The 144,179-nt window shown below is 40.8% G+C and overlaps 2 protein-coding genes across 3 annotated transcripts; one reads left to right on the top strand and one right to left on the bottom strand.

Moving 5' to 3' along the window:
* The first annotated feature begins 27,193 nt into the window (after positions 1 to 27,193).
* On the top strand, positions 27,194 to 36,959 carry LOX (lysyl oxidase). 2 transcript variants are annotated; one of them, XM_054178912.1, is made up of 7 exons: positions 27,194 to 27,957; positions 28,448 to 28,556; positions 29,801 to 29,938; positions 32,025 to 32,181; positions 34,474 to 34,569; positions 34,723 to 34,838; positions 36,357 to 36,959. In XM_054178912.1, the coding sequence occupies exons 1-7, from the start codon at positions 27,219 to 27,221 to the stop codon at positions 36,361 to 36,363; spliced, it is 1,362 nt and encodes a 453-aa protein (XP_054034887.1). In that variant the 5' UTR covers positions 27,194 to 27,218; the 3' UTR covers positions 36,364 to 36,959. The 2 variants fall into 2 exon arrangements, with proteins under 2 accessions (XP_054034887.1, XP_009898957.2); XM_009900655.2 differs by lacking the exon at positions 36,357 to 36,959 and having other exon boundaries at positions 34,723 to 34,842.
* A 13,957-nt stretch (positions 36,960 to 50,916) lies between these two features.
* SRFBP1 (serum response factor binding protein 1) lies at positions 50,917 to 125,128 on the bottom strand. Its single transcript, XM_054178732.1, has 8 exons — positions 125,009 to 125,128; positions 96,337 to 96,425; positions 95,302 to 95,374; positions 70,207 to 70,278; positions 53,705 to 53,786; positions 52,182 to 52,923; positions 51,759 to 51,796; positions 50,917 to 51,131 (listed from the first exon to the last, which is right to left on the bottom strand). Exons 1-8 carry the CDS (start codon positions 125,036 to 125,038, stop codon positions 50,944 to 50,946), a joined length of 1,314 nt encoding a protein of 437 aa, XP_054034707.1. The 5' UTR covers positions 125,039 to 125,128; the 3' UTR covers positions 50,917 to 50,943.
* Positions 125,129 to 144,179: the final 19,051 nt, after the last annotated feature.

Genomic DNA, 144,179 nt, shown 5'->3' with positions numbered 1-144,179 from the left:
CGTAGTTCCTTCAAGTAGCCTCACTGTGAGATACAGCTCAAGGGAAAAGAACACTAAAAGGTTTAATAACAAACATATTTAGAAAACAGTAATTAATCACTTGGGAAACCACATATTTAAGCACATGACTACGCAAGACTTTCTGTTACAGAACAATTACCAAATCAAAGTGTTGATTATTGAAAGGGAGACTTCCTTTATAATTACACATTCTCCTCCATAAAATTACACATAAGATCTATACACAATACAAACTTTATTAGAGAGCAAGGTCTGCAGACAGCCTCTGGAAATCCCTAAAAGATTATTCTCCAAATTTATTAGAAGGCCATGCTCATTAAGCAGTCAGTTTTTGTTGTTCCCCTGAGAGACTGCTTAAGGCAAATTTTACTGTATTTCCTTCCTTCCTGGTATTGACTTATAATAAAAGAAAAACATTTTCCCCCACTAAATGCATTTTCCAAAATTACATCAGTATCCATCTACTTCAAACAATTTCTGACAAAGGCCTTGTCCAGCTGGGTAAACACAAAGATTTTGCATATATTTTATTGAGCTTTTTAGCTATTTTATTCTGAAATATTAAGGCAACACCTTTTGCCAAACCCCAGCATTACCCAGATGAATAATTATTTGCATGTTTAAACTGAAGCATGGGTGCCTTTACTTCCACAGCAGATGTTTAGAAAAACATCCCAGTGTAATGAACTTGCAACCTCACATTAAAATAGGGCATTAATATGTCAGACAGTTTAATGGACGCATATAGCAACCCTAAGGCAACATGTCTCTGAAACAATAAATATTGATTGGACAAAAAGATATCAGGCTGATACACCTGTTGTAAAGAGAAAGATGGGCAGTATAACATGTCTCAGCTTGTTCTTTTTCAGCAGATTAAATGCAGATCATTACCAAAATCAGTTAACATATTTCCTGAGAGCACAACTACTCCCAATCAAATAGCAACACAAGCAGCCAGCCCAGTGTTCTCTAAGAGAAAGCTGGTTTCATCTCCAGACATTGACAACATGCACTTTGAATATGCTTAGAATGAAGATTTGAACATAGACTTTGGGGTTTGGGATTTTTAATTGAAAACATAAAATCCAGGGAAACAACCCCAACACAAACCATTCTTCTGTCTTTGGTGCTTTAAGTAGATGTTGTTTAAAGCTGCATTGGACTCCATTTGATGTTAAGGAAAAGGAAACCATGTCCTGAGGACAAGATGAGTAGTGGGGTGGGCATGGGAAGAGTGCCACTGTTTATGAATTAATTTCAGTTCCTTTGTTGGTTTGGGTTTTTTCTTGTTTGTTGTTTTTCTTTTTAGTTTTGTTGGTGTGTTTTTCTTTCCCCAAGGACATAAAGACAGCTGAAAATAAGTTGACAATATGGAGGAAAGACCTCATTTGACTTGTTGCATAGCCCTGAAATCCTCTTCAAACCAAATCCAGCTTTCACTTACATTGTCATGATCTCAGTGGAATCAAATTTTCTTCCGCTGCTATTCACTAGAGAAAATTGAAGAGAAAGGAACCGTTACCCTTGCTGTACTGATTTTTTAACACATTGATCAGTGCTCACTGCTGCTAGTGTTATCCTGACTGTAGTCTTACCAGGGAAACTCCATGGAGTCTATTTTCTGAAAGCTGCAATGTACACCTGTAATTACTCGTTACATGAGGTACCAATTAAGCTTGCGTGCTTCTTTATGTCAAGGTTTCAATTTTCCCAATGATATGTGTTCCCCAATGATATGTTTTAGACCACCAAAAAGACTTGTAGCTGATTTACAAGCATGTGGCTCAGGAGTTCTGGGTCTTGTTTCCGGGTGGTCTTCCTGTGTAATTTCTACAGTCAAAGGATATTCCTCATGTAATGATAACTGAGACCTCTGCATGCCACTGTAACACAGTAATACGTTGTGGTGGGATAGCCTTACAGCCAAACTCACACCCAGCTGCTCACCACCCTCCTCAGGCAGGACTGGGAGAGAAAAATAGTCCGAGAAAGCTCATGGGTTGAGATAAAACCGGGGACATTGCTTACCTGTTGCTGCCACAAGTAAAAGAGACTTGAAATTGGTGAAAATCAATTTATTTTATCACCAATTTAAATAGAGTCAGGTGGTGAGAAACAAAGATAATCAATAAACCCACCTTTCCATCTTCCTTTCCCAGGCTTATATTCACTCCCTCACTCCTGAATCCTCTATCCCACCCACAGTGGAACATGGGAGTTGCAGTCAGTACACAGCAGTTACCTCTCCGCTGCTCCTTCCTCCTCACACTGTTGCTCTGTTTCAGCATGGATCCTCTTCAAAGGTTCCAGTTCTTCAGAATAAACTTCTCCACAAGCTGCAGAAATTACCTGTTCTGCCACTGAGCACCTCCTCTTCCTTCTCTGACCTTAGTGTTCCCCTGTGCTGTTTCTCCCTCTTTGTGTTTTCTCCTCTGTCTGGTATTTTCTGTTCTTTCTTGAATACACTTTCCCAACTGAGGGGCTGAGTTGTATCCTTTGGAAGGTCCAGAAGAGCTGGTTAGAAAGGCTGTGGCTGGCATGGGCCAGTTCTGGATCTGTTCTCCTAGAGACCACCCTTGCAACCACACCCTTGCAAAAACCTTGCATGGACACATAGCACAAATGTACACTCTCATATTTCTTAGCTGTAGAAAGAGTTGCTTGCCTTAATGTTAATTTGCTATTCCATTGTGTGCTGTGACATCAAGTAATAAAAAGTGACAACTATTTGTGATTGGAATGTGGTCCAAAACTTACAGTTTACTAGTTTTGAAGACTTGTCAAGATACTCTTCATGCTCTTTTTTCTCTCTTCCAGCAAATTTCTCTGGATTTCTCTCACCTTCCTGAAAAAAATTACACAACCTCAGAGACTGAGCAAGGTGTGGAGATTTAGTAGAAAGGAAATATAAATTAAAGAAAACAAATACTTTGTCTACATCAATTTAATCATCTTAACAAAGATGGCATCCAGATATGCATGTATGTGTGCTTCTGTATATGAAGAAGAGAGGGATGAAGAAAGAATAAAGGGGAGAGGGTGAGAATGAGAAGGAAGAAGGATAACTTGGGAACTTGCACATTCCTGACTTTCCAAGGGAATGCAAACAGCCACAGATGCCATTATTTATGGTAAAAGAAAACATACACATTGGTGCAGACTGAACAGGGCTCACACAACGGTTACCTGCCTGTAAACTTAATGAATCTGTACAATAAAAGATATTTCAATTTATTTGCTGGAGAGCCAAAGTTGGAGGTAAATAAAAAGGATTAAGGAAGTTATACTGCTTTTCAGATGTGCAAGGCAGTTTATGGTGTCAGACCTTGGCTGAAAAAAACACCCAATCTGTTGTGGACAGTGGTGTTTAAAGCGTATCTTCAACAACACACATCACAGAAAAAAATCAGCATCTGTTTGAAATTACACCTATAGCAAATATTTTAAAGACAGAAATTCTGAAAGCAACAATGGAAAATTCAGACTTTATAACAAGTTCTGAACTCTAGGGACTAGTAATCCTTTCTGTAATAGCCCCTTAATACTTACTGGTCTGAGCTTTACACATACTATGAGCAACAAAGTGCAGTGTGCTGTGTGGGCAAGGAAGCAAAAAAAATCTGCTGTTGGGAAACTTCTGAAAGTCAAAAATTACATACACAATGCAAACACATTGTGGCTGCACTGAACCCCAAAGTATAATGAAGTAAAAAGGGAAATACTTTCACATTTGATGGTGTATTTGAAGCGCATTAATATTTACACAAGAAGTGGTTTCCAGTCCTCACCTATTTGATTCTAAGAGATCTGTGTTTCCCATATTCTCCTTTTTTTCTTGCCTTTTCAGAACTTTGTTCTTTTCCTATAGAACTGGGCAGCCAGCTAAAGCAGATGGTGCTTTAGTTCACATGTTGGAAGGAAGTAGTTCATACTGATTGTAAGTTTGTAATGTCAGGGCCACTAGCTGCAGCACCGTTCCTCACATTGTGGAAAGGTGATTGTCAGCAGGATAGTACAAAACAGTGTAAGAATTGTGTCCATTTAGTTGGGATAAAGTGAGTTTGATAAGATGGGTTAATAGTGATGCATATTTGGAATATTTTAAAGAGTAGGCAGAGGAAAAAAGAAATGAAGGGAAAAAGAAGTGAATACACAATACCTTATGTCTCAAAACAGATGAAAGGTTCAGAAAAAAATTCTATTTGGGATAATCATAAACAAGCCAGGAGCATAGAATCATCTTGATTAGAAATCATAGACCATCAGATTGCCAGGAGCCCCACAAAAGTCTAAGTACCATTTACAGGAATAATTGAAGCTTTACTGAAGTTTTGACAATATACGAAGTCTTGAATTTAAACTGAGCTGAAAGCATTTCAGGATGCGATTGCTTGACAATTAAACCCACTATTCTACTAAGCTATTAATTTGAATTTCATTACAGAGGTGAAGAATTATGTGTGAATCTTACTGGCATTCATTATCACTTGGTTTTCAGGCCAAGGCTAACATCCTTTTCTAAAATGAACACTTCCTAGATATATAATGGCTGCAAGTTATTTAAACCCTAATTCTGCCCCCATGTCATGTAACATAATGTACCTCAAGCAACACAGCACTTCCTGCCTTTGTGCTGGACAACAGGGCTAGTTAGCAGTGACTCAAAAGAAATATGCCACCCACTGAGTTATTGTCACCACACAATATAGCATTTTATAGCAGCATGCTTTCCAAAAATGGAAGAGAGTTGACCAGAGTTCTTCTGAACCACACTGAAGATACGGCTTCTCATCTATTGTCTTCTATTGTTCTAGCTAATCTCCTGCTCCCCGTTTAAAATTGCTTTGTATTTATGGTTTTCTAAATAAATTCAAAATCTTTTTAAAAGAAAACTATTTGCCACTTCCTGGTCTCCAGCTGGCCTTCTGATATTAGTTAAATAAATGCTATCACTTAGAAATTAACCTGGAGCACAAAATGCCATGAAAACCATAAGGTTTTAAAAGTATAATTAAAAATCTATAGATAGCAATTGGGTGAATGGTAGCATTTGAAAAATTATATTCATTGATCTCTTAGCCCTGCACACACATAACCCTGAAGCTAAGAAGAGAAGCAAATACATACTGCAATAACCCCATGCAGTGCTACAGGCTGGGGTCAGAGTGGCTGGAGAGCAGCCAGGCAGAGAGGGACCTGGGAGTACTGGTTGACAGCTAGGTGAACATGAGCCAGCAGTGTGGCCAAAAAGGCCAATGTCATCCTGGCCTGCATCAGGAATAGTCATTGTGCCCCTGTATTCAGCACTGGTTAGGCCACACCTTGAGTCCTGTGTCCAGGTCTGGGCCCCTCAGTTTAGGAAAGATGTTGACTTGCTGGAATGTGTCCAAGGAAGGGCAACAAAGCTGGAGAGAGATCTGGAGCACAAGCCCTATGAGGAGAGGCTGGGGTCGCTTGGCCTGGAGAAGAGGAGGCTCAGGGGAGACCTTATTGCTGTCTACAACTACCCGAAGGGAGGTAGGAGCCAGGTGGGGTTTGGTCTCTTCTCCCAGGCAACCAGCACCAGAACAATAGGACACAGTCTCAAGCAGCACCAGGGGAAGTTTAGGCTGGATGTTAGGAAGAAGTTCTTCATAGAAAGAGTGATTGGCCATTGGAATGGGCTGCCCCAGGAGGTGGTGGGAGTCACCATCACTGGAGGTGTTCAGGAAGAGACTGGATGGGGTGCTTGTTGCCACAGTTTAGTTGATTAGATAGTGCTGGATGATAGGTTGGACTCAATGATCTCAAAGGTCTCTTCCAACATGGTTAATTCTATGATTCTATTCTACCTTATAAAAGAATAAATGGCAAGATGATGATGATAAAAGACAATTTACCTTATAAAATTTATACACAGTAGAAACAAAGTACAAAATAGATATGAAACGTTATGATGTCTTTGGGTGATGAATTTGAGTGGGTTACAAAAGGGAACATTATTGCCTTGATAGAAATTAAAACTACCCTGAGTCTCAGGAGTAAAACTTCTGTACAATCATGAGGATTTGCTAAAGGAAATTCAAAATGATGCTTATCTTTCTAACAGTTTGAAGTTTTTCATGGTCTTGAACCTCTTCCTGTACAACATGCACAGGTATAAAAATAATAAGTATATCCTTTTCTGGAATATCACTTCATTTTAAATTTAAACTACAGGACTCTCACCTTGAACTTGAAAACACTGATGTGCCTTAGATATTCACTGTCTCTACTTGACACAATGAAAACTCTTTCATAATCTGTTTGCAGATCTACCAAGTACAACACAGTGTATTGTAACTCATGACTACTGTATGTTACCTAGTATATTAATAGTCAATTTATTTCTTCAGCCATAAGGGCAAACAAAAGTTCTAACTCTCTTTCATCTTACCATGTTGTATAAAAGCAAGATTCCAGGATGTGGACATTTCCATTGAAACCTACCAGAATGTCTGCTAAATCTGGCAGACAGATTATTTTGGGAGCTCTGTGAAATTATTTTAGACAAATTCTTTAGTCTAAACATTCAGTTTAAGTCTCATCTCATCATAAGTTAAAGACTTCTCTTATGCCTGGGAGGTCCTGTAACCACCAGCATTCCTGCTGGACAATTTGGGATCTGAATGGAATTATCTTCAAATGGAGTAGATTAATAAATAACATAGCTAAAGCAAAAGTGAAGTTTCAAGAATGTCCCAGTGTTCTGGCTTTCAGGACAACATGTATCGGTATTTTTGTGAGAGTCAATGAATTTGTGAGATCCCAAACTTTCCTTAAACAATTATAATCTTCACACCATTGTTCTAACAGATTGAGTAATTGGGCATTTGGTAAATTAAAAATGCCACACATGAGGAATCAGATTTTGCATTATAAAATTCAGGGCTTTGCATGCAAAGCAGGAAAAACTGGGATAATTCAGTACCATGTCTCAGTCACACCCCCAGGCTTACTGCTGATGTGATCCACCTGGATAGGTGGCTGTCCCTCCCACTTCCCTAGATGGGACAGGATTTCCCCAGGTGTGGACCTTTAAAGTGTCTACTATTCAGCATTCTCATTTCACAGAAGACAGCAAGTCAGAGAACAACTCTCTAAATGAAATGTAGTCATTCTGTTTACATTTTATCCATCCATACATAAACACATGCATGGATGCATAATACACACACTACACATATGCCTATGTATAAATATATACAAATGAAATATCCACATTATATTATCTGTTTGCAGTGCAGGTGAAAACAAACACTTGAACCCTACAGGTGTTTTCATACCAGTGAGAAGCTTTGGTCCATATGGGGATCCAAGATGATTTCCTTAAGATTTGTGAATGTGGGAAATCATATTCCACATTCCCATTGTTTACATGGAGTCAGGCTCAGTGCTGCTTCTCTTTTCAATGTCTCTTCCATCTTATGCTAGTAGAACTGCACTCAAAATTTTTCATTCTTCTAGACAATGAACGCAGGCCACAGGGTTCGTAATTCAAAATCCTGTAGAATGCATGCCACTTTTGTACTGTGTGCTGCCTCGGCAATGACCCAGCACAGAACAGTGAGGGGGACATGCGCCAACAGGTTGTCTCGGGAGTGAGCCATCTTGGAAACACATTCCTGATCTGGAGAAGTCAATAGCTCTCCTTAGCACAGCTGCTTTCAGATCAATGGGTTTAATAAATGCTCATGGATTCTGTCTTCCAATTCAGTTCAGAACTCCTCAATTTAATTCAGAACTCCTGCACTGTGCCTTCTGTGTTACCCAGCAGGAGTGAGTCTACAAGGTAATTATATCCTATGGGGGGAAAAAAAATCCTTTTAACTTTTTAATGTAAACTTGTCAATGGTCATATTTCTGAGTGCTAAAGAAGTTTCTCCCTATTTCCCTTTTCTGGACCAGTCATGATTTTGACTACTATCCCTTTGCCTTCTTCAGTTTTCTCCTTTAGGGATTGAAAGATCCTATTCTAAGGAACAAGCTCATCAAATTAGAACATGGAAAACTCTGAGTTAGTATTAAGAAAAATAATTTACCACGAGGGTTGTGAAACACTTGAATGGGCCTAGAAAGCATGTCAGATCTTCATGCCTGGAGATATTCAGAACTTGTTTGGCCATTGCTCTGAACAAACTGCTTCATGTTTCATGAAGAAACATATACTTCTGTCATATGAGACACCCTCTATCTATAATGATCTATCATCTCATAGTGGGCTTCCTTTTTGTTTGAAATATTTAAGGTGGGATGTTACCATTTTTAAATTCAAGAAATTCCTGGATTTCCCTAAGTATGTGTCATGGACAAATACCACAACACCACAAGGAGCAATCAGAGCTCTCCAGGTCTGACTGTTTCCAGTACGCTGATGAGAGAGGTCATTTGTACTATCTGAAGCACCATGGTCACAACTGGTATATTGCAGTGAAAAATGAAAAAAATCCACTGGAGGAATGTGTAAGGCTCTCAGGAGACGAGTTTTGGGTATCTTAAACCTGCAAAATTACCAGATGAAACCAGGAGAGGGCAATGAGCACACAGAATATTGTAGATAGCAACAAAGGCTGAAGTTCCTCAACAGTATGGCGTTTTTCCTCTTTTTAATCAAGGCCCAAATATTTATTTGTCCCATCATTGGCTCTGAAGAAGTGGCATTGCTGAAGTTATGTATCATTGCATTGCACATGATAGGTCTAAGGGTCTCTCAAAACAAAGCAAACATTTCCACATCAGTCTTGCTAAAATAAAAAAACAACTCAGAACTGCTGCCGAGAGTTTCCTCTTGGGCTACATGGAAGAATGTGTTTAACTGGACAAATTCCCAGAATTACTGCCACAGAAATTTGCATTAAAAAAAAAACACAAACCAAACAAGCAAACCCCCAACAACCAGCATTTAGAAGTGGAAAAACTATTGCAAAGATCTGTTCTAAGAAATTGCTTTCACAACAGTTTTCACATGAATGTACTCTCTGACTTGCTGCTTTCCCAATGTGTATTATTTTTAAGAAGCCAATTTAGTGCATTTTATTCTCTTTCAGAATGCTTAACTTTTGGTGAACTCTGCAAAATCTGTCTGTTCATTAACAAAATGAGGACAGAATTTGTTTGGTTTTCCCAGAAAGAAAGCTTGCTGGTAGTATATGTGTTGCTGTTAAGTCCACTGCAGACATAAACAATAACAAATTGTCCTGCTGGATTGAGGTGTATAATTTTCTTCTGTTCTTTAACAGGAAACTCCCTTTAAAAAGACAGGGCAACTTCTAACTTAAAAGATGCTGCAATAAAAAGAAAAAAAGAAACAAACCAAACCATTTTCTTTGGCTGAAAGAAAAACAACCTCCTCTAAAAGCAAATGAATAAGGTACATCATTATTCTCAGGTGTAAACAAGTATAAGGTGGAGTTTTTTATAGCTGAAATGGAAATATGTTCCATAAAAAAAAAAAAAGAGTCAGAAGCTCGAGTCCTGATTTTTTATTTTTCAACCTTAGTAATTTAGGTGGCATGTGTTGGATTCTGTTTTTGTCCTGAAGGTATTGGTTTAACATTTTGTAACATAATATTTAAAGTCCTGAGGAATTCAGAATACTTTCAGTATCCACAGGAGCAAACAAACAGATATTGCCTGCATACCTAATAGTCTAGTGGTTTACCAAAGTGAGAAACTGCCCACCACATTTTATGGTTTAACCTCAGTGCTTAGTTTATTACAGGTTCAAATGAGTTGAGTTTATGTTTCTCAAGGATATCACTATCTCTCACTTAACACACATAGCTTGTTCACTGCCTGGAACATCTTTCTAAAATAATACATTTTAAATACCTACATAGTTTATGAACACATTATTTGATTTGATATGAGTAACAACATGACCATTTTCTGTCACGGAAGATTACTTAATTAAATCTTAACTTCTTCAGTGGAACAAACATTTATTGAGAGCATTACTTCTACAATGGGGTGCTGTGCCAGTGAGCGAAATAAAAATTAAGGCAAAGTAATCTTTATGCATTTCAAAACCTAAAGAGGCAAGCAATGCTCTCTGGATGCTGTACAGCCACCAATGATTCAAACAAACAGGAATGAATACTGCAGTTGTCTCATTTTGTTTGCAGGCCTCTTAGAAGTACATCTTGGGAAGGATTTGATCACATAGAGCACAGAGGTATACCAGGCATTTTGGAGTGCACAGGGCCTGCTGGGTCTGCACAGGTGAGGCAGGTATGTCTGGTTCATACTGACCATAACAGAAATTTGTTCTCTTTGCTATCTTTTAACCTCAAACAAAGGAATTACAGAATCACAGAATGCTAGGGGTTGGAAGAGACTTCAAAGGATCATCTAGTCCAACCACCTGCCAGAGCAGTCACCTACAGTAGGTCACACAGATATGCATCCAGGCAGGTTTTGAATGCCTCCATAAAAGGAGACTCCAAAACCTCCCTGGGCAGCCTGTTCCAGTGCTCTGTCTCCCTCAGGGTGAAAAAGTTTTTCTTTATGTTTGTGTGCAACTTCTTATGCTCCAACTTGCACCTGTTGCCTCTTGTTCCATCCCATTCCAACCAACGCTTGCCCTTCATGTATTCATAAACATTAGTGAGTTCACCCCTCAGTCTCCTCCAAGCCAAAGAGCCCCAGCTCCCTCAGTCTCTCCTCATAAGGAAGATGTTCCACTCCCTTAATCATCTTTGTGGCTCTGCACTGGACTCTTTCAAGCAGTTCCCTGTCCTTGAACTGAGGGACCCAGAACTTGACACAATATTCCACCTGGCCAGTTTCTTCAGGTGCAGGATATAGTTTACCTGATCAATTTTAAGCCTGGACAAAACATGCAGATCATGACACAGGACTGAATAAGTGATGCCCTGTAGTTCCCTGTAGTTGGCTTGTTTTGAGCAGTCACTTCACCCAGTATACCTTTTCCCAAGAATAGGGATCTTAAATGTAGATTGATAAAATACAACTATGATCATGTGTTCTGAACATAAATTTGAGTGATGAAGGAAATGTAACACAAGAGAAGGCTTAGTGATCTCTCTTAATTATTGTGTTTGATGACTTCTTGAGAAAAAGGCTTCAGACTGGTTTTAGGGGCTTGGATACCAAAACTTCGATATAAAAGAAAAAAAAAAAGAAGTGGTTATCTTCCCCACAGCTGACACTCATTCATGGTTTATGCAGTCCAGTAGCAATCCATCATTTGGCACGAAGAATGAAGTTAGATGCACACATTTTCAGCTGCATCCAAAACTGTTGCTTTACACTGACATGTTGCTTTCTCACGGGTAGAAAACCAGTGAAGGACAGTCACCCCAAAACCCAGATAATGGTAGGGTTAATTTCAAAAGGTGCTTTAAAGATGCTGCAGCTCTCCAGGCTTACCCTGGCCCTTCATCATGAAGCAAGTAGCCAGAAGGGAGAAGTGAGGGACTTTACAACGGTGAGTGAATAAGAACTCCAGTCACCACTTTTCATGCTTAAAACACATTCTTCCTTATGTTAGCAGGTGCTTTCTTAGTACACATGCATAACTTCAGTGGAGGTGTTCGCAATCAATTAGAATAAGGCACACTTTTCACAGCATCACAGAATGTCAGGGATTGGAAGAGACCCCTAGAGATCATCAAGTCCAACCTCCCTGCCAGAACAGGATCACCTAGGGCAGGTCAACAGTAACTCATCCAGGTGGCTTTTGGAAGTCTCCAGAGAAGAAACTTAATGGCCAAATGGCCTCAGCTAGAACCTATTTGTTTTGTTTTGTTTTGAAGTGAAGGATAAAAACAATTGCATCAGCTGACTTTGGGATGTGGTATGGTCTCTGTCATTTGACCTCTTTAATCCAAGATTGTCATTCTAAAAAAAAAGATAGCTTAGCTCAGTGGCTAATTATGACTTTTATGCAGAAATTACTGGGTGAAATCCCGCTGCTTGTGTTATGCAGAAGATCAGACTGCGTAGGTCCTTCTTGGCTTTAAAATTTTGCCATTCCAAAATTCTACCACATGTATTCTTACTTACAGATTTCCCCAGAGGTTTCTATAAAAGAATATTTAATTTTCTTCCTGTCCAATACTGCTCATTAATACTACTTCAACAGAGATGGTATGCTCTTCCTCAGTGGTGTGCAAAGAATGGTGATGGGAGAGATTTCTATAAGGTGCTTTCGAATCTTCCATGGTGTAATGCAAGCTAAAGTTACCATTTGATATTGTTTAGTCTTTGGCAAATACAAATATGAACCTGTAAGGACAGAAGAGTAATGATGGAAAGGCAAGTGGTTGATTGAGAGACAGCATCATACCCTTCTTAATTAACTCAGGCATTTTAAATTGTGCTCTGCTCCTGCTTCCTACCACTGCCAAATTTAAACTCCATTTAACCACTATTTTACAACAGGAGGGTTGTGCTGAAAACCACTCCAATTTTAAGGCAAACTGAAATGCATAACCAGAGCTTCAATTTAAAAAAGTGAAAAATACAGTATCTGGAAGACCTTTCATTCTTATATAAAAAAAAAAAAAAATCAGGGCACATAGAGAGGTGTTAAATGCTCTACTTTGCCTGCAAATCCCCACCTTGGTGTAACTCAGCTGATTTTCCTGACAGTTGTTCATTAGAATTGAGTATTGTCCACAAAACTTCAAAGGGGAATCCAGACACACTGTATTCCTTGCGTGTCTGGTGGGAAGTAACCCCTGCATCTGGAATCAGACATTCAGTGAGCTTAGATCTCCTCAAGCAGCATCTTTGCATCTTAAACTTGCCAATGCTTATCCAGATTCTTTTCCTGCAGGGTCTCTTCTGCCGGTATAGTTTCTAGAGAAGTCCTGCAGGAGTTCCGACAGCATCTGCTCTTTATTGTTTAAGTGGGCCATGACACTGAGTAAAATAATGTTATCATGTCAAGACTTTCTTATGCTTTATTGATTTATCCTGCCTCTTTGGCAAAACTTTGTTTTCCTCTATGAAGCTTGACTTCAATAGAGCAGTCACAATAAGCTTCCACTAGGAAAAGCAGAAAAGCTAGGTCTGGGCCACCTCCCTACAGTCTTCTCATTGTGCTAGAAGGTGTAATCTGTGACATTATGACTAGTGAGACACCCAGTTCTGCAGAACAGAATCCTCCTCTTGGGTTCCCCATGCAAGGCATGGACCAAGACCAGAAATACAAAGCTTGTAAAGCTTAAGACTGTATGTGTGTGTTTGTGATGGTCTACATATTTGCATAAATCCATGAGTTAGCTTTTGTTTAAGCTATGCAGGGAAAAGATACTTGTACCTAGATACGGTATTATGGAGATAAATACATACAGGAAGTTTTGCTATCAATTTACTAGGGAAGTAAGGAGTTTAATTGTTCCTGTTTTTTTCCCATTTCATGTCCTCATATCCTGCTCCCATTCCACCACACAGCTAACTTAGATAAACCCATCCACTGTGTGAAACTGTGTGAATGCTTTTTCCTAGTGCCTCTGAAGCTACAGAGAAATCAATTTTGTCATCTGCTCTTTCCCTCTCTTTCCTCCATCTGCTCCATCCCATTGCCTATGCGCTTGCAGACCCTATTGGCAGCATCACCCTATCTCCTGATCTGAGGTAGTCACATAGCCCAGACATATATCACAGGGGACAACACAAGTCAGTTGGAGGGATGAGGAAGAGAGGATACACTTCCTTAGACAAAGGCAGCAGACACATCTGCCACTACAGTATTCAACTGGAATTAGCACAACTGAGTATATACATTTCTGAATTATGTACTTGTTTTCATGTGAGTTTCTGTTTGGCTACAAGACATTAAAGGCTGAGATTATTTTGAATGCTTTGAAATGACATACATGCAGATTAAACCAATTACTGTATTAGACATGAACTCAGGTAGAATAAACCAAATTAAATCAAACTGGTAGACCATGACAGCTTCCAAGTTGAGTCTGTTCACTGTGAGAAAATAGTTATCTACCACTAACCTTTATTTCAGCTCACTGAAGACACTTTCTAAGTATAGCTCTTTTTTTTCTACTCTTATTTGGTAAATCAAGTATTGCAGTCATTGCCCTGGAAGTGTTTAAAAAGAGACTGGATGAGGCACTTAGTGCCATGGTTTAGTTGATTAGATGGTGTTAAGTAGTAGGTTGGACTTGATGATCTCGGAGGTCTTTTCCAACCTGGTTAATTCTGTATTCTGATATAGCTTAAGCATCTTTTTATAAACATTCCTTTCAATATAGCTGCATGACTTAATATTTTCCTTCAAATGATTTTTCCAATCATCTGAGAAATGAGAAGACCTAAAGTAAAATTTGGTAATTACCTGTGGATGAAAATAGGAATTAGATTAGGAACTTCTTTCAACAAGGATCTACTATAGAGCAGAACAGTAAAAGAGTTCATCATATTGGTATGTAAGACAAAATATTATGATGAAATCTAGACTACAGGGAAAACCACCATAGGTGTTTTGAGTCAGAATTGCTGAGTGTCAGCTTTGTTCAATAATACACACAGCTGCACGAGGGCTTTCACATGTTCTAAATGTTGCATCTGTTCAATACAGCATTCTGTATTCAGTGCTGCTCTTCATATTGCAGTGGTGGCCAAAAGTAATAGTCAGACTCAGTGCCCTACTGTGAGCAGCCATGGTCCCTGCCCTGGAGAGCTTACAATCTGGCTTGAGACAGGACATAACAATTTGGAAAAAAAAACACAACAAAACCCAGAGAGTATTAAAGAGGAAAGATAACGAGACCAAGATCATGTACTTGGCCAGGATGAGAATATGAACAACAAACAATTTCTCAATAGGTTTAGTGTTCTCTTCATCTTATAAGGAAAGTAAATAAATAAAATCAGTTTTTCCCAAGGCTCATTCAATTAGACAACACTTTTTTTTTCAGTATTCCTAGAACAGTTAGTTATACATGGAGAAAGAAATGCTTGCCAGTCCAGATGATCAGTTTAGGCAAATTGGCGTATCTCCACTGTTGTATCTAAGATGATTTCCTTCAGGAATGGAAATGCATCTACTTTCATAGAATCACATAATTGTTTGGGTTGGGAGGGACCCTCAATGATCATAGAATCATAGAATTATTAAGGTCAGAAATTACCTTTAAGATCATCAAGTACAACTGTAACCCACCTACCCATGACCACTAAACTATATCCTGATGTACCACATCCACATGCTTCTTGAACACCTCCAGGAATGGTGACTCCACAACCTCCCTTGGCAGCCTCTTCCAGTCTTTCAGTAAGGAATTTTTTCCTAATGTCCACTCTAAACTTCCCCTGGCAGAACTTACACCCATTTCCTCCTGTCTATCACTAGTTACTTGTGAGATGAGACCAACACTGGCCTCATTACAGCCTCCTTTCAGGTAATTGCAGAAAGCAGTAACATATCCCCTTAGCCTTCTCTTCTCCAGAATAAACAACACTAGTTCCCTCAGCCATTCCTCATACAACGTGCCCTCCAAACCCCTCACCAGTCTTGTTGTTCTTCCTGGACATGTTACAAGACCTCAATGTCTTTCTTTTACTGTGGTGCACACAACTGAACACAGTACTCAAGCTGAGGCCTTGCCAGGGCTGAATACAGGGGCAGAATCACATCCCTACTCCTGCTGGACAGACTGTTTTTGATACAGGTGAGAATGCTGTTAGCCTTCTTGGCTACCTGAGTATACTGCTGACTCATGTTCAGCTGGACATCCACCAGCACCCCCAGATCCTTTAGCACTGGGCTGCTTTCCAGGCACTCTTGTCCAAGCCTTTAGTGTTGCATGGGGTTGTTTGTGACTTAAGTGCAGGGTCCAGCACTTGGTGTTGTTAAACTCATCCAGTTCTAAACCACTGCCATAGGCATGAATATCTTTCACTAGAACGGGCTACTAAAAGCCTCAACTGAACTCAAACACTTCAGGGAGGGGGGTTCCACAGCTTCTCTGAAAACTGTGTTTCAGTATTTAACCATCTTCTTTGCAAGAAATGTTTTCTTTCTATCTGATTTAAATTTATTTGCTGGGATCTCAACACAGCAGAGAGGAGGCAGTCTAAGAAGTTCTTAAGAGTGTATGGAGGATAGCTTCTAATCCCAGGTGCTGCATGAGCCTACCAGGGGAAAGGCTCTGCTTGACCTTGTCTTCACAAATAGGGAAGGGCTAGTGGTCAGAGGTGGTGGTCATGTGGTGGTCAGAGGATGTCTAGGGTCCAGCAACGATGAAATAGTTGAATTTTCAGTACTCAGTCAATCTAAGAGGGGCAGCAAGAAAACCTCCACTCTGGGCTTCCGGAGGGTGGACTTCAGGTTACTCAAGGAATTAACTAAGAAGGTTCCTTGGGAAACAGCCCTTAAAAACAAAGGGGTCCAGGAGAGCTAGACATATTTCAAGAAAGAACTCTTGAAGGCACAGGAACCAATGTGCCAATGTGCCAGAAGATGAGCTGCCAGGAGAGACGGCCAGCCTGGATGGGCAATGAACTTCTAATAGAACTAAGGGAAAAAAAGAGGGTGTATCCTCTTTGAAAGAAAGGTGAGGCAACCCATAGAATGTTTAAGGATGTTGCTAGGTCTTGTAGGAAAAATAATAGAGAGGCAAAAGCCCATTTAGAGCTTAGACTGACCTCTGCTGTGAAGGACAACAAAAAATCCTTCTATAAATATATTGATAGCAAGAGGAGGGGCAAGGACAACCTCCAGTCCTTGGTGGACACGAAGGGGAACGTAGTAACAAAAGATAAGGAAAAGGCAGAGGTAAAGGCAGAGGTACTTAACATCTTCTTTGCCTCTTATTTTAGTAGCAGGACAGAATGTCTTCCAGACAGCTGGCCTCCAGAGCTGGCAGATGGAGCCAGGGAGCAGTGTAGTTCCCCTGTGTTCCAGGAGGAGGTATCCTCAGCCGCTTGGATCCCCACAAGTCCATGGGACTGGACGGGATCCATCCTAGGGTGCTGAGAGATCTGGCAGGCAAGCTGGCTGGGCCGCTTTCCATCATTTTTCAACAGTTATGGCTCACTGGAGAAGTCCCAGAAGTCTCTAAGCTGGCCAACGTGATGCCCATCCACAAGAAGGGCCGGTTGGATGAGCCAGGGAATTAGAGGCCTGACAGCCTGACCTCAGTGCCAGGCAAGATTATGGAACAGGTCATCTTGAGTGCAATCACACAGCACTTACAGGATGGCCAAGGGATCAGACCCAGCCAGCATGGATTCAGGAAGGGCAAGTCGTGCCCCACCAACCTGATATCCTTCTATGATCAAGTGACTGCCTGGTGGATGTGGGGCAGGCTGTGGATGTAGTCTACCTGGACTTCAGCAAGGCCTTTGACACCGTTCCCCACAGCAAATTCCTGGCCAAGCTGGCAGATCATGGCTTGGATGGGAGCACACTGCGATGGGTTAGGAACTGGCTGGAGGGCCGAGCCCAGAGAGTGGTGGTGAATGGTGCCACATCCAGCTGGCGGCCGGTCACTAGTGGTGTGCCCCAGGGATCAGTGCTGGGCCCCATGCTCTTTTGATATCTTTATTGGTGATCTGAATGAGGGCATTGAGTCCATCATCAGTAAATTTGCAGATGACACCACGCTGGGGGCAGGAGTTGATCTGCTGGAGGGTAGAGAGGCTCTGCAGAGGGACCTCGACAGGCTGGGCAGATGGGCAGAGTCCAACGGCATGAGATTGAACACATCCAAGTGCCAGGTTGTGCACATTGGCCACAGCAACCCCATGCAGTGCTACAGGCTGGGGTCAGAGTGGCTGGAGAGCGGCCAGGCAGAAAGGGACCTGGGGGTACTGGTGATAGTAGGCTGAACATGAGCCAGCAGTGTGCCCAGGCAGCCAAGAGAGCAAATGACATCCTGACCTGTATCAGGATGGGCAGCAGGAGCAGGGAAGTCATTCTACCCCTGTACTCAGCACTGGTTAGGCCACACCTTCAGTCCTGTGTCCACTTCTGGGCCCCTCAGTTCAGGAAGGATGTTGACTTGCTGGAACATGTCCAGAGAAGGGCAACAAAGCTGGATAGGAGTCTGGAGCACAAGCCCTATGAGGAGAGGCTGAAGGAGCTGGGGTTGCTTAGCCTGGAGAAGAGGAGGCTCAGGGGTGACCTCATTGCCCTCTACAACTACCTGAAGGGAGGTTGTAGCCACGTGGGAGTTGGTCTCTTCTCTCAGGCAACCAGCACCAGAACAATAGGACACAATCTCGAGCTGCACCAGGGGAGGTGCAGCTGGATATTAGGAAAAAATTCTATACAGAGTGATTGGTCATTGGAATGTGCTGCCCAGGGAGGTGGTGGAGTCACCATCACTGGAGGTGATTAGGACGAATCTGGATGGGGTGCTTGGTTGCATGGTTTAGTTGATAAGGTGGTGTTGGATGAGATGTTGGATGTGATCATCTTGAAGGTCTCTTCCAACCTGGTTTATTCTATTCTATTCTAGGCATGGTTACCTGTCAATTTATTTGTTTTCAGTTTAAAACTGCTGCCTTTAGTCCTGTCACTACAGACCCCTCCATCTTTCCAATATGTCCCCTTTGTATACTGAAAGGCTGCAATAAGGTCTCTCTTCAGTCTTCTGCTCTCCAGGCTGAACCATGCCCAACTCTCTCATCTTTTTCTTATAGGAGAGGTATTCTAGCCCTCTTACAATTTTTGTGTCTGTCGTCTGGATCTTTTCCAACAAGTCCATGTCATTCCTGTACTGGTGGCCCCACAGCTGGACACAGTACTCCAGGTGTGGTCTCACCAGCAAGGAGTGAGGGGTAGAATGACCTCCTTTCCTTACTAGACACTCTTCTTTTTATGCAACACAGGATATGAATAGAATAGAATAGAATAGAATAGAATAGAATAGAATAGAATAGAATAGAATAGAATAGAATAGAATAGAATAGAATAGAATAGAATAGAATTAACCATGTTGGAAGAGATCTTTGAGATCGAGTCCAACCTATCATCCAATGCTATCTAATCAACTAAACCATGGCACCAAGCACCCCACCAAGTCTCTTCCTAAACACCTCCAGTGGCGGTGATTCCACCACCTTCCTGAGCAGCACATTCCAATGGGCAATCAGTCTTTTTGTGAAGAACTTCTTCCTAACATCCAGCCTAAACCTCCCTGGTGCAGCTTGAAACTGTGTCCTCTTGTTCTGTCACAGGTTGCCTGAGAGAAGAGACCAACACCCACCTGGATACAACCTCCTTTCAGGTAGTTGTGGAGAGCAAGAAGGTCTCCCCTGAGCCTCCTCTTCTCCAAGCTAAGCAACCCCAGCTCCCTCAGCCTCTCCTCACAGGGCTGTGCTCCAAACCCCTCCCCAGCTTTGTTTCCCTTCCTTGGACATGTTCCAGCAGCTCAACATCTTTCCTAAACTGAGGGGCCCAGACCTGGACACAGTACTCAAAGTGTGGCCTAACCAGTGCTGAGTACAGGGGCAGAATGACTTCCCTGCTCCTGCTGGCCACACTGTTCCTGATGCAGACCAGGATGCCATTTGCTTTCTTGGCCACCTGAGCACACTGCAGGCTCATGTTCAGCCTACTATCGACCAGTACCCCCAGGTCCCCTTCTGCCTGGCCACTCTCCACACACTCTGACCCCAGTCTGTAGCACTGCATGAGGTCACTGTGGCCAATGTGTAGAACCTGGCACTTAGATGTGTTAAATCTCATGCCATTGGACTCTGCCCATCTGTCCAGCCTGTCGAGGCCCCTCTGCAGAGCTCTCCTACCCTCCAGCAGATCAACACCTGCCCCTAGCTTGGCGTCATCTGCAAAATTACTGATGATGGACTCAATGCCCTCATCCAGACCATCAATAAAAGATATTAAAGAGCATGGGGCCCAGTGCTGATCCTTGGGGACACCACTAGTGACTGTCTGCCAGCTTGATTTGGCACCATTCACCACCACTTGAAGCTTTATGGGCTTCAAGCACATATTCTTCAGTGAACAAAAAAGTCTCAGGTAATTAAAATCTTAGTCACAGGGATATGAGAGTTCCTCTGCCAGTTCTTTGTTGCCTTTATCATTGTCCCACCCTTTATGCATTCACATTTGCATTATGAGGGACATTATTGATTACTATTTTAATTGAGCCTTTGTATGCACCATATCGCTATAACAGAGAATTATTTTACAGTATCATTTATGAAAAATCACCTTGGGAAGAGCGGGGTCTTACATGGTATTTATCAAACATTGAACTTCCACAATGAAAATTACCAGTCTCTTTGACAGACTTGCAAGCTCAGGGACAGTTATGAAGATGAAGATTCTATACACCATATAGAAACACTCAGATCACGTTATATAGGAGGAATTATATCTACTTGTAAACTTATCAATCTAGATACTATGAGACACAATCAGTCTGGAACTCCTTTATACTATTATAATATTGTATATTATACTCACATTTCATAGTATTTATATGTTATGTATATTATTTATATATTTACATTATTTATATTGATATTAAATATATACTTTATACACGGTTAGCTTTGTTTTAGAGATATCACTGCTACACTGCATTATGGGATGCATACTAAAATCATGTTCCAAAATGTCTTCTGCTTATATATTATGTTGGACAGTGTTCCACTTAATGGAAGTTTTACAAGGGCTTCTCCCCTTCTGAAAAGGAAAGCCATGGATTTTAAATGCTATCCATTTCTCTCCTCTCACATATACTCATATGTGTATACTATATATATAAATACATGCTTATACAATCTCAGAACAGCATGGTGAATGCCTCAATTTAAAAAAATAGTATTTTCTCAAGCCTTCTTAAACAACAACAAAAAAGGACTGTTTACACATACACTGTGCAAATCTAGTTTTAGTTTTATTAACTTTGCTAAACCAGACAGGCATTAATGCACGGATAGTGTCTTGGATATTCATTCCTTTTGTATGTGTTGTCAGACAACTAACTGAAATCAAACCAAACATACCTGGCTGTGTTACTGGTGGTAGGTTTTGCATACCATTGCAATGAATACTAAAAAGAAAACAGGAAAGCTTTCACTACATATGCTGATGTATAAGTGAAGCAGTAACTCTGGTGGATATTCAAATAAGTAGCTGTCTATTCATCTCACTCTTTCAGAAATCTCACTTGTTATAGAAACCTCTGTGAGACCAACAACAAAACAACAGAAAACAAATAGAAAAGTTAGAAAACAATATTCACAGATGAAACATATTATCAGTTCAAGAAGAGGAGAGCTCTGTGTTTAATGAAAATTATGCTCTTTTTAAATCTTGGTTCAAGCAAGAAACCATGCAATGGCATGCTGTGAAACCATTCATATCTCACTTTATCAACATATCAACATCCTAACCTTAAAAAATACTGTTAGTAAAACCTCATTGCAAAATGCTGATTTGAAAAACATCCACTGACATCAGAAGGCTTTTGTCTTAATACCTCATGCAAGAAAAGAGCAGCTATCTGACATCCTGTAGCTGTCAGATCCTGCAGAAGCAGACAATTATGCTTAATTGCCTTCATCAGACATAGATATGTGCAGTTCAGTAACTGTAACCCACACTGAACAAAACAAACTGGTTTTGTAATGTGAACAGATAAACTCAAAATTTATTAGACAGCAGCCAGGTGGCATTTTGGCTAGTAATACTGAATTGAGATGATTACCTACAAACAGAATTATAACAATTTTCTTTCTTCAACAACTTGAAGAAACAAAACCCCCAGTGTTCCTTTAGAAATTCAGAGAAGGAAAAAAAAGCTGAAAGTTATTTTTCATTTCTTATGGTCACAGGAATCTGCATGATTATAGATTTCAAAATCAGACCTACAAATGGTTGTTAAATTTAACTAAAAGATTAAGTTTTGTGAAAATAAATTCTTACAGTCTGCTTCATAGACTACTGATGTCAGAAAAAGTCTATAACCCTGGTCTCTAATTAAGCTGTTTTATTAGAAAATATAATCTCACTACAGGCCTGATTCTGAAAATACTTACATGTTCTTAGTTTCTTGTGAAGTTCACATGCTGTAAAGAGTATCTTAACATCTTAATTCCAGCTGTTAAGGGCAATTTATTATAATTAGACATCTCTGAATCCAATGCACTGACAAGTGAGTTTCTAAATAAAGACACCTAGACCTGCTGTAAAATGTGCTTCAGAAAAATCCAGAGTGTTCTAATGTGCAACAAAATTCACCAGTTTTGAGTATTTGAGTGCAGACACCTACAAGTTATAAAAAAGACACGATCTGCAAAACACGATGAAGCTGAGTAACCTAGTTGCAGCCCAGTGTTTATGCAAATCAGAAAAATAAAGTTGACTATTCAGATAAGCAAAAATTATTCTCATATACAGAAAGCTGCAATCACACAGCACTTAGAGGATGGCTGAGCCCAGAGAGTGGTGGTGAATGGTGCCACATCCAGCTGGCAGGCAGTCACTAGTGGTGACCCCCAAGGATCAGTACTGGGCCCCATGCTCTTTTAATATCTTTATTGGTGATCTGGATGAGGGCATTGAGTCCATCATCAGCAATTTGCAGATGACACCAAGCTGTGGGCAGGTGTTGATCTGTTGGAGGAAAGGAGAGCTCTGCAGTTGGACCTTGACAGGCTGGACAGATGGGCAGAATCTAACAGCATGAGATTGAACACATCCAAGTGCCAGGTTGTGCACACTGGCCACAGCAACCCCATGCAGTGCTACAGGCTGGGGTCAGAGTGGCTGGAGAGCGGCCAGGCAGAAAGGGACCTGGGGGTAGTGGTTGACGGTAGGCTGAACATGAGCCAGCAGTGTGCCCAGGCAGCCAAGAAGGCCAATGGCATCCTGGCCTGTATCAGGAATAATGTGGCCAGCAGGAGCAAGGAAGTCATTCTACCCCTGTACTCAGCACTGGTTAGGCCACACCTTCAGTCCTGTGTCCACTTTTGGGCCCCTCAGTTCAGGAAGGATGTTGACTTGCTGGAACATGTCCAGAGAAGGGCAACACATCTAGAGAGGGGTTTGGAGCACAAGCCCTGTGAGGAGAGGCTGAGGGAGCTGGGGTTGCTTAGCCTGGAGAAGAGAAGGCTCAGGGGAGACCTTATTGCTCTCTACAACTACCTGAAGGGAGGTTGTAGCCAGGTGGGTGTTGGTCTCTTCTCTCAGGCAACCTGTGACAGAACAAGAGGACACAGTCTCAAGCTGCACCAGGGGAGGTTTAGACTGGATGTTAGGAAGAAGTTCTTCATCGAGAGAGTGATTGCCCATTGGAATCTGCTGCCCAAGGAGGTGGTGGAGTCACCACTACTGGAGGTGTTTAGGAAGAGACTTGATGGGGTGCTTGGTTGCATGGTTTAGTTCATTAGATATTGTTGGATGATGGGTTGGATGCGATGATCTTGAAGGTCTCTTCCAACGTGGTTAATTCCATTCTATTCTATTCTATTCTATTCTATTCTATTCTATTCTATTCTAATCACTACTTTTCAAGCTTTTCCTGACACTAACTCCCTGATAAGCAACCCATTGATCCCAAATATCTAAATAACTAGCATCTTCAAAGAAATGCACTTAACCCATACTAAATTTGTCTAGTTTCATGTTACAATTTATAGTGTTGTTTTTTTCTTGTTGTTTTAAATAACATTAAAATAAACAAATAATGTGATTGGTATAAACTCTCTTTAATTTAAAATAACTTTCCCTTTGTTACATTCACAAGCTAAGATTAGAGAACCTTATGTCTTTCTTGGGACATGTACTAAGCCATGCCAATTTCAAATAGCTTTGGTTCTGTTTGTGGTTCCTCTGTTGCTGTTTTTGTTTGTTTGAAAAACACATTGATCTTTTCCCATGTCTGAGATTCACAACAGTTGTTTAACGGTGGTGTACATACAAGGTCTTCAAATGCCAAGTACCATGCCATTGGTAACATTTGTACTCTCTGAGTGATGACTACAACAATATTGCAATTAAGCACATATATATATATATATATAGAATACCTGCATTGATTAGCATCATTTCCTGGTGAGGGAAAAGTTAATTTCTCAGTTGGTATGGACTGTATGTATTTCTACAGGTGGCAGAAATCAGAACACCCAGCATAACAAGGATCCAAGCATGCCTGTCATTCTGGCCAAAAAAGAAAGAGGTAGGCCAATGCCTAAGTAACTACATTAACTGCAATCCAGTACCAGAATTGGATGTTACAAAGTATCTGTATTAACCTCATGAGAAAGATCAATATTAGAATACTCAGCAGTTTTTAGGGTTTTTGTAAAGCAATCAGAACACCAGCCATGCTTTTCAGGTATTGCAGATTTTCACATCCATTCCTCTCATTACAGATACTGGTGAGCTCTTTTTGATGGTCCCAATAGGCTAAAGATATAAAAGCTAGGCATAATTAGACAACCTATGAACAGAGGACAGTAGCTGCATGGACATAGGCACCTAATGAAAAGTAAAGACATGACTCTCTAGGGATGCCCACAATGATTTTCATGTTTTATGAAACCTAAAATAATTAACAAATAAAATTCATGCCATGGAAAAGATAGGAAACAATGTGAATGGCTAATAAATAGGCAGGGCTAGCCTCAACTATGCTTTCTCCAGTTTAATGAAAAACAATTGTTTAATCAGGCAAACCTCTTTGCTATATGGCTAAAATCCCACTGTGCAGAAACATGGTCTAATGTCACATTGGGCAACAATCTGCTGTTCGTAACACTAGTAAGACTTAGAGGAAGATTAGAAAGACAAAAACCTCATTCCTTCAGTGTTGTATTTTCCCTGTCTTCAGCCTTTCCATTTTACTCAGTCTTAGTCACTAACTGTTCCAGGCAAATCCTTACATGGAGAATAATATTTTCAAAGCCACAATGAGAAAGATTAAAGGGGGATAAACAGCCTGCAAATGTGATGACTAAGAAAGCTCAAACCCTCCCACTCATCTCTGTAGCAGGCTGTCTAGCATACTAACTGGAGCATCAGGCACAATCTGCTTGTGGATAGACAACACTTATTGGCTCTGATTGAGGGGCAGATGCTCTTCACCAGTCTGGTGCTGGCTAGCCATGGTAACAAACACTCACTTTGCTACTGGGGGTATTCCCGAGCAACACGACCAAGCTCTCACAGCCAGTTGCTCCTCAGTGTTACCTCGACTGGGAATTTTTGCAGGTAACTGCTGGTTTCTCAGTGATTTTAGCATTCTAGGTTGTTTGGGTGATGGCAGGGAAGTGAACAGTGCTTAAGTCAGTCCACTAGGCTGCACACTTGTCTGCAGCTCTGGTCTCCCAAGATCAAGAGCCGAGCAAGCAAACCTGGCTTTGTAAGCAGCTTGTACCAGGCACTAGTCACAGCTTCCGACCACCTCTCCACGGGGTTACCTTTGATGTCCCACATGGCACCACTGATTTCAGGAGCTATGAACAGCTCCTGTAAAGCAAAGTACTACTCCTAATTGGGTAACGGTGTAAATCAGTATTCATGACCCATCACAGCTACAACACAGGACCACATTTTGCAGGATTTCAATTATTGTGAACCATTTAAAGTAATATGCAATTAAAATAAATCACAATTGAAGCCTTCCCCCCCCCCGCCCCCCAAAAACAAAGAACCACAGAACCACCAAAAAAAAAAACCAACAACCAACTGTATGAAGAACATTAAAATGCAGGGGTAAACGTTTGCCTGGCCACTAATGTGTGAACTGTTAATGTGACCTGGAGAAGCTGGTGGCAGTTTGAAGGTGCTGTGCATCTACCGCATGAGGCTACAAACTTCCAGCCTGGGCTGGTTATCTTAAGAAATATCCTCCCTACCAAACTTTTGTGCATTCTCTTCCATTCCACTGCAAGGATTCATAAGCTAACAACCCTTGGAAAAATACATTCAAAAGGAGTTTTGGCTGAAATCCACAGGCCTTAATTCATTTGCCTTGCTGGGTGATTTGCCTTATCAAAACACAGCATTGGTGCGGTCTTATAAAAAGCAGGGACGGAGTTTTGGGCCACAGGCTGGTCCTCTTCTCAAGTGTGGTTTTGGGGAGATACAGGCTTATTTGTTCTGGTGACAGAGCTAAGACTCTCCTATGTGAAATTTCACTTTTCAGTGAACACTTACTCCGGGAGGAGCACCTCCAGTGTACTTCTCGTGTGACTCATATGCAAAAACCTTAAAAGTCAATAGTCAAGAGTTTATTTGATGGAAGTTTTCTCCTGGTTAAGAGGTCATTATGGGGATCCGACTGTTACTCAGCGCAGAGACGAAGGTCCCCAGCAGCTGCTCCAGCCTGGGAGATGTGCCGGCCAGCACATTTTCCAGAAACATGTTTCCTCTCTCGCTAGCGGCCCCTTCCTCCTCCCCGCCACCCCGTTTCTAGTCTCTCCAGCGCTGATGAGCTAATAGCATTTTTCCTTTGCATACTTTGGCGCTGCCCCACGGCATACTCTGGCAGCCTACGTGTGTCTGAGCGCGCCCGCCTGCCGCAGGCTCGGCGCAGCCCGGGCTGCGGGCGGAGGCAGCAGAAGGCAGGCAAGGAGGCTGGGACGGAGGGAGATGGGGAGCCCCCGCCGCCGCGCCGACTCTTGACGCCCCGTCTCGTCCCCCCGTCCCCCACCGCGCAGGGCGGGCGGCGGCGGGCGGGGAGCGGCCACGGGGGGAACTGTCAGGGCCGCACGTTTCCAGTCGCATTACGTGAACAAATGGCGGGGGCGCAGCCAGCCCAGCCAGCGGGGCTTGTGTAACTTTGCGAGCGTGCCAGCAAGTTTAAAGTCCCTGGTCTCTCCTCCTCCTCCTTCCCTCGCTCCACACACCAGCGCGGGCCGGAGGACGATGAGAGGCTGATTGTTTGCTCCGGCTTCCATTCGCATCCCCTCGCCTATAAATACTAGCGAGAAGAAAAGCCGCTCCCGCTGCCTCTCCCGGGCTGGGTTTTCTTCCCGACGTCCCAACCTGCCCGATGGCACCGACCCGGTGCTGCCGCGACTGAGACCGCGCTGCCCGCCTAACCCTTGCAAAGGCACAGCCCACACACGCCCGGCCTCTCCACACATCCCCGCTCCATCCCGGGCAGGAAGAAGCCCCTTTGCTCTCCGGCCGCCCCTTACCCCCACATTGTCCCCGCGTCCCCGTTTCTCTCCTACATCGGCACCCAGAAAAAGAGAAGATGCATTTCGCGCCGTCGGGGCTCCTGCTTGCCCAGCTCCACGCGTGCATCTACTGGAGCTGCCTGTGGCCCGCCGGCTGCCAGCATCAGCCGCCACCGCGCCACGACCGCCCGCCGCCTCCCGCCGCCTGGAGGCAGCGGATCCAGTGGGAGAACAATGGGCAGGTGTACAGCCTGCTCAGCCTCGGCTCCCAGTACCAGCCCCCGCGGCGCAGGCAAGCGGCGGAGGCAGTGGGCAGCCCCATCCTGCTGTTGCGGAACAACGGCACCGTGTCGCGGAGAGCCGCCACCCGCGCCACCGCTACCACCGCCGCCGCGCAGCCACAGCCCGCCGCCAGCAGCCGCGGGAGTTCCGGCGCACGGCACTGGTTCCAGGCAGGTTACCAGGCTCCCTCCGGTGGTCGCGGCGCTGCCACCGCTGGGCAGCGTAGCCAGGGGACCGCCACCTCTGCTGGGGCAGCCAGGAGCAGCGCCTCGGGAGCGTCGCGACCCAGCCCTCCCACCAGCCCCGACAGCGGCACCGGCACGGACGGTAACCGGAGCAGCACCGGGGCCGGCGACCTGCCGCCCCTCAGCAACTTCAGACCTGGGCGGGAAGATGTCATGGTAGGAGATGACCCCTACAACCCCTACAAGTACACGGACGATAACCCCTATTATAACTACTACGACACGTATGAGAGGCCCCGCCAGGGCAGCAGGTACAGACCCGGCTACGGCACCGGCTACTTCCAGTATGGTAAGAACCCTCCTTTCCTTTCTTTCGTCCCGTGCCTTGCATTCCCTTCCCTTCCCTCTCCTCCCGCCAGCCCCGGCCCAGCCGCACCGCCCCAGCTGCACCGCCCCGCTCGTTCCCGCTCACGACGGCGCCAGAACGGCGCGTCCTGGCGGGATTGTGGTGCGAGGGTCGCCAGCCCTCCCATTGCCCTCGCTCGGGGCAAAACCTGCTGGGACGGGCGTTAGCACTGCTCCCGGCCCGCGGAAAGCCCAGCGCGGCAGTCCCTGCTGCTCTGGGAAGATACTGGGAGAGCTGCGGAGGGCACAGCGGGAAGCCTGCTGCGGGGGTCTTGGCTAAAAGCCAAAGGGACTGGCAAAAGGGAAAACATACTTAATGGGGGCAGGGGTCCGTAGTAAAACGATGGCTCCTAACGTCTGGGATGAAAGCCAACTATTTGCAGACGTGTCCTGGGTTGATCTTGCTGTTATGTGGTTGGTTTGATGAACTGCAGGTCTCCCTGACTTAGTGCCGGATCCCTATTACATCCAGGCGTCCACGTATGTTCAAAGGATGTCCATGTATAACTTGAGATGTGCTGCCGAGGAGAACTGCCTGGCAAGGTAGGCATCGCTTCGGCTTTTGCCTGTTCACTGCAGGTTCTTGTGCTTCTGCATCCACTGCAGGGCACCTAAGGACACGGTGAAGAGCGGACAAAAGTGAGGCTGGAGGGCCCATGGAAACAGCCCAGTTTGTAACCGTCTGAGCCTGTGGCAGGTGGTGCACACCAGAAAACAATACCACCGTATCAGACAAACTGCAGATGATTCCAAGAACCTACATTTTGTGGGAAGTTACACTGCACATTTCTAGTACCAGTCTCATTGGAATATAGCTGAGTTTTGCAAAATGGAGACATGTGAAAAACCCATTTTAATCCAGTGATTTCATCTGCCTCCTCTATTCCAGTTTATATTCTACTCAATTTTAAGACTCTGTTCTTAACCAGCATTACTATTTAAATTGTAACATGCTAATTGCTAGGTGTAGGCATTGTTTCTTAAGACTAAAATCTCCCTGAAGAGTGTTTCAGAGCCTTAGTTGGTTGAAATAAGGGCTTTGCTATGTTGTTAGGTCCTATCCATTTGGCAGAGTGTGATTTTTCCTGTTTTGTTTGGAAGGAAATCAACATGACTGTTTTTAACCATTTTAACTTGTTTGATACCTTATCATGCAAACCAGATTTATTTATTTACTAGCATCACTAACTAATATCAGGCTGTTTCCAACACCATACTCTTTTTTTCACTTGCAGGAAAAATAAAACATGGTATAACACTAGTGTTTTTTATACTAACTTGACAGTAAAGATTAATTGAAATGTTCTTTATGGCTATCAGTTGATTAAAATATTCCAGTATTTTAAAGAATATAATAGCTATGTGAAATAGGAGAAAATATCCAGAGGCATGTATTTTACAACAGAAACAAACATCTGTTGTGTGATCTTACATACGCAGCGAGTTACCTTGGTTAACAGCAACTAAAAAAGATTGTATTATTGGTACCATTTTTACAGCTGAGTGGTGATCTGCTTCAGACATGGTGGCAGAAAATCAGTGGTCAAACTCCTGTTTGTATTATTGGAAACAGATCTGAATCTGATTGAGGTCTTGGTCTGACAACAGACGCTTGTGAGCACACCAGGTGGAATTCTTGTGCACTTCCAATTCATGAGCCACTCACAGTGGGCTGAGAAGATCTGTGTTACCAGTTGCTTCTGAGACAATATAAAGTGTTTATAAAGTGTCCTATGTGTACTTTTCTGTGTTACTACAGTTCAGTTCTCTTTTCTGTGTTACTACAGTTCAGCTTACCGAGCAGATGTTAGAGACTATGACAATCGGGTACTCCTGAGATTCCCACAAAGAGTGAAAAATCAAGGCACATCAGATTTCCTGCCCAGCAGACCCCGTTATTCGTGGGAGTGGCACAGTTGTCACCAGTGAGTGAAGTGCTCAGTGTGGTACCTTCTAATTACCTTTCTCACTTAACAAATTATCACTTACAAGGTGGCATTTTTGAAAACATCAATGAAGAGAGGGAAGCTATGGGGAAACATTAGCCTTTTACTGACTGATTGATTTTATGGTAGTGGTAATCTCACTTTATATAGCCACTTGAACACAAAATGGATATGAAGTTTACCTATAAGTGTAAAACTCTTCAGATTCATTATAAATACATGTCTCAGATACGTTTTGACAGTGGCACCTTCTCCCTCAAAGTATGTTTTACACAGGTTAGTAGGTTATAGTCTGGTTACATTTATATGGAACCAATAAATAGAAGTCCTATTTGTTAAAACATCTGTGGAAGCCCTAAACTGTGTGTTGTAAATACTGACCTGTATGTCTTGCCCTGAATTTCATGGGTAATTCTTGACAAAGAATGGGGTGGTCAATACAGAAAAGAGAGGATACTAGGTTGACTGATACCATTGTTAATAACCTGATGGTATCATGATACTTTCACATAGTGGTATTGCTCCCGAAGTGGCAAAACTGCTAGAAACATGTCAAGGCAAATGTAATTGAACATTTTCAGCATTTTGGGAGCAGGTAATGCTGCAAACTGATGCCTTTTCAGAAAACTGGCATGCAACAGTTTGCTGGTCTGTTCCAATTTCACTGTTTCATAGTAAGACCAATTGCAAAATATTAGAAAGCTGAACTTAATTTCACCTTACTTAAAATGCAGGTCTGCTGTTATGGATACGTAAGTGCTAACTTAATATTATTCTGTTAAAAAAATATGTAATGTTGGCTTGATCTGAAGTCCTCTGGAGTAAATAAAACATTTCTCTCTAGCTTCAGAGGCTTTAAGCTCTGAATGAAAACTCAGTATCATTAGAATAAATTATTTCACAAAAAGACTTACACTGCTAGTTATGGATCAAAAAGCTGAAACTAAACCAGATGAACAGCAACAACAAAAAATTTCTGTAAATGCAGTAGTTTTCACCCTGGAAAAAACACCACTGAAAGAAAAACCCCATCTGTGGTACTTATAAGGTTGATAAAGACTGGTAGAGAGCTATTTGAAGTCTTCCCTCTGTTAGAAACAGTTTCTTATTCTGCCATGATGGCCCAGCTATCACTCTCCAGATGCAAAGTGTCACTGGTGTTGATTCAGTTTGTGGACAGAAAATGCATTGCCTGTAAGAAAAAACAAAAAGCATTTCTTGTGATCATTTCCATGACAGTGAAACAAGCTCATTTAGAAATGAACTGTAACTGCCAACTAGTTTGGCTAGCCATCAGGCTTCAATGTTAGTCACCACCATCTGTGGACCAGCTTTAGTGTTCTTGACATATATGCTTGTGAGACTTGAGTGCTCTTCATTTTAAGAACACATTTGAATTCTGTTTAATTGTATCTTTTTTTCATATACTTCTTGATCTGAAAGTGTTCATCAGTAACGTAAATATGTAAGTACCAGCAGCCAGATGCTGCACAAAATAGATGATACAAGTTTTCTCTGTGTTTGTAAGAAGTGAAATTACAAGAGCAGTAGGTGTTTTAAGACCACAGTAAGAGCTAGAACTCAGTTTGTGTGAGATCAAGAAAAGTGCATAATTTGTGCATTTTCAAAAGAAATACATGCTTTTGAAATAGTATGTGTAGTGTGTCTGTTAGGAACAGACCACAATGGGGTCAGACAAGATCTGCATTTCCAGTACACAGAAGCGGATTTTCTTACGCAGATTTTGTTTTCACTAATGCTAATAATTGTGTTCCATTGATTGAGAGCCTTGGAAAATGTTAAAGCAAATTGTTAGGTTTTTGTTAGCAAGTAACAAACTTCCCCGGAACCGATAGTATCTAAGATAAGGATTCCTAGTGGAACTCTGGGTGAAGGTGGTTAAGAGATGTACAATTCAAATGTGAACTACTTGATACTTGCTTTTGGTACTGGAAAAGAGCTGAAACAGTGCTGCTATGGAGCCTTTCCTTTTACAAATTACAATCTTTTTGTTTTAATTGATGGGATCTGATGCATCTTTAATACTATATGTGTGGTTTAACAGACATTATCACAGCATGGATGAATTCAGCCACTATGACTTGCTGGATGCAAGCTCACACAGAAAAGTTGCTGAAGGACACAAAGCAAGTTTCTGTCTTGAAGATACCTCCTGCGATTATGGATATTACAGACGGTACGCATGTACAGCGCATACGCAGGTGAGGGTTGGTCAGAGACAACCAAGTTTCTTTTCCCTGTATAAATCTTTGGAGAGTTTTTCTACCAATGATCTGATGCCCTAACTAGCTGTGAAATTCTTCACCACAGAATCCAGGAAAGCACCTTGGAGGCTTACCTGGGTGCTGTCAGGTGTCAGGGTGTCATTAAAATGCAGGGACGCTCATTAGCCTGACACTGGTAACTGAACTACATTGAACCATACCACAAGTTCATGTCCATATAAAGCGAGATAAAGCAAACTCAGTAAAGGAGTAATTCCTGATGTTCATCCTCCCCTAAACTGCTTGGTGATGTCCTTGGTCCCGGAGTTCATAGCTAGTATTTTCTCCCCTGCAGAGCAGGAGGCTGCAGGGTCCTGAATTCCCTTTCTACCTATAGTTACCAGTTGGCAGTCCAACACAGAAAGCTTAGAGAGAGATTTATGTGTGTATAAAGAGAATTAAGGCTGTTAAAGAAATCATGGTAAGCCATGTGCAAATGTAAAGTGAGGTGTTAGGGCTTAGTTGGGGAATAGATATGGAATATACCGCTCTGATAATACACAAATTCATGATCAATTCCTACACTGAATATGTATGGATTTCTGGTCACAATCTCTCCAAACTGCTACAAGATAGATCAAAACCCCAAATCGACAAACCTCCAGGAGAACAAGGATAATCAGCAGTCATCACTACCAGACTACCACACAAACAGATTTCATAGATACTCTATGTGTAAACCAGAAATAATGGGAGGAGGAAGCTGTTGATATTGACTGTTCCTCGCAGTACAAGAATTTAAGGATATCCAAAAGAACTGTCAGACGACAGCTTTAGAACAGATGAGTGCTCTTCTGACATGTGAATAAAGTATTAAATTCCTTGCCATCAGATACTGCAGAGATCAAAAATACATGGGTTCAAAAAATGTAGACAAGTTAGTGGAGACTATTACTTACGAAAAATCTGATGGTACTGCATGTCTTAAATAGAGTTAAATGCCTGCTGGAAGGAATTTGCCTGCATAAAGAGACATTACACATCTCATTTCTTACATTCCTTTCTTCTCAAGCATCTGCTGCTGACCACTGTTAGACATGACACTGAGTTTGATGGATCTGTGGCTTAACTCAATATGGCCATGCTTATATGTAAACTTCTATCCCTTATTCTGCAGTTTTTAATCTAGGAGGTAGTTATTTTATCACAGAGAAATGACAGCTGTGCTTCACTGGCTGGCGTGTCCACATTTGTGTTTTAAATATAATGAATGATCTGCAATACATAAAGACTTTGAAGAGGTTTTGTAAGTATCTTTTCTCCTTCTGTAGACTATGACATCTAACTAAGCAACGTACATATTTTACAGCTGGAGTATTTGTGTCACTAGAATCATGGCTGTGTCAGCATTCCCACTGGAAGCCCATATTTCAGGGTTTGCAATTGGAGTGTAAAACTTTCCTCTAGCCTCAGACTTGGCACATCCATGCGAGAGTTTGAGATGATCACCACTTGGGTCAAGAGGGAATTCCTGCAGTATCTGGGTTTTGTGCACGCTGTGTGTTGCCAGAACAGATCAGCTTTGCTTAGAGCAATCAGTATCAGTCATGATTGAAGTCACCAGATTTGAACCACCGATATACTGATATTTGGAGGCTCTCACTTACACTCCTAACAGCTAAGAACTTTTCATAAAAGAGTTGTCTGGAAGGAAGGCTACATTTTCAGTTCCCTTTGATTCTCCAGTCACTCTTCAGCCTGAAAAGATGCCATTTCCATGCAAAACTCAGTGTGATGGCACTTCGGCAGAGTGCGTCTGTAGCAAAAAATTTGTGTCGTTCCTAAGAGTAGGGACAGTTTGTACTCATGGACCTCAGAAGCTATTTACATGAGATTTACAGATATTTAGGGTCAGTCTTTGTCAGTTTTGATTGTATTCCCACCCTTTATAAAGAACAGGGAGTTGCTGCATCAATAATGTCTACATAGAAGGATTTCTGTAACGTGATAATAAAATACTGATGAAATACAGATACCTTATAGATGACTGACTGCCAGTAATGTAGGTGTTTCTTAAGCAGTAGTAATACAGTGCTGTCTGTACAAGTGATGTTAGGCTTATGTGTTCTAGTTCAGATATTCAAATAAAATGCCAAGAATAAATAAGCCTCTTTTCCTGAGGTAGTTTTGTTCGTGAAATGTGGTATTTAAGTGAACTTCATTCTGAGTGATTTTTTTATGTAACTGTTCCGCCTGATTTTTGACTTCCATCTTAACTGAATTTTTAAGGGACTGAGCCCTGGCTGCTATGACACTTACAATGCTGATATAGATTGCCAGTGGATTGATATTACAGATGTAAAACCTGGAAATTACATTCTAAAGGTAAGGGTGTTGGTATTGGGGTGTAGTTTGGTGTGTGCTTGGGGGTTTCTTGATTGCTTTTATAAAGAAGTGAATCGTATTCATGTGTCCTTTTGAATGTAAGTTACCAGCTCAAACCTGGCAGTAGACAACACTGTGCTTTCTCCCCTTAAGGTGAGTGTAAACCCCAGCTATTTGGTGCCTGAATCTGATTACTCCAACAATATAGTACGCTGCGATATACGCTATACAGGCCACCATGCATATGCCTCTGGCTGTACAATTTCACCGTGAGTACATTCCTTTGTCTTTGCAGATGTTTTGTATTTGTAGCACTAAGGTTGATAAATAGATTTATAAAGCTTACTTTTAGCTTGCTTTAAAAATTTACTTCTCATTGCAAAAATAACTTCCCACTGTTAAGTCTAGTGAAACCAGTTTCTTTGGTTCGTTGTTCCTTGGGCTGCAGGATCTAGTGTGTGAATTCACGTGGTACTTTTCAAAGGACTTTTTTTTTTGGAAGGAACTATGTGAAGAGTTGCTTTGCTGTTGACAAATGTATAGGTTTCAAATCCTGACCTCTGGTCATTAAACTGTTTCCATAAGGCCAGCACTGATTTTAAAAAATTACTTAGGCTTGAAAAAACGCTCATAAGTTAGAATTTTGCTCTTGCAGCTGTGTTATTGGGATACATAGCAAAATTGCTGCTAGATAACTGCCTCTGGCTCACACCTTCTTTGTATTTGCACTAAAACCTTTCTGTGCTTATTCAGTACCCAACTGTAGCATGCACACAGAACTGCTGAGCAGTTCCAGAGCTCTTACAACATTCTGCAAAATCCCACACATACATGTTACTGTGCTGCTGCTGCTGACACAGCAACCATTCTCCCTGAAATTGTTCTTCCAGACAGTTCTTTCCATTGACAGTTTGGTACTTTACAAGCTTAAGCAATGCCCTTTTCTTCCCCTCCCCCACCCCCCCCCAAAAAAGCAAATCCATTTAATTAACGTTCTCTCAGTAGATCTATCGTAGTTTAATACATGTTAAACACTCACAAAAAGGAATCAGTTGTCTGTAACAGAGAGGTAAGCAATTCTCATCATAATATATTCATTGTTTGAACAAAATATTGATAAATTTCATTTGGTTTGCCTAAGAAGTGAGTATAAATATTGTATAGGGGTAGATGTGAGATAGATTCCACAGCATATATGAAAAGTAAGATAAATGGTCTGCTCTTAACAGCATCAGTGAAAAAAACATACTGAAGGCATGTGCCATGCTTAATTAGAGCTTAAAGTACTCCTTACTTTGTATTAGGAAATCAGTAGTTAAATGAGGTTAAAATGAGAATCATTGTTTCAATGCCAGTGTGGAGGTCATAAATCCAACGAGTTCAGTGGCTTCAACAAAGTCTTTTGTCTCACTGTGTGGTTGTCAGACCAGCAAGAAACAGAAGAAAAAACCCAACAGGCTTCCTGCAGGTCATGAGTGATTATTTTTGACAGACCTGTGGCAAGGCCATTTAAAGCATTTCCTTCTAAAAGGGCTGCCTAACTGGTACTTCTAGGACCACTGTTTCTGCTCACATTCACATTTCATGCTTCACACCATTAACTTTCAGTTTTCCCATCTTACCTCTGTAATTGTTATCAAGTAAATACATTCATGCAGGGTGAGGAAACAAAATTTCTTCTATTGTTTGTGGGCCTGTATCTTCAAGATGACAAAAAAATAATTAGCAAATAACATTTTTTTACCTGTTTAGTCATCTGCATAACATTGTTTCTTTTCTTTGGACAGATACTGAGAAAGATGCAAGAAAATGGATGAGACATTGCCAAGTGTTTTGAACTGAAGTATCATTATATAAACTTCAATAGGATGTAAACACTATAGAAACAAAACTACAGACCATACACCCATACGCCCACACACCTTATGTGATTTTGAAGCACTTCAGCAGCTTCTCAACCATATCTGTAACTGGATTTTGAATATTTAAATTGGCATTGCTTCTATTACTATTGAAATGTGTGGAACTGGTTATTCATGCACAGATGCTCTAGATTTTGAAAATCTAACTCATTCATAAAAATAGGAGCATTTTTTAACTCCTGAAAATTTGGAGTTTGGGTGATAATAGACTTCAGTGGGAATATTACTGGTGAATGAGTTGAACATAGTTTAAAAGGTAGCAAAAATGCATGTTAAATGAATTCAATAAAATGCAATAGAAAGTACTAGTGTCAGCTATCTCAGAAAACACCAGAATGAAAAACAGCTTAAGGGTAATGCTACAGTACCATTAAAATAAAACTTGCTAGGACATGCTGATATGAATGAGAAAAGTATGTTCAGTTTTCAAGGAATATATAAACATTGCAGAGAAATACACATCTATATATATACATATACACATATATGTGTGTATATATATATGTATATGTATATATATATATCAGTTATACCCCTGCAAGAAAAGTTCTGTTTACATTTTAATACATTAGAAGTTTTTCCATTTTCTGAAGTAAAACAGATGAGGGTTTGATAGAAACCCTTCATCTGCAGAAACAAATTACCCACCTTTCCATGTTGAAGATGTTTTTCCAGGTGGGGCTTTTAAAAGACTTCTGTAAACTTAATGTGGATAAACATAAATACCTGTCAAAAAAAGGGCTCTTGGAAATGATGAGTCCCTGATATAGTCATCTGTGTAAAACATCCACCTTAAACAGGTTAGCCATCATAATAATACAGGCATTTAACTCAGGTGGCACCACAAACAGAAGTAGGACAGAATGTCTAATAAAGGATTTCTATTGTGAAAAAGCCTAGTACCTGCTTCCCCCTTAAGTACTGTATTTGACTTTGAAAATCTGTATCTCAGCATTCAAACAACGAAGTTGGAAACATACTATATATAAAGAACAAAAACATCAATGTATTTAACATCTTACTTTAGGCTTTTCAGGAACCAAATACAACATTGTTTAAAGGGAAAAAATTCCAGCCCAAATTAAAGTTTTTGCTGAACTGCTTAACTGGTGCTGTGTACACCACTCCTCCTCCCCTCCCCAGATTATTTTGCTTTTGCAGTGCACCCTGCTGTAAGCTACAGTAGCTGTGATTTTGTTTTTAAGCTGTGAAATAACATATCACAAGGGGATCTGGTGGTTTTGATTTATTTTTTCAGAAGATTTCTGATTATGTAAAATGAAGGATCTACATTTGAAACAAAGGGACCTAGGAATACTGATTAGTATTGGTCAAGTTTAATTGGCAGTTTGAAACTAATGAAACATAGAAAGCTTGGTATCTTAAAAAATAAAGCGTATGCTATTCAGTATAGTTAAAAAATGAAAAATCTGAGGAGTATGGAGAGGTTTTATTATCACTATTAAGAATTCTTCAAGCAGTATTTGGAAGTGTTTCATGCAATAGAACCCTATGGATTTAATTGGGAAGTTCAATGAATTATCACAATATCCTTCAAGGATCAGTTTGTTCTTTAGTACATGCAATTAAGCTTATCTCATGATTATAAACCTTAGCCATAGCTTGATTACAAATTTACACAACTATCATGTATACTTTAAAAGAATCTAAGAACTAGCAACTGAATGATTATTACCCAATACTGGGAGTAGGTGCAGAATGAATACCATTCATAGCTGCAGGTCCCTTTTTATTTGCTGAGAGATCCATTTTAGCAATCAGTTAGCAGCATGGGAAATAAAAAGAAGCAAAATTTGGATGCTAAATTCATTAGAAATCCATTTATTAAATATGTCTTCAAAAATGAGGGTGTGTTTAAAGTCTGAAAACTCAGACCAAAGAGGGAGTAAGAGGTATTAAGGCATTCAAGTGCATTCACCTTTCTATAGACTTAAGTCAAAATTGGGGTGAAAGTCTTCGTAGCAGCTTGGGCAGTGGACACAAAAGCTACTGTAATGGAAGCAAGGCTGTGGGCACAGGCTGCTTCCCGGTAAGAGGTTGTGTGCTCGTACCTCATCGTGCCTGATGCTGAATGTGGGATAACAGAGCACTAACTGGACACAGAGCAGCCACAGAAACTGGGTTTATCCCTCATCTTACAAGGCAGTAACCTGCTCACATGCCTATACCCAAAATACTTGCAGAACTCTGCTGAAGTCAGTAAGACACCTGAGGACCTTGAGCATCTGTGTAGGTGGAGCAATTTGTAATACTGGACTTGGTCCTTTCAGTGGGAATGGCCTGGTTCAGAAAGGTGTTGAACGCCGTAACTTTGAATATTGGGGATATTGTGGCTACAAAAATGTAGCTTTTTTTTTCCGTAGCAAAATATTATATTTGTTTTGAAATGTGTATTAAGCAACACGACAGTGATGTACAATAGCACAAAAATTGCCTAAGATAACAAGAACAGTCTATTTAGAAAACCAAGGAATTTTAGGATTAAAAAAAATGAAGGAATGTGACTTTTGCTTCCCCTGTTTAACTATAGTAAACCACAATGCAGTAGAAGAGTTTTATTATGTAGCACGTGTAAAAGTAGTTCTAAATAGGGGAGTGTCAACTGGTATTTTCAGTATCGTGGCTCTGCAGTTTTGACCCAGACAGACATCTTAACTTACTTCTTTTCATAGTGGAATATATTTATGGGATTAAGTGCATTTCTGTTGAGAAACATTTATAAAAATTGTTTTGATAAAAGCTTATTTTATACAGCTAATTATATTTTGGAAGCCTTTTTACCTGACGTGGGGCTTATCCCCATCTTTGAAAGGCGTTTTGCCATTGGTGTCAGTGGGAGCAAAATCAGATTTAAATTTTGTAAGAATTCTGGTACAATTTTTTTGTTTGTTTGTTTGTTTGTTTTGCAGTCTGAAATTTCCTTAGAAAAGCCAAATTGCAAAAATCTGTGTGAAGCAATTACCTCCCACATTTCAGATCTTTAGCTAAAAATTGCACATAAGGAACTTTAGTATGTCAGGCTCATTACAGGAGGGGTTTGTTATATATATATATAACTTTTTTTTAATCCTGAAATACATTCGATATTTGCATATTTCTAGACAAAAGTGTAACAAAAATGACAGATTGGTCACCAGTGGAACCAACATATTGCATAGATTGTGTTTTTTGTGTTAGTAGAAGTGTACTCATTTTCTCTCTGCTCCAAAGTTTACTGTTTAGTGTTGAATGAGTGAAAACACCTAGTGTGCCTCTCTATAGTATTCCATGCATTGTTTGCAGTGTACTCATTCAAAACCAGCAGGGTGAATTTCAGAAACGAGACATCGAGAGGTGGTTTATCCTGTGTCTCATGTTTATGCCGATTAGGCATTTTCATTTTATCCAAATCCTAAAAGGTGCTGAAAGATTTTAACTTGAATTAAAACGAGAGAATATGTTATTGGGAAGTTTTTATTATGCAACTAAGTGCTACAGATGCAGTGAAATGCCACTTGTTTTTGCAACTTTTTTTTTTTTTTTTAAAAGATTGTTCATTATTTCTTTCCTTTTTCTTCCAAGAGTCTTAATTTCAGTATCTTTGCATCTTTACCTGAAGAGCTCTAATTTATAATATTCAGGCACTAGCTTTGTATTCTTCATTGCACTTTCATATTCTTGTGTTACATGCTGATATTATGGTTGCAAGTTTATGTGAAAATGACTTGAATAAAATGTTTCAAGCGTTGTACTTGTCAAAGTATTGTACTTCGTGCATCGACCAGATATATGTCACTGAAAAAGCTTCCATTACAGTTGCAATATCTGTATGAAAATTAAGATCCTGTCATGATGACATGGTCTTAGAAAAAATGTCACAAGTTAGAAGCCAGAAAGAAGTTACAAAAGCATGATGAAGTACCTCATGCTACCCAAAGGCTTAACACTTGGGAGGCAAAACAGGATGAGGTGTGGTTCATCTGGATACAAGATTTCCTTCCCATAATGACTGTTTCAGTAGGAAAGAGGAACTTAAAAACTACTTTCAGAATTTCTGCTCTGAAAACTTAACTTTCACATAAAGAAGTACATTTGAGCAGTCTATGGTAGAAAGTCTACATACTCTAGAAAAAATGGACTAGCAAATTAAACTCTCAGTTATTCCAAACCCATTATATCCTTTGTTATTTACATTCTGTGAGTACAAAACAATGTCCTTGCTGTCTCTTCCATATATATGCTAAACTGATGAAATAGAATGAATTGTGGAGCATCTTTTGTACCTTCACTGAGGGATTAATACAAAAAATGGCTTAAAATTTTGGGATGTTCATTCTAGTAAAAGGTTGTCAAACACTTAAATACCAACTACTGGCACTCTTGCCTTTGAGTAAATGGAGGCAAAACTGATGTAGTATCTTAAAGTTCGTTAAATAAATGTAGAATTACTTCAGACATAAGCAATGTTGTGATGTTTCTATAATTTCTTAAAATTATTCCTCTACTATTACGTAGTACAGCTAAGAGCTTAAAACTAAGAAAAGTGTTATCCCTAGAGTGCAGAACTCAGTGTAGTTCAGAATCCATGCAGGTACAAAAATGCAGTAAAAATTGCATACAATCATTACAGAAAGATTATTCGAATTTATTGAAAATAAAGTCTGCAAGTGTCTTTACTCTGCTATCTCATTTTTACATGACTAGTATTGCTAAATGATCGATAACCAGTTTACAAGTAAAAAGCACCTACCACGTCTTCAATTAAGAAAACAATGCTGTAACTGAATTTTCACTGAAGTTTTGTGATCTATCACTCCACAAAAACTGAAGAGTTAGTTATGCTTGTTTGGAAACCTTCAAACTTCTCTTTCTTTCCTTCCTTCCTTCCTTCCTTCCTTCCTTCCTTCCTTCCTTCCTTCCTTCCTTCCTTCTTTCCTTCCTTCCTTCCTTCCTTCCTTCCTTCCTTCCTTCCTTCCTTCCTTCCTTCCTTCCTTCCTTCCTTCCTTCCTTCCTTCCTTCCCTGTCTTTCTTTTTCTTTCTTTCTTTCTCTTTCTTTCTTTCTTTCTTTCCTGTCTTTCTTTCTTTCTCTTTCTTTCTTTTTCTCTTTCTTTCTTTCTCTTTCTTTCTTTCCTTTCTTTTTCTCTTTCTTTCTTTCCTTTCTTTTTCTTTTTCTTTCTTTTTCTTTCTTTTTCTTTCTTTCTTTCTTTCTTTCTCTTTCTTTCTTTTTCTTTCTTTCTTTTTCTTTCTTTCTTTCTTTCTTTCTTTCTTTTTCTTTCTTTTCTTTCTTTCTTTCTTTCTTTCTTTCTTTCTTTCTTTCTTTCTTTCTTTCTTTCTTTCTTTCTTCCTTTCTTTCTTTTTCTTTCTCTCTTTTCTTTCTCTTTCCTTCTCTTTCTTTCTTCTTTCTTTCCTTCTTTCTTTCTTTCCTTCTTTCCTTTCCTTCTTTCCTTCCTTCCTTCCTACCCTCCCTCCTTCCCTCCTTCTTTCCCTCCTTCCTTCCCTCCTTCCCTCCTTCCTTCCCTCCTTCCTTTCTTCCTTCCTTCCTTCCTTCCTTCATTCCCTCCCTCCTTCCCTCCTTCCCTCCTTCCCTCCTTCCTTTCTTCCTTCCCTCCTTCCTTCCTTCCTTCCTTCCTTCCTTCCTTCCTTCCTTCCTTCCTTCCTTCCTTCCTTCCTTCCTTCCTTCCTTCCTTCCTTCCTTCCTTCCTTCCTTCCTTCCTTCCTTCCTTCCTTCCTTCCTTCCCTCCTTCCTTCCCTCCTTCCCTCCTTCCTTCCTTTTTTTTTGTTTTTAAGGAAAAACAAATCACATTTAAACTAATACTCTTAAGCCGCAAAATCAGATTTTTTTTGTCAGTAGATCACTTTGTCAGTAAATCTGAAGTGAAAAGGTGGTGTACCTGAAGCAGTCTAGTAATATCTGACAGCATGCACCCTGACAGAGTATTTCTGCATTATGTTACTGAACTGGAAAGCATGATTCTCAGAGTTTTTGAAATCTGATCACAGAGTGTAAAGAGTTTCCATAACACTATAAAAATAAATGGGTAGTACTTTGTGAAAGGCCTCTGTCTAAACAGTACTGCAGATACGAGTTATGTTAAAATCATGTATATACTGAAAATGTTATATTGTTTTAATGAGGAGAAAATGTGGACTTTATCAACAGCCTTCAGGCAAGTTCACTGGGTTTATCAGTTCACAAAAAAAAATTGCCTAGTTGCAGATAAAAAAAATCTTATCAGGTTTCAACTGTTGCAACTCCTTTATATAGTACATTAAGGCTGCAATTCAGGTGTCAGTAAGCACCACCTAAAAGTGGTAGTAATCCATTAAAATATGAATCAGTGCCAGTAACCTAATCTCTGTTCTCCCAGTTGTGTTCAGTGTATGCTATCTTTTTTCCTTCTCTTTAAAATAAGCTCTGAAGTGTTTGTGAAGATGAAAAAAGAGATATTTTCATAAGTCAGGCTTCCTTCAGGAAGAATACTATAGCCACAAATTACTGCTCTAAGAATGCAGTAAGAAATGTGCTCAAATGCCAAGATAAACCAATGATCCTAGATCTCTAAGCACATACTAAAAAATGCTGTAGAACATATCCTTCTTAAAGAGATTTCCCCCCCTGCCTCATCTATTTGCAGTCTTTTTGTTCTTTAATGTGTATCATTTCTTGGTACTCATCTGCTAAAACAAAGGTAGCAATCCATTAAAAACCTTATTAGAACTGATGACATCTACTAAGAAATTTTTCTTGCCCTTTTGTTGGAACCATACCAAACATCTGATGATGTAGGAATCTGCTAAGATTTATTTACTTACTTATTTAAAGCACTAAGGATTAGCATTTGCACCTGAAAAACTTTAAAAAGTTTGTGTGTAGCAGGTAAATGCATAGCTTTTTCTACAAAATGTGGTCCTTCCTTACAAAAACACAGTAAACATTTCCATGCTTGATGCTCCTGGCCTTAAATGTTGTTGTATATGATATAGTGAAAATAACAGCAACAAAAGCCACTGGGAAATGGAAGGTTATCTGAATCTGTAATTCCTCTGAGTAACAGTGCCATTCAGGAGGATAATACCACATGATGGCATTTGTTTAGGAATCAGAAAAGAAAGCCTAACTTGAGTGGGGCAAGGGCATGCCTAGATGATAATACAAAATGGATCAGCCAGAACGTTCAGCCTTCAAGAACTTCACAAAGGATGGGAGAATAGGCAGAAATTCCTGGTGCATAAAGATACAAAGTGTGCAGGAGAGAGATGTGGGCATACCTGCAAAAGGGTCACATTACATTAACAACTTTAAACTTTTTGTTGCCATTTGACTCTAATGTCGTTCCAAGCAGAATACACTGAGGTTATCACACAGTGACTGACTACTTATTTTAAACACTTCCAATAACTATTCTGTGGAGCTGCTTCTGGTTAGAGACGCAAGGCTTATCTCAGTCCAAAGTACACAAAATCAAAAGGAGTAGATAGAATATTAAGACAGCTCTGATTATCATCTAGTTCCAAATCACTGTCCAAGCAGAGTCATCTTGAGACTGCTACTCAGGACTGTGTACAGAGAGATTCTGAGTATCTCCAAGGACAATGACTCCACAATGATTCTAGGCATTTGTGCCAGTGCTTTGTCATCCTCACTGTGGAGAAGGGTTTTCTTGTTCAAGCAGAATTTCTTGTATTCCGTTTTGTGCCCACTGCCTCTTGTCCTGCCACTCTGGCTTGATCTTCATTACACTTCCCTGCCACCCTGTATTTATAAACACTGACAAGATCTCCCTGAACCTTCTCTTCTGCTGAACAGCCTCAGCGCTCAGTTTCTACTTGTATGTTACATACCCCAAGCCCTTAATCATCTTGGTCACTCTTTGCTGGACTCATTCTTGTCTGTCCTTGTCCCTTGTGTACTGGGGAGCCCAAAATTGGACCCAGATTTGGCCCAGATACAGCCTTGCTGCTGCTAAGTACAGGGTAATAGTCTGTTGTCAACACTTTCTAATGCAGCCCAGGGGACTGCTGGTCTTCTTTGTCAACATGTAGAAAAATACTGTTTTTCATAAAAGTGCAATATGTAGGGAAGAGTTCTATACCTTAAAGGATTCCACAAGTTTACATGGACTTAAGAGTAGACAAATCTGCAGAGAAGGAATCAGAGAATCATTTTGGTTGGAAAAGAATTTTAAAATCATTGAGTCCAAACATTATCTAACTTTACCAAGTGGTGCTAAACCATGTGCCTTAGCACCACATCTGTACATTTTTTAAACACCTCCAGAGAGGGAGACTGAACCACCTCCCTGGGGAGACCCAGTGTCTGATAACCCTTTCAGTGAAGAAGTTTCTTCTATAAACCTCTTCTTCTATAAACCTCTTCTTCTATAAACCTCCCCTGGGGCAGCTTGAGGCCACTTCCTCTCATCCTATCACTTGTTACTAGGGAGAAGAGACCAACATCCACCTCACTACAACCTCATTTCAGGTAGTAGCAGACAGCAAAAGAGGTCTCCCCTCAGCCTTCTCTTCTCCAGACTAAACCTTAGTTCCCTTAGTCACGCCTCATAAGACCTGTCTTCCAGACCCTTCACCAGCTTTGTTGCCCTTCTCTGGATCTGCTCAAGGACCTCAATGTCTGCCTTGTAAACTAAACACAGTACTCAAGCTGTGGCTTCGCTACTGCCAAGTACAGGCACACAATCACTGCTTTAGTTCTACATTGTCACACTATTCCTGATACACACCAGGGTGCTGTTTGCTTCTTGGCCACCTGAGCACACTGCTGGCTCTTCAAGCAGCTGTCAATCAGTGCCCCCAGGTCCTTTTCTGCTGCCCCCAAGCTTGCATGGGGTTGTCACCCAAGTGCAGGACCCAGCACTTTGCTTTGTTCGATCTCATACAAATGACCTCTGCCCACTGATAAGTCTGTCCAGGTCTCTCTGTAGAGCCACCCTAGCCTCAGGCAGATTAGCACTCCCTCTAATCTTAATGTCATTTGCAAACTAACTGAGGGTTGCACTCAATTACCCCGTCCAGATCATTGATAACAGTATTAAAGAAAACTGGCCCAAATACTGAACTCTGAGGAACACCACTTGTAACCAGCCTCCAACTGGATTTAACTCCATTCACCACCGCTCTTTGGGCCCAGCCATCCACCTAGGTTCTTAACCAGAAAAGCGTCCACTCATTCAAACCATAAGCAACCAGTTTCTCCAGGAGGATGCTGTGGGAGACAGTCTCACAGTGACAGGTCTGTAGTTCCCCAGATCCTCCTTCTGAACCTTCTTATAAATATGTGTCACATTTGCCAGTCTCCACTCAACTGGGACCTCCCCAGCTAGCCAGGACTGCTAGAAAATGATGAAAAGTGGCTTGGTGAGCACGTCCGTCAACTTTCTCAGCACCCTCAGATATATGCTGTCGCAGCCACATAGACTTGTGTATGTCTGTATGGTGCAGCAGGTCACTAACCATTTAGCCTTAGATTATGTGGGCTTCATTCTGCTCCCCATGCCTACCTTCCAGGTCAGGGGGCTGGGTGTCCAGCCAACAGCAGGTCCTACTGCTAGAGATAGAAGCGAAGAAGTTATTGAGTACCTCAGTCTTTTCCTTTCCCCATGACTGGTGGGAGAGCAGCCAGGCAGAAAGGGACCTGGGGGTACTGGATGATAGTAGGCTGAACATGAGCCAGCAGGGTGCCCAGGCAGCCAAGAAGGCCAATGGCATCCTGGCCCGTATCAGGAACAGTGTGGCCAGCAGGAGCAGGGAAGTCATTCTGTCCTGGTTAGGCACTGGTTAGGCCACACTTTGAGTTCTGTGTCCAGTTCTGGCCCCTCAGTTTAGGAAAAATGTTGAGTTGCTGGAACGAGTCCAGAGAAGGGCAACAAAGCTGGAGAGGGGTTTGGAGCACAAGCCCTATGAGGAGAGGCTGAAGGAGCTGGGGTTGCTTAGCCTGGAGGAGACTCAGAGGAGACCTTCTTGCTCTCTACAACTACCTGAAGGGAGGTTGTAGCCAGGTGGGGGTTGGTCTCTTTTCCCAGGAAAGCAGCACCAGAACAAGAGGACACAGTCTCAAGCTGTGCCAGGGGACTTTCAGGCTGGATGTTAGGAAGAAGTTCTTCATAGAAAGAGTGATTTGCCATTGGAATGTGCTGCCCAGGGAGGTGGTGGAGTCACCACCACTGGAGGTGTTTAGGAGACTTGATGGGGTGCTTGGTGCCATCGTTTAGTTGATTAGATAGTGTTGGATTGGACTTGATGATCTCAAAGCTCTTTTCCAACCTGGGTAATTCTATTCTATTCTATTCTATTCTATTCTATTCTATTCTATTCTATTCTATTCTATTCTATTCTATTCTATTCTATTCTAATTCTTTTCTTATTCTTATTCTGTTGTAAATTCTTGACCACTATGCACCCCCCTGCACCCAGCAAAGGACAGAGATTCTCCTTTTGTTGCTAATATAGTTGTAGAAGTGTTTATTTTCTTTAACAGCTGTAATTTGCAGCTGGGCTTTGGCCCTTCTAATTTTCTCCCTGCATGGCCTCACAACAACTTTGTTATCCTCCTGAGTGTCCTACCCCTTCCTCCAAAGACCATGAACTCTCCTTTTACCCTGAATTTAAACTACTCTATGCTGCCTTCTTCCTTGCCAACTCATCTTTCAGCACATGGGGAGAGCCTGTTCCTGTGCCTTTAAGATTTCCCTCTTGAGCAGTGTCCAATCTTCCCAGACTACTTGGCCATTCAGGATTGCAGCCCAAGGGACTCTGTGAGGCAGTCTCCAAACCAAGCCAAAGTCTGCTTACTGGAAGTCCAAGGTGGCAGTTCCGTTGACCCTTCTCTTCAGCTCTTCAACAACTGAGAACTCAGTGATTTTGTGACTGCTGTGCCTAAGATGGCCCCTGCCCATTACATTACCTACAAATTCTTCTCTGTTCACAAACAGCAGGTCCAGCACCTTCCCTAGCTGACTCCCTCACCAGCTGTGTTGGTAAGTAATCCTCCATACTCTCTAGATACCTCTTGGACTACTGCTTCTCTCATGTTGTATTTCCAGCAGACATCAGTGAAGCTGAAGACCCTCATGAGAACAAAGGCAGTGGTTGTGTGACTTCTCCCAGAATATTTTATCTGTCTTTGCATCCTGGCTTAGTGGCCTATAACAGACACCCACCATAACTGCCTTGTTTGCCTTCCCCCTGATTCTTACCTAAACCCACTCAACCCTACTGTCACCATCATTAACTTCAAGACAATCAAAATGCTCCCTGACATACAGGAGCACCCCACCACCTCTCATTCCTTGCCTGGTCCTTCTAAAGAGTTTATAGACATCTATTGCAGCACTCTAGTTGTGTGAGACATTCCACCACACTTCTGTGATAGCCACTATATCACAGTTTTCCTGATGCACAGTGGCTTCCAGCTCCTCGTTTGTTTTCCAGGCTGCATGGGTGAATGCACTGCAGTTGGTCAGATAGTCCACCTAGGGTTTTAAAGTCCTAATTCCTACCTGTCCATTATCAGGTGCTCCCATGGTTACTAACCCACCAACAACCCTTGTGTCTTTGCTGCCACTGAGTATTAATACAACACAATAAACTACAGTATCACTAGATGTCCTGGGGTTATAAAACTGGAATTGCAATGAGCTGGAAGTTGGCTGACCAACTGGAGCATTTCTCTTATGAGAGGCTAAGAGATCTGGGGCTCTTTAATCTGAAAAAGAGACTGAGAGAGGATATTATCAATGCATATCAGTATCTAAAGGGTGGAGGTCTTGAGGGTGTGTGGCTGGGCTTCTTTCAGTGGTCCTTTCAGGGCAAGACCGAGTGTGTACAAACTAGAACACAGGAGGTTTCACTTGAACTTAAGGAAAAAGTTGTTTGAAGGTGATGGAGCACTGGAACAGTCTGCCCAGAGAGGTTGTGGGGGCTCTTCCTCTGGAGACTTTCAAAACCCACTGGGACATGTTCCTGTGCAAGCTGATCTAGGTATACCTGTGTTAGCAGGGAGGTTGGACTAGATGGCCTCCCATGTACCCTTCCAACCCCTAACATCCTGTCATTCTGTGATGTATCACTGTGTGCTTCCTCTATCCCTGTGCTTAAAATATCCCTTTCTGACTACTGTTGAAGACAGCCAGAGGAACCTTTGGTTTGATGCAGAGTTATTCTTCAGCATTTAGAAACACTACATGAATTCTACAGTGCATTGTCCTACATCCACTGCAGTTATTACAAAGTTTCTGAATTCATCTTGACCTCAGTGCCTGGCAAGGTTATGAAGCAGCTCATCCTGAGTGTCATCAAGTAGCATGTACATGAAAACCAGGGCATTAGGTCCAGTTAACATGGGTTTAGGAAAGGAAGGTCCTGCCTATCCAATTTGATCTATGACTGGGTGACCTGCCTGGTAGATGAGGGGAGGGCTGTGGATGTGGTCTACCTAGACTTCAGCAAAGCCTTTGACACAGTCAAAGGAAAAGCTGTCAGCCCAAGGCTTGGACAGGTGCACCCTTCACTGTGTTAAAAACTGGCTGGATGAGCAGGCACAGAGAGTGGTTGTGAATGGTGTGCCATCCAGTTGGTGTCCAGCGACCAGTGGTGTCCCCCAGGGATCAGTACTGGGCCCAGTTCTGTTCAACATCTTTACTGATGACGTGGATGAGGGGATTGAGTCTACTGTTCGCAAATTAGTGGATGATACCAAGTTGTGGGGGGAGGGGGGGAGAAAGCGGGGGGAGGAGTGTTGGAAGGCAGGAAGACACTTAGAGAGACCTGGACAGGCTGGATCGATGGGCTGAGGCCAGTGGTATGAGGTTTAACAAGGTTCTATACTTTGGCCACAATAACCCCATGCAGTGCTACAGACTGGGGCTTGAGTGGCTGGAGAGAGGCCTGGCAGAGAGAGACCTGGGAGTGCTGGTTGACAGCTGACTGAACATGAGCCAGCAGGGTGCCCAGGTGGCACAGAAGGGCAATGGCATCTTGGCCTGTATCAAAAATAGTGTAGCCAGCACGACTAGGGATGTAATTCTGCCCCTGCACATGACACTAGCGAAGCCTCACCTCAAGCACTGTGTGCAGTTCTGGGCCCCTCACTTCAAGATTAATACTGAGGGGCTGGAGCAGGTCCAGAGGAGAGTGATGAGACTGGTGAAAGGACTGGAGGGGAAGTCTGATGAAGAGAGGCTGAGGGAGTTGGGGTTGTTTAGCCTCGAGGAGACTCAGTGGGTATGTTATCACACTCTACAGCTACCTGAAGTTGTAGTAAGGTGGAGGGTCAGGCTCTTCTCCCAGGTCACTTGTGACAAGATGAGAAGGCATGACCTGGAGCTGTCCCAGGGGAGGTTTAGGTTGGATGCTAGGAAGCATTTCCTCACAGAAGGGGTACTTAGACACTGGAATGAGCTGCCAAGGGAGGTGGTGGAGTCACCATCCCTGGAAGTGTTTAAGGAAAGATTGGATGTGGCACTTAATGATATGGTCTAGTCACTGTGGTGACTAGATGATCTCAGAGGTCTATTCCAGCCTCAATAATTCTATGATTCTGTAAAGATTATGAAATACAACTATATTTACCAAGCAACACTGTTAAAGTTTAATTACAAGTTCAGAACTTGTTTCAACTAAGCAGGAGGAAAAGCCCTTGAAGAAAAGTACAATGAAGACTTTATCTCATATCCAAATTAAATGAAGTCCAAAAATCAGAATGATACTTAGAAGTCAGATGCTTCTTAGTGTACAAAGACCTTTCAGTCTTTCAGCATTTTTTCAGGAAGTGCAATACAGACATGTTGGAGCACCCAGATAACATCCTCCAAGACAACAGTATTAAAGACACTCTCAGTTCTATAAACTGGCAGCATAATCAAGTGACACAAGATCACAATTTCACAGGCCAATATTTTATTGCCCTCCAGAAATTTTCACATCAAGCATACTACCCACTGGCTTCTCCAGCTACCTGATACATTATTGAAGTCTGAGCAAGTTTAAGGATCTCTTTTTTACAGCTGAGATACATTTCACAGGACAATCACTTCAATATTTTGTATTTTCCCCTTTGTTTTGACATCCAAGTCCTGATGTAGCTAAAAGTACATTTTTACCTGCCACCCCCTCCCCCCAGAAAAAAGAAGCTCTAAAGAATCTCTACAAATAATGGTCCTAAAACCCGTTTGTTTGCATTAAGGTGTATTTCATAAATGGTGGCATAGCATCCTGGGACTGAAGAATCCAGACCATACACTGAATAAATGAAGCAATCTTCATTATTAACAAAGGGTAAGTTCTAGCAGTTACCTTCCGTAGGCTGCAAACAATAACGACAGTGTAAGAAAAACGTTCAAACAGCACTTGTTGCTTCAAAAGAAAAAACCACCAGATGCAAAACTGTAAAAATCTTTTTTTTTTTCTTTTCTTTAAATATCAGTTTACATATAGTCTAGTCATCAAATTTGATCTTTTTCCCTTGGAATGCTGTAATTTGAGACATTTGTTCCCGGCGTCTTTTGCTTGCTTCCCATGATGGATGAAGAGGCTGCTCCAAATGTGCTCTCTTATTGTCACTCTTAGTACTTCCAGCTTTTGCAAATTGTTGCTTCTTGAGATGTGGTTCCTTTTGAAGAAGAGCTGTGCAAGAAGTACAAAGTAAAATGCTAACTACACCTCGAACCTTCATAAAAATATGCTAAAATTACCGTGGGATTGCAGATACTGACAAGAATTTCTTAATGAGCTTTGGGGAACACAATGTGAATGTTTACAGCAAGATTTTCTCATCTCGCAGTCCAGATTTATTATTACTAACCACATTCAACATTTGTGTAGACAAATTACTGTCTCCAATTTTTCCCCCACACTAAACAATGTAACACAGTATGGTTTCCAAGACATTACCACACTCTATAAATTGAACAGAATATTGAGGAAGGCATTGAAGGAATTACTCAAAAGAGAGACTTATTTGCTAAGTATCATAATCCAGCACCTGTGCACAGGCTAACACTAATTTCTCAGCATGAAGACAGATGGAAAAACACTTTACTGTATAAACCCTACTGTAGGTGTTTCAAATATTCAAAGCCAGAAAACAGTAAACAATATCCACAAACTAAAATGAAAGCTCAACAGTTGTTACAGTATGTGCCACAAAACTGAAATGAAACAAAAAACAGCCTACCATGACTAAACTGCAGAGGCAACAAAATCCCACAATGTTTTTACTCTTATAACTTTGCCAGCTTAAGTAATACATACCTTTTCTTCCATTTCTGAGACCCTGGTCTTTAGTATTTCTGAAAACAAAAAGAGAATTTAGGATTTTTTGTGAAACTTGTATGACAACCAACACCTGCAGAGAAAGAATTTTCATCACCAAAACACTTGTGCAGCAACTTTTCACACATTAACATGGAAAACCCTTGTATGTTAATTTATCTTTATTAATAAAGAAATAAAAGTATTCAGTAGTGATTTAATTTGGAATCCTGTGCATATGTCAATGCTAATGTGAATATGAAAAATATGTAATTGAGCACAAGAAACCATAAGAAAAGTAGTTTATGGGAGTATGTTTTAAGCTGTAATTGGCTGCAATTTTCCTTGTTTGTTAAGGCCCACAATTTCCATCAGTGGGAACATGGGAGGGAATGGAAAACATAACAAGGGGAAAAGGTTTACCTTCTTCTGTTTTCAGATTTCTGATTAGAGGTAGACAAAGAACTGCAGAACATTGATTCTATCTTGCTTCCTTTTCCATGTGGCTTTCCTTTTTCCATGATAAAATCTTGTGCTCTCTCAGGTGCTGTGTTCTTTTCTTTCTTCAGAACTTTTTCTTCCTGAAGCCTATCCTTTTCTTTTGCTGAAGAAAGATCAGTAACTGCTGCTACCTTTTTCTTTCTTTTTACTTTGCCAATGAAGAAATCATCATTGCTGTCACTGTCAGAATCTGATGACTGGTTATAAAACCTCTCTTCAGTACTATCATCAAAGTACTCATTTTCATTAGTATGCTTCTGTTTACTATCATTCTTTCTTTCTTTTATTGCATGTAATTTGTTCACACTCATATTTTCTTTTCTTTTTTGATAGGCGTGTTTCTTCCCTGTCTTATTCTGAGTGACTGCTTGAATTTGTACTGCCTGAGGTGAGGAGTCTTCTGGAGCACATGCTTCCTCTACTTCCACATGTTGCTCAGAGTCACTCTTACAAAGTTCTTCAGGCACTCCATCAGTTTCTATTTTCATACTAATATTTGTTTTGTGTTCACATCCTTGCTGGTTTTGAGCTAGTTTAAGATCTTGGTCATGCAAATTGTTATTGAAAGGTTGTGCTGATTTAGCCTGTTCTTCTGATGTAGCCTTTTTTGAAGGAGTGGATTTGGCTGGGTTCTTTCTTGCATCCTTGAAAGCTGTTACAGCAGCTATGCAAAGGGCAGAGGAAAAACCTTTTGTTGCAGCTATGCATGAGTTTACATCAGTTACATGAAAACAACTGAACATTTTTGCAGGTTAAATATGTTGTATTAAGTAAGCATATTTTGAATGTCCTTATCAATCATTTACTGAACACATGGAGCAAGAAATACCTTAAGAGTCCAACATCAACAAAAGTGAGGAAAAGAAATTATCAACTGAAAACATTATTAAACTTGAGTTTAACTGTGAACTTTCAGCAAATAATCTGCAGCTGGTAATCATGTTCATTTAGGGCATTACTCTGTGTATAAAAAATGCAGACAGAGTACATTATTCAGATACAATTCAATAGGTACTTGACATTGTCTGTTATTAACTTTGTCATTGTTACTAGGATTTGACCACTTTTTGCAACAACTTTAGTTAGAAAATTAAAGAGAACAGGAATTCTATATACAGGACTTGACACTGGAAACCCAGTTGTAATGCTTCTTTCATCTCTCACTTCAATCCCACTAAATTTAGAGATGCTCCACTATAACCATTAGATTTTTAGAGTTCCATTTATGAGCCCTGCTTCTCCCACACTCCCACCCTCACACATGAGTCCATTCCAAACAATATACATGAATATAAGCTTGTGACACTTGGTTCACTGCAGCTAGTTAAGGAGGAGTTTGCAGGAGTTTTTTTTGTTGGTGGTTTTCTTCTACTTTTTGTACTTGTTGTTCATGTTAGGAATATACAGGAATAAGGTCATAAAACAGTCAGTGTAATATTTCATACCTTTAAGTTCAACAAATCTGGGTTTCAAGATGGGATGTGTTGCAAGTCTTGCAATGGCTCGCTCAGCTGCAGTACAGTTTGGCTATACAAAATAAATTAAAAGGCATGAAGTCAATAGAACGGTGAATATTTGCACAGTTCTGCTACACTGCATGCTAATGTAATTCACTGAACAAGAGGAAAAGCTTACAAAACTATATTTTTTTCTGTTTTACTGTCATTCTAAGTGAGGAAAAATCTGTCTGAACATTGACAGTAATGTATTAGATATGTAAATCTGCTGTGTCTCGGGTACTGAATAGGGTAACATGAATTTTGTTTTTAAAGCATGCCTTTTAAAAGGATACATACTTTCAGAGCTGACACACTGATCTTACATGATTTCTTACAATTGCAAAGCAAATTCATAAACCCCTTAAATAAAGGACACCATATTGGTAGAAGGCAGGAAGGAATACAACAGCATGCAAGAAGTGCAGTACATATGCAAAAAGTGGGCAAAATGAAATAGCAGGTGCTGAAGGAATACATATTAAATGTGGCTGAATGGCAAGGTCTAACCTTATGGTAGAATAACTCTGTAGACTGATTCAAAGAAAAATATGATCCTCCTTTAATTTCAAGTAAAAGAAGAGTAGGAATTCAATTTCTGACTTCCTCTTTTGTATATTAAAAGATACAGGTATAACACATTCCAAAATCTATCTCATTTTCATCTCCTTATCACAACTCTGCTTGAAGAACAAAATGAGAAGTTTCTGAGACCTTTCCAAAGACAGTTTTGTCTTTTTGTTGGAAGGGAGGGACAGGAGGTGTAACAGGCTTGTAAAACTAAAACCTACAGTGGAATTCTTTTTGGACACAGAAAATGCACCTTTCTTCCTTTCGCCAAGGAATACTGTAATGGGTACATGTTTACATTGTTGTTACCTGTGACTTGAGCTATATGCTACAGGGTGCCACACAAACCAACAGATGATGAACCTTGCAAGAAGTGGGGCAAATGCCCCATGACCCAACCTGTGCTGCTTTTTGTGCCCAACGACTAAATACAACACACTATCTCCTGTCCTGAGTGATCACCACAAAAAATGGGAGTCCAGCTCACAGGTAGGTAAACAGCATGGAATAAAAGGTGTACACTGTACTTTCTCTGCCCTGAGATACAGTTAACTTTCTCTGTGGCAGCCAAGATGGTGCCGTGCTTTGGATTTGTGATTAAAATATTTCAGAGCGGGTAACACACCCATCTTTTAGTCATCGCTGAGCAATGCCTCCCCAGCATCAAGGTCTTCTCTGTTTCTCAGTCTGCACAACAAACAAGCAAGCACAGGGTGGGCAAGAGGAATGCCACACCCTGGAGAGCTGACCTAAACTGACCAAAAGCATATTCCATTCCATGTCAAGGCATGCTCAGCAATAAAAGCTCAAAGAAAGGAAAAGGAAAAGGGGAGGTGGTGGGTGTTTGTGGCTATGGCATTTGTCTTACAAAGTAACTTTTATGTAAAATGAAGCCCTGTTTTCTGGGATGTGCCTAAACATCTGCCTGTTGATGGGAAGTAGTGAATAAATCCCTCATTCTCCTTTGTTTGCACATACAGCTTTGCTTCCCTAACTGAACTTTCTTTATCTCAAGCTATGAGTTTTTCTTTTGCTCTTCTGATGCCATCCTCATCCTACAATGATGGGGCAAGTGAGCAGCTGCTAGGTGCTTTGTTTCCAGCTGGGGTCAAACCACAATGACATGAACACTACCTAATACATCAGCAATGCATTCTTAAAGTACCTGATATGCTTAACATGAGAGTACTAACTGGGGAATCTTACTTGGTTGTACGCACATTTTCTTCCAGCAGAATGATGTCACTTAGTATGAACAGTTATGTATGTATTGCATATAGATACAGCATCAAAGATGAACTTACTTTCAGGCTAGCTTAGCTCTAAGAACATGAAATCTAAATTTTGATCCCTGTGTGACAGTGTTGCATGCTGCCACCAGATTCCTTGGACAGCAAGCTCACATGTCTGAAGATCAAACACTATTTTTCTTGTAGGAGGAGGGGAGATTTTTCTATAGCTGGAAAATCTATTTCTGAACTTAATTAATAGACTTTTCCCCTTAGCTACTTCCTGTGGGTTTTGAAAGAATATACCATGAAGTTCAGAAGGCAGCAGCAGCTTCTGTGCAACATCTGGTGTCCTTTAATTCAAGTATTTATAGAAAGAGTTTAAGCATATACATGCCAATCCATACAGAATAACCACATTTTTTTCCTTATAGCAAAACGCTTCGCAAACACTACACTCACTGATAGACAGTAGCCAACAAACATACAGCATGACATCCACATTCTTTGTAATTTCCCTTTGTAAAATTTTTTTAATTTGGTTGGGGTTTTTTTTTGTTTGGGTTTATTTATTTATTTTTACACATTCAATGTTGAATTCATTTTTCATCAAGTATTTTTCAGTACACAAAACTTTGGTAGAAAAGAACACTTAAGAAGTGTCAGTTGTATTTACACCAAGAACACCTCTTCTCTCCTTCTGCCCCCCCGTATGTAAGCTGCAGACAGAACCACCTGACAGGCTCCACAAATTTCTTTTGTCTTGGTAAGTTGCTAAATAACATATTATTTCTGTATACAGTATTAAAGACTTCTGTTGTTACTGGCTCCTTACACGCTCACTAAGACGAAAACAAATTCACAATGTATATTTTGAGATGTGCTAGGACAGGGGTCAGAAGAAGTATGGAGTGGCTTTGAGAGCTGGTAGCATCGTGTAATGATCAGGCAGAAGTGCATACTGCTTCATACAGCACAGGTGAGAATGGAAACTGAGTGCTGCAGGGCCTTGGGGCACATGGGATTACAGGGCTTGAAAGGAAGCTCTTGTAGCATACTTGAGACGGCAGAGCTTTGGGAAGAATCAAAGGGCAGAAACCTGAGATCAGTATGGAAACATGAAGACTTCTGACCATTACTTCATTCTGATTACTCTTCCTATTAAAGTCTACTTTGGTTTGTACTGTCTCTGATATAATCAATAATAGGAAAGGAAGAAGTCATACTTCTTCCTTTCACTTTTGTACAAATGGCCATGTTTCAGGTCTCTTCAGAAACAATTTTGCTACTAGAAGAGTATACTAATACACAGACTACAGCTGGGTCAAAGGACAGTGCTACCAAAGTAGTAATGCTTGGTGGTCCTGCATCTCTCACTTTAGATCATCTCTCAGTTATTTAAAATCATGACATTTGAATGGAGAAAAGTCAGAAACTCCACTGACAAGTGTGCAGTACATGGCAAAAGCTATGACAAAAAGTAACCTTGAAACAAGTCATACTCAAGTTTCTAAACTAACTGGAAATGTCATTTAATGTTGAATGTAGCAACAGCCTGATTTCAAAAAGAAAAATGGCAGAGATAATGCTAACCAGGGTAAGCATGAGAAAAAAAAATCCCCAGTTTTGGGCCAAAACAAGATGTCATTGCATGCCCTTTGTAGCTGGTTAGGAGAAAAACTGTCTACTAAAACTAAACCAAACTCAACCAAACAAAAACAACCCAAAAAACCTGTTAACCAACACATTCTTCCCAGAACTGTAACTAGTTACAGCTGTCCCTCACAAGAGTGCAGTGTACAGGGGCAGAATGACCTCCCTGCTCCTGCTGGCCACACTGTTCCTGATACAGGCAAGGATGCCATTGGCCTTCTTGGCCACCTGGGCACAGTGCTGGCTCATGTTCAGCCTACTATTGACCACAGGTCCCTCTCTGTCTGGCCGCTCTCCAGCCACTCTGGCCCCAGCCTGTAGCACTGCATGGGGTTGCTGTGGCCAATGTGCAGATGGATGTGTTGAATCTCATGCCCTTGGACTCTGCCCATCTGTCCAGCCTGTCGAGGTCCCTCTGCAGAGCCTCTCTACCCTCCAGCAGATCAACTCCTGCGCCCAGCTTGGTGTTGTCTGCAAATTTACTGATGATGGACTCAATGCCCTCATCCAGATCATCAATAAAGATGTTAAAGAGCATGGGGCCCAGCACTGATCCCTGGGGCACACCACTGGTGAGTGGCTGCCAGCTGGATGTGGCACCATTCACCACCACTCTCTAGGCTCAGCCCTCCAGCCAGTTCCTAACCCATCGCAGTGTGCTCCCATCCAAGCCATGGACTGACAGCTTGGCCAGGAGTTTGCTGTGGGGGGCGCTATCAAAGGCCTTGCTGAAGTCCAGGTAGACTACATCCACAGCCTTCCCCACATCCACCAGGTGGGTCACCTGATCATAGAAGGAGATCAGGTTGGTCAGGCAGGACCTCCCCTTTCCATGGTGCCTGGGCCTGATCCCTTGGCCATCCTGTAAGTGCTGTGTGACTGCACTCAGGATGACCTGTTCCATAATCTTGCCTGGCACTAAGGTCAGGCTGACAGGCCTATAATTCCCTGGCTCATCCAACTGTCCCTTCTTGTGGGTGGGCACAATGTTGGCCAGCTTCCAGTCTTCTGGGACCTCTCCAGTGAGCCAGGACTGCTGAAAAATGATGGAGAGTGGCTTGGCCAGCTCATCTGCCAGCTCTCTCAGCACCCTAGGATGGATCCCGCCCGGTCCCATGGACTTGTGGGGATCCAAGTGGCTGAGGAGATCTCTAGCTACCTCCTCCTGGAACACAGGGGAACTATACTGCTCGCTGGCTCCATCTGCCAGCTCAGAAGGCCAGCTGTCTGGAAGACATTCTGTCCTGCTGTTAAAATTTGAGGCAAAAAAGGTGTTAAGTACCTCTGCCTTTTTCTCATCTTTTGTTAGTACGTTCCACTCCGTGTCCACCAAGGAGTGGAGGTTGTCCTTGCCCCTTCTCTTGCTATTAATGTATTTATAGAAGGATTTTCTGTTGTCCTTCACAGCAGAGGCCAGCCTAAGCTCTAAATGTGCTTTTGTCTCCCTATTTTTCTTCCTACATTAGTGTACATGCACTTCAGCTGGGCTGCTGATTTCACCCCTGGCTCCAGCTTATCACCCCCAGACTCCTGCCTGGGGGGACTGGTTTCAGCTCCTTCCCCCTTCGAATCTAGTTTAAAGCCCTGTCAATGAGACCTGCCAACTCCCTTCCTAGAATCTTTTTCCCTTTGAGGGACAGACCATTCTCGTATACTGTGACCTTTCTCCTCCTCTGGTACAGATGTACTCCCATCAGTTGCCATCTGACCTGGTGCAGTAGAAAGTTTCCCAAGATCGAAAACCACAAAATTCTTTTGATCACACCAGCCTCTAAGCCACTTGTTGATTGTAGCTGCTGACCTGTTCCTTCTGGTATTCCCTCCTGCAACTAAGGGTATTGATGAAAAAATTACTTGTGCACCTGTGGTGGGTCCAGAGAGAAAGGCCAGAGTGTCCCAGCACTGTCCCTTTCTTAAAGGCACAGCCTCAAATGGTCACAGCACCTGACCCCTCAACCAGATCTCCCAGGGCCTTTAAGTAATATTTGATAGTCCTGGGAGTTCTGATTGCAACATTATCAGTCCCTAACTCCTTCACTATTAAGGGATAGTAGTCAGAAGGCTGCACCAGACTAGGCAGCCTTCTGGTAACATCCCTAACTTGAACTCCTGGGAGGCGGCAAACTTCCCTGTGAGAAGGGTCTGGCCAACATATGGGGCCCTCTGTTCCCCTCAGGAGGGAATTGCAAATAACAATCACCCTCCTCCTTTTTTTTGAGGGAACAAGTCCTGATGCCGGGGGAAGGCTGTTTAACCTTAGGCTGTTTAGCCTTAGGGAAAACCTCAGATGGTATGTCCTCTGGCATCAGAATCACCTCACCCTCGACCTCCAGTGCCCATACTTGTTTTCCAAGGGCAGCGGGGAAGGTGAGGGGAGGCTTTACTTTGCTGAGAGGAGGTTTTACTTTGCGTCTTTTGAGAGAAACCTGCGTCCATTCCCTGCTGCTTTTTGGATAACCAGCCTCTGCTAGGGGAGCCTGCAGAGCCTGGTTACTCAAGTTCATCTCTCTTCTACATTCCCTTACAGCTCTAAGTCTAGCAACCTCATCCTTCAGTTTGGCCACCAGGTTAAGCAGATAGTTGATCTGCTCACACCTAATGCAGGAGTTGTCCCCACTACCCTGCATCTCAAGTGCCAGGCTCCAGCACTCTCTGCAGCCATCTACCTGGACACCTCTCTGCTTATGTTCCACCCCAGTCTGAGTCGACACTGATTTTTTGAAGGAGTGTTTGCTGCGAGTCACAGCCATGCCTATCCCTGGCCATGTGACCTACTGGACAAAAAAATCAGAAAAAGTGCAGCAGCACATGTGGCTGCAGCTGAGTGAGAGCACAGCAGCTGCCCGCTGAAATGCAGCCCCTGCATGCCCCGGATGGCTTTTTAAATCTGCCGCTGGTGACGTAATGATCACGAGCAGCAGGCAGGTGAGAAGATGGCTATGCCGATTGTGGCCGTTTGACGCTGTGCCTTTAAGAAAGGGGCACACTGGCTAAATGTTTGTAAAATATTTTGGTATTCTAAACGAATTTCATTGGTAGAATTGTGGGAGGTGAGACTGTTAGACCCAGCGCGGCTGGGACTTTCTCTCAGTCTTCCTTCCTTCGCTGTGCCTTTCGGCTGGATCTGCTTCTGGGCTTCTTGCCAAGAGATAAGAACTAACTCACTCCCTGTAACAGGCCTGCCCGCTTCTTCCCCTGTCCTGCTAACCATCCTCGTCTCTTCTTCTACCTCTTTGGGGGAGAAGGGAGGTAGGGGGTGAAGGGGGGCACAGGGGGAAGCCCCCTCTGTGGGGGGTCTGGTTTCTGGTTGAGTTAATTTGCTGTATATTCCTGTATATATTGTAAAATACCTGTATTTGTTGTGTTACATAGAATCTGTTTCCTTGTAAAATATAATCTCATTTCTCCGACTGGGTTTAGCCGTGGTCTCTTTCTCAGTGGGGGAGGGAAAGCAGAGCCTTTCCTTTCAAACCACCACACCGATCCTCACTGAGTGCCTGGGGATTGCCGGGGTCTTGCTGCGCCCACAGCCTGAAAAGGAAAGTAATGAGGTGCCCTCCAAGGCTGCTGGTCTCGGTGTGTTCCCAAGAGAGCTTCCCACTGAAATTATGGAAGATGATATAAAAGACTTCAGGAACACAGCACACACAAGCCAGGAGTAGGCCATGTTATAACATGCTTCTCAAAACGAGACAGAATTTCTTGGCATACCACATCACAGTTTTTCTGCACAACTGAAAACAGTTTTATTTTAATCTATATGTGTTTCAGCCACTTTCTGAAAAAGACAATGGAAATACAAATTATGATCACTAAAAAAAAACACACAGTATTACAACATCTGAGATAAACGTACCAAGTTTTTGGCACTAAAATGTAGATTTTCCATCATTAAGTCTATTGAGAGGGTATATAGGCTCAAAACTTACTCTTAATGATAAACACATGTCATATATATATGGAAGCCTTGATACTGGCTTAAGTGTATCAGTGGATGATGGATGCAAACTAAATGAAAATCCTGGATGTTCACATTTTATAGCAGGTGTTTCACCATATGGTACACAGAACAGACACCTTTATGCTTAGAGGCTCTCAGGCATCTTCTAGGCCATCACATAATTATTACTGAACTCTGGCATGCAGAAGTTTCCTAAAATTGTCCTGCAATTATTCATATTCCAAATCTAAGAAAAACTAGACCATCACCCTTTAAATTTATGTTATTGTACTTTTTAATTGACTAGCTGCCTCACATTTCCCATACTTTCTCTCACCTAGTAATCTTGCCATAAAGGGGCAATAAGCTGTAAATTTACACTCCCATTTTCCAAAGCTGTAGCTTTTTTATGTAGACCATTTACCAGCTATATTGACTGACAGCCCAATGGAGGATTCTCTTTAAAGAGAATTCCAATAAGTCAAGACCATCTAATTTTCCTCCTTCTAGAGTCAAGTTTTAGAAAGTTCCAGCAATAGTGCCTCCAGCACTTTTCATCTAGTTTTCCAGTGTCAGCAGACTGACTGGCTTCATATTGAGCTGGAAGAGCCCTCCTAATCTCTTAAATTGAAATATAGTGCTTCACAACACAGCATCACTCTCATGCACATACATCTTACTCTATTATGGTACTTTAAATAATCTTGAAAATCTGTTGGAAGAAAGATATCTATTACATCTGTCATGACATTTTATGCCACGTATTCTAGTTCCACCCCCCCTTTTCTGTTTGTTTTTGTTTCAAGGACTGGTATGGAAGTATTAATAATTTATACCCTTTCACGAGCATTAACTGGAACTGTAGGCAGTCTGATTTACCTTCTGTATTTATTGGATCAAGCTGTTCCCTCCCTTGGTCTCTAAATGACATCCTGAAAAGCAGCCACATGGCCCCTGTTGGTTGTATCACTGTGAATCAGGTGTTCCTCCATGCATATTGTTTTGTCCTTGTTTTTAGTTAAAGCATTCATTTATGAACTTTAACATTTTCAGTGCCAGCAGTCTGGCACATTCATCTTTCCTGTCTAGTCTTCTCTTGCCTCAAATGCTCCCCAAACACCTAAATCTATTCTTTCTATACCATACTCTCATCCATACATTGAGATTCTGGTCCTCTATCCTCCTCTCGGACATAGTATGCAAGTCTGAAGAATATTTTGGAGAAGGATACCAAAGAGATTCTGGCTATCAGTAATTTGGCTTATCTTTAAAAGAAAAAAAAAAAAGGAAAAAAAAAGCTGCCACACACAACCACCAAACACAGCCAGACACAAAAACCCCAACACACATACAAAATGCAATCCACAACCCCCTCCCCAAACCAACGAACATAGCCTGAGAACCTCATTACACTACATTTTTTAATTCTGCATTTTCTTCAAGGAGAGCACAAACCCAAGACTACTTCTGATATACTCCTCTACTGTTCCCAGAACAGCTCATGTCCAGTAAGGTATTTTTATATCCATCACTTAAATACTCAAACAAACTATGAAAGCTGAGAGTTGCTGTGATATAAATCTGAGACTCAAAAATAGTGCATGTGAAGCACCATGCGAAACATCAGTACCACAAACACTTAAAAAATACTTAAAAAACCACTCTTCTCCTGCACACACCTTTCCATCCATTTATACTCTTGAAGTGTGTTTACTGTGCCTGAATTACATAGATGATCCAAAACAAGTATCATTTACAAAAATGTGAATCAACTCCCTCTGAACTTGATTGACAACAATACTGTAGCTCACATTCTGGGCTGATACACTATGTAATATTCAAATTAAAACCAACTGAGATGGAGCCTTGTCCAAAGACAAGTATACCCTGAACAATCCAACAAGACAGACAACAAAATTAAGTAATGTAGCTTTACAGTAATGCAATGAGTGGCAGAAAAATCCCTGGACTAGTAATTTAAAATCTGACATGAGACAGTCTTTCTGTGTCAGAGATAAATGTAGTATTCCTCTGAAAAACTGACAGTTACAAGCAGTTTATGTCAATACTGAACTTTAGAAAGATTCTTTCCCAAATGGACAAAATCCAAGCTGTAATTATACTGAGCTCCCTGCAATCACTACTCTGCTGAAGATGATGGTAGCTTTGGTCTTAAGTCTGTCTCCTTGCTCTCAAACAGTGACTCTACTGAGGTACATGTTTGGCAACCTAATTTAAAATGCAAAGAGGCTAATGTAGAAGAGATTGGCAAATTGGTCTAGATAAAGTAAGGGAAAGAGTGCATGCGTATGTGTGGAATGGCTAACCAGAGGTAGGCAGGCAATGGACGGAATGTGTCATAGACAGGAGCCTGAACTCTCCCATTGGAAGCCTGGGAAGGGATTGAAAGTGGTTGGTCTGGTATACAGACAACTAGGTGAAGAAGTAGGCAGGAGGACAGAAAGATTTATCAAAAACTGACTTTATAGGGACACAAACTTCAGTTGCAGCCACCACAATGAATGATAGGCTCTGAAGTATAGAGGAGTACATATATGAAAGATGTGCTAAACAACTCACAGCTCATGTGATGAAATTTGGAAGATGAGGAGCCTTCAGGAAAAGAAAAGAAAACCCAAACAGTCACACGGAGAAAGTATTTACGCCTGAATGTGATATTCATCACTGAATGTAAAATTCTTCACTTCATTAGTAGTCTTAGGAAGACCACAGACATTCCTGTTTAATGTTAACATCTGGTGTTTGACATGGAAAATTCTCAGGAAACAGTGGCTTCACGTATTCAGTGTAACTTCCATTCAAACAGAGTCAAAATACTCAGGACAAGAAGAATTCAGCTCTGCAACAGTGATTCCCCAGCATCAGGCCAATTATTTTAGCCTTTGTTACAGGAAATTGTGCTCTTAAATCAATGAAACACGTTTTCAAAAACACAGGATGTTGACAGATGCAACTATTACCTAGAGAAAAGTGTGTCTGGTCTCTGTTATGCAAATGAATACCTTTATTTCCATACTGAAATAAGAAAGGAACATGACATTTTAACATGCAAGGAAATAAATGGTATTATTTTACAATTTGCAGTATAAACACACTGTTGGAGAATGGAAACAATGCTCGTAGTACAAGGCAATATACTCACTTTTAATGCTAAGTGAAGTTGATAATGTTTCCAATAATTGGTACTTAGAAAGAAAGGGGCTGTGGAGTGTGTGAGGAATGAGGTGGAGATTAACAGAGCCCAGGTAGATGATCATTAAACTAGCATATTATTGCATATTCTTCTTATAATTAAGACATGACAATCTATATATGATTTCTAATTTAGGAGAGCTGTAGCAGCCAGAGTTTAGAGAAATGAGAATGGAGTTTTTCATGGGTCCCTCAAAATCACCAGCCACACACCCTTCCATTGACAAAATCAAACCTTAAAACACTGAAAAGAATTAATAACTATGTGATACAATGTTGATGGACTATCAGATTTGTAGTACACATAAGATTGATTATTCATACAGTACTTCTCTCCCTATGGTTTATGGATTGCGAACAAAATATTTTCATAAGCAAAGAATGTTAAAAATCCACATTAACTAATTATCCAGTTATACTGCTATTAAAGGCACCAACAACATAAGTTTTATATCAATAACAACATCTCTACTAATCAGAATGTTTTTGTAGTGAGTAGGATTCTTCAGGGGGGCTTAGGGGAGAGAAGGGAAGAGAAGGGATGAGGTTGTGGAAAAATACCCCAAAGCCCAGACAAAAGACAGCAAATATTCTGTGCCTGATCCAAAGCTTTGAAGTTAACGGAAAGTCTTGAATTAAACTGCAAGAGACTGCACCAGGCCTCTTTTATGATTTAGTGCATTTCATTTCCTCAGATTTAATTCAGAGAATAGAGAGGGTTTGTTTTTATTTATTTTGCACTATGAAGTACATTCTAAAAATAAAGGCAAAGATCACAAGTGTACATTAACAGCTTTGTATTTTCCAAAGTTAGAAAATATAGGTAATAATGTTCCTCCACAGAGGCAGAGATGTATTTAACCAAAAGTTCTACTTAATTCAGAAATTACATCTTTCTATCCCTTTAGAAATAAGTATATCCATTGGAAGAAATGCTATGCATTTATTGGTTGTGTAGCCATGTCTTGTATGTGTTACTTTCTTGTAAGCAAAGATTACCATTTAGTAATATACTCTGGGGATCCTCATACTTCAAATAATTCCTTACTGGTTCTTAATTAATGCCTCAAAGTTGGCTGCCTTTCACAGATTGCCTTTCACAGACTGTTGGTGTGAAACACATTTTCAGTGTAAATCCACAAGCACAGTGACTACCTTATTCTTGCTTTTTATTTTTCACTGGTGACAAAGATGTTGTGGACTGACAGACTAATCTCATAGACAGACTAATGTTGTGGACTGACAGACTAATCTCATAGACAGACTAATCACATAGTTTAGGCAGGTGACAAGAATCTGAGAAATACTATTTTCATAATGTAATTTAAACATGCTGTTTAAAGAAATGAAGGTAATCAGTCCTGCAACTTCATCCTCTTTGCTTCTGCTTTTCCTGGGCAAAAATACTTTTCTGCCTCTTTCTCAAGTCCTTCTTGCCCAAGGACTTCCTTAGCCCTACACTGAATTCATGAAGTTCAGGAGGCAAAACAGAGCCTTCTCACATATGAACATATTGAACTCTTATTGGATAAAACACAGAATACCACTTCTTGTTACAGTTAATTTAGTTGGTTCCCCAGTCTCAAGTTAATTTGAGACAAATAGCCATAGATACTAAATCACTCATCCCTGAAATAATGCACAGAACTGAAGTGTAACACTTTGGTTACCCGGTAAAAATATCTGGACCTGAAGCAAGACAGCACTATGTCATCCTTCCAAAATCATGTCAAGTACAGCTGTCCTCACCAGGCAGCTTAGACTTTTAATGACTAGAATCATACTGTGCACCAGGCTGTTCGGTGAAATCCTGGCATGTCTCTCCATGGCTGTGCATGAGCTGCCTGAGATCCTGTTTCTGAAGTCTTTGAATTCCTTTCGAATTCCAAACAAGACAAAGCTGGTTCCTGACCATGAAGCAATCCAAAATAAGCTCTCCAGGTCTTACATTAACAAAAGAAAAGCTTTTAAGAGCTGGTAATGGCCTACATTCTGGTTTAGAAGAAATTTCTCAACTCATTTTAATTGTGTCATGCTTTTCAGTAAAGCTGAGACTCAAGAGGGATGTGGGACAGCCTCAACAAACTTTGAAGATCACAATATACTCAAAATTTGCTGTGCAGAATCCTCTTTGCAGACAAGCATCTGTATAATTCAAATGTCACAGGACTGGAGTAATGTGAAAATACAGGGTTTAGCAGGAAAAGGTGGTACTCTCTTCTAGGACCACAGATTAAAGCTCAGTGGAAAAAATAAAAAAGAAAAAGAAAATTATGCTACTAAGTTAATGTAAAGATTATATCTGGAAACAAAAAATAGAGGATGTATTTATCATCTGCATATATTGCTGGTATTTCTGCAAATTAGAAGCATGTGCTCAATTCAAGCTCTGACAGTAATATCTACTTTACTCTTCAATTTAAGAAAAAACACAATAGTCCTTTGCAGATTCAGTCTCAATTCCTCCTCCCTCCAAGATTCTGAAAGTCACTGAATTCTGAAGTGCACTTACTGCATTACTTAGAAAAAGTATTTTGACTTAAAGCAAGATGACACTCCAGACCACTGCTTGTAGCAGAGTTTTGATATGCTGAAGGAGAATTTTGTCATTCTTAGTGTTTAAAACAGGCAAGTTCTTTTCTTACGTTTTCAGACTTATTGGAATAAAACCAAAATGAGATGCTACAATAAATTAGTCAATATCTGTTTACCACTAGTGCAGATGCAACAAAATTAACATTGGTTATGATGAAGATATTCACAGGTGCATGGACCAATGTTCCCTCTTCCGGAGAAACAGCACAGATGATACATATAATTCCTCAAACGCCAGAAAAAATATTAAAACATATTAATCTGTCTATTTTGCCCATCTTAATTTATCTAGATTACTTTACACCTCTGTTAGCAACAAATTGAAGATAACTGTTAAGACCTATGTCAGTTCCCAGGTCAGTTTTCTGCCTGTAATGAACTTTAGGATTAGCTTTTGATTTGTAACTTGCATGCTGGAGCACAACACTAACGAAGCAAGTCTGAACAGTTACAGGTAGGTACGCAATGAGAATACTTCAAAATGCAATCCCAGTTGTCTAAAAAGAACATTAGACAACAAATCTGTCATAAAAACTTGAAGTCAATACCTAGAAAATACAAGTTCCTTTTTTTCAGCAGTTATAATTAAACACCAAAAGTATAAAGTCTAGTTAAAGTTGCATGGTGACATTCATTACAATTTTTACAATATGATTACCTGTTGATTGCTATGGTGTCAGGTGGAGCAGTATTAAGATGGGTTAAAAGTATTTCATCTGAGACACAAAGAACTCTTCATCTTATTTTAGAGTAAATTTGCTAAGCTCTGTAACATTTTTATAAATTAGAGAAGGAAGAATCATGTGGCTGGCTGGTGGCTCTTGCCAGCTCTCTCTGCAACTGTCCCAAATCTCATCTGCTCACCAGCAGCTATCAGGATAGCAGTATTGACAGATGAATTGTAAGAACTGCAGATAGAGTGCCACTTGCTAAACACTTAGCACATTTTTATTGTACTTGACTGAAATGTATGCCAATTCTTTTTAAATAGAAAAGTAAGCATATCTTATTCTCAAAAATATATGGGGAAACAGTAATGAAACATAAAATCTCAGTGGGTAGAAGGAATTAAACAAATATCTTGACTACATGTCCACTATGCAAAACTAATATTCAGCATTCCAGAGTGAATTAAAAGCAGATTGCCTTTTATCAATGAAATCAAACCTATTTTGAAAATGAAAACAGCCACAGGATGTTTTTGTTCAAATATTTTGAAACTTGAAGTTAATGAAAAGGTAAACAATGTGGTCTGCATTTCATGTGACCTATGGAATATTGCTAGGGATAGAAAATCAATGACTTTTAATTTTTTTTATTGCATGTATAATAATAAACTGGGAAAAAGAATATATAATACATTGGTAGATTAAATGTTGTTAAAGTACAGAAGGAACGCCTTTAGTTGGGGGTTTGCTGTGGCTAGTCAGAAAAGCATAGCCACCACTTGTCAACAATATGTAGTAATTTTGTATGTTATTCTCTTGCAGTGTGCTTGAAAAAAGCCATCAGCATCCATCAAATTTAATTTGAAACATGAAACCCGTTCACTACAAGGTGTGACATTTAGCTGACTTACATGCCACTGAAAAACAAGACCAGCAGCAGAAAGAAACTAAAATAATAACAGTTCTAAAAAACCAAAACAATTCCATGAAGGTATCTGTATTATCTGGTTTCTTGGATTACAGCTAAGTGAAAGCCTATTTTAATTAAATAAAGCAAGCATACTGTCAGCTATGACTATAAATACATCAAAAATAATGGGATAAATTAGTAAGATTAATAATATTCCTTTTGTAGTTTTCAGAATAAAATAATTGCTTAGAAAATAAAATTCCAACCATAAACCTATAAAGTCTTTTAAGAGAAATAGCAAAAATGATTTAATTTTGGGACTCCTGTACTTCATGTGATGATTGTAAGCGTGATGCATTTGAATTCCTGGCAAAATAATCTCCTACAGAAAGTCACAGAAAGTCATACTGTTTGAATTTAGCATCCTTCTTCAAGCATGAGATCCTTCTCCACGTGTCCTCACACATCCAGAGTCTTCACTTCTGCACCACTTCTAACATTACAGTAACCAGTTTCTGACTGGTTTACCTTCAGACCAGAAAATCTTGATCTAACACATTTAAAAGAATACTGCTTTCTAGTTCTTCTTTGTATGTATTTATGGCCTTCTCCTTACTATTTTCTATGATTAAAAAAAGGGAAAGAATTAAGATGCTTCCAATCAAACACTGCTCCAGAAATACCAAATTCCTATGATGTTTTCCCTATTAGCTCGATTTTGCTCATGTGAAGCTTGGGAATCCTACTGCACACTGTGCTAATAACTGAACTACATCACACGTGACTGTGCTCTGCAACAGCACAGCTGTACTGCAAACTAATAGTGCCATCATAGAAAGAAGTATTAAAACTCAACCCGTGAATTATAAACACTTCAGACTCCCTCAGTAGACCACCCACAGGAGTTTAGGATAACATGGAGGAAAATACACAACATCATGTATTGAAGATTTTTTCATTCAGAACTGCTTTCTGGCATCGCTTCTCCATTTCTCTTAAAAAGGTACTTATTTCTGCTCTTTTCCACCCTGTCCGCTCTCAAACTCAGCCGCTAAATTTCAACAAGCACCTTCCTAATTGTATTTCTTAATTTCATCTCTTACAAACATCACAAGTTAGGCAGTTAATAATTAATAGTGTACCATCAGTGAGGTTCAGTAGAACCATTACTCTGAAATTAATGAGCCACAGGGGTGTTAAGATTCCGCTTTTATTTCAGTCTAATGTTCGTCACATTTTGTTCACATATGGAAAATTCTCTTTGCTTCTGAAAATATTCAGAGCCTTTTTCCAACTGTTGTTGAAAGCTTACATTATTTACACTGACTGAACCATGTGTATGTACTATATAAACAAAATAAATCTATTTATAAAGACTCAAAAAGCACTACTATGCCTCCCAGTATTTCATTGCAGTTACTAAGGATTAGCTACCATCTTAGAGGACAAGTCATTTGTATTAAACAGCTATACAATTTTTTTGTTTTGCAGTTCCATCCTAGTTGATAGAATTCCTTAGAAAAGGAAGTAAGGTCCACAATGAAGACACAAGACAACACACAGAACACACTGTACAAATGCATGCAGTCCTACCCACATACGCACCTTTTCCTAAGGAGTGCTCTCACACTTGCAGAAGCAGGGCAAAGCAAACAGAAACCAACAAGCCTTACCTTTCTGCAGACACTTTCAAAATTTACTTCAGTCCTAAGAGCAAGTCTGGTAACTTCATCTGGCTTTACTTCCTGTGAACAAAAGATATATTTACTCTTCTTACAGGCAGACTTTATGAAATCTTTCTAAGGTTCACCTTCCTCAAACGTTCCAGCTCCATGGCAACTGACCTCTTGAAGGAAGAAAATCAGTTTGTCATATACAGAATTTGTGTGTAAACATTACATTTACTTGTTTCCAAAACATTACTCACACCTAATTTGACTGTATCTACTGTTACTGAAGGCAAAAGAGATCTTCAACAGCAAAATACACAGAAGGGTGATTTTATTTACAGGAATGGTTGAATTGTCTGTACAAACTTTGGAGGGTTTGAAATGACCCACTTAATCTTTGACAGTACATCAGAACTTACTAACATATGTGAACAGACAAGTTTAAGTCAATGAAAATAAAGTTAAGAAGAAAGGAAAATAAAAGAATTTCTCTTTTCTGAAGAGACTGACTACACATGCAGTTTTCATTCCTGGACTTAGGCATTTCCATTGGCAGCTGAAACAAAGGAATTAAGTGGATTCTGTTAAAAGTTGAATATTTTAAGCACACAACAAATTCCTTGTTATTTTAAAATACACACTTTATAGCTATTTTATTACAAAATTCCCTATTAAGCTTATCAATTGAATGCACTGAATATTAGCTTTTCCCTCCAGGGCACTGCATCGAATAAATCATGTCACATACCAGCTGTTTGCCAGACAGCCATTTTAAAAGCAGTTCCACTACTGTTATGCAGAGACCAAATAATTTCCACCCATTCATAGTTCTGAAAAATGGAAGATTTTTACAATAAAACCTAGTTATGCTGACAGCTTTCATCGAGAGCTAGACTACGCTGGTGGCTTCAATACTTGAAGAAAATTGTGTCTGCTGAATTTCTAAAACTCCAGGAATGAAGATGACTTAAAAGATAACATATGGTATTGACTTGTAATCAATAAAGAGGAAGAAAACCTAAACTGGAAGTGCCTATACAAATTATTACAACTTGATAAAATGAGACAAGTCCATGTGCTTGGGCTGCATCTTTAGTTAACATTATGCTCAGATATGGACAACAAAGATGCTAATGGGAAACCTTGACAAGCAATATTGTAACTACTGACTCAGAATAATTAATGTATAAATAACTATTCAAATGCAAATCAGACTATGGAAGACAAAATAATTTACAAATTCTAGGGGAAAAATACTGTACAACAGTATAGCCAGTTTCACTTAATATCCTATTCCACTATGTTTCCATCTTCTGTCCTGTTTCTGCCCTAAATGAGAAGCAGTCTGCAAGCCTCTTTAGATGTAATTCCACAAAGAACCAAGTAGCTTACTTAACTTCTTATAGAGGACCATATCTTACATCTCAAACCTTATGTTGTCCTCCCTTCTATATATTAAGACACCCTACAGAGAGTTTGCATCTTACCTACATTTTAAAGTGTTGCATAAACTCCATATGTCTTAAAAGTGAAAGTGAATATGTAATAAGGAAATAAAATAACAGAATTAAATATAAATTATCAAATAAATATTTATTTTTTTGGTGAATGTCAGAGATTCCTGACAATGAGGGCTAAAAGTCTGCAAAACCATCTCTCAAAAGTACTGGTGGAAGCCCAATAACCTGGAGGACAGAATCCAGACTGGAAAAACACTGGTGGATGTAGGAAACAATCTTCTACTGGCAGGTGGACAGTTGGATGATCTAATAGAATCTAGAGATGGAAAAGGTCTGTGATTCAGTTTCCCATGACTTTCCAAAGCATTTCACAGATGGCAAAAGTAGGACATGGCGGCTAAGCGACATGCTTACTGTCACATAGCTGGTTAGGGGCTATGAATGAAGCTCTGAAACCCAACAGTATTCAGCAGATCAAGCTACTGATTTTTTTTCTTTTTCTTTTATTTTCCTTTTTTTTCCCCCTTTAAGACAGTTTTTATGATCTTTATCCCAAATGCAAGTATCTATTTCCTGTCTCTTTAGGGTTTATATGTAGCAGCCTGTTTCAGAGGATGGCAGGTAAACTTCATCATTCCCTGGGGCACTAGAATGTCAAAGATTTCATTTTCACATGATGATATTGCAAAATGTCCTTAACATTGCAGAATGACACATAATAATGGGAGAAAGAATGACAGGCTGGAATGTCAAGTTATGAGTGGAGCTTTACTGAAATGCTTAGCATATAGAATGAGACCAAGAACCTCCTGTTAAGGCTTAAACCCTGTAATGTATAAAGCACCTCCTTCACTCCTTATAAAGCAAAACAAACATTTTTTGACTTACATAGTCTTCAGCAGCACCCTGGTTTTGTAAAAGCAGACATGTAAGTCAAGTTATTGGAATAAACAGACCTTTCTTCTGAGGCTATTAACAGTCAGCAGCAGACAAGGAGATAGAAAAAGTGGTATTTTCCCAAGCACAGTACTCAACTTTGTGATCCATGTAGCTCAAGAACTCCTGACTCACAAAGAGAACCTTTGTATTGATTATCTATTATGACATGTTCTTTCACCAGTTAAGGGATATTTTAAGTAGCTGCTACTTCCAACATTTCCAGGACCAGCCCAAGGATTCTTCCTGCCTTGCTGTCTGAGCAAAAACCAGCACATCTGGAGACCTGAAGGTCTCCGGCTCAGGTTGACAGACGTAGCAGTTCCTTCCTCATCATCATCAACAGATGGTGAAGCTCAGTTATGCAGCTAGCTGCCACAGACAAGGTACATGTGCATGTAACACTCCCAGGACTCACTTGAACTTAAGCACAGCCAGAAAAGACCTCTTTCTCCTTTTCATCTGATCAGGATTGAAGCTCACTAATTAGAGCATGTCCCCTTCTGCCCCCTTAGATTCACAAGCACATGTACATTCATGGATCCCCAGAGTATCTACACAGCGTATCCCTCTCTCTGTCTAATACCCCTCTGCCTGGGTCCAGAGCCCTTTTGTCAATTTCATGTCCCTCCTACATGCTGACTGACAGCAAGTCACTAGCAGGCATATGCAAACACTCACACTCTTATCTTATGGGTACCCTCCTGACCTGCTGGCCCCCCTGCTTGGACCTGGGACTTCTAACATGCTGATAGTCCACCTTGAAGTCTGCTAGTGAATTACATGTGCCAAAGACACACAGAAGAGAGAAATCACACAAAAATACAGACACACTGCCTACCTTCCATCAGCAGCAGGCACCAGGCACACAGGCTTAGGATCTGTGGTCCTTGTCCAGATACTGTGCTGTGAACTTCAGTTGTTTCACTCACCCTGGTCCTACCCATTACTGCCCCTAGGGCACACATAGTCTTCTGTCTTCCCAGTTGGTACACATGCTGCTCCTGTCCCTGTGGCTGGAGCTGAGACCCATATCCACTTCTGCTGCTGACACCACCAGCATGGGGCACCTCCAGTTGCTGGCCTCATATCTGCTCATGCTAGCTCCCCCAGTAGCTGTCATCCAGACCTTACAGCACATGCAAACACAGTGTAAAGAGTGAGATTACACAGAGAGTTAAGAAAAGATTCATGAAAAGATGACAGATGGGGACAACAGGACACAGGGCTTGGTCAGGTAAATGTACTAACTGACACCAGTTGGGATTGGCCCCTATAATACTTGCTCCCACCTCTGCCTCCTAAGCATTGTTTAGTAAGTTTCTGACAGTTGATAGGCATCCCAGTATCTCAAAATCTCATGTTCATATTGTTTCCCTTTCTTACCAAAATTCAGACTGGCCTTCTCAAGTGACATTTTGCCTTTGTCACTTTCTCTGTTACATCTTGTTCACCAGCTCTGTTCTCTGTTATTCTGTCCACCCCTTCACTTATTATCTCTTCTAGCACTGAAAAGGTCCACTACTGGAGAATAAAGAATGCACTCACCACCTTCCACATGTCCTCAGACTACAGCTGCTTTCTGAAATCATGTCTTGGGTGACAGGTTGGACTTGATGATCTTTGAGGTCTTTTCCAACCTTATTGATTCTATGAGTCTATGTTAATACTTGTTACCATAACATTCTGTGCCATCAAGTTTCCAGGATTAATAAAGTGTTATTGTTCCAAGTTAAGAGAAAATACAAAAGAGGGAACCAGGTAAGTATGCTACTTTATGAAGTATTTGGTACACATAATCCAGACTACTTAAATACAGATGAAGACCCTCTACCAACCAACACACACACACACTCTCCTTCTCTCCTTGAAAATAATCTGACAAATATTTATAACAACCTCCAAATACCTAAAAAAATAAAAAAACCAGAGGGGCAAAAAGCACCATTAAAAATAAGGTGTTGAAGTACTTACTGCCTCTGGAAGAGATAATATAGAACAACTGTTGGGATCAACAGACCTTTCTCCCCTGCAAGCTGACCTTGTTTTCTTTTGTGGGAAAGAGACTACAATTACAAAAAGCTACTGATTTTCAGATACACTGCCAGCAGCAATTGCCCCAGTGTCCTCCCTTGCTGTCAAATGCTGGCACACTGATGGATAAAGTAGTAAGCAACAAGGAGGACAGATAATTTCCTTTTAATTATAGACTGCACCCTTTTTTCAACTTCTGTCACAAAACAGAGAGAGGTGAGCAAGGGAAGACTCTCTGCAGGCATTTAATGCACATGACACAAAGCTCAAAGTACACATGTAGCCCTCTCTGTACTGGTGCCTGTGCTGGACCAACATGATGAGACTAGAAGGAGGTGATGAAGGCAACATAGGAGCAGTAGGGCCAGCCTGGCTTTCAGTGCTGGGATTTGCACAATTTTGCAACAATTTTCACAATATGGAGACTAAGGCTCCTCCACGTGTTCAATGTTCCAGCAGCTGCTCCATGCTCCAGCGGGCAGTGGGGGGATGTCAGGCAAACCAACCCATCAGCCAGTTGGACCTCATCGTAACTGCAGGCAGATGACTAGGTCTTGGCCTGAGATTAAGCTGAATAAACAGGATGTGAAAAACTACTGGACATGACATGAGCAAACTGCTGGATATGACAGATAATGCGAGAAGCTGACAGAGTGGGTGGATTTTACAGATCATTAAGGCAAAGATACATGAAAAACAGACAAGCTTCATGGGAAGGTGGACTACAGGGCAGCTTTGGGAGGAGGGGATGGATGACACACATCTTGCAAAGCTGACAGTACCAAGGTAGCTACACTAGTAATAGCAGGCAAAGCCAAGACCACCTACCAAGTCAATCTGGGGAAGGGCAAAGACAGGCCTGTGCTGGGGCACAAAAGGGGATATGGTGCTGTGCAGCAGGGATAGCTGTGGAGCAGCCATGAAGCTCTGAAAAGTGTCAGTACCAGCAGCAATAAGCTCATGCCACTACCTACAAGAGCAGTAGTTTGGGTTTACCAATATTTAAATTATGACCTTATTTAAATAAATCACAACTACCTTAGATAAAGACAAGTCTACATTGAACAGAAGTACATCAAGCATAACTGACATCTGAAAATATTATTTAATGCCCATATTAATCATGGCTGCTCAGAATACACTTACTCAAGTGATACTGAGGAAGATACTTCTAACTTAACAGGTATTCAAATATAATTTTTTTAACAGGCTTCAGAATACAGGAACAGCATAAAAGAATTCCTGTCAGATGAGGCTTTGAGACATTTCAGAAATGCAAGATTATTCACATAAAATGTACTCCCAGCTTTGCTGTCTAAGGCAGTTTTAGATGATACCGGGAAAAAAAACCCCAAGATTTGCCAGTAGTGGCCTGTGGAAGCAATTTAGGAGTTCTCCCACTACTAAAACCCATGCAATTTCAAATTTGTTTTGACTAGTACTTTCCTTTTGCTTTTATCATGTAATTCATTAATTTCGCTCCTTTTTTTTTCTTCACATTTCCTTAGCGGAACGAGTGTTAAGCCTTTCAGTACAAAATTATCCACACAATGTAGGACTTGGAAAGTGTGTTGAGTCCAACCCCCCTGTTAACACACGTACACTTAGATCAGGTTGCACAGGAATGCATCCACATAAGTTTTGAAAGTCTCCAGAAAAGGAAACTGGGCAGCCACTTCCATTGCTCCATCACACTCAAAGTAAAGAAGCTTCTCCTTAAGTTCAAGTGAAACCTCCTGTGTTCTAGTTTGTACCTGCTGCCCCTTGTCCCATTACTGGGCACCATTAAAAAGAACCCAGCATCATCCTCATGAACTCCACCTTTTAGATATCTCCTTGCACTGGTATAATCCTCTTCCAGTTTTCTTTCTTCAGTTTAAAGAGCACTAGCTCTCTCTACGTCTCCTCATAAAAGAGATGCTCCACTTCCCTAAACATCTTTGCGGCCCTCCATTGGATTCTCTCCAGTAGTTCCATGTGTCTTAACTGGAGAGCCCCAAACTAGACACAATATTCATAGAATCATAGAATGGTCCAGGCTGGAAGAGACCTCCAAATGTCATCCAGTCTGACCTCCCCACAGTCAGCAGGGACCTCCTCAACTAGATCAGGCTGCCCAGGGACTCATTGAGTCTTACCTTGAATGTCTCCAGGGAAGGAGCCTCAACCACTGCCCTGGGCAACCTGTTCCAGTGTTTCACCACTCTCATAGTAAACTTCTTCCTGATATCCAATGTAAATCTGTCCTTCTCCAGTTTGAAGCCATTGCCCCTTGTCCTGTCACTGCAGGCCTTTGCAAGTAGTCTCTCTCCATCCTTCCTGTAGCCCCCTGGAAGGCTGCTATTAGGTCTCCCTGGAGCCTCCTCTTCTCCAGGCTGAACAACCCTAACTCCCCCAGCCTGTCCTTATAGCAGAGGTGCTCCAATCCCCTGATCATTCTCATGGTCTTCCTCTGGACCCTCTCCATCAGGTCCATATGCTTCCTATATTGAGGGCTCCAGACCTGTGCACAGTACTCCCAGGTGAAGTCTCCCCAGAGCACAGTGGCAGAATCACCTCTCTGGATCTGCTGGCAGTGTATCTTTTGATGCAGCCCAGGACGTGAGTTGCCTTCTAGGCTGCAAGCTCACACTGCCTGCTCACGCCCAGCTTCTCATCCATCAGCAACCCCAAATCCTGCTGCTTTCTAACACCTCATCCCCCAACCTGTATTGATAGTGTGGATTGTTCTGGCCCAGGTGCAAAACCTTGCACTTGTTCTTGTTGAACTTCATGAGGTTCACCTCGGTTCATCTCTCCAGCCTGTCCAGGTCCCTCTGGATGATGTCCCACCTCTCTGGTGTATTGACACATTTTGGTGTCATCTGCAAACTCCCTGGTGATGTACTCAATCCCACTGTCTATGTCATTGATAAAAATACTTAACGGTACAGGTCCCAGTACAGACCCCTGAGGGTCACTTGTCACCACTCTCCATCTGGATTTCAAGCCATTGAGCACCACCCTCTGGATGTGACCATCCAGCCAATTCCTAATCCACTGAACAGACCACCCATCAAACCCGTATCTCTCCAACTTGGCAAGCAGGATGTTGTGGGGTCAAACGCCTTGCAGAAGTTCAGGTAGATCACATCCATACATTGTCCCTTATCAAACCACTTTATCACAGAAATCCACTAGGTTGGTCAGGCAGAACCTGGCCCCAGTAAAGCCATGCTGGCTGTCTTAAATCACTTCCTTGTCCTCCACATATCTCAGCATGGCATCTAGGAAGATGTGTTCCATGATCTTCCCAAGCACAGAAGTGAGGCTGACAGGTCAGTAGTTCATCAGGCCCCATGGACTTGTTTATCTTCAGGTTCCTCAGATGATCCCACACCTTGTCTTCCCTTACAGGGAGAGAGACCATGTCACCCTGGTCTCTAACTTGTGGTCCACTGACACAAGAGCAATGAGGAGAGGGGCTGCCAGTGAAGACTACGGCAAAAAAGTTGTTGAGAATCTCAGCCTTCTCCTTGTCCATTGATACATGTTCCCCACTGTTGCTCATCATGGGGGACACACGCTTTCTTTAACCCTCCTTTTCTGATTAATGTACCTGTAGAAGCCTTTCTTGGTTTTATTTACATCCCTTGCCAAGATCAGTTCCAGCTGTGCCTTGGCCTTCCTGACCTTGCCCCTACACAGCTGGGCAATGTCCTTATACTCTTCCCAGGATGCCTGTCCCTCCTTCTATTTCCTGTGTAGCCCCAGCTTGCCCTTTAGTTTGGCGAGCAGGTCATGGCTCTAAGTATATGCAATTAACTAACAGAATACCCGTATTAAAAATGAAGCATTTCTGGTGAAATTTCCAAATGTTGTTTGCTACCCATTACACTTACATGTTTCAAAACATTATCATAATTTCTACCTTTGAAGAGGTGTTTAGGACTACTTTCTCACACAGTTTCTTACATTTTCCCCACAACATTCAGGCTTGTTTTCCTGATTTCTGTCATGTTTTTAGGTTCCTTTGTGAGGAGAAAGGAATAGGAAAAAATTCAAACCTCATTTCAGAACAGGACTTTTGCTTCCTTTTCCCTCCTGCAATTTCATCACGGCACGGCTTCCTATTAGAACACATTTGTTCCCTAAGCCTGTAAAAGTTTGGTATTTTAGTCAGTCAGAGCAAATCTAGTCTTTGACTTCTTAGTGTACATACTACCATGGTGGAAGTGCCCAGATCTCTTAACAGTAGTGAAATAAATCAGCCACAGTTCATCTGAAAGCTTATACACTTTTCCAAAAGAAATTAAAACTATGGTAAGGGTAGTATGAATGGCTGCTATAAATTATTCTCATTATACCAAAATGATTATGAGGAAGAGCGGCACGTCTTTCCCTCATTTTACCAGATATGAAACCAAGATGAATAAATAGTATTGATGGGAAAAGAATTTGGATAAAGTGAACATAACAGCAGGAGAGAAAATTTAAACTAGTAATTAAAAATGTGGTGTTGTCTAGTTCAGTGTGACTTAAGCTTATTAGTAAGTTTAATAAATAGATTAGCATAACACTGAGTAGCTGCTGTTACAAAATCACTATGTAATTCTACCAAAAGACAAAATTAAGCACTTTTGAGTAGCTGGTTGCCTTCTTTCCAGTACTTAAACACTACTATCACATCACTTATGTCCCCTTTTGAATTTTTAAATGAACTGAACTCCATCTACTACACAATGAAAATCTGCCTGTATGTAATCCCTGTAAGTCTTTTCTGCAGTTGCTCTCATTGCTTAACTATTTTTCAAGATAGGAAAAAATTGGGATGCTGTATGTGTCTCAGCAATATCATACAGAAGAAACCAACTCTCATTCTAGACAAAGAGACCTTAATCTTCCTTACTACTGGAAATTTTATCCTCCATTTGGCTTTATTTTTTTTCCTCAGTGGAATCCAGGCAATCCAGGTCACTCTCATCTTTATACATCACTTTTAATTTACATAAAATCCTTCCAGAGAGTCTACTGGTTTGTCTCAAATTTCTGCAATTGTAAGCTGATGTTAGGTAAACTCAGAACACTGGCTGCACCTTCTGCAGGAAATCTTCTGACACCTAAAGGCTCAGACTTTTGTTTTAATGATTTCCTGCTTTGTTGACTGTGACAAGTAATCCCAATAACACATTTTATCTCCTCCAGATGAATGACAACAGAACAATACCTGAAAGATGCAACTGCAACATTTATTTGATGCCAAGAGCATCATACTGCAATGTTTCATTCCTAATTAACAAAACCATAAGCTAATACATTAATTTAAATAGATATAGTTGCAATATATCTGTTATAGTATCGAACTACAGTAAAAATCAAACTATAGTAAAAATCTTGCTGCCATGTACTTCTACTGAAAACCCCAGCACAATCTGAAGGCATGGCAAGAAAAAAAAGCAGATTTTTTTCCATGAGGAATTCAATCTAGCATATTGACACTTCAATTCTAGAAAGACCTGCCATTGCCTCCTGCTGCATACACAACGCTTCTCATCCCTGGATGCAAAAACATCATACCACAGTTAATTAAGAATTTAAAATCACTGCTGTGGTAGACACAGGGTTTCAGCCCACAGGTAGGAATCCAGGGATCAGTTACACTCTCATTAGAGGTAGAGTGAGTCGCATTGAGTCTGTGATGACATTGTTAGGGGCATCCTTGTCACAGATCCGAACTTCACTGATGTCCAGAAAATTAAAAGGGTACACAAACTTCTGAATCACTTGTTCAGAATATTACTGCCCTTTATAGGTCAGGTATCTAGACATCTCTGTGCTAAAAGGTCTAAAAGGTTTCAATCCTTTTTTTTTTTTTTTTTTTAAAGCATCACTTTGAGAAAACTGCACTCATCAAACCTAGAGGTGTCAGCTCACTCACTGGCCCACATGTAGCTCAAATGGGCTACATCCTGGTGGATGTGGGGAGGCCTGTGGATGTAGTCTACCTGGACCTCAGCAAGGCCTTTGACACCGTTCCCCATAGCAAACTCCTGGCCAAGCTGTCAGCCCATGGCTTGGATGGGAGCACACTGCGATGGGTTAGGAACTGGCTGGAGGGCCGAGCCCAGAGAGTGGTGGTGAATGGTGCCACATCCAGCTGGCAGCCAGTCACCAGTGGTGTGCCCCAGGGATCAGTGCTGGGCCCCATGCTCTTTAACATCTTTATTGATGATCTGGACGAGGGCATCGAGTCCATCATCAGTAAATTTGCTGACGACACCAAGCTGGGCGCAGGAGTTGATCTGCTGGAGGGTAGAGAGGCTCTGCAGAGGGACCTCGACAGGCTGGACAGATGGGCAGAGTCCAACGGCATGAGATTTAACACATCCAAGTGCCGGGTTCTGCACATTGGCCACAACAACCCCATGCAGAGCTATAGGCTGGGGTCAGAGTGGCTGGAGAGCAGTCAGGCTGAGAGGGACCTGGGGGTGCTGGTCGACGGTAGACTGAACATGAGCCTGCAGTGTGCCCAGGCAGCTAAGAGGGCCAATGGCATCCTGGCCTGCATCAGGAACAGTGTGGCCAGCAGGAGCAGGGAGGTCATTCTGCCCCTGTACACTGCACTGGTTAGGCCGCACCTCGAGTACTGTGTCCCGTTCTGGGCCCCTCAGTTTAGGAAGGATGTTGACTTGCTGGAACGAGTCCAGAGAAAAGCAACAAAGTTGGTGAGGGGTTTGGAACATAAGCCCTACGAGGAGAGGCTGAGGGAGCTGGGGTTGCTTAGCCTGGAGAAGAGGAGACTCAGGGGTGACCTTATTACTCTCTACAACTACCTGAAGGGAGGTTGTGGACAGATGGTTGTTGGTCTCTTCTCCCAGGCAAGCAGTACCAGAACAAGAGGACACAGTCTCAGGCTGCGCCAGGGGAGGTTCAGGCTGGATGTTAGAAAAAAGTTCTATACAGAAAGAGTGATTGCACATTGGAATGGGCTGCCTGGGGAGGTGGTGGAGTCGCCATCACTGGAGGTTTTCAGGAGAAGACTTGATGGAGTGCTTGGTGCCGTGGGTTAGTTGTTTGGGTGGTGTTGGATTGGTTGATGGGTTGGACGCGATGATCTTGAAGGTCTCTTCCAACCTGGTTTATTCTATGTATTATATGTATTCTATGGGGATTTATTCTTGGGGTTCTTGTGTGAAACACAGTTCAGACTCAGGGCTGAGGGTGTGCTGTTAAACTTTAGTGCTTCAACTGCCCCAGTTTACAGAATCCTGCCACAGAACACAGAAGGACCTTGCTATGCCTCCCAATCCTCATTCAGTTTAGGCTAGCTTTAAGTAAAACACAATTAAAAGCATTTATTTGTAATACTTTCAACAGACTTAGAAACGTTTATAAAGTACTTAGGTACATAAAAGACAAGATATGTTTACTTTACTCACAATAAGGTTAAAGAACTCTCTGCCTTGCTCAGAATGAATTTGCTGTTTGTCCTGACAAGGTGATACTCGGGGCTTTTAATGTTTGTGTATATTCATGCAAAAGCCTACATCATTCAGGCACAGAAAATAAAGGAGTCTATTTGGAAGCTACTGTCACAGAATCATGGGTGACTCACCAGTACCTGACTGGCATAAATCCCTGCTTTTTAAACTACAGATGGGCAAAAAATCTAAGTGGTACAAACACGTCAGGCTTATAAAAATACATAGTACTCTACTAGGTACTAAAAGAGACCTAAAAAGATACTAATGAACCACTGTATGGTGAATGTGCTCAGCAAGATGGATTCCCGCTCCTCTTTATCTAGTATCATGTAACATAATGACAAAGTAAAGATTGTGTGTGGAGGCACAAGTGTGCTCACACTTGATAGAAACAAGAGAAATAAACCAGTATTTGTTTTTCTAAGTGAAAGTGGAATGTCACATTACAATGGGTGTAGGAAAGTCCAATTAGCAACACTCTGCATGTTGTGGGAACCTGTCACTATTAAACCGTTTTCATACAATCAGTTGTGCAAGTTATGTGCTAATACTGTTTCAATAAACACAATTTCAGAAGTTTCCACATCTTTAGGATCCTATCATTTACGAGATGACTTCAAGAAGTTAAGACTTGTGGTAAGCTTACAGCCAACATAAGTTTAATAAAAGTTCAAAGGATGTGATGTACGGATTTAGCTTTCCATACAAGTCAAGTTTTACTGAAAATACCTATGACATAAAGAACACACAACTACAGGAAAGCAAAACCACAACAAAAAAGATTCCACAGATCTTTTTTTGTTCCACTAGTCTGGCCAACAAAGATTTTCCCGGAAACCTGACTGTATGACTTGATTCTATATCATCACATACTGAAACCAGAGGTTTTATCCAGTAGAAACGAAGACCATTTTCTCTCTAATTACAGACAAATTAAGTGAATTATAATTTAAATACATTCCTCTATGTCATTAGGGCTTAAGATTATTATTATGTCCTGCAGCAATTATAGTATTTTTCACTTATCAAATATCTACGTTCTGTATTATGAAAAAGGAAGCATACAAAGAAAGGTTTCTACAGTTGCAAATTTTCCTAAAGTATACACTAAAGGAAATATCACATATTTTTAATGACTCTGCATATCATTGATTGCCTTACATTTCTAAAAGCTTTATAGAATTCAATGTTGTTTTAACTTGCCTTTTATATTAATATACAACTTCTCAAAATAAAAGTTAATCTTCCCTGAAACCATTAATGTTTAGCCTTGCTGGATTAATAGCTTGGACAGGAATACTGAAGAATAGAATACGACAAAATAGCATTTGCTTTTGCTGGGAATTAACTATTCCCAACCTTTTTTGAAAAAAGAGGACTGCATAATTACAGTGAATCATAAGGAAAGCAAGTGGAACTTGTCTTGCAATTGTTCTTTTTGTTAACTACACTGGTGTCAGGTTTTTGCTGGCATCAATCTTAAACATTACTAAATGTCTACAGTATTGCTGTCTCAGTTTGGATCCAAGTGAAATTCAATGTCATCCTGTGAGTTTTCATCTACTAATTTTCACACTACATAATTTTATGGTTTTCTGAATTTATTGTTCTCTGGAAAATTAAAGTTGCTAAAATACTGAAACAAATATTCCTATAAACAGTTTTGTCCAACTGATTACCTTCCTGTAGCTAAATATTGCCATTCTGCAATGCTGTACAAGCTGCCTTAAAAGCAGAGCATGCAAAGAAGCAAAGACTACTTATTCATGCCATTTAGTAACAAAACAAAATGAAAAAACAATTCCCCAAAAGAAGAGTTAACATGCCTAGTTTGTTTAAGCTATTGTAAAATACCCAAACTTTATTTGGAAAGTATAGGCGGCTCTTTTCTGCCACGTTTATAAACTAATTTAATATTTCACAAGGTATGCAAGTCAAATGCCAGCAATTACATCAGTTCACCAAGATGAACACTGTGAACCTGGCATTTTTTTCATCAATTAGATTAAATGAATTGTTTAATTCTGGAGGTTCCCATCTGATTCAGAAGCCATTCTGGGAGCAATAGTCACTGTTTTCACCATAGGGCAGAAAAAGAGAGTTAGCCAGTCTGTAATCTTGTGACAAATTCAGAAGTAGAAAGTATTATAAAAGTAAACTACAATTACAAGCACTCAAAAGAAAAGCACAAGGGGGGGAAAAAAAAAAAAAAAAAAAAGGAAAAAACAAGCTCACTGGATTATTCAGTACAGCAAGCATGATGATGCCAGAATTATCGTTATTTGAATACTCTTTTTTGCTTCAAACATCTTTTAAATCTGAATGTCAGTGTTCGCTTGGACTGGTACAAACTGTAATTTCACTCTGTACTGGCAATTTGTTCTATACTGCTTTTCTAGTATTAAAATAACAACCACATGCAGTTTCAGGGTTAACATATTTCCAAGCAGTCCTCTGCTGGCTGGAACTATCTTTGGTTTTGAATTACTATCCCTGGTATTCACAATTGTTGCCAGTACCACTGTTTGCCAGATGAACTGTTTTTGCAAGAAACTAAAGAAAAACAGCATTACCTTCCAGAAGGGGACGCTGTGCACAACCAGCACAATGCTGCCTGTTTCTCAGTTTGGCCTCTTTTCTCCCAGAGGGGAGCCAGCACGACTGCCACCAAAGCAGCCCCAGAAAGGATGTGCCATATTCTAACATTCCCAATACAGAAGAATGGCAAAAAGGTGCAATCCTGCTAAGAAGCTCCACCTGACAGATTCTGGTTTGAAACAGATAGGGAAATAGAAATTAGTATGGAAAACAGAATAACCCAGAAAGATGCAGGAAGAGGTAGAAGAGCATGAGTACATAGTCACATACATAGCCCCTCTGTCTGCTTCCAGAGGGCATGAAAGAAAAAAAGAGTTCAAAGATAAGACACAACAGAGAAAGAAAGAATTTCCTTTCTCCATTCCCTTTCCCAGTATACACTTATCTCCAAGAGAAGTACTCCTCCTCCAGCCTTTTCTTAAAGTGCCAGGGGGAAGAAAATATTTTTGCCCTTTCCTAAATAGCTTGAAACTTGAGCAAGACAAACTGCTATCACATTCGGCCAGGGTGAGATGTAAAGGTGGAAGGAAGAGATCTGGCAATAAACCATGAAAAATGTGATTGTTTTTTTTTTCCCAGTACTTGCAGATGTCCAAACTGGGTGCTAAGAGGTCCAGAGCAAAATGATGATAAACAAACTGCAAATTAACTAAGCAGGACTAATACGTGAATTATGTAAACCTCCAGCATCAGCAATTTACTTAACATCTTGGGGACTCCTATTCCAATTTTGTTACACCTTCTGTAGATGCTATGCCATATCTCTCATCATCCTTTGCACTCTTCTTTACACTTCTACTAGTCTTCTTTGATACATATAGTATTTTTTTCCAGTGTTTTGGGTTTGTTTTTGTTTAAATACACTAATGAGAAGATTTAAGCAGTATATGGTAAAATATGGTTTAAATAGGAGCAGACTGTCTTCTGTTTGAATACACCAAGTAGCAATAAAGAATTTTCACACAGGTATCTATGGTAGTTCCAATATCCATCTCTTCACTGGAAATAGCCAATTTCAATCCAGTGCAAAACGAACCACTGGCAATTCTTATCATCAGGTGCATTGCTCTACATTTATCACTACTGAATTTCTTTAGCCATTTTATTACCCAGCTAGTAAATTCTGTAATATTATTCTGCAGTGTCTTAGTGTTAGCATCTCCACTATCCTGAAACTCTAGATTATCAAATTGTAATTTTCTTTTTCTGAATCCTTTCCAGTACTGATTTCCACAGAACTCCACTACTGGCTTTCCAACTCCACAAAAATTAACCATTTAGTAATCTCTTCCACTTAATGTATTTACCTCTAGAATAGAAGAAGACTCATATCCACCTCTAGACTAGAAGAAAACTCATATCCACAAACAGCTTTGAAAAAAAAAACACCACCACCAAAAAACCCCCAATCAAACCCTCCCATCAAACTACACTCAAAATCCCCCCAGACACCAAAGGTTTGGTGAAAGCTGGACAATGGCTTTTTGGACATTTAAACATTATACAGTATCAATCAGCAACATTCACTGTATGTATTTATTCCTCCAAAGAGCTCCCACTGATTTGCAAGCCATGAATTTCATCTCCTGAAGGTACAGTTATTCATCCTTATGTTCAGTAAATCCATTCTTTCAACAAAAGTGCCAAAGAGTCTGTCCAGCACTGAAGTAATATTTACATTAGTATTACATTCCCAGAACAAACTTGATTCTTTTTTTTTTCAAGCAGGAGGCAACCATGAGGGAAATAAGATTTTACACACAAAAGCATCAGTTGGAATAAAGTTTTATCAGCTGCAGTTGCCATTCTGAATTTTTTCATTTACAATTGACTGCAAAGATATTTACAGTAGGTCTCCAATCCCCTTTTTATTCTCCACTCCCAACTCCTCCAAATCAAAGAAATAAGACTAAAATTTTTGCTATGGTATTCAATAATAATTTCTTTTACAGCTGTGAAGAACAGAAGACCTAATTTCTGCACAATTTTTTTTTCAGTAGAAAGTGTCCCAAAATAGATAGTTGATTAAAAATGAGAAGACAGTTTCATATTGATCCACCACACTAAGTTGACTCACTATTTACTGAACATATTCTTAGCTTTTTTGAAATAAATTAAGTATACAGACCAACTAGCATGCAGCAAGAAATTAACCAGAGGTGCTGCCGAGACAGAATCATAGGAAGGTTTGGGTTGGAATGAACCTCCGAAAGATATCTAGTCCAACAATCTAGATCTAACAAGATACATCTTACTTGGCAGCTATTAGCTAGCATTGTTAGTACATATCAGCATGGCATAGCCAAATGGTAAATGAAAAGTATGCAGAGCTTACAAAAATATTATTTCCTATCTCAGGTTCAAAAGAATTATGGAGAAGGTTAACGAAGAGGCCTATGTTTATGCACCAAAGTGAAAAACATGGGATGATGAAAGAAGTCAACAACACGAAGAAACTAACTATTTGGAAAACACATACATATTTTCAAAATGAGCTCAGAAACATGTAGATGCTTCTGTCATTATTCTGACTAATAATAAGTGTTTTTGTTTGCTGTCGTTGCTCAATTTTCAAATAAATGAAGGCACATGGATTGCATTAATTTGGGTTTTGTACTACTGCAAAGGTTGCCTCTTTATTAAAATAAACAATAAAAATACTTATGCAGAATTCAGAAAGGGGATGGAATCTCATCTGCAAGCCATATTTTTAAAAAGTGAAAATAGCTTATTTTGCATCCTCTCAAAAAACATAGCAAAATTCTTACACAAGAATCAAGAGGAAAAAGCTTCATATGCAAGCCATATTTTTAAGATAGCTGACAACCTTTACCAAGAACCTACTTTAATATTTTCCTTAAGTTGTCTCAAATGCAGCAAAAAAGCTGCCTTTATGATCTGTTTTCACTCTGTAACCAAGAATCTAGTGGGTAAGAAAAAAAAAAATTACATGATACCTACTTTTAAGTATGTTGTCAATGACAAAGTCTTGAAAATGGACCTGGTGATATTTTTACTGACTTTTATTATTTAAGAAATGCAGTCCATCATTTTTTATGAAATTTAAAGCAGTATTTCATGTAGAAGAAAATCATTACTTCTTTTATGCTAATGAAATAAAGCAGCAAAAATGGCTGTAAGGGATTTTGTCCTGTTCCAGATAAAACTGTGCAGTACAAGACTTTCCCCACACACTTTGACGTCAGCTTCCCTTATAATTCTAAGCATTCTTTTATGCTTGCTAATTAGGAAAAAAGCCCCAAGTACCACATTCTACAGCTTTCTCATTGTTTAGTTAAGGTATTTTGACCCCACAGAGAAGCAAACAGGACACTGACTTGGGGAAAGCTGTATTCAATATGGGTTTTCTCATTTTAGCATAAACATGCATAGAAGCAATGCCTGTTACGAAACATGATGAAGGTTAAGAAGAGAAGTCAGTCACTGAGTACATCAACCTCCTTCACATAGTGAATACAGATCCAATGGATTTGTCTGTGTCCACTTTGTTTAAATGTTACCTAACCTGATCAGTCAGTCTTCTTTGGTCTGGACTTTCCCAATGGCTTCAGGGACCCAGGATTCCCAAAGGCTGCTTTTACCAGTAAAGACTGGCAAGAAGAATGATGAATTACCTTGTCTTTTTTAATGTTCTTTACCAGAAATCTCCTGGCTGCTCACCAGGGGACTCACATTTTCTCTAATCTTCCTTTGGCTGCTAATAATCCTGCAGAAGCCTTTGGGTTGCCCTTCATGACCCTCACCATATTCAGCTACAGATGCACACTTGGCCAATGCCTCTGTATTTCCCCCAGAGATCATCTGTCTCGGTTTTCCCCTTGCACACTTGCCTTTTACATTTGCCTTGGTCATGATCTCACTGATAATCCCGCAGGCCTCCTGCTGCCTATGCTGGACATCTTTTGTGTTACAGTGGTTCATTCTTGAGGTTAGAGGTGGTGATACCTCAAATATCAACCTCTCCAGGACTTCCCTCCAGGACTCTTCATTCCTGGGATTATTTCAAGCAGCTGCCTAAGGCAACCAAATTTTGCTCTCCCTAAAGATCCTTATTTTTTTTGTTGCCTTATCTCAGGATCTTGAGTTTCACGACCTCAGGGTCACTTAACAATGCTGCACTTGACCTTTATCTTATTGACTTCTTTACATATCAGGTCCAGCATAGCATCTTCTGTCACTAGCTCTTCTATCACTTGTGTTAAAAGTTACCATTACCACTGTGGTTTATATCTCTGCAGCAGAGGAAATAACAAATATGCAAGAGAAGGCTTTCTCAGCCCTAGGGAGGGTGTGGCGGAGGGAACCGGGCTTGTTTAGTCTGGAGAACAGGAAGCTCAGGGGAGACCTTACTGCTCCATGCAACTCCCTGAAAGGGAGGTTGCAGTGAGGTTAGTATCAGGTTCCTTTCCCAAGTAGCAAGTGGTAGGACAAGAGGGAATAGCCTCAAGCTGCACCAGGGGAAGTTTAGGATATTAGGAAAATTTTCTTCACTGGAAGGGTTGTCAGAGCACTGATCAGACTGCCCAGGTAAGTGTTGTGTAGAAAATAAAATAATATCTGTGTTGATGTGTCTGGTAATGCTGACCCTAATGCTCTTAACTGGCTTATAATCCGCTGCAAGGCAGTTGTGTGAATTCTTGCTGCTCTCTCATGTAAAGTGCACTATTCCTTTCCTTGTTTTTCTGGCCCTCATTTGGCTATAAGGAAATAATTACAGGAGACTGTGTCACAGGTTTTGATGAAGTCAAGGTATAAAACATCTCTGCTTCCCTCTTGCCCATGCAGACAGTCATCTCATCATAGAGGGTAATCAGGTATGTTAGGTACACGTCACTCTTCCTCACTGTTTTCCATATCCTTTTACTAAGCTGTGCACCTTGATTTTCTTTTACTTTTACTCCCAGTGTACTTAGAGAAACCATTCATGCAGACCTTCATAGTCCTCACAAGTTGAAAACCCATCTGAGATTTTTATCACTGGTTCTGTGCACTCAGGCAGTGTCTCTACTTTTCTTCACCTTTTGTGGACTTTCTTTTTGCATTTGGACTCAGAAACACATTGGTTATCCACAGTTGTCTTCTATGTTGTTAGGTGCTCCTCACATTCTGTTTCCTACTTGAAGAGCTTTCAACTTCAGCCCTGACAGAATCCAAGATGGAAGCATTAACCAAAAAAACCTCACCCCACATCTGTTAGAAGAAATATTATATGGCTCTTTGAAAAAGACTTGTATTTCAGGATACTAAAAGAAAGATCTATCAAGCTTCACAGGCTGACCTACTCTACAATCATCAGTTACCTAGTCCTGAGCAATAGCCATTTCTCACACATATCACTACTACTGCTCTCATGATATAGGATGATTTCTATTTCAAGGCCAAATACTGTGAAAACATTGTTCAGACTGAAGCTCTACCTGTACAACATAGCTTAGCTTTCAAAATCTCAAAAGTAATACTGGAGGTAACGCACAACTCTACTTCTGCTCATATCTTGCTAAATGTTGACAGAATATAAAGTGCTACTTTGTTCCTGTATTTCTTGTACTAAACTAATTATTCTGTGACAAATAATTTGGTTTAAGTGTATTAAAACAAAAGCACTGTACTGGTATATTTGCTTCTGCAGTGATAACTTTCAGGATAGAGAATATTTCTTTTCAAGCGCTTTAACAATGATTGTAACCAACCGCTGCTTACTTCCAAACACTGGAAGATGTTTTCCCTTCAGGCACTGCAAATAGCCTTTCTTCCATACCTCATTAATGAGCATCCTACAAACACAATATTGCTATAGCAACTGCTGCTGTAATACCCAGGCAAAACATACTCCTAAGTATACAGTAAAGCAACTATATAAAGTCGGATTAAATCCTAATTTCAGACAAGAAATTTAAGTAGATCAAGATAAGCTACATGTTGCTAAGAAATCAGCAATTATTTTTGTGCAAAGAAACTTTTTAAAATATTATAACTTCATAAATACAGCAAGAAGTACTTTCCACTTGGTAATTATGCCATATTGACAGTATCATCAAGCTTAACAAACAATTAAACATTTCCTCTAAGTATAGAACCATAGACTGGTTTGAGTTGGAAGAGACCTCCAGAGGTCACCTAGTTCAAACCCCCATACACAATTTTGCATTTTAAAAGAGCAGCATCAAAGCAGAAGGACAAGAAAGTATCATCCTTGCTTTTTTCTCCCCATCTTTCACGAACTGTTAAATACGTATTTTGTATTATTTGTGTAAAATAAAATCTGAAGAACTCAAAATCCAGTGTACTAGTCCAATAGCTTTGAGAACTCCTGCAAACAATTACCTCAATACCTGCATCCATGTAGCTGGAATTTTAAACTGCTCTCATTTTCCAGTGCTGACTTTTCATGTTGTGATTGAGCCTGTATTTGCCAGTTAAGTTACTGATAATCTCTTAAATTCAGTGAAAACATACAGAATCAAAAATTGTCATTCCAACAATAACACAATATATGCTATTTGCAAATCCAAATAACAAATTTCTTAAATATAGCCTAGCACCAACACTTCATAGGTCTTCAAAATATGCAGAACTGTATATGTATTGAGTATGCATGGGGTACCAAAAACATACACACAGACAATATTTAACCCGAAAACTGAACATCTAATTATGTCCCAGTCCTAGGAAACAGGGTCATCACAGTGAAATTATGCCAGTAGTGTCTGTTATTCTACTTGAAGACAGGAAAAAAGCATCCCCCCAAGAATTAGTGATGGAACAAGAGTTATCAAATAATAGCAGGCATTTTCTTCATTCTATAACATAAGTTGTAATTAATAAAGATGAACACTAGAAAGAGAAGTTAAGGTCTTACAACTGAAAGTTCACATTTGTCTCATTCAGAAGGACAGCAGCTCTTACAAGGCCTGCTAAGCTGCAAGCAGTCAGCCTCTAATAGATACAACATATGGCAACTGATTTTTTTTTTTTAATGTTAATAGTTGGGCTGAAAGATAAAAACAGTTGTTCCAGGAAGTAGCAGCAGTCCTATTGCAACACTGTGCTGACCAAGTAAATGAACTAATTCCCCAAGTAAATGAAGTAAGATTCCATAAGTAACCCTAACACAATAGGTTTGCAGGTTCACAGGCAGCTGAATGCAGAAATACAATTCTTAAGAAAATAAGGAAACCCCTAATTAGGGTTGTAACCCCTCAGGTTTTATTACTGAGCATGTCACTGCATTAAGAGAGATGAGTGTGTCAAAATCTCAAGTGAATTTCAGTCTCCTTTCCGAGACTGAAATATTCCCTGTGAAATGGATCCTCCTCTTGATGACCTCTGCTGAGGTCATCATAAAGTTTTTCTGTTCATACCACCAGTCTTCAGAAGGCCTTTTCAGGGTATGTGGCAGGGGAAAGGTGGTCTGGATCTGTTCTTGACTGATGGAAGAAAAACACATCTAAAGAAAGAAGTGTGCTGTCGTTGGCAACTTGGAAAAACTAAAAAAAATTGTACAATTTCCCCTTTCTTTCAAAGATGTATTTTTTCCCAATATACAGCAACCCATCATGTCTCTGTCCAACCAATAAAAATAGTTGAAGAAGTTCTAAGTAGCTATCATAGACTGAGTTGAATCTGATGCTGTTATTCATACCATGGCTGCAGTCGTGCCAGCTTCAAAAAAGTGCTAACTGGAGCAAAGTACTATGGGGCTTGGAATTCGGATTGCAGCATGGGAGGCTTCCTGTTGGAATGGGCTGCCCAGGGAGGTGGTGGAGTCACCGTCCCTGGAAGGGTTGAAGAGGGGACTGGATGTGGCACTTGGTGCCATGGTCTAGTCATGAGGTCTGTGGTGACAGGTTGGACTCCATGATCTTTGAGGTCTCTGCCAACCTTGGTGATACTGTGATTCTGTGATTCTGTTCTGGTTGCTGCTTCTGGGTTCTGAGTTTTTGAGTATTGGCTCTTTTATGCAGACATGGCAGCAGAACGGGTGGGAGCTGGGTAGCTCCTGGCTTTATTTTTCTGGTTTATGCTGTTTGGGTTTTTTTTGTGTTTTCTGGTGTTCCCCTCCCCCCACCCCGCTATTTCTGCAAATAGGCTAAGCTAAGGTAATCATGTATTGTATTATTAATTAGATTATTAGCTAAGGTAATTATGCATTGTGATTATAATATGTTATATTAAACTCTTATCTCCTCATCTCAACCCCAAGCTGTGTGTGTTACTTTTCCCCTCACTTTTGTGTTGGGGGAGCAGGCAGGTTAGCCCTCGCACTAATCCATTAAAGTAGCCAACTCAAGAAATCTCTTAATTTGAACATACTCATAGTGTCAGGCCCTGGTGTAACATTCACTTTCTGACTCCAAACCTCTTTGGTTGGTGTAATTATTTTAATGGGTTTTGTCTTTTCATCTGAACTTCTCTTTGCAACTTGCTATACTCCTCAAGACTAGATATTCAAGAAGAGAGAAAGCAGGCATTTTTTTCTTACATAAAACATTTAAGTAGAAATTTATGGACTATTTCTGCACATTACATGGAAAATGACCAATTCCTGTATTATGCACACAGTCAGATGACCAGTTTTGAAAAGATTTGCATCTCCTCTGACAAGGGTTTGGGATCCACACAATCAAAACTATAAGAACAGTCTGGATAATACAATCCTGCTTTAAGTTGCAACTTCATAGAACACTTACCAACTTACCTTATTAATCATTTCTATGTGGTCCAATCTTTTCTAGAAATTCTAAAATATCCATCCAGGTAATGCTTAAACTTCTTTATGAATCCTATGATCAATAACTTAAGACAAAAGGTTGCTAGGGGTGACATTATACCAGTATAAAATCCCCCATTATTTCAAATATTAACAATTATTTCTGTGAAAGCTGCTGATTATTCTTCCATGATGAATAAGGAATATTTCTATGACAGCTCTAAAAAGCTATCTTAGTCTAGAAATCAAGTGGTGAAAAAATTATATAAGTAAGTAGAGTCTTTTAGGCTGTGATTTGTAGTAAATAGTTATTTTTCTCTCTTCTAAGAAACAAATACACTGTGGAGCTAGTATGTGTATATTTCTTAATTTTTTAAAGACAAAAACCTTCCAACAAACCTAACCTTTTTGCTATAAAAATTATTGATATAAGGGTGCATTTTTTTTTCACCAGAAAGACCACTTACAATTTAGTAGCTATTTGCCTGAGAAGTGAAAGAGCTTTCCCTCTTTCCCAGCTGCTCATTTTGAAGACTTCTCTCTTTCCATAAATTATTTCAAAGCAAAAATTTGTTTGCCTTCATCTCTCCAGGTTATAAATCTATCTTCCCTTAACAATTGCTCTTAAAATTCAGCACTTTCAGGTGTTACTCTCACTAATGTCCACTGAAGAAACAGCTTGAATGTACTTGGCCAATACAGTCCTCAGTATAGGAAGCATTTGAGATGCCAGCATGAGCCAATCCTGGAAGGAAAAGCACGATGTGGACAAAGAGAACACTTCTGGAAGGTGTGTGCAGAATGGATCTTCAGTGAAATCCTCTTAGGAGCACACACAGAAGCCCCAACAAAATGTGAGCCTGTGAGTTCCGTGGTACACCACACCTGATCACTTGAGATATGCTATTATAACTTGAAAGAACTTTACAGAATCCTCATCATGTTGTCATGCAAGACACATAAATGAGTCACGAAAAAATAAAACAATCAAAGATCAAGTTTAAGACTGATGGCAAGCCAGAAAAGCAGAACACCTCAATAAGACTGTCATGTTGCCTGACCAGTGTTTTTCTGCTCTAATACCATGCTGTCCATTCTCTTTTGACCCTTCACTGATTTGTAAGGATTCTTGTTTTCAAGAAAAGTACTAAAAATACCCATGATGAATCTGGCACAAAGCACATCTAAGTGGGTCACTGAAGCCTTTCCAGTTACCAGCGTTTTTGAAGATTTAAGATCTCTGTGCACAAACCAGAAAGACAGAAAACCAAACCACAAAGGTTAAAAAAGAAAACAACAGCAATACTACCAAATGTGAAGTAGGAAGGGTGCTTAATCCCAACAGTCATCAAGGAAAAGCAACTAAGCAGCCATTTTATGTGCAGCATTTGCTGCTAGGTCATAATGTATAAAACATAAAAACTGTATGAAGTGACAGCAAGGTGTAAGATTAACAACAAAAAGTCTGACTTAAGTGTTACTAGTCCCTTGCAGCTAAAATTTCCAACTACTACAGAACTTTGCAGTCAGAAGTAAAAACATGAGTTGCATCATACTTAAAGCTAAGAGAACCAACAATGAGGATACTGTATTGTCAGGCACAATAAATGATTTCCATATTCCTGAGCAGCATGATACCTTTAATTTCTGCACTTTAACAATTATAGGAAAACCTTCAAGCACTACACATTTCTAAATAAATTCATGTTTAGCCTGGCAAGCTTAAGACTCAAACTGACACCTTGAGAAATGCAGCAAACAAACGTAGAAATGCACAAATATTCATAAGTTTCCAACTGTGCTACAGTAATGACCAAGATGACTCTACTTTTTGTTATTAAAATTAATTGCTGTAAATATCTAGAAAAGTTATTACCTTCATGGCATGGATTTCTTCTATTAATCTCTCAGCTCGTTTTTGGTTCTTTAATTTCAAGTCTTCTGAACCCCTGTAAATAAAATCTGTCTTTATTAAAAACCGTCTGGGCTCTGTTCACTTTATTACCCTGTGGGCTAGCACTAAGTAGCAAAAATACAAATATCACAAGAGTGGTCATAAACACATTCCCTTGTTGTTAAATTGTCATTTTAGCTAAGAGTTGAACATAATCTAATGCTTCTGCTGTCCTGATCATGCAAAAAAACTCCAAAAAAAACCCACTGAGGATTTACCAGAATAGCAAGAAAAACAATTGTTATTTCATTAGAAAATAGCAACTACAATTGTTATCAACAATACATAGGAGACACTGATATTTCAAATAAAATTCCATTCTAAGTTCTGTAATCGTTAAACATACCAAAAAATTTTGATTTGCTCCTTATTTTGCACCATTTGCTAAAGTTGTGGGGAAGAGTATGCTCAGTTTACATCCTGAACATAGCAACAGATATATTATCTCCAGTAAGACATGTTTTAAGCTACTTTGGGCTGGTTATTTTTACATATTTGATCTTTAAAATGTTGGTTTAAGTGTTTACTTAAATAGTAATTAATACTAATTCCATTAATAATCACACATGACCTACGTGTCTGTGCAAACTGAACAGAATTTTTTGCTATAGAACCTTGGAGACAACTGCAGTGAGAAAAGGTTGCACAACACATTAAATAGTAAAACAATGTAAAAGATCAAATCTGATACCATGAAAGTGATTTGGATTAGCTTCCAATACACTAAATAACTTTCTAAAAAATGTTACCCCAGTTCTCCTTTTTGAAACGGCTTTTTAGTTAGTATTTTTACTCTACCTAAAGAGTCAAATATAAGACAAATGTAATTTTTGCATTGTAGTGCTTATGTGTAAAATGTAATGCATGTTTTTCCCACTTCTCTGGTTTTGGAAACATGATTAAGATACTGCATCACTTATAAACACACCAACAAGAACGGTGATATTTAAAACTGACTTTTTCAGCTTCAGTTTTCTGATGTGTCTGGTTAGTTTGCGAACAGTCAGGACTCTGGCCTTCTTCACATCTTTTCTCATCTTCACCACCTGTCAGAAAGATGGGAGACACAAGCTTTTTATTTTCCTTGATCAGTTCCTATATGCAATGCATTCATTACATTGAATGGATTTCTAAAATTCAAATAAACAAAAAGAACCATTTTTGAAAACAGTGTGCATTCCCATGCTGACCCAATCCTAGTTCAGATGAATTCAGTTTCATTTAAAAATCAAACTGCTTTCATAAACATCAGAGGAAGAACAACCACATCTTAAAATGTGGTTGAGATCTAAAGAGAAGACATTTCTAACTAGCCATACTTTAATATTACTCTTAGATCTAGACTGAACCAGAGATTTGGAAAGACTCATCTCTTGCCTTCACTTTATCCCTTTTTGTCCCAGTGAAACAGCAGAAACTCTTCTATATTAGTACATAATATGTAAAAGCATATTTGTTACAAAACATTTTTAAAGATTAAGACTTCCAAAACAAACATCACTTTTGCAAAGCAGAATTTGAGATAAAAAAATCTGCTTCTGTGACTTTTTATTGAAAATAAAATCAAAGTGATTTCCAAATCACTACTCTATCCTTCCCATCACTCTATTCCCAAAATATATTGCATAGAGTACTAAAGAAAATTTGACAATGATGTTTCAGTCCTAAATCTCACCTCAAAATACATGAAACAGAACTCTAGTTATTATTAGACACAGGACACAAGTAGATCAATCTTTGGATTCTTTTTGCAAGTAAATTCTATCATGGGAAGCATTATCCCTAGGCACTGTCTTGTCAACGACACACACTTCATTGACATACAAGGTGTCAATAGTGACTTTTAACATTGCTTTTCTTCAAGACACAAAGCCCCTTCATTATGTATACAGACATATCTTACTACTAGGATTTTGTTCCTAACAGTGAAACTTAGAAAATATTAAATTTTAAAACAAACAGAAGAGTAAGTCTTCCTACAAAAAGCCAAACTTCCCTTAAATTTATCCAGTGGGATAAGTTTCAAAATAAGTCCTTCCTTTCTCAAAGATGTTCGCTACCTCAGATTTCTTTTGCTTTTCAAAATTCTCTGAGATAACATCAAAAGTGATTGCTTGATAGTGACTGTACCATCAAGTCAGATCCATCTGGAATATTAGTGCTATTAACCTGGCAAAAAAAGCAATCAAAGCAAAACAGTTTCTAGAGATGCACACGGTGATTACCAGCCCCACCTCTGCCAGGGAAGATGGGGAGGGTGCAGAGCTGCACTTCCCCAAAAAGAGGCCAGAGGAATTGTACTGGGGCAACATTACTGGTATGGAGAGAAAGAAAAAGGCTAAGATGGCTTTTGGGACATGAATAACTGACTTAAGATTGGTCTCCTGTTAGACAAGTGGAAAGACTAAGTCAGTACGTTGTCAGTACTTCATTACCTATTGAAAATAACTATGCACACAAGTCGACCTACAAGCATTTCTACCTCATTCAACAGCATGTGTTAAAAAGCACATATGCCCTGTCTTTGCTGGAGAGCAGCACTGCTCTAGTCTCCATGTGCTAAGGTAGAAATCCTTAATATTGTAAATTGCAATCTGAGTGTATAAACATCTCCTTTTACAATGTATTGAATGGAATTATCATTGCTTCCTATAGAACACCTTCTAAATGGAAGAAAATAAAGCATCTTCTGGTTGAATACTTGTTAAATAGTTTATATGTACAGAGTTTAGCTCTTTGGATGCAAATTTGGTATGCCTTCTTAAAAAGTCTAGGGAAGGAGGATTGTCTGTTCTGTTTTGAGTTTTGTTAAACAACCATTAAAAATATCCATGAGCTACAAACACATCTGAATTTAAATAACTCATACTTTACATACTAGTTACTGTGTATCCAACACAAAGTATATTTAACTTACTCTCAAAAAATAGTTTGCAATGCATTTTTTAACAGAAGTATTAATGTAAACACAGCATGTTTCCGGGGCCTACCAGAGCCAAACTCCAGCCTCCTTAACTGCCAGCCAGTGAAGCTTGTATAGACATATGACAGTAGGAATGAGGGAAGGTATTCGCTCTTTGGCAGACTAGGAATACCAATTTATGTAATCCACAGTCACTTCTTTCACACGGGACAGTATGCATCAACTTTGTTCTTGGAAGTACTCACAAAGTTCTCAAGAAAGCAGTCAGCTCTTTGGGACAGAAATCAAGAAAGTCTTGGTTTAGATTCACAGAATGCCTGAAACAATGGGGCTTAGGCCACCAGGGTGTCTCCTGTGGCTCACCAAACTGTCCACCTCTTGTGCTATAAAGTGAGATACCCAGCTTCCTCCCAAGTAAAATACAACAACAAAACCACACTTCTCATCCCACCTCCACAATAAAACCCAGCAAACTAACCCCAGCCTAGAAAAACAAACCCACACATAATAGATTTTGAAAAATAACAGTATTTACAGATAAGGAAGATTATTTTTAATATACACATAGGTTAAGAAAAGACAACATGAAAAGGAGAAGTCTTTGCACTGAAATGTAGAAAGGCTGAAGTACTTACTAGTGCTTTAAGACCAAGCAATAAGGATTTTTGTGGTAAACACAAAAAAATTAACTATAAATGCATGTGAATCTCACAGCAAAAAAAAAACAACCCAAACTCTTTTATCAACAGAAACATATTACACTATTCCTGGAAATTCAGGAAGTCTGCAACTCTCAGTAGTAAAGTAATCACTTCAATGACTCCATGCAACAGAGAACTTTCATTGTTGAAGAGCTTTCTTTTGTTGAAGACATTTCTTTATTCTGTAGGACACCACTATCTCCAAGGCCATTACTACATGACTTGCCTAAAGGCTCAAAAGCATGACTCAAAATGAAATCCACTGTGCCTTCCACTGTATGCTGTATTTCTATTACTGCAGATCCTAAACAAAGATGACTATGAAGAAAATTTCATGGCTGCAGGTATTTTACAGAGAGAGGCTTCCATCACCCCACTATCTTGAAACCTACAGTAAGTGTCATCACAAAACATCACATGCACCAGCCAACCGCACGAAAGTCACTTTAGGCCGTAGGCAGATGGTAGCCACTGCCGTTTCAAGAGAGAAAAGGCACACACAGCATAGCACGGGATCAGCAGATTACTAGCCAGACAAAAAACCTGCTCCTGCAACTTTTGTCCAAGGAGTGCACACTACTGAGGGGGACTGCAACAAGAAATACTGACTTCTGTACAGCCTACATGATAGCTCCCAGTACTCACTAGTAGTAGCAGCAATATCTGGCAGCAAAGAGAGCTACAATCTAGATGGAGGGATACCACTTGGTACGAATGAACAAGAGGGTGTATGTCAAAGCAACAGGGTGATTTCTAGCAAATAATGCACTACGAAGCGAGCATCTAAAGGCGTCATTACAACTTTAACTCAGACTTTATAGTGAAGGAAGGAAGAAACCAACAGCTCCAGTGGCCTTTTCTTATTTCAGGTTTCTCCTGACTCTGAAGAGTAAGTAACTCCTCTGGAGACTTGCACTCTTGCGTGGAAGTCCGATCAAGGCTTCCTCACTCCACAGCAGGTTCAAGACCTTCTCATGCCCAAACAGGGAGAAATAAAAGGAGAGAAATGACTGAGAAACAGCAATGGATGACCACACTCAGAACCATAGAATGTGCTGGCTGGAAGGGACCTCTAGAGATCATCTAGTCCAACCCCCCTGCAGGAAACAGGGACATCCCCAACTAGATCAGCTGCACACAGGATTGTTTAATTAGACCTTAGATTATCAAGTTTCCTTCTAGTATGTTTCTGCAAGAGTAGTTTGGTTTGAATACTTATATCTTAGTCATAGTTACAGATTACTTTTTTTCAACTACCAAAAATCTTGAAGGACTGCATCAGTATCTGAATCAGTGTTGGACTGAATGGAAAGGGCTTCTGATCACATACATTATTCCTTTGAAATTAATGTGACATGGTTATTGCAAAACGCGTGTCATAGAAAGCGACTTTAAGAGCCTCCCATATAATTAATTTGTTGCAAACCTCACATTTTATTAAAATCTTCAAGTTTCTTGAAGTGAAACCTCAGTTATTTTTAGATGAGAGAAAAAAAAATAATTAAAAAAAAAGGGTTTAGGTTACAAAAACCTAAATCACTACCGAATGGTCCTTCTGTTGGTGATGGCAACAAAACCACACCACGTAATGTGAACAAAATGACAGTACAGACGCAATATTAAATTCAAATTCACACGACTAGTCAAAAGTATTTGCCATCACATTTTTAAGACAACAGCAGCAAAGTTCTCAAAGGAACACTACATTAGAATAAAATGTTATACTTGGCTGCTTCTGAAACTTGTTTTGAGGTCTAGGTCTGTGCCGGCAACTTGACTCCAAACTAAGCTAGTGTTCAGCCAATTCAAAGAAAAAGGGGGGAAAAAAAAAGGAAAAAAGAAAATGGAGAAAGGAAAGGGGGAGGGAGAGGGGAGGGAGAGGGGAGGGAGAGGGGAGGGAGAGGGGAGGGAGAGGGGAGGGAGAGGGGAGGGAGAGGGGAGGGAGAGGGGAGGGAGAGGGGAGGGAGAGGGGAGGGAGAGGGGAGGGAGAGGGGAGGGAGAGGGGAGGGAGAGGGGAGGGAGAGGGGAGGGAGAGGGGAGGGAGAGGGGAGGGAGAGGGGAGGGAGAGGGGAGGGAGAGGGGAGGGAGAGGGGAGGGAGAGGGGAGGGAGAGGGGAGGGAGAGGGGAGGGAGAGGGGAGGGAGAGGGGAGGGAGAGGGGAGGGAGAGGGGAGGGAGAGGGGAGGGAGAGGGGAGGGAGAGGGGAGGGAGAGGGGAGGGAGAGGGGAGGGAGAGGGGAGGGAGAGGGGAGGGAGAGGGGAGGGAGAGGGGAGGGAGAGGGGAGGGAGAGGGGAGGGAGAGGGGAGGGAGAGGGGAGGGAGAGGGGAGGGAGAGGGGAGGGAGAGGGGAGGGAGAGGGGAGGGAGAGGGGAGGGAGAGGGGAGGGAGAGGGGAGGGAGAGGGGAGGGAGAGGGGAGGGAGAGGGGAGGGAGAGGGGAGGGAGAGGGGAGGGAGAGGGGAGGGAGAGGGGAGGGAGAGGGGAGGGAGAGGGGAGGGAGAGGGGAGGGAGAGGGGAGGGAGAGGGGAGGGAGAGGGGAGGGAGAGGGGAGGGAGAGGGGAGGGAGAGGGGAGGGAGAGGGGAGGGAGAGGGGAGGGAGAGGGGAGGGAGAGGGGAGGGAGAGGGGAGGGAGAGGGGAGGGAGAGGGGAGGGAGAGGGGAGGGAGAGGGGAAAAACGTGAGTAAAGATTTGTAGATGTGTCAAGAATTGTACATGTCCACTCTGAAGGATATTATCAACCACATTTGATTACTTGATCAACCCCTCAAAACCAAACTGTTCTTAAAAAAAATTTTCCAATGGATTAAGAGGAACCAATAAAAAAAAGCAATAATGTTTCTGTAAATGGCTTGTTTAATATAACTCTATTTAAAAGCACTGAAATACTAGAACTGTGTAGGTTTACAACCTGAAAAGTATTTCTTTTTCATGTTACCATGTACAAAAGCTAGTACCACACAATTTTAATCTATTTTCCAGGTATCTTCAACCTAAAAGATTCAGAATGTCTTTTTTTTTTTTTTTTTAACTCAAAGTTAATAAAAGGTTATTTATGCAGGCAGCCCCAGATACCCAAAATGCAAAAAGGCCAATAAACCAATGGCCCTGTCTTCTTCCCTTGGAGCAGCCTGAAGCACATACAACTATTCTCCTTGGGCCTCAGTCCATGAGATGTTGAACACTGTGGTCCTGACCCAGTAGTGCATTTAAATCTGTAAATCCTTAAACAATTAGCACTAGACAGACTGAAGTTTCTTAACCCATTTCTGCTTTATGACAGCACACAGCCTGTACAAGTTCCTGTACAAGTAACAGGAAAAGGCTAATCACTGTGTTAAGGACAATGCATCCAAAGTCATTCAGTGAAAAACTCAATTCAAGAGTTTGTAGCATCCTGGAATATCCATAACATTACATAAACACACATCTGTTGAACAGAGGCTTCCCTTCTCTTCCTCAACATGGTGAAGTCTCCTGTATGAACAGACTTCAAGGCCCTGACACAATTTCAAAGGATTTTATTTGTAGTTTGAAGATACCACTCCTAAGCAGTACTTTTTCAGTAGACTTAGAAACATAGAATTCTTTCAGTTGTAAAACACCTTCAAGATCATCAAGTCCAACTAACATGTCCAAATCTACTTTGCAACATTTTTCACTTATTTTCTCATGCATTTTTCATCACTTGATACCTGAAATGAAAGTGGGTAGTTCTGATTTTGCTTTTCTGCTTCAGTTTCATTTAGCCTCTCAAGGCTAACAGCCTTTATCCCATAAATTCTCACAGGAAAGCATCTATTTTAAATATATCTTATCAGAGTGCTATCAGCATACTACCATGCATTTGTGCAGCCTGGGTCTCCTGAATGAATGATGGCAATACATGGGATCATGGGTATAAGCGATGCCTCACTCCTGGTGGAGACCCCTCATGCCAACAGAACTCCAGCAGGTTAAAATCAGAGTCTGATGCAATAAGATCCAATTGGTTCAAAGGAAGAGACAAAAATAATTTACATGTGTCCAAAGGTATACAATAGCTTCAATAGCTTTTCTCTTTTTACTGCATTAAGACATTCACTTTGAAGCCCCCTCAAGTTTAAGGAGCACTGCTAAGTAGAAAAGGAAAAAGTCATTAAAAACACACCAGAACAAGTTGTGTGTGTTGCTTAAATTATGCATCAACTTAAGCCAGACCAAGAAATCCATCTTTTTTTCTTTTTTAAAGTGAAATATACTTGAGTATTACAGGTCTCTCCAATACCTACAAGACAAACATGGAACTAAGTAATGTTTGTTTCAGTTCTCACTGATCTTCTTTTCTTTCCTCATTTTAAGACACACCAAAAGCATTGATTTAATTTTATAGTTACTTGGCAGTCTTCTAACCAAGAAATTACCATGGCAACAGAGTAGGCTAAACCTCTGGTGCTATTTGGCACTAGAGAGTTTTAAAATTCAAAACACCTGCAGCTGGACCATGTATTAGCCAGAACTAACAATAGTACATAATCTTTTGAGTGAACAATCTAAGTGAAAAAATGTTTCTGGAACTTCATTACAAATATTTCTCTCTATTTTCTGGAATGCCAGATTGAAAGATCTAATGATTTTAAGATTCTTAAGAAAAGTTAGGATTTGCCAATTTTTTTTTCCTTTTTTTTAAAGAAGAATCCCTACATTACAGTATATATTTTATTCATGTCCAAATATCTAGAAATAGCCAGTCTCAGATGTATTACAGCTTAATACATTTGCACATAAACACAGATATATAAATATAAAAGGAAGTAAAGGCAGCAAGAACTATGCAAATGCACCTGTCTGTGGCATCAGGGTTCATCTCTTCAGTTCCAGGACACTTTTACACTAATATTTATCCACAAAAAAAAAAAAAGAAAAAACATCACAGGTTCTAACTTATTACAAAAAAACAAAATAAGGTGAGTTTTCAGCCAGATCAATTTCCTGAACTGTTTCCCCATACAGTTACATATGAATGCTAGCTAGTTATGGGGCAAAAGAGTAGAGAATGAGCAGACAGATGGCCTATAACAAATCAGACTACAACAAATAAGCTATCCCTGTATTAAATATAAATATCAAATCCCATTATAGAGAGTGCTAAGGAACATACAGTTTCTTCAGCTAGACTCTGTGACATACCAGTGCAACACTCAATCTTGCATTTGCCACTTTCAGCTATGCACGCAAACAGGTTCAGATAAAGGGGACTTAATTACAATAAAGGGGAATTATATTACAATACACATAACAAAATGTAGACAAGTTCATCAAACATGAGGCAACACTTTTTGTGTATTAAAATATAGCCTACTGCTCCCCAAAATAGGCAGAGGCATCATCACTAGCCGGAGGCACTCAAAAAGCAGAACACCTGCAGTCTCTGGGGTCCCCCATGCTCTCATTCTGTTAGGCTCTCAGGGTTGGGCTGCTAAAGATGGCTGTGGAAAAACACTGTCAAATTTCCATCTTTATCATGGGAACAGTAATATAACACACTCCTTGTGAGTTACTGTTAAAACCTTCCTCCACAGTCTGTCTATGGGGCCTTCTTTGTGCTTCCTCAACTGAAGCACTGAAATATAAGCTGCCTTTTTTCTTTTTTCAATGTAGCACTATCTTTCCCCCTGCACAAAGAATGGTTGTCATTTCTAGCATAATTTCTCCTAGTAGAAACCACAATGAGTACTCAGACTGCTAGCAAAGATCACTTTGATCTAAAGGTTTTGAATAGCAATTCCAAGTATCTCAGATAGTTGGGAGAGAGTAAAGCTAGTTTAGAATTGCTTGCCCTTTGCCAAAGACAAAAAATTAATGGATTTACTGCTTCAAGGTTGGTGTCTCACTGTATGGAGTCAGGCTTTATGTAGTACTTCAGAAAGCATTTGAACTTTCAATTCTAAACCAGGATCATGAGCTGGCTAGACACACTTCTAAACCCTAAATAAACATCAGTAGTTGTAAATGTCCAGATAAGATATAACTGTGATAAAGTAGCCTAAAGATGCTACACTACATAAATCAGCACATAGGTCACCACACGGAAATAAAAACTACACAAGTCTTCCAAAACAGAGGACCACCTGAAGGCAGCTTCTAACCCTGTATTTAACTGATTAGCTGGACATAAGTTTGAAAACTCCAGCTAGCACTTTCCTAGAAATATTTCCACGGAATGTTGCAGGGAGATGTGAACAAAGAAGTCAACACAAGCAAGCTGAAATGGATTTCTGTGTTTAGAATTTCTTAATTAACCCAAGCTATAACTAGAAGTCAAATGTTAACCTCATGCTCATTTGTGCTTTGGTTTCACAGCAAGACCATAGTAGTGGAAGCTACAGCATTGACCTACGAATTTCCAAGATGAACACACACAAATAAACAATCAGAGTGGTGAGGGGGTTTCCCTGTTTTTTTTCTTCAAATGGCTGGGCTCATTGGCAAGGCTTTTCACTAGTTCTAAAGGGGGACAGGATCATAGCTAGCCTTGCCACTGGGAACCCTGGGTGCAATAGCCCTATGCTTGTGGAGAAGTGTGTTGGCATCTTAGATAACCAGGTCTTCCCCACTCAAGGTTGGAAACTATGTACTCAACTCCCTCCCTCAAATGTCTAAACACCAATGCACACAGCATGGGCAATAAACAGGAAAAGCTGAAGGACACTGTGCTACAGGGAAACCTGGTGGGATGACTCCCACAAATGCAGTGCTGCAATTGATGGGTACCAACTTTTCACAAGGGATAGAAAGGCAAGGAAGAAGAGGTGGTGGACTGGCCCTCTACATTATGAAGACATAGGAAACCATGCAAATTAATGAAGGTGATGATAGGGTTGAGTCCTTAAAGGTAAGAATCATTGTGGTGGGAATCTGTTATAGACCACCCAACCAGGATGAAGAGGGAGACAAAATTTTTTATAAGCAGTTGAGAGAGGTTTCACAATTGCTACCCTGTGTTCTTGTGGGAGATTTCAACTTTCCAGATGTCTGCTGGAAAGAGAGAGAACAGAGTCCTGGAGGTTCCTGGAGTGTGTAGAAAGTAACTTCCTGACACAACTGGTGAGGAAGCCAACCGAGGAAGGTGCCCTCCTGGACCTGCTTCTTGTGAACAGGGAAGAACTTGTGGGGGAAGAAAAAGTTGGAGACCATCTAGGGCTCAGCAATCATGAGATGATTGAGTTCTCTCTCCTTGGGGAAACAAGGAGAGGGGTTAATAAAACTGCCACTTTGAACTTCCAGAGGGCAAACTTTGGAGACTGACTGACCAAGTCCCTTAGGAGGCCACTCTGAAGGATGTAGGAGTCGAGGAAGGATGGACATACTTCAAGAGGGAAGTCTTAAAGGCACAGGTGCAGGCTGTCCCTGCATGCTGACAAACAAGTCAGTGTGGAAGGCATCTGGCCTGGCTGAATAGGGACCTTCAGCTGGACCTCAAGAACAAAAGGAGAGTCTATGGTCTTTGGAAGAGGGGACGGGTCTCTCATAAGGACTATAAAGATGAAGTGAAGCCATGCAGGGTGAATATTAGGAGAGCCAAAGTACAGCTGCAGCTCAACCTAGCTACAGCTGTTAAGGAAAATAAAGGTTTCTATAAATTCATTAACAACAGAAGGAGGACTAGGGGAAATCTTCATCCTTTATTGGATGCAGAGGGAAATATAGTGACTAAGGATGAAGATAAGGCTGAGGTGCTCAATGCCCACTTTACCTCAGTTTTTAGCACTGGAACCAGTAGTTCCCTGGACACCCACCCTCATGAACTAGGAGTCAGGGAGGGGAATCAGAATGAAGTCATTGTAATAAATGAGGAAGTAGTCAGCGATCTGCTATGCTTCTTAGAGGCATACAAGTCTATGGGGCTGGATGGGCTACACCCAAGGATACTGAGGGAGTTGGCAGAAGTGCTCACCAAGCCACTTTCCATTATGTACTTGAAGTCCTGGCTAACTGGGGAGGTCCCAATGGACTTGAGGGTAGCAAATGTAACACCTATCTACAAAAAGAAAGAAAGTAGGAATGATGATACACCCTCTTTTTTTCCCTTAGTTCTTTTAGAAGCTCATCACCCATCCAGGCTGGCCGTCTGCCCCGGCGGCTCATCTTCCGACGCATTGGCACAGCCTGATCCTCTGCTTTCAAGAGTTCCTCCTTGAAGTAGTCCCAGCTCTCCTGGACCCCTTTGTTTCTAAGGGCTGTTTCCCAAGGAACCTTCTGAGTTAGTTCCTTGAGCAACCTGAAGTCTGCCCTCCAGAAGTCCAGAGTGGAGGTCTTCTTGCTGCCCCTCTTAACTTGACCAAATACTGAAAATTCAATTATCTCGTGGTCGCTGGCCCCTAAACAGCCTCCGACCACCACATCACCCACCAGCCCTTCCCTGTTGGTGAAGAGGAGGTCAAGCATAGCCTTACCCCTGGTAGGCTCACTCAGCACCTGGGATAAACATTGTATTAATTTGTGTAATTACTTTTACAGTGACACTGATGTTAAATTTAGTTACATCCTCAGAAAATTAAGGAAAACACATCCTATCATACATTTAAAACATATTGTGTCCCAATCATCCTAAGAGACTCACTTTCTCAGCGTTTCAGCAAATGGCTTCACGGTTAACAAACAGCTTCATGGTCGACAAAGAAAACATGACATTGGCTGAGCAGTGATCAAATTGGATAAACACCTATCAAAAAATTTCTCAATTTCTCTGTAAATATGAAGAATAAAAGGAAGAATAAAATACCAGAAGTTTCAGATTGTCCATAAAGTATATATGTATAACCTATTTTTGTGAAAACTGAGAATAATAGTAACTGATCTTACTTTTATAAGAAAAAACCAACTTCTTTTTTGTTTTAAAGTCTAAACGACTTTTCTTCAAACTCCTCCTCAGTACGGTTCACCCCTGTCCATACATGTAAGAGTACCAGGAAAACAAAAGGCAGAAAGATTCTTCAGGTATGTGAAGAGTCTCATCAAAAACCCAGATTGCAACCATCAACTCCTGTTGCTAAACTGAAACTCAATATTAAGTTAGCTTTTGGATAGAAGCAAACCCCACACCAAGTTAAATATTGCACAATGAAAGCTAATTTTAATTATATGAGTTTCACCAGTACTGATGTGTCTTGGAGGAATATCACAAACTCTCCTCAGCTGAAAGAATTTCCACTGCACAAATACAATTTAATGATAAAATTTTCTCTGGTCTCTATCTGTAACTCCCAAGAGTGTCTACTTTCTTGTCTGATGCTCAAAAAGATACTTCTAAAGTTTGGACAGAAAGAAAAAAATTATTTAAGTGGAATTACAGTATCATAACAAAAAACATTGTGCAGGAGATGAGAGAGGTATGTCATAGAATGAAGACTGTAATAGGTTGAGTTTAAATATGCTGCTGTTATTATTCAAAACCATCCTGCCTCAGGATAGCTTCAAAATGGAAATGCTGGCTGGAGCAAAGTATTATGGGGCTTAAAGTTCAGATTGTAACATAGGAGGCTTCCTGTCCTAGTTGCCGCTTTTGGATTTTGCGCCTGGGAGTTGGGTCCCTTCCATTGGGATGGCAGCAGGACAGGGAAGGATGTTTGGGGTAGCTCCCTGGTTTGGGGTGTAGTTTACTGACTTCTGCTTGCTGCTGCTTTTCTCATTTTGCTGTGCTTTTTCTGCAAACAGGATAAGGTGCATTATGTTATCTCATTTGTATTAAACTCTTAACTCTTTCGCTCAGCCTATAGGGTTGGGTTTTTTGTGTGTTGTAGAGAAAAAGTTGGGTTAAACTAGCACAAAGGCATATAAAGGGAAGCAAGGAATGATCTCTGATCCAACAACATGACCAAACAGAAGCTAATGTAAGTTAATGTAGTGAAAGGAAGGAAGAAAACCATAAGCACTCTATTTCTAGATAGAAAAAAAAAAAGAAAAGGAAAAAAGCTGTGGCCATAAACATGTAATAAGGATTTAGAAGTCATGCTTTCAAAGGAAGAAATCCTGTATTCAAAAACATGAGAGAGAACAAGGAAAGGGGAAAGAATAGATAGGTTAGTAGTTTCACCCCTTCAAAACATTTGCTGCCTTTGCACATCTTCTTACAAAACTGTAAAACTGTCATCTTTTTATATAAAAACTGCTAATAGAATCAGATTTCTTGGTAATGTACAATAAAGTTCAGCTTAGGGCTTTTCCTGCGCTTTATGCTGCCCAAGGCCATCTATAACAGTGCATTCAGCAAGTACAGTTCTCTGTTCAGACCTAGGGTACTAGAGTGACAGACAAAACCTATGGCCTTAAAGACCACACTGAGATAATGGAAAACCGGATTTGGGCGATAGATTTTTCTGACTTACTCAAACAGGATTCAGCCTGTGTCAAATGATAATAAAATCACCAGAATGTGAGGTGAGCTTCTGTTAGCTTGAAACATGCTTCAGTATTATTGGCTGGCCAGACCCTGAAACACTATTGCTCCTTAAACCAAAAACCAATCTGTTCTTCCATGTCCTGGATTGAGTTGAACTAATTAGATTATCAGCTAAGCTAATTATGCATTGTGATTCTGATCTATTATGTTATATTAAACTCTCATCTCTTTATCTCAACCCTGAGATATGTGTGGCACTTTTCCCCACACTTTTGTGCTAGGTAAGCAGGCAAGTTAGCCCTTGCATTAACCCATTACATTCCACTAAACTGATTCCTGCTACCACATCTCTATGACCTATCTATTTTTGAAGGAACTCCTTCTCTCACAGAGAAGTTACAGACTATGCTGAAAAATAATCTTTAAAAGTCAGGTATTTTAATGCCACTACCATAAAACTCACTTTTCAGTCTTTTTGGAATGACAGGAAGAATTCTTTCTAGTGGGAATGGAGATGTACCTTGCTACAACAGTTAAGTGTTCTTTATTCTGAGAACAGTTTAAAAAAATTATCAATTTAATAATGAGAATTTATCATAAATACAAACACATGGGAAAGTCAGTCCTTAAAAAAAATTAAAAATCTAATAATCTGCAGTCTTCCAAGAAGTTTCTTCATGACATAAAACAGAAACTGGGGAAAAGGGCAAGTATCAAAAGTATAAGGAATAAAGATCTTAAAATGACCCTGACAGATGTCTGACAGACACCACTCTTTTGTTTAAAAACTATACCTTCAAGCAATCAGTTTTCAGGCAGGCAGCTGTCAAGACACCAGATACACAAGATGTTGTGTAACTATCCCAGTACCAGTTGCTGACAACTTAAGGCAACATCTGAAGGTTCCTGCAAAATCATCTTTGTTGTAACAGAACAAGTGCTCAGATTACCCACCTATTTTAGGTATGGCATGTTTATTGTCCAGCTATTTAGAACTTCCACACAGAGTGCTGGTTCTTTTGGTGATCCCCTTCTTCTGAAGCTTGCAACTTTCTTCTTCAGTCTCCAGCTTTTTCATGCCAAACACACATTTGTCCTCCTTATGCTTTCGTGCTGCTCATCTGAATTCCTCTTGCCCATCCATGCACCTATCATGTTTGACTGCTGCAATATTTAAAGAATTACCATCTCTCTCTCTCTCCTTCCATCATTCTCTTTTTTTAACTGCTCCACAAGCAAACAATCACCTTATCTGCCCTTTAGCTTTCCATCATCTGGAATTCCTATTTTATCATGCAACTAAGTGTAAGTTATACTCTCTTGCTCCTATGCTACTCATTTCCTTTTCAGCTGTCCCCTAGTGATTTTTGCCTCTGGATGAAATCCCTTATTTATTCCTTTGAACCAGTTGCTACTCAAAACAATTCTTACCAGCCTCTCATGCAACTATCTCTTACTCATCCCTTCCAGCTCCAGCATATCTGTACGAGACCTCAGGCTTTTTCAAATGCACTCTCATACAACAGCAAAGAGGAAGTAACATAATAATTTAGGCTGGAAAAGACCTTCAAAATTATCGAGTCCAAACATTAACCTACCACTGCCAAGTCCACTACTGAACCATGTCAATAAGCAACGCACATATCTTTTAAATCCCTGAGCAGCATGTTCTAGTATTTGACAACCCTTTCAGCTAAGAAATTTTGCTAATATCCAATTTAAACTTACCCTGGTGCAACCAAGCCATTTCCTCTTGACCTATTGCTTGTTACTTGACACCTAACTACAGCCTTTCAGGTGGTTACACAGGGCAACAAGGCCTCAACGCAGCCTCCTTTTCTTCACACTAAACAAGCCCAGTTCCCTCAGCCGCTCCTCAGAAGACCTGTGCACTAGCCCCCCAACACCTTCACTGTCCTCCTTCAGGCATATTCTAGCACCTTTACATCTTTCTTGCAGTGAGGGGCCCATACCTGAACACAGTATTCGAGGTGCAGCCTCACCAGTGCTGAGCACAGCAGCATGATCTCTTTCCTACTCCTGCTGGTCACATGGTTTCTGATACAGGGCCAGGATACTGTTGGCCTTCTTGGCCACTTGAGCACATTGCTGGCTTGTGTTCCAGTGGCTGTTGATCAACACGCCCCAGTCCTTTTCTACCAGGCAGCTTTCCAGCCACTCCTCACCAAGCCTGTAGTATTGCATGGGGTTGTTGTGACTGAAGTGCTGGACCCAGCATTTGGTCTTGTTGAATCTGTGATGAATAATCTTTTGTTTTCCTTTTTACAACCAGTAGTGAATTATTTGTATTTTTCTACTTTTCTTCTCAAAATAGGCGTCTAAATTTTTAAAGGCACAGCCTAAAACTGCCACAATCTCATACCAATGGCTCAGCCTATCGATCCAGCCCATCTAGGCCCCTCCAGTATATCAACACCCCCTCCCAGCTTGGTGTTGTCTGTAAACAGCTGTATTTGATGCCCTTGCCCAGATCACTGATAAAAGTATTAAAGAGAACTGGCCCCATAACTGAAGCCCTGGGGAACACTAGTGACTGTCTGCCAACTGAATCTAACTCCATTCACCATCACTCTTTGGGCCCAGTAATCCAGCCAGTAGACTACAGGAAGCATATACCAGTCTAAGCCTGGACCAGCCAGTTTCTCCATAAGAATGCTATAGGAAACAGTGACAAAGGCTTTACGAAAGTCCAGAGCCTTTCACTCATCCACTAAGCAGATCACCTTGTCACAGAAGATCTGGACCTGCCTTCCACAATCCCATGCTGACTGGGCCTGATCATGTGGTTGTCCTGTACATGCTGTGTGATGGCACTCAAGATGATTTGTTCCATGACCTTCCCTGGCACCAAGGTAGAATTACAGGCCTGTACTTCCATGGATCCTCTTTCAGCCCTTCCTGTACAGGGGCATCACACTAGCTAACCTCCAGTCAACTTAGACCCTGCCCAGTTAGCCAGAACTGATGATAAATGATGGGAAGCAGCTTGGCAAGCACTAGTGCCAGCTTTCTCAATATGGCTGAGTGGATCCCAAAGTTATTGCTAATTCAGAACATAACAAAGCTAGCTTGCTATCACAGTAAGAATTCTGAGATGCCATTACCTGATACATCATAATGGTTACAAATGTAATGGAAAATGTTACCCTAACCACTTAGGAATTTAGTTATTCATATTCAGCATTTACTGGTAGCTCTGTGTTTGGGGATTTTTATTTGAAACTGGCTTGTTCATTGTTACAGTTATTTGGAAACTGAGTAGGCCAATTCATAAGATGGTTCTCTTTCTAAAATAGCTTAAAAAAAAAGAGCTATTCCAGGTCCACTGCTTACATTTGCAACTTACCTTAATCCACAGTATCTTTTAAGAGAAAGACAAGTCTGGTATTTGTCTCATTAAAAAAGAGAAATAAAAAGTCCCTCACATTTCACTCTGAGCGCTAAGCTCTTTCAGATTAAAACCAAAGTAATGTGGAAGCATTCAAAGACCTTACAATCTAACATCTCACCTTACCAAGCAGATCTACAATAATATTTTAAATTGAGAGTTGTCTAATTCAGTTTCTGAAAGCCACTTTACATTCAGTCTTTAACTGACAGATAAAAAAAGACTATTTACAAAGGTCTACAAACATACCCTAAACTAGCTTCTGATACAATGGAATGAATCCAATCAGATCTCTAGATAGTACACTCCCACTTAAACTTGTGAATTAGAGCTCATAGGCTCATTCTTGGTCTCAGGCAGGGAGATGCCAGTATCCGGGTTTTTGGTGATTTATTTTAATGGAAGTTCTCTAAGAGCCATTACAGAAATACTCTGCTGAGACAAATTTTGATCTGTTTACATTAGTCAGAAATCACAGAATAGAAACTACATCAGAATTAAAATTAAGAGAGATTTGTATTGTAAAAAAATGTATAAATAAACTACACTCTAAGTAGTTGGTTTTGAATATATACATACCCATATATACTTCTGGTATTAAATGCCATATGAATAACCTCATATCACTGTGACTAGTCTTTGCAAGGGAAATGGTAACTTTTTTCATATAAAATCAGTACAAGAATTTAATATCCTTTTATACAATTTAAGGAACAATCAATATTAGTAGCTAGCAAATTCTGTGCTGAAAATACCAAATTTTTTTTTCCCTTTTAATTGCTCCTCATTACTGACTACCACATCATAAGACAAACTGAAAACAACTTTATCATTGCCCTACCAGCCAGTGATTTGCAACAAATTCACAATTGATTGCTATCCTTCTAGAAAACCTCCATGTCCCCAAATCCTCAAATTCTATCGGGAAAAACAAAGCCAACACCACTCCTTCCCTCCACACCCATTTCATTCTTGTTTCCTTCTTCATTTGACAACAAGTTTCAGGCTCAACAATGCAAAGGTTGCAAAAAGATGTCTGCAATGACAGCAGTAAGCAATTAAGCATACTGACTGTAACAGAACCATTTAAAAAATTGTATTCATAAATTACATTTATGAATAAGAAGATTATAATAAAAAGATTACATTTATGATAAAAAGACTATACTGTGTACTGCAAGTATCTCCCAGTTACATTAAAAAAAGTTGCAGTTTCCCATGACCATGTTTGCATGTTTTTTTCATTACTGTATACTACCACACTAAGAAACCACAGATGTTTTGGTTTATGAGAGCATCTTACTAGTCTACGTGGCCTACCACACACACTTTATAGAAACCACTTGACCTAAGGAAAAATTTTCATTTCTGTCATGAAGTATAGTAGTTTGATAACAATATGCAGTATACAATATTGTCAGAAGCAAAAAACTGCATAGTTTGCCATGTTTAATTGGTTCACTAATCTGCTGAAATAAAATCTGTGTGAATAGCAGATCATACTAGTACAACTGATGATGTGGCAACTCCAGGAACAGCTGCTGGAGTGGTTCCTAGGGATAAAAAAAAGAAAAGAAAAGGAAAAAAAAAAAAGCCACAATGCCTCAGAATTCTATCTCACAGAGTATAAGTTTGGAAATTTCATAATCTTTCAAAAGACCTTTTCCTTAGGACATTTACATGGCCTGTAAAAGAATGTCAGCAATTTAACACTTGAACTGTTCTAAGCAGAATCCAAGTCCAGTCCAGCACAATTTTCTTCAAGAAACTGTTGTGCTTAGAATTATTTATTAGTAACACAAGTAACACAAGAATTTCTACATGCATTTCCATAGAGCTAAAATGACTGCTGCCAAGTATTCCAGAGTTTAAAGAGAAAGTCCTGTTTGCTTTCTGACTTTGCATAGATTTGTAATTTACAGAAAAAAAGGAGTGATTTGTCAGTATACTGAGAAATGAACTGATGGAAAAGATTAGCTATTTGGTTCTGCATTGTGTAGAAATTAACTTTTCTCAGTTCTCACAATTTATTACAAGACATTACACCAATTTCAGTGCTATATAAGAGACTGTATGAGTAGCTTTATGGAAATACTTAGGAACTTGTGCAAACCAGGGATATGCAGGCCTTGGTAGTGCCAGAATTCAGCCACAGCTTCAATTTAGACCACAGAGTATCCTCAGGCACCTACATTTTTTTCAGAAGTGTCTAGGTGCTAACTACTTTACCTTAAGAATAACTTTGAAGTGATCACAAATGAACCTAAAGCTGACTTAAGTTGTCCAAAAGACAGAATCTCTCTGGTAGAGCATAATCACAATGATAGACAGCTCAGAACAGTACTAGAAGTGGTGTTCACCATCTAAGGATGTTTGGATCTTGGGGCAATTACAAGAAGCAAAAAGCCTAACATTACAGACCTTCCTCAGTGTGAAAGAGTCTAGGACAAATGTTTTTACAGGCTGGGTTGGTTAGCATGCTTGCATAGGTGCTGGAAAGAACTAGGCTTGCAAGCTAGAATCTAAAACAGTAAAAGGGAACCCAGCTGTAGACCAGCAAGAATAATTTCCTCAATGGGGTAGAGATCTGAGTTCCAGTATTTCCTTTAAAGAAGTTCACGTATTTTATATTAATTGTTGGATAAGCTGCCTTTGGAGCAGTGCCAAGGTCTTTTCCTACAGAAATACCCCCAGTGATGAAATAAAAGACCAGCCTCCCCTCTCCCCATAAAATCTCCTTTCTTTGCCGGACAGTAGCCCAGCATTAGTACTATTGGTTAGTGCACTCTGCTGGTCACTGAGATTAAAGGATTCATCTCAAACTGAGGGAATTATACACCAGCTTTCTCAGCTACTGGGAAGTATTCTAATGACTAAGCCATAAACAACAAATGCAGCATCTTCCCCATCAGACAGAGGCAAACCTTGAAAGAAGGTATGATATGAATTAAGAGCATTAAGACATCTCACAGCCCAGGCCAGCAACAGGTAACTGGTAATGTAAGTCATATCCTCATGCCTCACCTTCACCTCACCTTTAGGCAAATATAAAGTCAGCATATATTCTAAAGGAATTCCTAGATTACCACATAGCCCAGGGGACAGTACATGAAAGATCTGGGAAGGCAGCTACTTCATTTAAAAAAAAATCCTGCATTACTGCACTAGACTGGTTGCCCAGACTGCTCATACACCATTATGCTTATGGCACTCCACCACTGCTACTTTGAAAGCTAACATCTGGGATTCTTTTTTTATCACTGTTAAAGAAGGTCCAAAAATGCATTTAGAAATATCACAACATATCTTAGTTAAAACTAGCCATTGGGTACAACACAATAAAAACCCCTGAATGTTCACATTAGTCTGTTCCTGATTCTAGAAAGCAATTTTCAAGAAAACCTAAGAAAGAAGGTTTACATGTTCATTTATGTGATTACTGTAGGAAACAACTCCTGAAAATGACCTGTTGCTTTACTTATTACTGGACTGCAATTTGCTTTAAGAATTCTTTCGCAACAGGTGAAAGACCAGGGCTTTTCCCCCGCTTCATATACCCTTTTCCAAAAGGTTTTATAAACTTATTTGTTACAGTGAAATTATGAAGATTCTTCCTTCAAGCTGATTTGCAAACTCTTCAATTAACTCATTGTGTAACATGAGCAAGATCAGACAAATCTAAAGGCTCCTTTGGCTTCCTTTTTGAACCTTGTAGTTCTCCTGCCTTTATATCCTTGGCCAGTAGTTAATTTCATAACTACCAGACAATACAGCTGCACATCATATCATTCCATATGAACACTGTTCCCAAATCTTATGCTTATTTTGCAGAAATGCCACTGCCTAAAGATAATTACTTAAGTGAGGTGAACAACAGTACAGTTCTACCAGCCCCACAACTGAACAGCTCACTATGGTAGAAGAGGACAGTCCATCTCCACTCCTCCACATCCCTCCCATTCATCCTTGTTCCCATGTTCCTGCTGCTCTTCATCCCTGTTGGACCCTGCTCCCTTAAACCAGTAGCAAAATATCTTATAAAACAGAACAAAACAACAAACAAACAAAAAACCACCACCAAAAAAACCCAAAATAAAACCACAGAAAAGGATAGCAGAACCACATGGCAGGAATGGATGAGGTGAAAGAAGAGTGAGAAGCCTTAGTTTCAAAAGCAGTGAGACCCCCTACCCCTGGAAACATGGAAAATCCTGCAGGGGCATGTTACATGTGTCCAAGACACCAAACTCTGAACAGAAGAGCAATTCTTCACAAAAAGCCTCACATGAAAGATCTTTCTATGTTAAAAATTGTCCCAATTTCTACACTTGACAGCACTGGGAAAAAGTTATTAACAAACAAAATCTTGAATTATATGTCTAAATGATCATGTCGGTGAAAACACAGAAGAGGTGTATGATACCTGAGCAAGGCAACACAACATTGATGAAGGCTGAAAATAAGGAAGATCTTAAATAACTGCAAGTAAATACTATGGTGGTATCTTTCACTCTCTTTGTATGAAATGTTCTCCTACAAAATGGTGATCTTCAAGTAAATTTTGTTTTAGGTCAAGTTAAAAGTGACAATTGTGACAGCTACACAAGCATGCCAGACTTTGTATCAATAACAAAGATATAATGCCCTAAAGGACTAGCACGAGTAAGTAATCAGGTTTTTCATATTTAATGCATCTCACAAAAAATCATGGTTCAGTTTGTGCCAATACAAACTAATTCAGCTTCAGGACAAATGCATAACCCTCTCAAATTCCCCCTCTTCCTTCTTTAGTAATTCCAATTATTACCACTGTCAGAGTTGTTTTCACTGCTATACAGAAACTTTGATCACCAAAAGTGATGTACTTGGGCTTTCAGCAAGTTCTGAGTGAAGGCATAGATAAATGTGATTTCAGTAGCAGTTTTTCTACTTCCATTTGTTATCTTCAAAATTTAATGGCAGAAATGACACCTAACCTGTCTGACTGTATGTCAGACTTTATTCACAAGTTAAGGTTATTTCCCATGGATTTTTGGCTGATTTTTTTGTTTTTCATAATAAGCCACTCTCTATCTTTGACTTTGCTGTACAGCAGTCTAAATCCCTGAGTGACATGCCCAGATTTCTTTCTGAACGTGTCATTCATTAATTGGCAGTATAGGTAACTCAGAAATCAGGATGTCAGTCATAAACCTAAAGAGTAAAAAGGGCTTGAGTATTGCCACACTGAGTACCAAAATAAAGTGCTGGGACCCAAAACGCTGCTAACAGAACCCACTACCTGAAGCTTTATTACTAAGCTTCCTACATAGCGTTGTTTAAATTTGCACTTTGACAGATTGAATAATGTGTGTGCACACACTGAAGACATATTTCCAACTAGATTCTGCCTGTTAGGTGAAGAAAGTACACTTCAAAATTTGATGCCAATTATTATGTAGCCATTAGCTTTTATGGTCTAAAAAGCATAGCTTTGGTAAGAACACTTAACCTTTTCTAATACAGTAGGATGTCCATAACATCAAATACAAATTTAAGAGAAAAATTCACCTGATCCCAAAGTTTTCATACCCAAAAAAGTTTGCCAAATTCAATTCATATGTCCCAGACACAACTCTCAATGGAGAGCATTTAAGTTTGCTTTACATAATGATAGCTTCTTAATATTCAACTTCAGCCATTACCACATCATATTAGAACACTTATTTTCAAAACAACTCATAAACACATCATTTGCATTAGCTTCAGAAGCTTTCTGCAGCTTGATTCCTTGAGGTTGCTGTAAACAGCAGTTAATTAAAAAATAATAAATAGGAAAAGGGGGGCAGAGAGATAACTGTATGTACTCTAACCATGATACTGGCAGCATATAGGAAGCACAAGTTCTGAAAAAAATCACAAATCTGGGTTTTATCCCATTCAAAAGCTTCACTTTAATCCTTCTGTATAGAGCTGATTAACAATGGCCATTTTTCACGTTAAACATGAGCGGTCTCCCTTTATACTCGTCTCAGTACATGGCAGTTGATGATAATGTGCTGCCACCTAGCAAACGTTTCCAGAAGAATTTAACTTTGACAGCTATTCTGGGAAAAAATACCTGAAAATCATTCAAAAGCTTTTTAAATTAGGAAATATACACAAGACAGTAATTGTTTTTTAAAGAAAGATTCCTTCAGCCTGCATGCTTATAAAATTAAACATGAGATGGTAATACAATTAGGTTTCATACAGACAAACACTGCAAAAGTGTTATCATATGCAGTTGATACATAATTGCAAAACTGAACTTTTTCATTCTATAAATTATGTCTCCTGTTGCAAAAAAGAACATGATGAGTTGGGAATGGTAAAAAATACTGCATTTCTCTCTTATTTCTCAAAAACTCTTCACTGCTCCATATTGTTCTGAGTTTCTTCAGCTATAACTTGCTCCCTCCCTCTACTTCTCCCTCAGGCACAGCGAAAAATACAATAATCTCATAAAAGTATTTGTAGTTTTTAACTCTTTTCAATCCTAATTTTTCGGTCACGCAGTCATACTGAAACTGTACCATGCTGCCAGCAGCAAGACGATGGCTTGTTAAAATTACTAGACCTTGCTAACTGTGGGCTCTGCCAAGTTCTTGCATTTTTCTGTTATTATCCAGGTACATATGCCATGAGAGAAAAAGAAAAAGAACATTTTACACAATGCAAGATTTGACATCATACCCAACTTTTAATATGGAAATAATAGGAGTTTCTGAAGCAGTTACACCAATACAAAAAAGTTGCATTAAAAAAAAGAAAACCACCATAATACAACACAAAAACCATCTAATTATTCTGTGAATAGCTGCATAAATAATTAGAACTGATATCTTATTTTCTTCTGTCTTATTTATCTCATCACAACTGCAATTCTCTCTTTGCTTTCACCCAGGATCCTTACAACTTGTAATGGATGCACTCAACCAAACCAGCAGCAGTTTGATACAGGCACTTCAGCAGGTGAAGACCTGAGCCATAGCTGGGCCAAGAATTCTTCTGGGAAACCCACAAAGTAGCAGAGCAATACAGTACATGCCATGACTGAGTTGTGGGTACAATGAACATTAAACTACAGCACAGGAAGTTCCACTTCAGCATGAGGAAGAACTTCTTTACTGTAAGGGTCATGGAGCACTGGAGCAGGATTCCCCAAGAGGTTGTGGAGTCTCCTCCTCCAGAGACTTTTAAGGCCCATATGGATGCACTCCTGTGTGACCTGCACTACATTCTATAGTCCTGCTCTGGCAGGGGCGTCTCCAGAGGTCCCTTCCAACCTCTACATCCTGTGATCTTGCACTATACCACTCTATTGAGTTCTACAAAACCCAAAGCTTGAGAATCTGCTTTGAGAAACTTAGATGTCAAACTAATACCAGACTGAAAGGTTTGAACTTCAGAGAAAATGAACACCAGACACCTGGACAGAAGGTAAGTGGACAGGGTATAAGCATGCTAAAACTTTGGAATCTTCGCTAAATGGTAGAAAAGATTAAGTAAGCATTCATCAGCTGTTAGCCATGAACACCTATAATGCATTATCCATAAACATATGGAAAAAGTAATTCTTGAAGGTGCAAGAACAGGCTGTGCCAATGTGCCAGAAGATGAGCTGCCATGGCAGACAGCCAGCCTGGATGGGCAATGAGCTTCTAAAGGAATTAAGGGAAAGGGAATTTGGAAGATAGGTGGGGTAACCCATAGAATGTTTAAGAATGTTGCTAGGTCATGTACCAAAAAAAACAGAGGCAAAACCCCATTTGGAGCTTAGACTAGCCACCAAACAACAAAAAATCCTTCTATAAACATATTAATAGCAAGAGGAGGGCAAGGACAACATCCACGCCTAGGTGGACACAGATGGAAACATGGTAACAAAAGATGAGGAAAAGGCAGAGGTACTTAACACCTTCTTTGCCTCAAATTTTGATAGTAGGACAGGTTGTCTTCCAGACAACTGGCCTCCTGAGCTGGCAGATGGAGCCAGGGAGCAGGGCAGTCCACCTGTGATCCAGGAGGAAGCAGTTAAGAGATGTCCTTAGCCACTTAGATCCCCACAAGTCCATGGGATCAGATGGGATCCATCCTAGGGTGCTGAGAGATCTGGCAGGTGAACTGGCTAAGCCACTTCCCATCATTTTTCAACAGTCCTGGCATGCTGGAAAGGTCCCAGATGACTGGAAGCTGGCCAACGTGATGCCCATCCACAAGAAGGGCCAGTTGGATGAGCCAGGGAATTACAGGCCTGTCAGCCTGACCTCAGTGCCAGGCAAGATCATGGAACAGGTCATCTTGAGTGCAATCACACAGCACTTAGAGGATGGCCAAGGGATCAGGCCCAGCCAGCATGGACTTAGGAAGGGCAGGTCCTGCCTGACCAACCTGATCGATGATCAGGTGACCCGCCTGGTGGATGTGGGGCAGGCTGTGGATGTAGTCTACCTGGACTTCAGCAAGGCCTTTGACACCGTCCCCCACAGCAACCTCCTGGCCAAGCTGTCAGCCCATGGCTTGGATGGGAGCACACTGCGATGGGTTAGGAACTGGCTGGAGGGCCGAGCCCAGAGAGTGGTGGTGAATGGTGCCACATCCAGCTGGCAGCCAGTCAGTAGTGGTGTCCCCCAGGCATCAGTGCTGGGCCCCATGCTCTTTAATATCTTTACTGATGATCTGGATGAGGGCATTGAGTTCCATCAGTAAGTTTGCAGATGACACCAAGCTGGGGGCAGGTGTTGATCTGTTAGAGAGTGGAAGAGCTCTGCAGAGTGACCTTGACAGGCTGGACAGATGGGCAGAGTCCAACAGCATGAGATTGAACACATCCAAGTGCCAGTTTCTACACACTGGCCACAACCCCACGCAGTGCCACAGGCTTAGGTCAGAGTGGCTGAAGAGTGGCCAGGCAGAATGGGACCTGGGGGTACTGGTTGAGAGTAGGGTGAACATGAGCCAGCAGTGTGCCCAGGTGGCCAAGAAGGCCAATAGCATCCTGGCCTGCATCAAGAACAGTGTGGCCAGCAGGAGCAGGAAGGTCATTCTGCCCCTGTACACTGCACTGGTTAGGCTGCACCTCGAGTACTGTGTCCAGTTCTGGGCCCCTCAGTTTAGGAAGGATGTTGACTTGCTGGAACGTGTCCAGAGAAGGGCAACGAAGTTGGTGAGGGGTTGGTGAGCCCTATGAGGGCTGAGGGAGCTGGGGTTGCTTAGCCTGGAGAAGAGAAGGCTCAGGGGAGACCTTATTGCTGTCTACAACTACCTGAAGGGAGGCTGTAGCCAGGTGGGGCCTGGTCTCTTCTCTCAGGCAACCAGCACCAGAACAAGAGGACACAGTCTCAAGCTGCACCAAGGGGAGGTTTAGACTGGATGTTAGGAAGAAGTTCTTCACAGAAAGAGTGACTGCCCATTGGAATGGGCTGCCCAGAGAGGTGGTGGAGTTGCCATCACTGGAGTTGTTTAGGAGGAGATTCGATGGGGTGCTTGGTGCCATGGTTTAGTTGATTAGACAGTGCTGGATGATAGGTTGGACTCAACGATCTGAAAAGGTCTCTTTCAACCTGGTCTGGTCTATTCTATTTATTCTATTCTATTCTATTCAATCCTGTGGCCGTAAATAATTTACTAAGTCCGGGACTTGGACTGGATCTAAACTCCACATCTAGACCCTTCTTCAAGAGAGAGTTTAGATGCAGGAAGCTCTTTTCTGAACCTGACAAAACAGAAAGGTCTCCTTTACCTTTCTGCATCTCCACTCTCTGTGCAGATCATTCCAAACCAACTCCAACTCAATTTTCCTTGTATGTTTTCTCCATATAGAAAGCAACACAGAGGAACTTGTAAAGTTTCACTTCTACGAATTCAAGTGATCTAAAACACTCATCTACCACAAAATGGCATAGTTGCAGCATCCTTAGTCTTGATTTGTAACACTGATGTACGGTAAATTACTACAACTTCAGAGATCATTCTTTTTGTCCAACTTCTCTTTTCATACCAAAACACATATACACTTTACTGAATTACAATAAAGGAGCCAAAAGTTTGATTTTGACACAAAACTTTTCATTAAGAATATGAAGGGTTTTTGTTGTCACCAAGACACTAATACTAGAACTCCTGCCACTACACTGCACTGAAACTGACCACTCAAAAAGTAATTATCCTTCCCATTCAGAAATACTATAAGTGTGTCTTACCCATACAAAGCAGATGTTGTGCAACATGCACCTGTGACAATACAGGAATGCTGCAGACACTTCAGAACAAATAGGTTTGGGGACACAAATAACTATTTGTGTAGTTACTAGTATCAAATATATAACAGGAAATAATGAAAATAAAGGTCAACTAACATTAGGAAAGCTAGTGAGAAACACTAGTCTCAGACCACTTGTTCTTCCTGCAAAAAAATCTGACTTGCTAAAACTGAAATTTATCATCCTAGAATTTCTTAAGACTCCATCAGTTAGTGGGCCATTATAGTTTATGAAATTAGTTACTAGCAGAAGTTTTCCTTTACAAGAACTGAAACTTGGAATATGCAAAAATAGTACAGCTCAATTTTTAAGGGCTTACACAGAACTACTGCAAATCCAATTAAGAAAAACCAAGTTTATCAGCTACATAAGGGTCACACATTTCTTTCTGCAACAACTATCATCATGCTTATTTGATATACTCTAATGGGGGAAGACATTCGTGCAGTCCCCAGCATTGCCTGATTGCAGAATGCAAAACATGCATGGATAGGGTGGCATTTGAACTATAAGGGACAGGACCCCTCGTGTCCTTACTGACATTTTAAAATCTTTTTACAGAAACTCATTGTATTCTATCTTTTCCTGAAGAACCGTTTGGTTTTTCCTCAGTCAAATAATGTTTCTTTTTTCAACCCTTGTTACATAAGTATCTCTTTCATGCAAAACTGTGAATCACCACCTGGCATTAATCAATCAAAAAAATTCCCTGCTTCAGCAATGACTGAAAGACTCTTTCTTCTTCGGTGATTCACTGGTGCATTTCAATGTGAAATCACTCACCCCAACTTTACATTTCTTAATAGCAAGGACCAAAAGCTTGTCATAAGTTACCAAGTAAACCTCTATGTTTTGGGTAACATCAAACTCCTGTTTTGTTTTTTTTTCCCTGACAAATAGGCTCTTACCAAATTCTTGATTTGCAAATGAACCTCCTTCAGAGTTACTATACACCTATAAAATAAAACTTACTTAAATAAGCGTAATCCAAGAATGCTTGTAGAGTCTGTCATTTCTGATGACAACAAACTGTAACCATGCTGCAAATTACCTAGGCATTCTGAAAGTGCACAATGCAATCTGCAGAAGCTGATCGAACACATGATCAGCACAACTGACAGCTATTCTTTTGGCGTTGCAGCAAGGATTTGGATTTAAAGAGGCCAGTTTATCTGTGCCAGACTGATTGTATACAACGATTTGCAAATGTGTAGTCAAAACCCATCACAACCTAAACACATCTACATTAATTCACGTTGCAGAACAAGGGGAAAAAAAACCCTATGAAACACCAAACTTCTTACAGAACAGGAAAACATTTGCTGGAACCCATTAATTTTTCATTCTGAGACCCCTGAACTCCAGGAAAACAGAACATCATATCTCTGTTATCCAAAAGACAAACAGTAAAGACTACGGTAGGTCTGCTAGAATCACCTGTAAAACTTTAGTGTGAACAGAAACACAGCAAGACATGACATAGAACGAGAATATGCCATTCAATGGGAAGACGTACAGCAGAAGTGCAAATGCTCATAGCTGGTTGCACCCCTCTAAAGGTAATTATTTTTCGCAAGACCAACCTTGATTTCCCTCACACAGCCCTTTAGCTGAGAGCCAGGAAGGTGCTCCGGGTTTCCCAGGGCGACTGCGGCAGCCCTCAGGCCACATGGTGACGGCCGAGTCCGCTCAGGGGCCTTCCCCACTGCGCCAGCCAGCTACACCCGACCTGGGCAGGGTCGGATCCGGCCCGGCCAGTTCGAAGGGTGACACGCCGCCCGTCCTGCTCTGCCACTGCCCTCCCGGTGCCCCGGCCCCTTCCAGTGACCGCTGCCTCCCCCTGCCCCGCCAGGCACGCTGCGGCCCAGGCCTCACCAGCCGCCCCCCTGGGCCTGCTCTCACCGCCACCGCAGCGGAAAGTCAGGGGGCGGATGGCTCACCTCATTGTTAAGATTCAGCACGGGAGCCATGGCGCCAGCCCCTGCTCGTGGGGCTCCGCTGCCCCCTGCCCGGCCCTAGTCAACCGCTGCCCTCCGAGCTCTTCCCACGCCGCTACACCGGCAGCGCAAAGCGAAAGTGCACGCATGCGCGGCGCGCAGAACAACGGAAGATCCCTTCAGGCTGCAGCTCTATGGTTGGAGCCTCTCTAGGCGTATACTCGCGGACCTCAGTCCTCCAAAGTGCATCTGATCGGTGTTGCGTTGCGTTTTACTCTGCCACTTCGCACTCAAAGACCCCAAAAGATGTACATCTCTAAAGCCAGCGACATCTCCCCCTCCGAATAGGTTATAATCCGAGAAATAAACTAGGATGTTTGCGTTGCTCATCATATTGCTGCATGTTATGGAAGTAGCCAAAACCAAAAACAAAACCGAAACGACAACAACAAAAAACCAAAACACCAATACCCCGCAACCGATCAAACCGAGGAAATGGTGATCAGAATGTCTAGATTTCATTTTATTCTTCCCACCTTCTCCCCTCCCCCCCCCCCCCCCCCCCCTTTCTCTATGACATCAAAGCAGGCTCTATTTTCAGACTCCTTTGGAATCCTTAGATTGATTGACAATAATTTCTGTTTCTCCAGAAGGCAGAGTACAGATTGTGCAGAAATTGTCACCTGGAGCTTTATCTGTGTAATATTAACACAATTCATTTTATGTAGCTGTATTAAAGTGAGGCTGAGCATGAGTTTTGAACTCTGAGAAGTCACAGTCTGAAAAGTTTGGCAAAATTTCATCAGACCTTTTCTTTATTATTTCCAGTTTATTGTGCTAGAAGGAATTGTTGATCTAAATTGTAATAAATAGTTTTCTATTTTGCAACACTCATGCCCAAATGCAAGAATGTCTGAAGAATTAATCCGGTTTTGTTTCACATTACTGTTTATCTGCTGCAGTAGTTAAAAGAACTGAGATAGTATTTATAAATATCTAAGGAAATAGTTTGAAATATAATTTTATTGTTTGTTTGTTTATATGACTAAAATAACTTTCAGAAAAGTCACTGGAAGCTCACCGGCAATTGGCTGGCCACTGGATGGCACTGTTGTGCCTGGAATGCTCTGCTTTGAAGTCTTGTATATTTAAATAATCCGTCTGTCTCTGCAATAAATTTTGTCCGTCTTGTTATATTTTAACGTTTGGTTTCTAACTGATGCTCAGGCATCTTCTGAAAGTGAACTGTATCTAAATCACCTTTGTATTTTTTTGCCAATCCATACACGCAAATGGATTGAGCCAGACTGGTCCTTCAAAGTAAGTCTTCTGACTTCTATTTGGGATGTTTCAGCAAGTGGTACTGGTTGTTCAGTAGCAGTCTGGGTTTCATTTGGGTTTCATAGAGAGTCAGCTGAAAATATTTTTGAGCCAATCCCTTCATAAGATAGTAAAGGTATTTTGTTCTGACCAACAGCAGCTGAATTTCAAGTGAAATGTATAGCTGCTGAGAACACTTTTGCTCTAACTGAAGGTGAGGGGTGCTTACCACACTTGTTGTTTCAGAATAATTCTGACTTAGGTAGTTACATACAGCCTACCTGAAGTCAGATGACCATCATACAATATTCTTTGCTTTTTAGTACTACTGATGTCAAGAAGCTATAGGATTCTACATGAGAAGTAGCTTCATTTGAATATGTCTGCATATAAAGCAGTCATAGGTGTTATGGACTCAGTACTGTCAATATATCTTAAAAAAATATGGTCTCATATCTAGATGTGATTTGTATGCACTGAATGTAAAACTGGAATCAGAAACTCAATAAGGAAAGATATTCCAAGGAAAAGAAAGATCTGCTTCCCTTTGTTTTATCCTTTATACAAAACAAATTCCTAGATATGCCAGTATTAAATTCCATTGTGCACCTTAGAAAAGAGAGAGAAAGGAGCCAGCTGCAGTTCAGGGACTCCAACTAGTGCCAGCCTGGTGTCACTCCAAATAGAGCTGTTCTATGTCTGTGTAGCCCACTGAGTTGTAATGACAATTTTAATTTCTTTTCTTCTGTACACCAAAATAACTTGCTTTGAAAGTTTCTCATAGACCTTGATAACATACTTCTGGCTCTTCTTCATCTGACATTTTTGGTTTTTTGTTCCTCAGTCAGATACCAATGAAAATAAACTTGTCCTTGTTGTTTTCATCTTTCTTGTTGTAGTTTGAGCTGGGTGCCCCCCTGGTGCATTCACTTCCTGTGTCCAGAAGTCCAGCCCAGAGGGATGGACACAGGAAATTGTGTATTCCCTACCATAATTCTTTGCACCACTATAAGATCCAGTGCGGAGTCTGGCACTTCCTCTTTGCTTCCCTCTCCGAGACTTGGTAACTGGGGGAGAGATCTCCCGGCCATGGGCCTGATTGGGCCCAAGGCCACAGGGGGATGGGCAGTCTCAGGCCTGGCCAGCTGAGACTAGCCCAGCAGAGGGAGGGGGAAGAAGGAGCCCTGGGGGTTTTGCATGCACCCTCAGGTGGGGATGGGATCTTTCTTTGTCACTGCGCTTTGGGTTTTCTGTAACATTCACTGCTTTCTATTTAAACTTTCATCACTTTTGCAATCCGTTTGCCTGAGTCGTTATTTCTGCCTGTGGTGGGGAGGGGACCTGCCCCAACCCATTACATTTTTGGCGCCCAACGTGGGGCCAACTGCAGCTCGGATTGCAAAAGATGGAGAGTTTAAATTTAGTTCTGGGCGTTGGTTTGGGTTTGGAAAGTTGGGGCTCAGGTTTTGTGTTACCGGGGCGACTGTGTGAACTCCTGTGGGCTGCAGAAGGATAGCTGGTGCGTGGCTGATGGCATGGAATTCCCTCCTGTTGTTTGGGAACAGCGAGGGGTGGTTCTTTCTGTGACTTTCTGCCCAGGGTAGCTTAAGAATGCTCGAGTAGCCTAAGAAGGCGAGACCTGCCTTCTCCTCGTTCTCTGCGGAGCGGCGGGGAGCGGAGGAGGGGCAGCGGCAAGCAGAGTGTGGTCGGCCCGTGGCCGCTGCGGGGAGCGGACACCCGCGGCGAGCGGGCAAGCGACTGCTGGAGGTGACTCGGACTCTGCATCGCGGCGACAGAGCCGGCGGGGGCCGGGCCGGGCCGCGTTCAAGCGGCGGCGGCGGCACCGCCCGAGCCGGGCTGCGTTCAGGCGGCGGCGGCAGCTGTAAATCTTTCCCTGGTGTTTTCGGACGTGTTCCGAAAATGGCGCCGAGCACCTGGCTCCGCCTCCCTGCTTCTTCAGCGGGCTGTGGCGCAGCTCCTCCCTCTGCCGGGGGTGGAGGTTGTGCAGCCGGATGCTGTCCTGCCTCGGTACGCGAGCGCCCAGCCGGGGGGTGCGGAGTGCCTCTGACATGCATCCGTGTAGCTTTGGTCCGCGTGAAAGCGGTTGGCTGCGGCACCCTGGATGGATTGAAAAAGGCAGTCGTGGAGCCGGATTGTTCCGACTGGCCTGCCCCAGGGGTGGAGAATTTGCCGCTGAATAGGAGAGTAAAGGCTTGGCTGAGAAGTTGTGAGGTATTTCCAGGTGACCAGGATGTCCCAAGGAGCCCACAAGGAATTCACACTGCAGGAGAAGGATTGCGTCGCTGGGAGGTTCCATCACATGAGGAAGAAGAACTGGAATGGACTGATGCCTGAGCCTGAATGAGAGACTGTTTGAGTGGACGCCCAGATGAAGATATGGACTCTGCCGGACATGTCATCAGAAGTTTTCTGATCTGATGATGTGTTTGGGTGCAAAGATTATGGTATGAAATACAGGGGTGGCATGTTGTAGTTTGAGCTGGGTGCCCCCCTGGTGCATTCACTTCCTGTGTCCAGAAGTCCAGCCCAGAGGGATGGACACAGGAAATTGTGTATTCCCTACCATAATTCTTTGCACCACTATAAGATCCAGTGCGGAGTCTGGCACTTCCTCTTTGCTTCCCTCTCCGAGACTTGGTAACTGGGGGAGAGATCTCCCGGCCATGGGCCTGATTGGGCCCAAGGCCACAGGGGGATGGGCAGTCTCAGGCCTGGCCAGCTGAGACTAGCCCAGCAGAGGGAGGGGGAAGAAGGAGCCCTGGGGGTTTTGCATGCACCCTCAGGTGGGGATGGGATCTTTCTTTGTCACTGCGCTTTGGGTTTTCTGTAACATTCACTGCTTTCTATTTAAACTTTCATCACTTTTGCAATCCGTTTGCCTGAGTCGTTATTTCTGCCTGTGGTGGGGAGGGGACCTGCCCCAACCCATTACATTTCTAAACTTCAGTGTCCTTCCAAATTCTAGGACTGCCTCACAGCTAATTCATTGGCTCCTTTTCATCCTCTTTTTTTTTTTTTTGTTTTGTTTGTTGTGTGTTTGTTTTTACTTAAATTCATTTTACATCAAGATTTTGCTGTCAGCTTGTCACAGTCAGGATGCTTTGAGATACTGCCCCATATAACACTTTCATACTTAGATGCTTTGTTCTGACCTTTCCTTCTTTCATGTCAGTATTTTGCTCAGATATTTTGGCATGCTTCTCACTATTTGAATGATTTTTTTCTGGGCTACCTTCTCTGAGAATAGCTGCCTGGGTGTGTGCATGGCAGGACAGCCTGTATGCATAGAACATAATATGTTGCAGAACAATATAGGGGAGTTGTAGTTGTAAGCTATTTATGGGGGAAAAGGGTTATTACTGTGTCCCATTTCTGAACACCTTCAATGATGGCAACTCCACCACCTCCCCAGGCAGCCCATTCCAATGGGCAATCACTCTCTCTGTATAGAACTTCTTCCTAACATCCAACCTAAACCTCCCCTGGTGCAGCCTGAGACTGTGTCCTCTTGTTCTGGTACTGGCTGCCTGGGAGAAGAGACCAACATCCGCCTGTCTACAACCTCCCTTCAGGTAGTTGTAGAGAGCAATAAGGTCACCCCTCAGTCTCCTCTTCTCCAGGCTAAGCAACCCCAGCTCCCTCAGTCTCTCCTCATAGGGCTTGTTTTCCAAGCCCCTCACCAACTTTGTTGCCCTTCTCTGGACATGCTCCAGCAAGTCAACATCCTTCCTAAACTGAGGGGCCCAGAACTGGACACAGGACTCGAGGTGCGGCCTAACCAGTGCAGTGTACAGGGGCAGAATGACCTCCCTGCTCCTGCTGGCCACACTGTTCCTGATGCTGGCCAGGGTGCCGTTGGCCCTCCTGGCTGCCTGGGTACACTGCAGGCTCATGTTCAGCCTATGTGATGTCATAGCATCTGTGCAGATTATCTTGCAGCTACATCCAGCCTTGATGCTGGAGACTATGCATTAAAGTTGTATTTTCTGAGATACTTACTGAAATTTGTGATTATTGGACACACTTACACTCCTATGAACAGTGCTCACACAATGAAATATGCAGTGTGCTATACTGAAAATCACAAAAAGTAAATTATAGCAATTTCAATCAACTGTTCACATTTTATGAATCATATTTAAGAACTCTCACAGAATTAAAGTGTCAATAATGTTAACTAGACATTGAGTATCACAAAATCAGAAGGTGTCCTGTGACTTGTAACTTCCTAGGTAGCAGCTTGTGCTCTGACATTTCCTAGAGGAGTTTCTTTTTACTGACGCCAAGGAATCTGATATGAGCTTGCACCTGTTTTTCTATGCATAAATTTACAACAAAAGATAAAGGATCTAGCTGATGTTAGAATCCGATTTTTGATTTAGCTCCCCACATATGTGTAAGAGAAAATTTCAGCGTTACGCAAATGACTGAAATAGGCAGATGGACTACTGAAACTGCTTCACTCAGGGGTGACCTTATTGCCCTCTACAACTACCTGAAGGGTGGTTGCAGCCAGGAAGGGGTTGGTCTCTTCTCCCAGGCAACCAGCACCAGAACAAGGGGACACAGTGTCAAGCTGCACCAGGGGAAGTTTAGGCTCGAGGTGAGGAGAAAGTTCTTCACTGAGAGAGTTGTTAGGCATTGGAATGGGCTGCCCAGGGAGGTGGTGGAGTCACCATCCCTGGAAGTGTTAAAGAGGGGATTGGATGTGGCACTTGGTGCCATGGTTTAGTCATGAGGTCTGTGGTGACAGGTTGGACTTGGTGATCTTTGAGGTCTTTTCCAACCTTGGTGATTCTGTGATTCTGTGAAGCTGTATTATATAGGAATTAAGTGATTTGCAGGAGAAAAAAAAGTGAATCACATGATATGTTTAAACTTAAATGTCCCAGGTTGGAGTTCACCAGAAGAACTTGTTAGGCCCTGTGTTTTGTATATATTAAAATACTCATTACATACAGAAATATTTTTGAAATTTGAGTGCTCACAGTGGTGCTGAATGTTGAATGGATTCCAAATAGGACGCAGTCTCAGAATTAACTCTGCTTCTTTAATAATACAAGGATGTGATCACTTAGGATTGAAATACACTGAATTTCACTAAAGAACACATTCTAGTATGTACTTAACAAGAGTACTAACTAATAATGGTGTATGAAGACACAAAAATTTTACTAAGAAAAATACCTGCAATAATGAGCCAATCTTTTCTATTCTGCCCTACAAGTCATAATAGCTTATTTCACAAAGTTTATAGACTACAGAGGAATTATTTTAATATATACTTGTCAATATTTTTCTTATTTAAGTAAGAATTATTATTTCAATATGATAGTTAGTCTTGGTGCCATGGGTTTATCTTGGTGCCATGGGTTAATCTTGGTGCCATGGGTTAGTTGTTTAGGTGGTGTTGGATTGGTTGATGGGTTGGATGCGATGATCTTGAAGGTCTCTTCCAACCTGGTTTATTCTATGTATTCTATGTAATATACGTCTCATTAATATGATTTTAAAAAATCACTTGCATTTGCTGACTGATTTTTACTAAAAAGAACGTTCACTGAATTTTTACTCTGAGTTACAATCATTAAATCACCTGTATGAAAGCAAATATATAGAATTCACAAAACATACGCTTGGAGAAATAAGGCATTTTGCAGTGTAGGCTTGTCTGGAATAAGATTCAACTATAACTGGACTCATACACAGATGTATGACATAAATTCTGCATGTTGAGAATATAGCAGAAAAAACTTAAACAGAAAGCATTTCACATGTTAAGCATAATCTTGTGTTTTTTTATATTACAGACTAGACTTTGTTAAAAATACAGAGGAGTCTAAGAACACTTAATCAGAGGAGTAACATTGTCTGGTATATCAATCTTTGCAGCTGCTTTGCAAGCAGTGGTTTCTGTCAATGTGTCAAAGTGAAATTGGTATTGAAAGGTATTCCAGTATGGTGGCAGTAATCACAAAGGCATAGGGCAAAACTTCTTGAGGAACAGATGCCAGCGTTTTAATAATGTTTCTAAGACAGTAAAAGCCTGTTTCAAAATACACTAAATATGGTAATGATAATGATGATGATGATAATGATGATGATGATAATGATAATGATAATAATGATAATGATAATGATAATAATAATAATAATAATAATAATAATAATAATAATAATAATAATAAAAAAAATAAAAAAAAAACAGGTTGGAATAGACCTTCAAGATCATCGTGTCCAACCCATCAACCAATCCAACCCACCTAAACAACTGAACCAGATTATACTAAGAAATTGAGATTCTTCAAAATATAAAAGTAGCTTGACATCTGACAGAGAAGAAAGAGCATATAATAGTTGTGTTTCTGCAAAGGATTATTGCCTTCTTACATTTCCTGGTTTAAGACCATTTTAGTGTATAGTTGTACTTTTTATACTGTCCTGTAAGTGTACTATATGAATTGCAAACGGACACAAAAATACTGTTAATCTATTTCAAATAGTACTTGCTCTTATTAGAGGCAGACTCGAGCTTGTTTTGCTCTGAGTTGTCCAGAAGCCATGTGAATGTGACATTTATGGCACCATTTTTTGTTTGCACTAGTGAGCAGCACTGAGATTTGACAGTGCTTGATTCCTCACTTCACCATGTCTATACACAGATTCCTGTTGGTCTCAGCAGTGTCTGGGAAAGAAATGAAGATAAGAAGCTTGTATTTAATTCATAAGGAAGGCTGTGAAGAGAAGGATGGTAAGGTGAAAATTACTGTTTAGGAAGATGATCTATGCTTATGGTGCCAGGGTACAGAACTGTATTAGTCAAGACTATAGACTATGATATGACAAATATTGTAATACACAAAGTGATAACAAAAACCTTGATGAGAGTGTTGCCTCCATGCATGAATAGGAGAGACCATACATACTTTGGGCTGCATTAAGAAGAGAGGTCAGGGGAAGTTCTCCCTCTCTGCTCAGTATCACAGTATCACAGTATAGCCAAGGTTGGAAGAGACCTTGAGGATCTTCGAGTCCAACCTGTCTCCACAGACCTCATGACTAGACCATGGCACCAAGTGCCACGTCCAATCTCCTCTTGAACACCTCCAGGGACGGCGACTCCACCACCTCCCTGGGCAGCCCATTCCAATGACGAAGGACTCGCTCAGTGAAGAACTTTCTCCTCACCTCGAGTCTAAACCTCCCCTGGTGCAGCTTGAGACTGTGTCCCCTTGTTCTGGTGCTGGTTGCCTGGGAGAAGAGACCAACCCCTTCCTGTCTACAACCACCTTTCAGGTAGTTGTAGAGGGCAATGAGGTCCCCCCTGAGCCTCCTCTTCTCCAGGCTAAACAATTGCAGCTCCCTCAGCCTCTCCTCATAGGGCTTGTGCTCAAGGCCTCTCCCCAGCCTTGTTGCCCTTCTCTGGACACATTCAAGTGTCTCAATGTCCTTCCTAAACTGAGGGACCCAGAACTGGACACAGGACTCAAGGTGCAGCCTAACCAATGCAGAGTACAGGGGCACAATGACTTCCCTGCTGCTGCTGGCCACATTATTCCTAATGCAGGCCAGGATGCTGTTGGCCTTCTTGGCCACTTGGGCACACTGCTGGCTTATGTTTAGGTGGCTGTCAATCAGCACCCCCAGGTCCCTCTCTGTTTGGCAGCTCTCCAGCCACTCTGACCCCAGCCTGTAGGTCTGCATGGAGTTGCTGTGACCAAAGTGCAGCACCTGGCACTTGGATGTGTTAAATCTCATGTCATTGGACTCTGCCCATCTGTCCAGTCGGTCGAGGTCCCTCTGCAGAGCCTTTCTACCCTCTAACTGACCAACATCTGCTCCTAACTTGGTGTCATCTGTAAATTTGCTGATGACTGACTGAACCCCCTCATCCAGATCATCAATGAAGATGTTAAAGAGGATGGGGCCTAGTATTGATCCCTGGAGGATGCCACTGGTGACTGGCCTCCAGCTGGATGCAGCACCATTCACCACTACTCTCTGGGCTCGGCCCTCTGGCCAGTTCCTAACCCACCACAGAGTGTTGCAGTCCAAGCCACGAGATGCTCTGCCATAGTGAAGCCACACCTATAGTACTGTCTCCAGTCCTGGGCTTCCCAGTCCAAGAGGGACAGGGAACTACTAGAGACACTCCAGTGGATGGCTACAGAGACCATTGGGGCCTGGAGCATCTGTCTTATGAGGAGAGACTGAGAGACCTGGGGTTCTTTATCCTGGGGTTCTTTTGCCCAGGGAGGTGGTGGAGTCATCATCACTGGAGGTGTTTAGGAAGAGACTAATGGGGTGTTTGGTGCCATGGTTTAGTTGATTAGATAGTGTGGGATGATAGCTTGGACTTGATGATCTCAAAGGTCTCTTCCAACCTGGTCTATTCTATTCTATTGCATTCTATTCTATTCTAGACTGAGAGGGGATTTATTAGTACTTACAAATCTAAAGGGTGGATGTTAAGAAGATGGGGCCAGACTCTTTTCAGTGGTGTCCAGTGATAGGGCAATGGACAGTGGGCACAAACCAGAGCACAGGAATTTCCACCTAAACATAAATCAGAACTTCTTTACTTTGAGTGTGGTAGAGCACTGGAACAGGCTACCTAGAGAGATTGTGGAGTCTTCTCTGGAGGCTTTCAAAACCATCAGGAGGGTTGGGCTAGATGACTTCCAGAGGTTGCTTCCAAGTCCTACTGTTCTGTGATTCTGTTTCAGGCAAAATCATTGTACCTTAGACCAGTTTTCTGAGTATTCACATCTCAGATATGGGTTCTGATGACCAGTATGTGTCTACTGAGAAGATGATGCTTCTGTCATTGTTGATTCAGGAAGGTCTTGGGAGAAATGGTTGGAGATTAAAATAAAGAAAGTAGCCTAGTTGATGGTTAGACCTGACAAGACAACAGGAAGGCAGGCTGAAACACAGGTTTGAGGAGTGAGTTGGGAGTAGAAACCTCCATGTATTTCAGTCCAGAGATGACTGCTGAATTTGGCATAGCAGTAAAGATGAGCCAAAGGTAATATTCAGGGGAAGAAAAGGGAAAAACAAACCAAACCAAACCAAAAAACCAACCAAGCAAACAAACCAAAAGAAACCCCAAAACTGAGGTCTCTTCAAACCCTTGCATGAGGACCACTTGAAAAGCTGATGAAGCACTCTAGAGTGATCCTATAAGCAGAAGCTGCCTGAGCTTATGGTACCAAGCCTAACAGTGAGTCTTTTATCACAGCACACAAACAACTCCTGTGCTGGCAAAGATGAGACTGAAGTGGATTTGATTCTTGCTCAGAGAAAAATTATGGGAATTCATAGTAAAAGAGGCACTGGCAGTGTATATGGTATCTGGGGTGAAAGTTATATAGGATGAGTCCTAGTACTGAGTCCCTGCAAGGGAATTTGGAAGTAGATCATGGAGCCTGGAGATGAACAGGGAAAGGTCTATCAGGTAGTAGCTGGAGTATAGGATCTGTGGGGCTGTCAGCTGACTGTATTGTAAAGAAAAAGTGGCAAAGAATGAGTGAGCAAGGAAAGGATAAATTATAGTATGAAACTGAAAGTAAGTGTGACCAGGAATAGCAGGGGGTTATTAGTGCAAATGGAGAGGTGTGAATAGGCAAGTAGAAAAGAAACTTCTTGGCTAAAACACAAGAAAATTTATCATCTGTAGAGTAATGTTAATTATTTGTATAAAATTGTAAAGCAAAGCATTATCATTTAATTCTATGCTAACAAGTCAGAAATTATTTTGTTCCAGAATTTAAATTTTGAAAGAATATATCTTTTGTATAGAAAAGTTTGAAGGCCAAAGCTCATCACACTCAATCTTAGGCTTTTAAGCGGTATGTTTAGTTAGGAGTCAGATCATCTTTAATTGTCCCTTCCATTCCCTTCAGAGAGAGGTAGAGTGATAATCCCAGAGAGCACTTAATTTTATCTCAGATCTTGCTGCTGCAGGTAATAAAAGGGTGAATAGATTCTTAACCTAAAAGTAGGATGAATCTTGGTGTGGGTGTCATTGTTGTAGTTACACAGTCACAGAGTCACAGAATGTTAGAGGTTAGAAGGGACCTTCAGAAATCAAGTCCAACCCCCTTGCCAAAAGCAGGATCACTTAGGGTAGTCTGCACAGGAATGCATCCAGGTGTTTTTTGAAAGTCTCCAGTGAAGGAGACTCCACAACCTCTCTGGGCAGCCTGTTCCAGTGCTCTGCCACCCTCACTATAAAGAAGTTTCTTCTCATGTTGGGGTAAAATCTTTTGTATCCATTGGTCCTTGTCTTACTACTGTGCACCACTGAAAAGAGATTTCCCCCCTCCACTTGACACCAACCCATCAGGTATTTATACACATTGATGAGATCCCCTCTCAGTCTTCTCTTCTCAAGACTAAAAAGCCCCAGGGCTCTCAGTCTCTCTTTGCAGGCGAGATGCTCAAGTCCCCTAATTATCGTCATGGCTCTCTGTTGGAGTCTCTCCAGGTCTCTGTCTCTTCTGAACTGGAGAGCCCAATATTCGGTGTGGTCTCACCAGAGCAGGGTAGAGGGGAAGAAAAAACTCTCTAGACCTGCTGGGCACTTTTCATGCTGCACCCCAAGATACCATTCAGCACAAAGGCACATTGCTATCCCAATTGTTGTGAAGCAAAGCTCAAAAATGTGAAGGGTAAAGTTGCAATTTAGTGTTTACGTAAGTCTGAAATCATGAACAGATGTGTTTTACTCCAGATATTGCAAAGTGTTTCTTGAGTGCTCCCATAGTTATTAAAAGTCCTTGTTTTGAGTCAGTGTCTGTGGCATCTCTCTTCAGGATCACACAAGTGTCACCTCTCATCAGGCTCATGTACAATGGCAGATGGGGGGTTGGAGTCTCTTAGAATATTCCAAAGAGCATCTGATGAATCAAGCTCACTGTTTGCTCTTCCCTTTAAAGCTGTTCCAGGAGTTAAGTCTGTGGACTTTAGAGACCTGGTGCTGCTTAGCCTGGAGAAGAAAAGGCAGAGGGAGTTGGATCAATATTTACAAATACCTTAAGAGAGGGTGTCAAGAAAATGCGGCCAGTCTCTTTTCACTGCTGCTCAGTAATTAGGTGAGGGGTGATAGATACAAACCAGAATGCAGGAAGTTCTGCCTCAACATGAGAAAAAAACGTCTTTACTGTGAGGGAGACGTAGCACTGAAACAGCCTGTCCAGAAAGGTTGTGGAGTCTTCTCTGGAGACTTTCAAAACCCACTTGGATATGTTCCTGTGTGGCCTGCCCTAGGTGAACCTGCTTCAGCAGGGCAGTTGGACTCAGTGATTTCTGGAGGTCCCTTCCAACCTCTACCATTCTGAGATTCTGGAAGCTGAGCAGAATTCATCCAGGATTGCTCCCTCAGAGAAGTCAAGCCAAAGGAAATTATCAAATGCCACAGACCAGGTCTGGTGGAGGCTGCTTGCTTTCTAAGGGAAGCCTTAGTTTGGCAGCTCAAATGATTACGATTTTTCATAGTAAAGGTTTGTAAGAATACTGCTTTGGAAGAGCATATTTACACAATATTGCTAGGTGGTGATTAATAAGAATCCTGCTTCAGCATTGATAGTTTGGGTAACAAAAAATAATAGACATAGAAGAACAAATTTGCTACAGTGCAAGTCTTCTGCATTTCTTGCAGTTTACTAATTAATTGTTGTTTTTTACCAGAATGTGCAAAGGATTGTTATGTTTTATCTTAAGCTTCTTAAAGGATTTATTTCCTCTTATGCTGTTCTCAAAGGAAACTATGTTTATACTAGAAATAGATTAACTATTTTTTTTTAACCAAAGAAAATCAGCAAATTGTATACAGAACTCTAGAATGCATTTACAAGTGATTTTAAAGTAAGTGTTTTTAAAGTAAGGTGTTATTCACAGTAGTTCTTGGTACAATTACATTTTCTGCCACTGGTCTGGCTTCAAACAGCTGCTGGCATTTATGATCATAATCCCAGCACTAAAGATGGCTGTGAAAAGTTTCAGTAGCTAAGATCATGAGCAAAAGTACAATATTAGGTACATACTGTATTTTGTGTTGTCATATATACTTAACTATCCTTACATGTCTTGTCTTGATGTGTACTACAACTCTGAACACTAAAGTACATTACTAGTTAATTTAACAATAGCTATAATATAAGGGATGAATTGTAGCAACTTCAGAACAGTGAGTTCTATTTGTAAACACCTAAGTTCAATCAATGGATACTCATTTGTAGTAAAAAGGTTTCAAAGAGGAATGCAAGATGTCTTTCATTGAAATGGGCAGAAGGCTAAAACTACATTTCAGATAATCTCCAAACTGTGGTTTATAATACAGGCCTGGTTTTGTTTTATATGAGTTACAGGAGAGACTTTATGCTTTTAAGTGTGGGCTTTTTTTATGTGGTCCTGTCTTAGAAATAGTTTGCAATTAGTCTTAAAAACCCAATGTTAATGCTTAAAATACAATTTTATAATATAGCTTTGACAGTAAAAGTTTGTAGTGGAAATGCTGTCTGATGAACCCATATTAACAGCAGCATGAGAATAATCATGTTTCAAGGTTTTTATAACCTGAGTTGAAAAACACAGATGAAAAATTAACAGATATTCTTAACTTACAAGGTTGATGAACCAGCACAGCCCACAAAAAGGATTCCATTTAAAAGCAATCTGTATCATTTCAAATAAAGTACATTATGTGAAATACTCAGGGTTTATGTAACATGTAATCCTTTGGCAAAGATTAAATTTACAGAGTTTTCAAGCCAGAAAATGATGGGAAAAACCTGGTGCCTTTCCAATGTCAAATCAATTGTTGAATGTTTGCTGTGAAACCAGTAAAAACTGGACATGATGTCTTGAATTCTGAAGACTTAAAATTAATTTAAAATTTAAAAATCATCTTTTCTCTGTTACAACAATGTTTCAAAGTAACATCAGTGGTTACACACTAATTTCTGTATTTGGTTTGAAGACCAGTGTGTTTGATATGAAAGGGATGATGCGGGAATCACTTCTGTAATATTGTGCTACAGACACCGGCACTGCTTATTCTTCAACTTCCAAGAAATGTATGGTACTGACCTTGTGTTTCAGTTTGATTGTTTTTTATTCAAATAATAATAATAATAATTCTGTGTAGGATATAATATATAAAACTTCTAGGTATAAACAGTTTGCATTTCTTAATATGTTCCACTTGTTATTTGTAATTTGTGAGATAATTAAATCTTTGGTTATACTTTTCTTCATGATTTGGCTGGTTTTGAAAGCCTAGCAAAATCACACCCTAACAAACTCGCTGAACTTTCAAGTCACATTCAGTATTACCAGTAAAATAAAAAAATTAAGGAGCTGTTTTAAAAAGAATATTTCAGAAAATTCCAGTAAGAAACATCTCCACCCTCACACCCCCATCCTCCCTGTCCCACTTTTTTAATGTCATGAAGAGAGAACTGTTCTGGGGTTTGTGAACACAGGAGCATAGATACTGAATATAACAAAGTGACCCCTGAGGTAGGCAGTATTGTGTTTGGTTTTGAGTCTATTTTCTTTTTCTTTTAATTCTGACCTTTGTTCTCAAGTAATTACCAGAATCATAGAATCAGTTAGGTTGGAAAAAAACAAACCCAAACAAAAAAAACCCCAACAAAATATTCAAGTCCTACTGTTAACCTAACACTTCTGAGTCCACTCATGTCCCTAAGCATGACATCCATATGTCTTTTAAATACCCACCCGGGGATTGTAAGTCCACCACTTACTTGGGCAGTATGTTCCAGTGCTTGAAAACCCTTCCAGTTAAGAAAATTTTCCTTATATCCAACAAAAACTTGCAGCATTTTTCTGTCACTTGCTGCTTGTGAGAGGAGACCAATGCCAACCTTACTGCAACCTCCTTTCAGGGAGCTGCATGGAGCAATAATGCCTCCCCTGAGTCTCCTTTTCTCCAGACTAAACAAGCCCAGTTCTCTCAGTTACACCCTCCCCAGGGCTGGGAATGCCTTCTTCTGACAACTAAAATAAGTCTTATGTCCACAGTCTATTACAGACTTGTATTGCCTCTGCTGCAGATATATAAACCGCAGTGCTAAGGTAACTCTAACATAAGTGATTAAGGAGCCAGTGTCAGAAGATGCATATAAAGAAGCGAACAGGATGACGGAGAGGCATGGCGTTGCTAAGTGATCCTGAGGTGGTGGAACTCAGGATGATGAGAGAAGACAATGAAAAAAATAAGGAGGAACATAACCCTGACTTTTAGGAGAGCAGAATCTGGCCACCTTAGGCAGCTGGTTGTAATAATCCCATGAATGAAGAGTCCTGGATAGGTTGATATTTCAGGTATCACTACCTCTAACCTCAAGAATGAACCACTCTAACACAAAGGAACTCCAGCAAAGGCATCAGGAGGCCTACAGAATGAACAATGAGATCATGACCAAGACAACTGTAAAAGGCAAGTGTGCAAGGTAAAAACAGAGACAGATGGCCTCTTGGGGAAATACAGAGGAATTGGCCAAATGTGCATCTGTAGCTGAATATGGTGAGGGTCCTGAAGGGAAACTCATAGGCTTCTGTAGGAATTATAAGCAGCCAAAGGAAGCCAAGAGAAAATGTGAGTCCCCTGGTGAGTGGCCAGGAGATTTCTGGTAAAGAACATTAAAATAGACAAGGTAATCCATCATTCTTTATGCCAGTCTTTACTGGTAAAAGCAGCCTTTGGGAATCCTGGGTCCCTGAAGCTATTAGGAAAGTCCAGACCAAAGAAGACTTACACTTGACGGAGGAGGATCTGGTTAGGGAACATTTAAACACAGTGGATATAGACATGCCCATGGGATGTGTTGGAATGCACACATAGTTGATGAGGAATCTAGACTTTGTCATCAGTCTTGGTCATTTTTGAAAGGGCCTCAGAGGACTAACTTGGTGGGGTGAGGTAGGAGGAAGATTCCTAATATCTAGGAAGAAGCAAAAATGATGCCTATCTTCAGGAATGGGAAGATGGAAAATCAGCAGTACTGCAGGCAGGCAGCCTCTGAATAGCTGAGGTGATGCACAGAACAAATACCAAAAATCATTCACAGAAACATAAAGCACCAGCAGCTGACTGGGCATAGTTAGCACAGATTTACAATAGGGAAATCATGTTTGACTTACCTCATAGCTTTATACAGCAAGGTGACTAGCTTGGTTGGTGAGATGAACAGTGTTTGTTTATCTCTGCTTTAGAGTCCAAAGGGACACTGTGTCCCATAACATCCTCTCGGACAAACTGAAGTAGCAGGGGCTAGTTAAAAGTACAATGAAGTGCTTCAAAAAACAGCTGGGCTGCTGAGCAAAAAGGGTTTTGATATCAGAAAAAAGATCACCTAATTGGAATCCAGTAGCTGGTGGTATACTGCAGAGTTCAATAGTGGGTCAATAGTATTTGACATCCTCCCTAAGGACAGTACGGAGCACATGCTCAACACATTTGCAGAAGATAAAAACTGTGATGATAAAAAACTGGCAATACACCTGATGGTTACAAAATAAGCATAGAGGAAATCTCATGAAGGTTAGCAAAATAAAATGTCAAGTTGTGCCTTTGGGTAGCAGTAAACCTTCGGCCCCATTTATGCTGGGGAGTGACAGGCTTGAAAGTAACTTTGCAGGAAAGGACCTTACTGTCCTAGTGGACACTAGCTGACCATTAAGAGGCAATGCACTCTAATAGGAAAGGTCAGCTGTGTCCTGGAATATATTAGAAAAGGTGTTGCCAGCAGGTTGAGGGAGGTGATCCTTCCCCTCTACTCAGACCTGGTGAGACACATCTAGGTGCTGGGTCCAGTTCTGGGCTCCCCAGTGCAAAAAAGATATGACCATCCTGGATCGAGTTAAGTGAAGGGACACAAGGACTAGAGTTTCAAAGAGCAGGTGAGAGAGCTGGGCCTGCTTAGCCCTGAGAAGTCTCAGGGATATTATCAATGTTTGAAAATACCTGATGGAAGTAGTGGCACCTACTGACAGGACAAGAGGCAGGGAGCACAAGCTGATACCAATAGTAATAATAAAACTCAGGGTATAAAGTTTTGTGTGTTTGTTTTTCTATTTTGAAATAGCACATGCAAATTATGGAAAGAAGGGTCTACACAGTTCCTAAATGATTAGTGATTGTGATGCAAATCTGAATTATGTGGGGGATCTTGAGCAACTATAATGTGATACCTTTGGGGAACACAAGTGGTAGATTGTAATACTTTGCTCAACCAGTTTTCTGCTAGAATGGTAAAAAGACATTTGTCAACAGACTTGAATGATACGGACAAAAAAGGACAAATTTCCATTTCTGATTTTTCATTTTATGACTTGCAATTTTCTGAGAAAAGGAATTTTCTGTAGCAAGTGAGTGGAAGATTATGCTGGGCTTGGGATGTGGTTGAGTGGGCAATTTGTTAAAAACATGGGTTACTGTCTGCTGTTACTCTTTCATGCAGGCATGAATGACATTGCAACCTGTAACCTGGGTAGAATGATGAAAAACTACCGCATTTTGGGGCAATATGTGAAAAATTTTGGGGCCCAAGTTATCTCTTCCTCCCTTTTACCAGTTGCAGGCACAGGCACAGCCAGAAATAGGCATATAAAGCATATAAAACCCTCTGGCTATGTGACTGGTGTCTTTGATGCAACAATTTTTGAAACAGAATGTGTAAGTACTGATGTCTGTTGTGGTGGGTTTTTTTCATTTTCTCTTGCAAATGCATTGAAGTTTTCAGCTAACACCCTAGCAATTTTATTAACCTCTACATTTTAATTTATGATACCCTTAGGAAGAATATTCTAATTTCTTGTTTTCTTTCCATTTTGATTTTTTAGCATTTGCAAATTTGTTAAGCCTCTTAATAATGTTATCAAATATTAATGTGGAGGTTTTTTGCCTTTGCCTTTTCTTAATCACTGTTTTGACTTCCATGTGTATATGCACTTGTGTGCCTTAGATCTGTGACTTTGTTTTGGTATGACATGAGAAAATAAATAGTAAAATCTTTTGTACTACTGAGAAATATTTACAGGAAATCATTCACATGATATTCATAACGCTAGTGCAGCAGAACCTGTGCAGACTTAATGCAGACTTAATGAAGTAAATAGAACAAGAGAGGAGCTGAGTGAATTACTTGGCCTCTCTGATGCCTCTGTTGCAACAAAAAACCTCCTCAGAGTGTTGACAGCAGTGGCAGGCAATCATTCAGCCACAATGTTTTGGGATTAGTTGTAGGGTCATGTTTTTTAAAAAATATTTTTAAGAAGTGATGACTGGCTTGATAGAGTGAGGAAACATGTGTATGAGTTCTCCTGAAAATAATCACTATAAGTGAATATCCATAAGTGGATAACAGTTATGGTGATATAAGTCTCTGAATGAATAGCAATTATTGAATTACTAAATGCATGCACATGGTGATCTTGTCTGGTTCTCTGTTGATGAATGTACAAATCCCCATAGCCCATAATAGTACTTTACACACAGGATGTTAGGGGTTGGAAGAGACCTCCAAAGATCATTGAGTCCAACCCCTGTGTCAGATCAGGAGCATAGAATCTAGCACAGGTCACACACGAATGCATCCAGATGGGTTTTGAAAGCCTCTAGAGAAGGACACTCTACAACCTCTCTGGAGAGCCTGTTCCAGTGCTCTGTGACCCTCACAGTGAAGAGGTTCCTCCTCATGTTGAGGTGGAACCTTTTGTGCTGCAGTTTATATCCATTGCCCCTTGTCCTACCACAGGGTGCAACTGAGAAGAGCCTGTCCCTTCCCTTTTGACACCCAGCCCT

Source organism: Dryobates pubescens, chromosome Z (genome assembly GCF_014839835.1).
Source record: "Dryobates pubescens isolate bDryPub1 chromosome Z, bDryPub1.pri, whole genome shotgun sequence".
NCBI lineage: Eukaryota > Metazoa > Chordata > Aves > Piciformes > Picidae > Dryobates > Dryobates pubescens.
The sequence above is the reverse complement of the archived record's forward strand: the minus strand, read 5'-3'. Positions and strand labels throughout refer to the sequence as shown.

Excerpts from the sequence above, each read along its gene's own strand:
- SRFBP1 (XM_054178732.1), bottom strand. The coding sequence starts at position 125,038 with ATGGCTCCCGTGCTGAATCTTAACAATGAG. Across the intron at positions 95,375-96,336 it reads AGAAAACTGAAGCTGAAAAA|GGGTTCAGAAGACTTGAAAT; the intron begins GTCAGTTTTAAA and ends TTTTATTTACAG. Across the intron at positions 51,132-51,758 it reads TCTCAGAAATGGAAGAAAAG|CTCTTCTTCAAAAGGAACCA; the intron begins GTATGTATTACT and ends CTTCTTGCACAG.
- LOX (XM_054178912.1), top strand. The coding sequence starts at position 27,219 with ATGCATTTCGCGCCGTCGGGGCTCCTGCTTGCCCAGCTCCACGCGTGC. Across the intron at positions 28,557-29,800 it reads GAGGAGAACTGCCTGGCAAG|TTCAGCTTACCGAGCAGATG; the intron begins GTAGGCATCGCT and ends GTGTTACTACAG. Across the intron at positions 34,570-34,722 it reads CTGGAAATTACATTCTAAAG|GTGAGTGTAAACCCCAGCTA; the intron begins GTAAGGGTGTTG and ends TCTCCCCTTAAG.